The 112913-nt window shown below is 36.8% G+C and overlaps 2 protein-coding genes across 4 annotated transcripts; one reads left to right on the top strand and one right to left on the bottom strand.

Annotated features, from left to right (window-relative positions):
* Positions 1–19632: 19632 nt before the first annotated feature.
* Positions 19633–57340, bottom strand: LOC109256559 (zinc finger protein 570). 3 transcript variants are annotated; one of them, XM_019431983.2, is made up of 6 exons: positions 57182–57340; positions 55464–55524; positions 47976–48059; positions 41793–41919; positions 41372–41467; positions 19633–21616 (listed from the first exon to the last, which is right to left on the bottom strand). In XM_019431983.2, exons 3-6 carry the CDS (start codon positions 48006–48008, stop codon positions 20259–20261), a joined length of 1614 nt encoding a protein of 537 aa, XP_019287528.2. In that variant the 5' UTR covers positions 48009–48059; positions 55464–55524; positions 57182–57340; the 3' UTR covers positions 19633–20258. The 3 variants fall into 3 exon arrangements, with proteins under 3 accessions (XP_019287528.2, XP_019287530.2, XP_019287529.2); XM_019431985.2 differs by lacking the exons at positions 55464–55524; positions 57182–57340 and adding an exon at positions 48785–49518; XM_019431984.2 differs by lacking the exons at positions 55464–55524; positions 57182–57340 and adding an exon at positions 48857–49517.
* Positions 57341–57391: 51 nt separating this feature from the next.
* On the top strand, positions 57392–91007 carry LOC128772491 (zinc finger protein 569). Its single transcript, XM_053906348.1, has 6 exons — positions 57392–57536; positions 59007–59162; positions 69446–69503; positions 82018–82144; positions 82457–82552; positions 87888–91007. Exons 3-6 carry the CDS (start codon positions 69489–69491, stop codon positions 89711–89713), a joined length of 2064 nt encoding a protein of 687 aa, XP_053762323.1. The 5' UTR covers positions 57392–57536; positions 59007–59162; positions 69446–69488; the 3' UTR covers positions 89714–91007.
* Positions 91008–112913: the final 21906 nt, after the last annotated feature.

Genomic DNA, 112913 nt, shown 5'->3' with positions numbered 1-112913 from the left:
GATATATTCAGAACATTCCATCCTAAAATAGTAGAATACACATTCTTTTCAAGTGCACTAGGAATATTGTCCAGAATACATCACATATTAGGCTACAAAACAAGTCTCAACAAATTCAAAAACATTGAAGTCATTACCATGCATCTTTTCTGGCTACAACACTATGGTATTAGATATCAACCACAAGAAAAAATAAAAGGCCACAAATATATGGAGGTTAAATAACATGATACTAAACAATGAATGGGTCAACCAAGAAATCAAAGAGGAAATTAAAAAAAAAATACATGGAGACAAGTAAAAATGAAAATACAACAGCCACAAATCTTTGAGATGCAGCAAAAGCTGTTCTAAGGCAGAAGGTTATAGCAATACAGGCCTACTTCAAGAAGCAAGAAAAATCTCAAAACAGCCTAACCTTCCACCTAAAGGAGCTAGAAAAAGAAAAAGAAAACCCCAAACCAGCAGAAGGAAGGATATAATAGAGCAGAAGTAAATAGAAACAAACAAAAATAGAAAAGATCAATGAAACCAGGGCTTAAAACACTAGTCCCTCCATTGGTACATACCATAGAATACAGCCTATAGCTTCACAAATAAGTTCTTGATAGGACTTCCCTAATGGTCCTTGTAATAAACAGTTTCCCCTGCTCCCCAGAGCCTTCCCTTGGGTTACCCTTCTATAAGACCCCCATGAATTTTATGCAAGCCTCACCCTTTTGATTTGAATTAACCAATCTTCCCTTAGCATTAGGACCCTAAAACACACCACCTGCAGCCCCTAATAAAAGCATGTGCCCTAGGTCCTGCTGCACTGTCTGCATTCTGCCTGGACCTCCCTGCGTGGCCGCTGGACACGTGCTGTGTAACTCTTCCTGGACCTGTGAGTAATAAACTCTATTTCAATTCTTTTTTGACCTTTTGTTGAACTCCCACTCACCATCCAACACTGCGGTGCTCTACTTTACAAATACTAATTTAGCAAAGTTAAAACAGAGGTGTGCTAGTAACTTTCCCAGCTTTTATTTACCTGGAATATCATAATTGCTCTTTCATTTTTGAAGGTGAGTTTGGCTAGATACAGAATAGCTGTCAGGATTTTTTTCAGAACATTAAATATGTAATCTAATTTTTTTCTGTCTTCCCTTGTTTCTGATGAGTAGAAACTTACTCATCAGAGTAACAGTTAATTTTATTGAAGTACCTTTGTATGTAGCAAATTGATTACCTCCTACTGCTTTCAAGATTCCTTGTATTTGCTCTTCAATGATTTAATTGTGTAACATGTCTCAATGTTGATCTCTTTGAGTTTATCATGCTTGCAGTTGATTGAGGGTCTTGAAAGTATATATTTCATGTCTTTAAGTTTGGGAAGGTTTTGGCAGTCATTTCTTCAAATATTTTTCCTGCTTCTTCCTCCTTCTGGGCTCCTGTTATGCATATAATGATATGATTGATGGTGTCATATAGCCCTCTTAGGCCCTCTTTTTTTTCCATTCTTTTTGCTTCTACTCTTCAGGCTAGATCATTTCAATTGCCTTACCTTTTAGTTCATGAAGTTTTCTGCCTCCTCATACCTGCCATTAAACTCCTCTAATAAGTTTTTCATTTCAGCTATCATACTGTTCAGCCTCAGAATTTCTTTTTCGTTCCTTTTTATAATTTCTATTTTTTGATCAACATTCATTTTTGGAGGCGCCTGAGTGACTCAGTCGTTAAGCATCTGACTCTTGATTTTGGCTCAGGTCAGTTTGTGAGATCTAGCTCCATGTCAGGCTGTGTGCTATCAGCACAGAGCCTACTTCAGATTCTCTCTCTCCCTCTCTCTCTGCCCCTCCCCCACCTGCATGTGCACTTTCTCTCAAAAATAAAGAAATATAAACATTTTTTAAAAACCTTCATTTTTGTTCATATATTATTATCTTGATTTCCTTTAGTCTTTTCTCCAGTGTTTTACTTAGCTCATTTAGCATATTTTGGATAGCTGCTTTAATGTATTTGACTAGTAATTTCAATGTCTGGGTTTCCTCAGTGATAGTTTCTATGAAATTCTTTTTTATTGGGGCGCTGGGTGGCTTAGTTGAGCATCCACCTTCGGCTCAGGTAATGATCTCTTGGTTCCTGAGTTTGAGCCCCACATCAGGCTTGTTCCTGTCAGCACGGAGCCCACTTCAGATCCTCTGTCCCCACCTCTTTCTGCCCCTTCCATGCTCTCTCTCTCTCTCTCAAAAATAAATAAAACATTTTTTATAAAATTATTCTTTTTATATATGAATGGAACATGCTTTCCTTTTTTAGTGCTTTGTAATTTGTTACTGAGATCTAGACGTTTTGAGTAGTATAATGTAACTCTGGAAATCAGATTTTTCCCTCCTTGGGGATTGCTGATTTTTGTATGTTGCAGACTGAAGCCATCCATTTATTTAGTGAAAGTTTATTATTTATTTATTTTGCAAAGTATATTTCCCATGTTGCATGTTGTCACCAAAGTTTCTGTTACATTATCTCTGAGGTCAGGCAGAGATATTGATTAAAACTTCAATCTAGGGGTGCCTCGGTGGCTCACTCATTAAAGCATCTGACTTTGACTCAGGTCATGATCTCATGGTTTGTGAGTTTGAGTCCTATATTGGGTGAACTCAACCCCTGCTTCAGGCAAGCTCAAGCCTCACTTTGGGTGAGCTTGTGCCCCGCATTGGGTGAGCACAAGCTCCACTTCAGGTGAGCATGAGCCCCCCTTTGGGTGCACTCAAGCCCCACTTTGGGTGAGCCTTGCTTCTCTCTCTCTCTCTCTCTCTCTCTCTCTCTCAAAAAAAAAATTTTTTTTTCAATCCAAACTTGAGAAACAAAATAGATGAACATAAGGAAATGTGGGAGAAGAGAAAAGAAAGAAACCACAAGAAAGTCTTAACAATAGAGAACAAACTGAGCATTGATAGAAGGAGATGGGTGGGAGATGGGCTAGATGGGTGATGGGAATTAAGGAGGGCACTTGTGATGAGTACTCGGTATTGTATGTAAGTGATGAATCACTGAATTCTCCTGAAACCAATAATGCACTGTATATTGGCTAAAATTTAAATGAAAAAAATAAAATAAAATAAAGCCACTTCCCATAGTCAAAAAAAGAACTTCAATCTAAGTAAATATAATAATTATTAATAGAACAATTATAATCATATACACTGTCTTAGATTGGGCTTCTATAAAACAATACCATAGACTGACTGTCTTAAGCAAGAGAAATTTATTTTTCTTAGCAGTTCTAGAGGCTGGAATTTGGAGATCAGGGTCGCAACATGGTCAGTTTCTGGTGAGAGCTCTTTTTTGTAATGAGAGCTCTTTTATTGGATTGCAGATGGCTGCGATCTTGCTGTGTGCTCACATGACCACTTCTTTGTCCAAGTGCAGAGAAATAGTAAATAAGCTCTCTGGTGTCTCTTACAATCAGACCACTAATCCCATCATCAAGGTTTGTCCCTCATGCCTTTTTCTAACCCAAATTATTTTCCAAAGGCTGCATCTCCCAATACCATCACATTAGGGGTTAGGGCTTCAACATATGAATTTGGGGGGCACACAGTCTATAATATGCATCTAACAACAGAGCTGCCAAATATTATGAAGCAAAAAGTGACAACACTGAACATTAGAAATAATTATACAATCATACCTACAGCCTTGAATACTCCACTTTCAATAATGAATAAAACAATGAGTCCCTAAATTCTATACCCGAAGCTAATATTACAGTGTATGTTAACTAACTGGAATGTAAATGAAAACTTGAAAACAAAACAAAATAATGAATAAAACAATGAAATAGAAGATCAATAAGGAAATAGAGGACTTGAACAACACTGAGTCAACAGACATACAGAATACTCCACCCCTGACAGCAGAACACTGATTTTTTTCTTAAGTGCCCATGGAACATCCTCCAGGATAGATCATAAACCACAAAGCAAGTCTTAATACATTTTGAGAGAATGAAAATATGCCATATATCTTTACCAGTCACAATGGAAAGAAACTAGAAATAATAGTAGGACAGAGGGAAAGTCCACAAATATGTGGAAATTAAACCACACACTTCTTTTGAAGTGTAATTAATATGCAGTTAGTTTTGTTAGTTTCAGGTGTACAACATGGATTCAGCAATTCTATATACATTTCTCAGTGCCCACCATGGTAAGTGTAGTAACCATACAACATTATTATAATAGTATTGGCTGTATTCCTTATGTTATACTTTTCATCTCTGTGACTTATTTATTTTATTACTGGAAGTTTATACCTTTTAATTCCCTTTATTTTGTCCACCCCCATCCCCACACCAACCTCTACTGTAGCAACCACAAGTTCCTTCTCTGTATTTAAGAGTCTTTTTTTTTTTAAACAACACACTCTTTAAAGAACACTGGATTATATAAGAATTCCAAAAATTAAAATTATAAAATAGCTTGAGATGAATGAAGATGAAAACACAACATACCAAAACTTATAGGATATAGTGGACCCAGTGGAATGAAACTAGAAATCAATAGCAGGAGAAGTGGAAAATCCACAAATATGTGGAAATTAAACAGACTCTTAATCAATGCATCAAAGAATAAATCACAAAGGAAATCAAAATATCTTCAGACAAACTGAAAAACAAAATGCACCAAAACTTACAGAATGCATCCAAATCAGGCTAAGAGAAATTTATAGCTGTAAATATTTACAGTAAAAAAAGGAAAGATCTCAAAACAATAACCTAACTTTACTCCATATGATATTAGAATAAAGAATAATCTAAACCCAAAGCTGTAAGAAGAATAGAAATAATAAAGATTAGAGCACAGATAAACAAAACAATATAAAATAAAGATCAGCAAACCCAGAAGTCAGTTCCTTGATAATAACAGCAAAATTGACAAACTTTTGGCTAGGTTGACTATGAAAACAGACAAGAGAGAGAAGACTCAAATTACTAAAATCAGAAATGAAAGTAGGACATTACCAATTTTATAGAAATAAAAAGGATTATAATATTATAAACAATTGTAGGCTAAACAATCTGATAACCTTGATGAAATGGGCAAACTCCTAGAAATATACTCCTAGAAATACACAAACTACATAAACAACCCAAGAAGAAATAGGAAATTTGAACAGACCTATAACCAAAAAGGAAATTAAATCAGTAAGCAAAAGCCTCTTAACAAAGGAAAGCCCAGGTTCAAATGGCTTCATGGTGAATTCTTACAAAAATTTAAAGAATTAACACCAATACTCCTCAAACTCTTCCCAAAACTTGTATTAGAGGGATCACTTCCAAACTCATTCTGTGAGGTCAACATTACCTTGCTACTAAAGCCAAAAAATAAATAAAAAAACAAAAAACAAAACAAAAACAAAAACAAACAAAAAAACTACTGTAAGGAAATAACTATAGGCCAGTATCCTTTGTGAATATAGATGAATATAGATGCAAAGATCCTCAACATGACACTAGCAATAATAATATGCTAGTGAACTCAGCAGCCTAGTAAAAGAATTACATACTATGATCAAATGGAATCTATCCCAGTCCTTTGAGGGTGGTTCATTCAACCTATGAAAATCAATGTAATGTGCTACATTAATAGAATGAAGAGAAAAACTATATGATCATATCAATTTCTACAGAAATATGTCAGAACAAAAACTAAATCTCTTAGAACAAAATATAAGTGTAAATCTTTGTGACCTTTGAGTAATGTTTTCTTAGATCTGATACCAAAAGCATAAGCAACAAAAGATAAAATAGATACATTAGAAATTTTTGAAATTTTTTGTTTACAAGAGACAACCTACAAAATGGGAGAAAATGTCTGCAAATAACATATCTGATAAGGGACTTGTCTAAGTCCTTCTGGCTACTATAAAAATTACTATAGTAGGGGCACCTAGGTGTCTCAGTTGGTTAAACATCCAACTCTTAATCTCAGCTCAATGTCTTGATCTCAGGGTCATGAGTTCAAGCCCCCTGTTGGGCTCCATGCTGGGTGTGGAGTCTACTTAAAATTAAAAAATAAAAATAAAAAATAATTACCATAGCTGGGTGGCTTATAAACAACAGAAATTTATTGTAGTTCTGGAGGTTAGGAGGTCTAAGATCAAGATGTCAGCAGGTTGCATGTCTAGTAGGACCTGCTTTCTGGTTCATAGTTAGAGGCAAGGGGTCACTCTGGGGCCTCTTTTATAAGGGCATTAATTTCATTTATGAAAGATCGCCCTCATGACCTAATCATTTTCCAAAGCCTCCCATCATCCAATTACCATCACATTGGGCTTTAGGATTTGATGTATGAATTTGGGTGGGCTGGGATGAGGGGGGGCAACACAAACTTCAAACCATAGCAGAAGGTATGTTCAGAATATATAAAGAATGAATATATGAAGCTCAACAAAATGAGAACCCAATCATTATAGACTGAGTATTTGTGTTCTCCCCAAATTCATATGTTGAAATCCTAACCTCCAATATGATGGTATTGGGAGGTACAGCACTTGTGAGGTAGCTAGATCATGAAGGTAGAGCTCTCATGAATGTAATAGTGCTTTTATAAAAAGAAACATGGAGATGATTTCTTTTTTTTTTTTTTTTTTTTTTTTTTTTTTTGAGAAAGATGATTTCTTTCTTGACCATGTGAGAATACAACAAGAAGATGGCCATCTACAAACTAGGGCCTTGGTCTTGGACTTCTAATACCCATAACTGTGTAAATATGTGTTTAAGTCACCCAATCTATGGTATTCTGTTATATCAGCCTGAACTGAGACATCAATTTAAAAATTGGAAAAAAGATTTGAATAGACATTTCTTCAAAGATATACAAATGGCCAATAAACATGTGATTTGTTTATTTATTTTTGTTTATTTATTTGAGAGAAAAAGCGTGTGCAATCAGGAGAGAGGAGTTGGGGGGGGGCAGAGAGAGAGAGAGAGAGACAGAGGATCCAAAGTGGGCTCCCTGCTGACAGCAGAGAGCCCCACACAGAGGGAGAGAGAGAGAAGGAGAGGGAGGGAGAGAGAGATCTTAAGCTGGGTCCATGCTCAGTGCAGAGTCCAATGTGGGGCTGGATCCCATGATCCTTAGATCATACCTGAGCTGAAATAAAGAGTCAGACACTCAACCAACCTAGCCATCCAGGCATCCCCCTTTTTTTGCCAATAAAGAAAAATGATTAAAAGATCACATGAAAAGATGATCACCATCATTAGTCATTAAGGAAATGCAAATCAAAATCATAAGTAGCACTTCATACCCACTGGGATGGTTATACTCTAAAGGATGTACAATAACAAGTGTTGGTGAAGATATGGGGAAGTTGGAACCATTATACACTGGTGTTGAGAATGATGTGGTCACTTTGGAAAACACTTGGCAGTTCCTCAAAAAATTAGACATGGAATTACCATATGACCTAGCAGTTCTACTCTATGTTATATATACAAAAGAAATGAAAACATATGTCCATGTAGAGCCTCATACACAAATGTTCACAGCAGCAATATTCATGTAAGTCAAAATGTGGAATTAATTCAAATGTCCATCCATTGATGAATGGATAGATAAAATGTGTCATAGCCATAAATGGAATATTTTTTTTAGCAATAAAAAGGTATAAAGCTTTTACCATATGATGCAGCAATCATCATATGGTAGTGTTTACTCAAACGAGTTGAAAACTTATGTATACCCAAAAACCTGCTTACAGTGTTTATATGAGCTTTATTCATTATTGCCAAGACTTGGAAGTGATCGAGATGTCCTTCAGCAGCAAAATGAATAAATAAACTGTCATACATCCAACAACGGAATATTATTCAATGCTAAACAGAAATGACATATCAAGCCTTGAAAAGACATGGAGGAAACTTAAATGCATGTTACTAAGTGAAAGAAATCAGTCTGAAAAAAACACACTATATTATTCCAACTATATAACATTTTGGAAAAGGCAAAACTTTGGAGACAGTAAAAAGATCTGTGGTTGCCAGTGGTCAGTTGGGCAGGGATGGATAAATAAAAGGAACACTTCCCTAAAAGGGAAGTTTTAGGGCAGTGAAACTACTCTGTATAATGTAATGGTAAAAACATGTCATCATAAATTTATTCAAACACATCGAATAAACAATACCAAAAATGAACCCTAATGTAAATTATGTACTTGGGATGATAATGATATGTCAATGAAGATTCATAAACTATAACAAATGTACCACTCTAGTGGGGGATGTTGATAATGGGGCAGGTACATGTGTATGGGGACAGGGGATATATGGGATATCTTTGTACCTTTCAATCAATTTTGCTCTGAACCTAAAACTTCTCTAAAGCATAAAGTATTTTTGTATAAAAAGGAAAATGAATTTAAATGCTGCATGTTACATGCTACAACATGGATGGATTTTGAATATATTATGCTAGTGGAAAGAAGCCAATCATAAAAGACGACATATTCTGTGATTCCATTTATATCCAGAATAGGCAAATTCAAAGACTCAGAAAGTAGATTAGTGGTTGCCAGAGCCTGGCTGCCGTACTGTGTGTGTGTGTGCATGTGTGTGTGTGTTTAAAATGCTGGATTGTATTTTTTTTTTTTTTTTAGTGTATATTTTTGAGAGAGAGAGAGAGAGCATGGGGTAGGGGCAGACAGAGGGAGATAGAGGATCCAAAGTGGGCTCCATGCTGACAGCAGAGAGCCCCAAGCAGAGCTTGAACTCATGAACCCTGAGATCATGACCTGGTCCCAAAGTTGGACCCTTAACAACTGAGCCACCTAGGCGCCCCAATGTAAGACTTTTAAATGAGGCACATTGTTTTCTTCTAATCTACTTTTATTAAGATATAATCCACACACAATAAAATTCACCCTTTAAAAAGTACAATTCAGCAGGCGCCTGGGTGGCTCAGTCAGTTAAGTCTCTCTTCAGCTCGGATCATGATCTCGCAGTTCACGAGTTCGAGCTCTGTGTCATGCTCTGTGCTGACAACTCAGAGCCTGGAGCCTGCTTCAGGTTTTATGTCTCCCTTTCTCTCTCTGACCCTCCCCTACTCATGCTCTGTCTCTCTCTCTTTCTCAAAAATAAATAAAAACATTTTTAAAAAGTCTTACAGCAGTTTACTAATTATCTATCTATAAAAACACAGCTCAAAGAATTATATAATCCTTTCTCCTTATTCCAATATCCTCTCATATCCTTGACATGATCCCATCACATTCACAAAAGATAATGGTAGCAATAAAATAATTTTATTCTTGTATTTTCCATCAGACTTCTAGTATTTCATTTTGAAAATTGGTATTAAAGTTTTAGGAACAGCTTTGAGCCTCAGGTTTTTCTTTGTATAATAGGGATGTGAATGAAATCCCTTTCTCACGGCATTATTATAAACACTAAATGAGAATATGCATTTGCTTATCTCTTCTCCACAGCACTAACGTGTTGAAATTCAGGAATCAGACTGGTAATGGCACATCACTTCCCTTGCTGCACAGGTTAATCAGCATTAATACCTCCTATGTATTTGTCTCTGTGTTAGAGTATGGATGATTTTCAGTGTATGGGTTCTTCATGAGAATCTACTCAGATCAGGAGACAGATATTGATAGTCATTTACTGGAGGTTTTTAAACGTGATTTACCCATATTCAATATATAAAAATCACCATGGAGTGAGAAGACTATGGGCCTAATGAATACACAAAGTTCTTTTTCCATGTAAGAGAAAGAAAGAGAGAGGGAGGGAGAAAGCTTCAATTTCAGACCAGGTTCCTCATAAACAAATAAATATATTTAAAATACAACTTTTGAAGTGCTCTGGAGGAAAGAAATATGCATAATAAATAGTGGAATAATAACTAGTTAGAAAAACAGTGGGAATAATAACTGGTCAGAAAATAAAACTTTTTTTTTTTTTTGAGAAAGTAAAGGCCAGTGTGTTAGAAATATAGTCATGCTCAAAAACAAGAAGACAAAGTATCACCACTCACAAAACTGAGAAATCTTTGAGAGATTGAATGAATATAAAATGATATTAAAGAAAGGGGTGCCTGGGTGGCTCAGTTGGTTAAGCATCCGACTCTTGGCTTTGGCTCAGGTCATGATCTCATGATTTCGTGGGTTCAAGCCTTGCACTGGGCTCTGTGCTGGCAGTGCAGAGCCTGCTTGGGATTCTCTCTCTCTCACTCTCTCTGTCCCTCCCCCACTCATGCGGTCTCTGTCTCTCTCAAAATAAATAAATAAACTTTAAAAATGTGTATAAAATTAAAGAGGTAAATGGCAGCTCAGACTATCTTCCTTCATACTATATTAACACCACAAAAGGCAGGCCCTGAAGAGTATCCCATAACCAGAATGAGTGGAAGCTGAAGTAGGAGGTGGCTAAATCCAAAATCAAGGGAAGGATTAATTTGGAAAGCACAGCAAGTGTATCCTGGCCTGCTGACCTCAGTGTATGTATCTGTTCACAAACACACTTAGATATAGATAGCAGCCCACTCAGAATTGACAGAAGTGTCTCTTCCCAAAGAGTTAAAGAAAACTAAAAATAGAAGAAAGAAAATAAAAGTAAGTTTAAAAATTAATGAACTAGAAAGTATAGCTACAAGAATGGACCGATACAGACAAAAGCTTTTTAATTAAGAGACTATTGAAGCATAGTGACCCTTGTACAAAATGGGTTTGAACTGTATGGGTCCACTTATACACAGATCTTTTCAATAACTAGGGTAAAGTACTGTTAAAATATTTTCTCTTCCTTATGATTTTCTTCTTTTCTTGGGGCACGTGGGTGGCTCAGTCAGTAGAGCATCCAACTCGTGATGTCAGCTCAGGTCATCATCTCACGGTTCATGAGTTTGAGTCCTACGCTGTCAGCATGAAGCGTATTTGGGATTTTCTCTCTCCCTGTCTCTCTGTCCCTCCCCCACTCACGTGCATGCACTCTCTCTCTCAGAAATAAATAAATTTTCTTTAGCTTACTTTATTGTAAGAATATGCTATGTAATACATATAACATAAAAAATATGTTAGTTGAAGGGCGTCTGGGTGGCTCAGTTGGTTGAGCGTCCGACTTCAGCTCAGGTCATCATCTCCAGCTCCAGCCCTGCATGGGGCTCTGTGCTGACAGCTCAGAGCCTGGAGCCTGCTTCAGATTCTGTGTCTCCCTCTTTCTCTGCCCGTCCCCTGCTTGTGCTCTCTCTCAAAAAATAAACATTAAAATTTTTTTAAATATTACAAAAAAATAATGTTAGTTGATTATGTTATGAGTAAGTCTTCTGGTTAGTAGTAGGCTATTAATAATTAAGTTTTTGGAGAGTCAAAAGTTATACACAGATTTCTTTCTACACAGAGGGGTTGGCATTCCTAACTCCTGTGTTGTTCAAGGGTCAACTATGTAAGATCTGTTGACAGGGTTTTTAAAAACTAGAACAAAGCTACAAATATTTTTAGGAGTAAAAGTAGGGACACAACAAGAGATGCTGTAGAGATACACAAAATAAGAGAATATATGAAAAACTCCACACTAATAAGTTGGAAAATATAGTTGTTATGAAAAATTTCTCAGAAAAATAACTTCCCAAAGCTACAAAAAATAGAACATTTAAATAGATAATAAAGAATTTGAAAAACTACTTTAACACCTCCAAAAATAAACATCAGGCCAAACAGTTTTACTGTTGAGTTTCCCCAAGCTTTCAAAAAACAAATAATTACATTTATGTTCCAAATTTTCCAAAGAATAGGAGTATATGCCCATCAGCTAATTCACTGTATAAAACCAATAATACCATAAAGGCAAAAATGGGGAGAAAAGTAAAGGAAAATTAAATATCAGTCATATGATTATAAACTCAAAAATAATAGCCAAATATTAGAAAATAAGTATGGCTTAAAAAAATTTTTTTATGTTTACTTATTTTTGACAGAGACAGAGACAGAGCAAGGAAGAGAGAGAGAAAGAGGGAGACTCAGAATCTGAAGCAGGCTCCAGGCTGTCAACACAGAGCCCGATGTGGGCTCGAACTCACAAACCATGAGATCATGACCTGAGCTGAAATCAGATGCTTAACCTACTAGGCCACCAGGCGCCCCTAAATATGGCTTTTATACACATATATACACACATTACAACCAAGGTGGTCTGTCCTAGGAATGCAAGGCTAGCTTAACGTTAGAAAAATCTGTTAACAGACTTAACCATATTAATTGCTTAAAGAATAAAAACCATATTAAGAATCTCAGAAAAAAATATTCGTTGGAGTTCAAAACTGTTCTTGTTTTTTTAAATTAAACCAGAAAGAGTGTAAATTTCTTAATCTGATAAAGGATATCTATCTTTAAAAACCTACAGTAAACATCATACTTAAAGTGTAACATATTAGAATTATTTTTCCTTAAAAATTCAAAATAAGACAAGGATATCTAGCAATACTACTTCTATTCACCATTATACTGAGGTTCTAGCAAAGCAAATAAAATATAAAAGGAAGAAGGGAAGAGAGGAAGAAGGGAAGGGAAGGCCAGAAGACACAATAGAAAGATTACTAAAAGAGAAGTTGTCATTATTCAGAGAAGATATAGAAAGCCCAAGAGAATCTAAATCAATAGAAAAAATATTAGAACTAAGAGAGGTGCAGAATATAATACTAAACAAAAATCCATTGTATTTTTATGTATCAGCATAAAAACTTTAAAAAACACAATTTACAAGGACACCTGCCTGGGTGGCTCAGTTGGTTGAGCATTTGACTCTTGATTTTGGCTCAGGTCATGATCGCACAGTTCATTGGTTCAATCCACCTGAGAGCGTGGATTCTCTCTCTCCTTCTCTCTCTGCCCCTGACCCACTTGTGTTCTCTCTCTCAAAATAAATAAACTTAAAAAAACCCACAATTTAAAATGTAGCAAAGATGTGCTTGATCTTTATGGAGAACATTAAACTTGATCAGAAATTTCAAATATTGCATAAAATAATGGAGAATAATATTATTTCCATGTAATATTATTCACATAAGTTTCCAACAATAAAGGATACTATAGATGACAGCCTAGAAAACATTTGAAATTTTAGCTTTAAGCTTGATTGGAAGGGAAACTGTGACATTTACATACATATAAAGGGACATCAGAAGTGTTGGTTTGGTAAATACCTACACACACACACACACACACACACACACACACACACACACACACAATGTAATTGGCCTGGGAAACTTAAGGTTTGAGATTTTGAGATTTAGGGGCAAAATTGAAGTGGATAATTGAGACTGAATATCAAAACATCCTCAGGATTACAGATATGATTGTGGCATCAACCACATGCTTGACATTTTGGGAGGTAATGAGGTCAGTTATGAAGAATGAATACTGACAGAAAAGACTTATGGGTGTCTAAATAAAATAGAAGAACTAAGACAATATGATTTTAGCTATTAAGAAGAAAGAAGAGAATAGTATATGAAAGGGAGTTAGAAAAGTACCAAACTCAGAAAAAGGGAAAGCCTAGACCTTTGGAATTACAAAATAAATGGTCCTTGGTGACAAATATTTCAAAGTAAAGTGATAAGACCAGAAGTTAAGAGTGAAGGTAGGAATGATTGAAGGCTTCTTCTTTGAGAAGTGAAGTGTTAATGAAAAAATTTTATTTTTAAAAAATAGTATTTTAATCATATTTTGTTTCCTATCCACCTTTCTTTCCATGCCTTTTATACCAACTTATATTTCATTTTCACTACTCAGGGTGAATTTTTCTTATGTTTATTTGTAATGTACAAGGTAGATACATACATGGGCATGAATTGGGGTATTTGCATTTTATATTTTTGAAGATCCTGCCAAGTTACTCATCAAAGAGGTTTTATTTACACTCTCACCTTTAAGAGACAGTATCTTTTACCCGTTCCTGGTTTCAGTTCTTTTAGTGGTTTCTCACACAATAAATATTAAGGAATCCAGAGAAACAGTGAAAGAGAGAGGGAAACACAAGGATCCTGCACCATTGTCGGTGAGTTTGTGTCCCTCTTTCCCTTCTGCAGAGTATCTGATATTTTACTTCTTCGAATGAGGTTATTGGTACTCCTGCCATTTGATTTTTAGTTTTTCAGAAAGTCATTTGAAATAGCTACAATATCTATTCCGATAATCATTTTCTTTCTTTTTCCTTCTTTGAATCATCTTCGATTTAAAAAAAAAATTTTCAGAACACTCCCTTTTTAGTACACTGAGAATACAATTAGAGCTTTAGAAAAATTCTCTCCCTTTTTTTCTTTCAATTCTGTTTCATTGAGTATCATTTTTTCTATTTGGTGTCCTTCTGTTAGATTCCTGGAGTGTTTTTATATATTTAGCAGTTTTTCTCTACCTGCCTGTTCCTTCTGATAAAGGTCTAGTTCTAGCTATCCAATATGGTTACACTGGTCACATGGTTATTGAGCACTTGAAAGGTGGTCAGTCTGAATTAAAGAATGTAAAATGTCACACTATTTTTTTATTACATGTTGAAATAATATTTTAGATATAGTTTGTAAAATATCTTACTATTAAGTTCACCTATTTCTTTTATGTTTTTGATGTGGCAACTAGAAAATTTGACATTACATATATTGTTCTATTGCTCATAATATATTTTTATTGGGCAGTGCTGATCTAGTTACTTCAGTATAGCTGAGAAGGAACCCATCAGAAATTGAAAAGACTCCTTGGGCACCTGGGTGGCTCAGTCGGTTGAGCGTCCGACTTCAGCTCAGGTCACGATCTTGCGGACCGGTCTGTGAGTTCGAGCCCGCGTCAGGCTCTGGGCTGATGGCCCAGAGCCTGGAGCCTGCTTCCGATTCTGTGTCTTCCTCTCTCTCTGCCCCTCCCCCGTTCATGCTGTCTCAAAAATAAATAAATGTTAAAAAAAAAAAATTTAAAAAAGGAAATTGAAAAGACTCCAGATAAAAAATGGCGAGAGCTTAGAGTTATTTTAAGTATTCTCTGACAATTAGTAATGCAGTATTTTTTTTTTTTTTTTTTTTTGTAATTCAGTAGGGCTAGAGATATATGGAGAATTGCCTTAGGAACTGGGAAGTTTAAATTTGGATTCTCTCTTTTGTATCTACTTGTCAGTCTAAAAACTTAGGAGTATATTCCTTCCTGTTCAATACCTGGCTGCCTGGTGAACATAGCCCACCTCAGAGCTGTTTATGAGCACAGACTATAAGAAGCACAGTGACATTCCAGATCCTAGGGACCTATGACAAAAGTATTTAAGTACAGTATTTCCTTCCTAAGCTACTATAAGGGACTGAGCTATAGTGCTGTGCATCTATATATTTCCATCTAAAGGCTATTAATGAGGTAATAGACATGAAATGAGGGCACTTTATTTTTTAACTGCTTTTACTAATTTTCATCCCCTGGAGTGTGGTAGATAAGTGTTCTGCTTCATTCTGTCATCCTATCCCCTGTTAATATTCCCAATCATGCAGGCATATAGGTCTGGGGCTTCTTTTAAGTTCTGACAGTGGTAAATAAGTTCTTTGATATTTTAATTGCTTATGTTTACATTTGACTTATAAATAAGAAAAGTATAGTGAAAAAATATAAGTCACCAGAAATAAAAATTATGCTGGACAGTGATTATAAACATACTGACCAAGTTAATTTAGTCATACATCTTTTAATCCAGAGTTACTACATATCTTTGTTCCTGTGTGCTACATACCTGTCTTAAGTGAATTTCAATCTCCTGTTTCTACTATAATGACTTCACACCATTTCCCTTCTCCAGTTCCCTTTCCACTGCCCCCATACATTTTATAGAATAGTAACAGCTAACATTAAGCATTGCTAGGCATTAATATGTGTGATGATAATTCATACAACAATCCTATGAAAAAGGTATTATCTCCTTTTAACATCTGAGAAAAAGTTCTGAAAGGATAGTAATTGGCCTATGAAAAATCTAGACATTTAAAAATGTTGGAAAGAACGGAATTAATAAATCATGGTGCATACAGAAAGGTTCTCTGTAAATGTTAACAATGATGATGGATTTATTTCTGCATATACAGTCAACTAGTTTTTTACTAAGTCACCAAGAATGCAATGAGGAATGGATAATCTCTTTAAAAAATGGTATTGGGGAAACTGGTTACCCATATACAAAAGATTAAAATTAGATCTTTATCTCATACCATACTCCAAAATTAATGCAGAATGTATTAGACTTTCATTTGGACCTGGAATCATTAAACTCCTATAAGAAAACATAGGGAATAAGCTCACTAAAATTGGTCTTGGCAATGATTTTTGTATTTGACACCAAAGCACAGGCAACATAAAGCAAAAATAAACAAATGGAACTACAACAAACTAACTTCTGCACAGCAAAGGAATCAATCAACAAAATTAAAGGCAATCTATGAAATGGGAGAAAATATTAACCCCTTACCAGATACATAAAATATGATTCTACATATCTGGTAAGGGATTAATGTCCAAAATATATAAGGAACTAATGTAACTTAATGGCAAAAAAAAGCACAATAACAAAAATGGGCAAAGGACCCAAATAAACATTTTCCCAAAGAAGATATACAAATGGCCAGCAAGTACATGAAAAGTGCTCAACATCATTAATTATAAGGGAAATGAAAATCAAAACCACAAAAATGTCAACAAGTTATCACCTCACACCTGTTAGGATGGCTGTTATCAAAAAAGGCAAAAGATATCTGTTGGTGAGGACATGGAGAAATGGAAACCCTTGTACGCTTTTGGTCAATATGTGAATTGGTACAGGCATTAAGGAAAACAGTATGTAGTGTTCTCAAAAAAATAAAAATAGATCTGCTATATGACCCCACTTCTGCGTATATATTCCAAAGAAATGAAATCAGGATCTCAAACTTATCTGCATGCCCATCTTCATTGCAGCATTATTTACAGTAGCCAAGATATGGAAAAACCTTAGTGTCTGTAGACGGGTAAAGAAAACACACACACACACACACACACACACACACACACACACACACACACATCCAATGGAATGTTATTCAGCCTTAAAAACAAAGAAAATGCTGCCATTTACAAAAACATAGCTGAACCTGGAGGACATTATGCTAACTGAAATAAGCCAGACACAGAAAAACAAATATTGTATGATCTAACTTACAGGTAGACTATAATAAGTTGAACTCACAGTGACAGAATGGTGGTGATGAGTGGCTGGGGAGTGGGGGGAAGGGAGATATTGATCAAGAGGTATAAACTTTCACTTATAAGGGTAAGTTCTGAAGACCTAATGTAAAGCATGGTAACTTATAGTTAATGTATACTTGAAATTTGCAGAGACCTCAAGTGTTTTCACCACACACACACACACGATAACATGTAAGGTGATGGATATGTTAATTAGCTTGATTGCAGTAATCATTTCACAATGTATAAATGTATGAAAACATCACATTGTACACCTTTATACATACAGTGTTGTCAGTCACAACTCAGTAAAGCTGGGGAGGAAGAAAAAGACTGATGGGGGAAAATGTGTAATAAGTAGGCCACAAAACTGTCAGCATAAGAATACAGTCATTGTCAAAACACTGATATACCAAATTGTTAACAGTGATTGCATCTGAAATCAATTATGTGTCATCTTCTTTCTGAAGAGAATGATGAATATGGATGGGAACACCAGTGGCATGCCTGAGATATAGTAAGGAAGTAACTTGACAAAAGCAAATACTTAAATGTTATTTTTTTATTATGAAGTAGTTTAAATATACAGAAAGATATAGAGAATAAGAACCTACCTATAAACCAACAACCAGCTTTATCAATTTATAAGAATTGGCCATGTTTGCTTATTTTTTAAAGAAGTGAGTGATTAACAGATATCTCCTTTTGCATCCTTTTCTCAAGCTCATTTTTCTCCCCCTCCAGAGGTCACCACTGTTTTGGATTTAATTATTATTTCCATGAATGTTGTTATACTAAATCTATATGGTATTTAGCCATGGAAAATACACACAGCATCAATTTGCATATTTTCAAACTTTATATAAATGGTACCGTATAATACAAAATACTGTCTAGTTCAATTTCATTAATATTGTTTTAAGATTTATCCATGCTGACAGAAATATCTCTACTTCATTCTTTTTAACTTGGGATCTAACTTCTATTCACCCTAATGGTTATTTTGATTGCTTTAAGCTTTTCATTCTTAAATAATACTGAAATAGACTTTCATGTATACTTCTCTAGACACATGAAGAGAGGAGAGACTATAAGAGGTTTAAGTGTGGAACTGCTGGGTCAGAGAGTATCTACATTTTCAACTTTACTAGATATTGCTAAATTATCCTAAATACAACTACTTCCAATAGCACTGTATGAACATTCGTACTGCTCCACATCTTTCCAGTAATTGGTACTATGATGCTTTTGCCAATGTAATGATTTTGAAATAGTTCACTATGGTTTTGTTTGCTTTTCCCTTACTGTAATGGATATAAACAATTATTCTAATAACCCCAAATCCATCTTTTCTCTATGGGTCTAAGCCATCTTAATCATATGCAGAATTTCTAGACATAGGTCAGACTCGACAGCTGTCTTGCTTAAGAGTTCACACTTCATAGATGAATTTAGAACAAAGCTGTGAAATTAAAAGGAAAAAAGACCTGAGGAATTTTGGTTCTAATTGGAGTGAATTTGTGAATTAGGAATAGCTGACAACTTTTATTAGGCTCTCTCTTCAGCTTAGACCATATAATACTCCACAGTTGATTATTTTTCATTTTGCTAGGTCTAGAAAATCTATTGTTTTATATTTAAGTGTTAATGATTTTAGCCTTTGAAATTTAACTCCATGAAGACATAGTCTTAGTATTGATCACTATTGTCTCCTTGTGTCTAAAACCATGTCCAGCAAACAGTAGGTACTCAATATTCACTGAAGGAGAAATTATATATATATATATTATATATATATTATATATTATATAATATATATATTATATATAATATATAATATATATAGGAAACCCTATATATATTTGTCTGTAGCTTTTTACCCTCAATTCCTATTTGGTTTAAATTTTACAACCACTGGCTAAAACATTCACAAACTTTATACTTTTTCTGTGGTGTAGAACAATTTAAATGCTTCTTAAATTACTTAGATTCACCCATACAATTGCGTGGGCCTGGTGTATTTTTATGGGACAGTATGAATTTCTATGTTTATTGGCTTTTTGGAGTTGTGATCCTCTATTCTTTTCTTGATCTAAATGTGAGTTCTGTATTCTTCTCAATCATCATTCTCCTTATATTGTTTATCCAATTCTCTTTAGAAACTTCCTAAAACTGGTTGTAGGTGTTAGTAGTTCTACTACTTGTCTATCCTGATTACATATCTAGAGTGCAAAGACTCCCACTTATGTTTCTAAAATGTTTAGGTTTTCTTAATTCTGACCTGCTGCTTCCCAGGGATGTTCTACTTTGTCCACTGAAGAATTTTGTTCTAGCTGTGGAGTAAGTAACTTAACATATGCTGAGTATGTAGAACAGTGCCTGGTGCAGAGTAGACACTCAATACACGTTAGCTATTATGATTTATTGAATATCTGCTATAATTGATGTGCTACGTGAAGCACTTTACATGCAAATTTATTCCTTTATATGCATCAGTCTACAACAGACACTATATCATTTAATAATCACAGTTCTACAATACAGTATCCTTTATTATCCCTATTTTAAGAATTAAAGAAAACCCTGAGGTTTAGATAAGTCAAACAAATTACTCAAAGTCATACAATGCCACAGCAGTTGTAGAGCTGATTTTCCAGAATCTAAGCTCTTAGTCCTGGGAAGTGCCTAGTGCTCAGTGAAGGAGACTGGAATAAATAAAATAAGACTGAAAGGTATGTAAGAACCAGATAATGAAGCACCTCATAGACAATTTAAAGACTGAGGATATTAGCTTAAGAAAATAATAAGCCAAAAAAGAAAAAAAGTTTTAACTGGAGGCAGTGATGTATTCTTATACTCAAAAAAATCAGTTTGGGGCATGGTGGGAATGAATTTAAGGGGATCAAAAGTTGATATAGGAAGACCTCTTGGAAAGCTACAGTATGATGATTGAGGTGAGATGAATCTACGGTGACTTTAGAGATAGAAAAAAAAGAATATAAATTCTGGATATATTTATGAGATAGTGTCTAGAGAACTTGGTGATTGACTGGATTGGGTGGTGAGAGTGACTCCCCAAGATGGATTCTCTGATGATGAGCAAGGTGTGCATGCTGCCTGAAAGTTTTCTTGCATTCCTTACATTCATAGGGTCTCTCTCCAGTATGAATTCTCTGATGTTGGGCAAGGGATCCACAGTAACTGAAAGCCTTTCCACAAACGTTACATTCATAAGGCTTCTCTCCAGTATGAACTCTCTGATGCTGAGTAAGGGATGAGTCATTGCTAAAAGCCTTCCCACACTTAATACATTCATAGGGTTTCTCTCCAGTATGAACTCTTTGATGTTGGGCAAGGTAGGCAATCTGGCTGAATGCTTTCCTACATTCTTGACATTTATAAGGTTTTTCTCCAGTATGAATTCTCTGATGTTGAGCAAGATGTGAATTCTGGCTGAAAGCCTTCCCACATTCCTTACATTCATAGGGTCTCTCTCCAGTATGTATTCTCTGGTGTACAGTAAGGTATGCACGAAGGCTAAATGCTTTCCCACAGACACTACATTCATAAGGTTTCTCACCAGTATGAACTCTCTGGTGTTGAGCAATGGATGATCTATTGCTAAATGCTTTTCCACATTCAATACATTCATAAGGCTTCTCTCCAGTATGAACTCTCTGATGTTGAGCAAGGTAAGCAAACTGGCTAAAGGCTTTCCTACACACTTTGCATTCATAAGGTTTTTCTCCAGTATGAACTCTCAGATGCTGAACTAGGTGTGCATTCTGACTGAAGGCTTTCCTACATTCCTTACATTCATAGGGTTTCTCTCCAGTATGAATCCTCTGGTGTTGAACAAGATTTGATCTCTGGCTGAAGGCTTTTCCACATTCTACACATTTATATGGTTTCTCTCCAGTATGAATTCTTTGATGAAGAGTAAGAGATGAGCTCTGGCTAAAGACTTTTTCACAGTCATTACATTTCAAAAGTTTTTTCTCTGTATAGATACTCTTGGGCTTAATGGCCATTAAATTTTTTTTAAAGCTTTTCTTATGTGTATCATGTTTATGTACTTTCTCCTCTTTGGTGGTTATCTGTTGTGTATGAAGCAGTGTGTTCAGATGGAAATTTCCCCAAGATTTGTTATATTCTTGTGCTCTTTTATTAACAAGGGGTTCTTCATGAGTGATTGTCTCTTCCTTGAAACATGCCTTCTGATTTACTGGCTGTGTCTCAAAATGGTCCTCACATTTCCATTCTTCTCTTAAACTGGAATACTCAAGGCCACAGCTTGTAAGTTTTTCTAGAATCTTCTGGGATGACTGTGCTTCATAAATATCTTGCTTTGAGGTTAATTCTTCAGTCTCACACCTAGATTCCCAGCCTGAAAAATAATTTAAAAACATGTCTCCTCTATGATGTACCAGAAGAAACATTTCTGAATTTACATTCATAAAGTGAAGTATGTGTATTTAATAACAAATAAAACCCACAAGAACATTGGCTTTTGTAGTTCTGATGTTTGTAAGAAACTGAAAATAGATCATACATAAACTTGAAGAGGAATGATTAGAAATTATAAGAAAATTAGTAAGGTAGGGGTGCCTGAGTAGCTCAGTCGGTTAAGCATCCAACTTCAGCTCAGGTCATGATCTCGCGGTTTGTGAGGTCAAGCCCTGCATCAGGCTCTGTGCTGATAGCATGGAACCCACTTTGGATCCTCTGTCCCTGCCCCCCTCTCTACCCCTCCCTCACACTTTCTCTCTCAAAATAAACATTTTTTTTAAAAATCAGAAAGGTAAATCTCATGTCAATAAGGAATTATGGAGATGGATGGACTTGGTTATAATTTTACACATGTATGAATAATACAAGCACTGAAATAACATCCATTATTATAGTTGTTTCTTGCAAGAATATTTATCAAACCTTGTGCCAAAGTCTTCTAATGCTTTTGATATTAAACAAAACAAAGATCCTTACCTTTATGGACCTTATATTCTTGGGGGAGATAGGAAATAAATGCTAAATGAGTAAATTTTATTGTATGTTAGAAGGTACTAAGTGCTTCAGAAGAAGAAAAGCAGGGTAAAAGAGATTAGGAATGTTGGTAAAGTCAGTCAAATGTTGGTAAATTAGGAATAATTAATAAATTAACATTTAAGCAAAGATTTGAAATAAGTGAAGAAGTCAGTCACTTAGATATTGAGAAACAGCATTGTGGGCAGAAGAAATAGCCTAAAAGTAGAAGCACATATGATATGTTTAGGGAATAGCAAGAAGGCCATTGTGTCTGGAGAGGTGTTGTAGGAGATGAAGTCAGGAAATAAAAGATAAGATTATTTAAGGTTTATATACTTTCTAAGAAATTTGGTTCTTATCCTGAGTGGGATGGAAAGCCACTGAAGTGTCTGTGGAGTAGAGGAGTGATACTTATGTACAGTTCAATGAAAATACTGAATGGAGGCAAATATGGAAGAAGTAAGGGGACCTATGAATGTAGTAATCCAGGTGAAGATGATGAGGATCCAGACCAGAGAGCTATCAATGGAGGTATAGTGAGGTGGCCAGATTCTAGATGTATTTTGTAGGAAATGCCAAGAGGATATCCTGACAGATTGGATATGGAAAGTAACAGTAAAAAGAGATGAGCAAGCCTTCAAAGTTTATGTTCTGAGCAATAGAAGAATGGATTAGCCATCACCATTGATGGGAAAGGCCATGGGCACAGCAGGTTTAGGTGGGGATATATGTAAGATCTGGAGTTCAGTTTTGAACATAATAAACTTAAAGTGTTTTTAATTTTTATTTTTAAAAATATTTATTTATTTTGAAAGAGAGAGATGGCATGAGCGGGGGAGGGGCAGAAAGAGAGGGAGAGAATCCCAAGCAAGCTCCACACTGTCTGCACAGAGCCTGATCCAGAGCTCGAACTCATGAACTGCAAGATCATGACCCAAGCCGAAATTAAGAGTCAGACGCTTAACTGACAGCCACCCAGCCAAGTTGATTTTAGACATTGAAATGGAAATGCTGAGAAGGCAGCGTTATGGACCCATAAGACTGAATTTAAGATAGAAGTCTGGACTAGAGATTTTAAACTAGAAATTGCCAGCATATACATGGCAGTTAAAGAGAATATATTACCAAGAGAATGAGTATAAAGAGAAGAGAAAGGAGCAAGTAATGAACCCCAGAGCACTCCAACATTAAGATATTTGGGAAAAGAGAACAAACCAAAAGAGATTAAGAAGGAACAAATGTAAACCAAAAAAATCATGGCTAAGAATATTAATATCACATGATATGAAATTAAATGTAATGAAAATCAACTTGTTCTGGGGTGCCTGGGTGGTTCAGTCAGTTAAGTATCCAACTTCAGCTCAGGTCATGATCTCACAGTCTGTGGGTTCAAGCCCCGCGTTGGGTTCTGTACTGACAGGTCAGAGCTTGGAGCCTGCTTCAGATTCTGTGTCTCCTTCTCTCTCTGCCCCTACTCCACTCATGCTCTGTCCCTTTCCATCTCTCAAAAATGAATACATGTTAAAAAAATTTTTTTTGAAAATCAACTTGTTCAATGATTTATACTGAAAAAGATTAAAATACAGAATCACAAAACACACACAGTACTGGAATATTAGTCAAGAAATGTCACAAAAGTAATAATAACAACAGCTAATAATAGTGACCATTAAAAAGAATTATGAGTATGTTGTGACTTGCAAAACACCAGAAATGAACCATACCATAAATAAAAGGCAAATAGAATGTAGAAGCTATGTAGAAGAAGGGAGATTACTATACTATTTATACTTATTTTTTTCAAATAAGATTGTATCATTTTGCAACTTCTGAATCAATTTTAAAAAGCAATAGAGGAAGGCATAAAGAAAATAACATCAGGAGATAACTAACATTGACAACAACAATGAAGAGGGAAAATACCCTAAAAATAAACTTTGCAAGAAATGAGCAAAAAGCTTTACAATTCTAATGAGGGAACTGCCCCCCCCCTTAAATTTGAATAAAGGGAGAAGATGCATACTTGGTTTTTCTATATGAAGAACCAAAATGTAAAGCCATTAATTCTAAAATTAACCTATTACTTTCATTCAATTACAGTCAGAGTTTCATAGTGAATTTTTTAAAAAACTGGGTAATAAAGAATTTGGCAGGGTTTTGTCCATAGTTCCAAGAGGTAACCCTCTAACCACTCTAAGTTACTGGAAGGAGTATAATTGTGAGGCCCTTGGACCATACCTGATAGTTTAATATTTTATTTACTTTTGAGAGAGAGAGAGAGAGAGAGAGAGAGAGAGCGCACGAATGGGGGGAGGCAGGGGGCAGAGAGAGAGGGAGACACAGAATTTGAAGCAGGCTCCGGCCCTGAGCTTCAGCACAGAGCCTGATGCAGGGCTTGAACTCACGAGTTGTGAGATCATGACCTGAGCTAAAGTCAGACACTTAACTGACTGAGCCACCCAGGTGCCCCCATACTTGATAGTTTATAGCTATAGTTTATGACTCATGGCATGCCCCTAGATAGTTTTTGCTAATGTGATGACTTAGGATGGAGTCTAGCCATGCCAGAAAGACCAACCATGTGATTAAAGGGTTGGTGCTTTGAGCTATCATGGTATCAGTCTGGGAAGGGAAGGAGGATGGAGACTGAATCACATTGGGCATTGGGCAATGATCCACTCAATCATACCTACCTAGTTAAACCAAAACACAAACAAACAAATAACTCTGTAACACTGAAGCTCTCTTGAAAGCTTATTCTTTTGAATATTGAGATGTCTGGAAGGCCCTTTCATGTTTGCAACTCTGCCAGACCTTGCCATTGGTGGCTCTGCTTTTGGCTGGTTCTTTGTTATCTTTTGTTACAATAAAACTGTAATCATAATATGGTTCTTTCCTGACCTCTGGAGGTCACTGTTGTGAGTTATCAAACCTGAGGGTGACTGTGGGCACCCTCTTATCTGTAGCCAGCTAGTCAAATGAGAGTGGCCCTGAAGATCCCCAAACTTGCAGAAACTATCTGAAATAAGCACAGTCTTGTGGAGCACCATTCTCTCAGATTTTTCAGTTTGGCAAACTGACTTCAAGAATTTTTTTTTTAAATCCTAAAGTTTATCAAAATAGTAAACATGTATCCAGGATAAGACTATATGCTGTCCATAAAACATGCATTAATAAATTTAAAAAATTTTTAATGTTTTTATTTATTTTTGAGAGAGACACAGAGCGTGATGGGGGAGGGGCAGAGAGAGACAGGGAGACACAGAATCTGAAGAAGGCTCCAGGCTCTGAGCTGTTAGCCCAGAGCCCAACATGGGGCTTGAAGCTGTGAATTGTGAGATCATGACCTGAGCCGAAATTGGATGCTCAACCAACTGAGCCACCCAGGTGCCCCCGTGCATTAATAAATTTTAAAAGACTGAAATCATACAAATTATCTTTCTCAATCATAATGAAATGAAACTAGAAATCAATAGCAAAATAATACTGGAAAAATCCACAAATATGTGGAAATTAAACAACACACACTTAAACAACCAATGGGTCAAAGAAGAAATCACAGGGTATCTTGAAACCAATGAAAAGAAAAATATAACATACCAAAAATTATGGGAAATTATGGGAAATTATCAAAAGCAGTGCTAAAAGGGAAATGTAAAGCTGTTAATGCTTACATTAAAAAAGAAAGATTGCAAATCAACAACCTAACTTTACATGTGAACAAACTAGACAAAGAGCAAACTAAACCCAAAGCTAGGAAAAAGAATATACTGAAGTAGAGATCAACAAAATACATAGAAAAATAATAGAATCAACAAAACCAAGAGTTAGTTCTTCAAAAAGATTGACAAAGCTGACAAACTTTTAGTTGGACTGACTAGGGGAAAAACAAGACTCAAGTAACTAAAATCAGAAATGAAAGGGGCCACATTACTACCAATTATAGAGAAATAAAAAGGATTATAAGAGAGTAGTATGGACAACTGCATGCCGATAAACTGGATAAAACGGACAAATTCTAAGAAACACACAACCTTCTAAGACTGAATCATAAAGAAAGAAAACCTGAACAGACCCATAACTAGTAAGTTGACTGAATCTGTAATCCAAAGCCTTCCAACAAATAAAGGCCTAAGACCAGATAGTGTCTGTGGTGAATTCTATCACAGGTTTAAGAATTCACATAATCCTCCTCAAACTCTTCCAAAGAAATGAAGAGGAGTGAAGACTTCCAAATTAATTCTATGTGGCCAGCATTACTCTGATACAAAAGCCGAAGTAAAATACCATAAGAAAACTAGAGACCAATATCCCTTACGAGCACTGATGTAAACCTCATCAACAAATACTAGCAAACTGAATTCAACAGCATATTATAAGGCTTATACAGCATGAGCAAGTTGAATTTGTTGCTGGAATGCAAGGATGGTTCAGCAAAAATTAATGTAACACACATTAACAAAATGAAGGAAAAAACTCAAATGATGCAGAAAAAGCATTTTATAAAATTCAACACCCTTTTATGATAAAAACACTGAACAAACTGGCAACAAAAGGAAACTACTTCAACATAATAGAAGCCATATATGAAAAGCCAACAGCTAACATCATATTCAATGGTGAAGGACTGAAAACTCTCCTTTAAGATCAGGAACAAGGCAAGAATGCCCACTTTGACCACTTTTAGTCAGTATAGTACTAGATGTTCTAGCCAGAGCAATTAGTCAAGAAAAATACATTTTAAAAATCCAAATTATAAAGGAAAAACTAAAATTTGTAGATGATATGCTCTTATATGTAGAAACACTAAAGACTCTACATCACCCCCACCACTTAGAATTAACAAATTCAGCATAGTAGCAAAATACAAAGTCAACACACCAAAATCAGTTGTATTTCTATGCACAATCAACAATCTGAAAAGGAAATTAAGAAAACAACTCTATTTACAATAGCATGAAAAAGAATAAAATAGGAATTAACGAGATGAAAAACTGGTACAATGAAAAAACTACAAAACTTTGCTTAAAGAAATTAAAGAAGATGTAAATAAATGGAGATATCCTGAATTCATGGTTACAACATTAATATTACTAAGACAGCCATGCTACCTACAGATTCAGTGCAATCCATATCGAAATTCCAATTATGTTTTTTTCAAGAAATAAGAAAAATTCATATGGAAACTCAATGGACCCTGAATAGTCAAAACAATCTTGAAAAGGAAGAAGTAAGTTGGAGATCTCACACTTCCTGACTTCAGAACTTTCTTCAAAGTTCTACAGTAATCAAAACAGTGTGGTACTGGCATAAAGAGACATACAGACTAATGGAATAGAAAACAGTAAGTCCAAAAATAAACCCTCACATGTATAGTCAAATGACTTTTGATAAGGGTGCCAACAAATAGGAAAAACCCACAGCTAATCTTATTCTCATTGAGGAAGAACTGAGCACTCTTCCACTATGGTCAGGAACAAGACAGGAATGTCCACTCTTACCACGGGTATTTAACATAGAACTGGAAGTACAAGCCACAGCAATCAGAAACCACAAGAAGTAAAGGGCATCCAAATTGGCAAGGATCTACTATTTGTAGATGACATGATACTCTATACAGAAAATCCAAAAGACTCCACCAAAAAACTGCTAGAATTGATACATGAATTCAGTAAAGTTTCAGGATACAAAATCAATGTACAAAAATCTGTTGCATTTGTATAAACCAATAATGAAGCAGCAGAAACAGAAATCAAGGAATCAATCCCATTTGCAACTGCACCCAAAACAATAAGATACCTAGAAATAAATCTAACCAAAGAGATGAAAAGACCTATACTCTGAAAACTATAAAACACCGATGAAAGAAATTGAAGACGACACAAAGAAATGGAAAAACATTCCATACTTAAGAATTGGAAAGCAAATATTGTTAACCTGTCTATACTACCCAAAGCAATCTACACAATGCAATCCCTAGCAAAATACCAATAGCATTTTTCACAGAGCTAGAACAAACAATCCTAAAATTTGTATGGAACCACAAAAGACCCTGAATAGCCAAAGCAATCTTGAAAAAGAAACGCAAAGCTGGAGGCATCACAATTCCAGACTTCATATTATATTACAAAGCTGTAGTGATCAAGACAATATGGTACTGGCACAAAAACAGACATATAGATCAATGGAACAGAAAAGAAAACCCAGGAATGAACCCAAAACTATATGGCCAAATAATCTTTGACAAAGCAGTAAAGAATATCCAACAGAATAAAGTCTCTTCAACAAATGGTATTGGGAAAACTGGACAGCAACACGCAAGAGAATGAAACTGGACCACTTTCTTACACCATACACAAAAGTAAATTCAAAATGGATTAAAGACCTCAATGTGAGGCAGGAAACCATTAAAATCCTAGAGGAGAACACAAGCAGTAACCTCTTTGACATTGGTCGTAGCAACTTCTCACTAGATAGGTCTCCTGAGGCTAGGGAAACAAAAGCAAAAATAAACTATTGAGACTTCATAAAAATAAGAAGCTTCTGCACAGTGAAGGAAACAATCAATAAAACTAAAAGGCAACCTACAAAATGGGAGAAGGTTTTTGCAAATGACATATCTGATAAAGGGTTGGTATCCAAAATCTGTAAAGAACTTATAGAACTCAACAGCCAAAAAACAATCCAGTTAAGAAATGGGTAGAAAACATGAATAGACATTTTTCCAAAGAAGACATACAGATGATAAGGGTGCCAAGACCATTCAATGGGGAAAGGACAGGCTTTTAACAAATGTGGTGAAAATTGGATATCCACATGCAAAACAATAAAGCTGGGCTCTTGCTTTACATCATATACAAAAGTTAACCCCAAGTGGATCAAAGACCTAAATGTAAGACCTAAAACTGAAATATTTTTATTTGTTAACATAGAGAAAAAAAAATCCTCATAACATTGACTTTAGCAATGATTTATTGGTTATAATACTATAAAACATAGACAACAAAAGAGGAAGTAAAAAAACTGAATTTCATAAAAATTAAAAACTTCTATGCATTAAAGATTAAAATCTTCAAAGTAAAAAAGCAACCCACAAAATGGGGTGAAACATCTGCAAATCATGCATCTGAAAATGCATATATATCCAGAATATATAAAGAACTCCTACAACTCAGTAAGAAAACAATTTAAAAATAGACAAAGGTCTTGAATACACATTTTTCCAAAGAAGAGATACAAATGTCCAACAAGCATGAAAAGATGTTCAACATCACTAATCATTAGGGAAATGCAAATCAAAACCACAAAATGCCACTTCATACTCATTAGGATGGCTACTGTTAAAAAAAAGAAAGAAAGAAAAGGGTGGCTGGGTGGCTCAGTTGGTTGAGCATCCAACTCTTGATTTCAGCTCAGGTCATGATCCTAGGGTTGTGGGACTGAGCCCCATGTTGGGCTCTGAACTGAGTGTGGAGCCTGCTCAAGAGTCTCTCTCTCCCTCTGCCCTTCTCCCCTGCTCACGCGCTCTCTAAAATAAAAAAGGGGAAAAAAAAAGATTAAAAACAAACAAGAAAAGAACAGGTGTTGGTGAAAATGTGGGGAAACTGGAACCCTTGGCACTGTTGGTGAGAATGTAAAATGGGAGAGCCTCTGTGGAAAACAGTATAACAGTTCCTCAAAAATTAAAAATAAAATTACCATAAGATCCAGTAATTCCACTTCTAAGTATATACCCAAAAGAACTGAAAGCAAGGTTTCAAACAGGTATTTTTACCCATATGTTCATAGGAGCATTATTTACAATAGCCAAAAGATGGAAGCAACCAAAACATATGTCATTAAATGGATAAACAAAATGTGATATATACATACAATAGAATATTATTTCACTTTTAAAAAGGAAGAAATTGTGGGGCACCTGGGTGGCTCAGTTAGTTAAGCATCAGACTCTTGATTTTGGGCTCAGGTCATGATCTTATGGTTCATGAGTTCAAGTCCCGTGTTGGGCTCTGTGCTGACAGTGTGGAGCCTGCTTGGGATTCTCTCTCCTTCTCTGCCCCTCCCTGGCTTGCTCGCTCTCTCTCTTTCTCTCTCAAAATAAATAAGCAAACATTAAAGAAAAAGGAAACTGTGACACACGCTACAAGATGAATGAACTTTGATTACCCCATGTGAAATAAGCCAGTCAAAAGAAGACAAACGCTGTATGATTCTACTTATGTAAGGTACTTACAGCTGTGCAAGTCACAGAGAGAAGGTGGAATGATGGTTATTGAGACTGGGGAAAGGGAGAATGGAGAATTACTGTTTAATGTGGATAGTTTCAGTCTTACAAGATAAAAAGAGTTCTATGGCAAGATGCTGGTGATGGTAGCACAACACTATGAAAGTACTTAATGATAGTGAATAGACAGTACTTTAAAAACAGTTAAGAGTAAATTTTGTTATATATGTCTTACCATAATTAAAATAATTTTAATCTGTTTTTAATGTGAGACAAAAGAATAAAATCCTGAATAAGGAAGAGACCTTATAGATAAGTAAAAAGAACTATGGTCCATTAAAAGCAGACAAATGAGGGGCGCCTGGGTGGCTCAGTCGGTTGAGCATCCGACTTCGGCTCGGGTCACGATCTCGCGGTCCGTGAGTTCGAGCCCCGCGTCGGGCTCTGGGCTGATGGCTCAGAGCCTGGAGCCTGCTTCTGATTCTGTGTCTCCCTCTCTCTCTCTCTGCCCCTCCCCTGTTCATGCTCTGTCTCTCTCTGTCTCAAAAATAAATAAACGTTAAAAAAAATTAAAAAAAAAAAGCAGACAAATGATGTGAAGAGACAATTTTAAAAATAACTGGGTAATAAAGGCATGTAACAAAATCAATCTCATGTGTTCAAAGAAAACTAAGAAAACACATTATGATATTATATTTCATCTACCACGTTACCAAAAGGTGTAGATGCATCCTTTCTCATTCAGAGGGCGTGTATATGGGTATAAAATTAGAGCAACATGGTAGTGAGTAACTAGATCCTTTATCAGTACACAGGATCCCTGTCCAGCAATACAGCAGGCTAGTTAAAATGACAAACCAGACATATTAAAAGAAACAAACTTAAGATGTTGTGTAAAAGAGAGAAAATATCTTTTTAGATGTGTTGCAAATCTGGCAAAAAATTAAGGTAAACTCCCAGAGGTCAAAAAGACTTCAAAAGTTACTTTTGAGTCAGTAAGGGGCAACTGTTTAACCTGGATCAGTTTAAAGCATCAGTTTAACCTGGATGAGAAAGAAGGTCATAGGCACATCTAACTGGAATTTTAGGAAAAGAAAATACAGTGAATAGGGGAGTAATAATATGTGAAGAAATAACCATTGATCATTACCCAGAAACTGTTAAGGCCAGAATGGTCAGATACAAGAATCATAATAAATCTTAAGTAGAGCAATTAAAATGAAATATGGGGCACCTGGGTGGCTCAGTTGGTTGAGCCTCCAACCTCACCCCAGGTCATGATCTCATGGTTCACAAGTTCGAGCCCCACGTCAGGCTCTGTGCTAACAGCTCAGAGCCTGGTGCCTGCTTTGGATTCTATGTCTCCCTTTCTCTCTGCCCCTCCCCTGCTGACACTCTGTCTCTCTCTGTCTCAGAAATAAGTAAAAACATTAAAAAAAAATTTTTTAATGAAATCTACATTTAGGGGTGCCTAGGTAGCTCATTCAGTTAAGCATCTGACTTTCGCTCAGGTCATGATCTCACGGTTTGTGAGCTGGAGCCCTACACAGGGCTTCGCACTGACAGTGCAAAGCCAGCTTGGGATTCTTTCTCTCTCCCTCTCTCTCTTCCCCTGCCCCCACTCTCTCTTTCTCTCAAAACAAATAAATAAACTTAAAAAAATTACATTTAGATAAACCACAGTGAAAATATACAGTAACATGAACAAAGAGAAGGAAGTTTTTAAAAGAAGCAAGGAAGAAAATATTAACAGAACTGACTTCTCAATAGTAACAATAGAAGGCAGAAAAGTATAGAGTGTTATCTTTAAGGTGCTGAGAAAAATAACTGTCAATTTATGAATGCATATATAAAAAGATTCTTACATGCATGATATCAAAATAAATATACAAAACAAATGAATAAATAACAAAATAGTTTATATAGTGTATTTATTGATAAAGGATTTGACACAGGTAAAAGTTCTGGTATATAGAGAAGAATGGTGAATGAAGAAAATGAAACGTAGGTAAATCTAAACAACACTACAATTAATGGTCTACTTTTGTAACTTCATAAAACAAAATAACCATTTATGAGATTAAAAGAAATAACTGAAATGAGAGTAAGTGAAGTTAAAACATTCTAAGGTTCTTATATTTTTAAGGGAGGAAAAAATTAAGGTAAAGAATGATTTTAGACTTTGTTAAGATGATTATAGAGTTAAATTTTTTTAAAGATTTTATTTTTAAGTAATTGCTAACCCAATGTGGGGCTCTAACTTACAACTCCAAGATCAAGATTGAAGGCTCTGCTCACTGAGCTAGCCAGGTGTCCCATAAATGTTAAATTTTCTAAGCTAATCAATACAAGAAAAAAATAGACTGTATAACTTTCAAATTAGCAGATGGAGAAAAAGTCAAGAAACAAGAAAAAAATGGAAAAAGAATTTATTAAAAGAAAATAAGATGGTAGAAATAAGTCCAATTCAATTAGTAATACCAAAACATGTAATTGACTGCCATCATTTAGTTAAAACACAGATTATCATAGAATAAAAAACTTTTTAGCTATATATACTGTTTACAAGAGAAACACAGAAAATAAGAGAATAAAGGGATAGAAAAACTACATCAAGTATTAACAAAAGAAGACTAATATAGCCACACTAATATCAAGCAAAATAATTAAGAGAAAAATCATCAGTAGATTTAAAAAGGGTAACAATAATATATGGAATAATTTACCAGAAAGATAGAACAATCCAAAAACATATGACCTAATAAAATATTTTCAAAACAGAAATAACCAATTGTCAGAATTCTAAAAAAATGTATATATTCATCATCAGAATTTTTTAAATAATTTTTTAATGTTTATTTATTTATTTTGAGAGAGAGAGAGAAATAGAGAGAGAGAGAGCGTACGTGCATGGCGAAGAGCCAGAGAGAAGGGGAGAGAGACAGAATCCAAAGCAGGCTCCACAGGGTCACTGCACAGAGCCTGACATGGGGCTTGAACCCATGAAACCATGAAATCATGACCTCAGTCAAAAATCAAGAGTTGGACGCTCAACCAGCTGGAGCCATCCAGGTGCCCCTCAGAGATTTTTTTTAAATCAATAAAGACACAGAAGATTTGATCAGCAAAATTAATGAGCTTAATCCAATGAACATATATCAAATGCTGTACACTCCACAACCAGAAACAGATAACATTTTTTAGGACACAACAACCACTTAACCACTAAGACATAAAATAAGTTTTCAAAGAATTTGAATTAAATAGACCATCTTCTCTAACCACAATGCAATTAAAAAATTTTTAATTTGGAACTTAAAAATTCCACTTAATTCATGGGTCCAGAAGAAATCAATGGAAATTAGAAATGATTAGATATACATGACAACAAAAAGATGACATATCAAAACATGTGGAATATATCCCTAATATAGTCTTAAGTGCTTATAATAGAAAAAAGAAAGCCTCAAAAATAATGAATTATCTAACTTTAAAACTTAAGAAAAGAAGGGCACCTGGGTGGCTTAATTGGTTAAGCATCCAACTTAAGCTCAGGTCATGATCTAGTAGTTTATGAGTTAAAGCCCCGCATCTAGCTCTATGCTGACAGCTCAGAGCCTGGAGCCTGCTTCAGATTCTGTGTGTCTTTCTCTCTCTGCCCCTCCCCCACTTGTACTCTGTCTCTCAAAAATAAATAATAAACACTAAAATTTTTTTTGAAAAAACCCAAAACTTAAAAAAAGAGAACAGCATAAATAAATGCAGGAGGAATTAACTACTAAAGAGGAGGAATAAATGAAATTTTTAAAAAGATAAATTAGAGAGCGTCAGTGAAGAGAAAAATGACTGAAAATACTAAAAAAAAATGATAAATCCATGGAAAAATTTGTTTCTCCCTTTTTGGGAGGAAAAAGAGGTCATAGTTACATATACTACCAACTTTAGATAAGAGAAGATAATGGACAACTTTAATAAATTTGAAAATTTACATAGGACATAAAAATTCTCAGGAAAAAATGCTGTAACTTCATTACTATAGGAGAAACAGAATCTTAGAACAAACTGAATTAGTTCTTTTCACAAGAAATTCTTTTTACAAGAAAATCACAGGACAAGATGAACAAAGTTCTACCAAACATTCAAAAAACAAAGAATTTTGATTTTACACAAATTATTCTAAGGAAGAAAAAGAAGAATACTCACCAATAGATTTTATGAGACTAGTATCTTGATTCTAAAATCTGACAAGAAGAGTTCATGAAGGAAAAACTGAAGGTCAACTTCACTGATTAACATAGATGCAAAAAATATTAAATATATTGGCAAAGAGCAAGTAGCCATGAATGAAAAAGCTGTAAAAATGGATTGGTATCAGGACTACAAAGTTGGTTCAACATTAAAAATGTAATATGTAATTCACCACATTAACAGATAAAAAACTAAAAACCATCTAATCATCTATGGATAAAGAAAAACATTTATTGAAACTCAAAAGCTTTCCACAATGAAACTCTAGCAAACAGGAACAAAAAGGTATCTACCAAAAACCTTTAAACATCAGAATTATTAATAACAAAATATGAAAGCACTCTCATTAAGACCAAAGGGGAAAAGAATGCCTGCTATCATCACACAACAAAAAGAAATAAAAGGCACCCAAATAGGCAAGGAAGAAGTCAAATTTTCACTATTTGTAGACGACATGATATTCTATATAGAAAATCCAAAAGACTCCACCAAAAAATTGCTAGAACTGATACATGAATTCAGTAAAGTTGCAGGATACAAAATCAATGTACAAAAATCTGTTGCATTTCATACACCAATTATGAAGCAGCAGAAAGAGAAATTAAGAAAACAATCCAATTACAACTGTACCAAAACCAGTAAGATACATTGGAATAAACTTAAGCAAAGAGGTAAAAGACCTATATTCTGAAAACTATGAAACACTGATGAAAGGAACTAAAGATGACATAAAGAAACAGAAAGATATTCCATGCTCATGGACTGGAAGAACAAATACTGTTTAAGTGTCTGTACTACCCAAAGCAATCTAAACATTTAATGAAATCCGTAGCAAAATAACAACAACATTTTTCAAAGAAGAGCAGATAATCCTAAAATTTGTATATGGAACCAGAAAAGACCCCAAATACCAAAAGCAACTTTGAAAAAGCAAAGCAGAGCTGAAGGCATCATAATTCCAGACTTAAGTTACATTACAAGGCTGTAATAATAAAAACAGTATATGGTGCCAGGGGTGCCTGCCTGGCTGGCTCAGTTGGTGGAGCCAACTGACTCTTGATCTTGGGGTTGTGAGTTTGAGCTCCACATGTGGTGTAGAGATTACTTAAAAATAAAATCTTTAAAAAAAAACAGTATGGTACTGGCACAAAAATAGACATATAGATCAACAGAATAGAATAGAAAACCCAGAAATAAACCAATAATTATATGGTTATCTAATCTTCAACACAATAGGAAAGCATATCCAATGGAAAAAAGATAGTCACCTCAAAAAATGGTGTTAGGAAAACTGGACAGCAACATGCAAAAGAATGAAACTGGACCACTTTATTACACCATACACAAAAATATTTGCAAATAACATATCTGATAAAGGGTTACTATCCAAAATTATATATAAAGGACTATACAACTCAATAGCCAACCCCCAAATAATCCATTTAAAAAATGGGCAGAAGACATAAACAGACATTTCTCCAAAGAACATATACAGGTGGCCAACAGACACATAAAAAGATGCTCATCATCACTCATGATCAGGGAAATGCAATGGAAACTACAATGAGATATATCACTTCTTACACCTGTCAGGATGGCTAAAATCAACAGCACAAGAAACAACAGGTGTTGACAAAGATGTGGAGAAAAAGGATACCTCATGCACTGTTGGGAATGCACACTGTTGCAGCTACTGTGGAAAACAGTATGGAGCTTCCTCAAAAAGTTAAATATAGAACTACCTTATGGTCCAGCAATTGCATTACTGGGTGTTTACCAAGAATACAAAAACACTAATTCAAAAGGATACATGCACCCCTATGTTTATAGCAGCATTATTCACAATAACCAAATTATGGAAGCAGCCCAAATGTTCATTGATTGATGAATGGATAAAGACAATGTGGTATATATATACAATGGAATATTATTCAGTCATAAAAAAGAATGAAATCTTACCATTTGCAATGACATGGATAGAGTTAGATAGTCTTATGCTAAGTGGAATAAGTCAGACAAAGACAAATACCATATAATTCATTCATGTGGAATTTAAGAAACCAAACAAGCAAAGAGGAAAAAAGAGAGAAAAAGAGACAAACCAAGAAATAGACTTAAATACAGAGAACTGATGGTTACTGGGGGTAAGGGTGGGTTGGAGGATGGGTTAAATAGGTGATGGGGATTAAGCAGTGCACTTGTGATGAGCACCGGGTGATGTATGAAATTTTTGAATCATTTACTGTACACCTGAAACTAATACATGATATGTTAACTAATTAGAATTAAAATAAAAACTTTAAAAAAAGAATGCCTGCTATCACTACTTTAGTTCATACTGTATTGGAGATCTAAGATAGGGCAATAGGAAAAAGAAATTAAAAGTATAAGAATTTAAAATGATTCACAGATAGCCTGCCCATAGAAAAAAATCCAAAGAAATCTAAAAACTATTAGCATTAATGAGAAAGCTTGGCAGCATTGCTGGATATAAGGTCAATGTATAAAAGTTAAGTTCATTTTAAAACATGAGCAACAAATATATATATATATATAATATTTTAACATAGTAACAAAACTAAGATGCCTAGGAATTATTCTAACAGAAGATATGCATGGCCTTTATGAAGAAAATTATAAAACATACCAAAGGAAAATTTAAAACCTAAATAAATGGAGAGATAAACTACAGAATAAAAAATTTACAAATAGAAAAATTTACAAAACTGATATAGAGTATAAGTAAAATTTCAATCAAAGCCAATCACTTTTTTTGTTGTTTTCTGGTGGAAATTGACAAGTTGGCTCTAAACTATTCAGATGGCCAATGGGCAAAGAAGAAATTCTGAAAAACATAAAACAAGGTGTAGGGGACTTGCCCTAACAGATATCCTGTTCTTTTTTTTTTTTTTAATGTTTATTTATTTATTTTGAGAGAGAGGGAGAGTGTACATGAGTAGGGGAGGGGGGGGGGAGAGAGAGAGAGAGAGAGAGAGAGAGAGAGAGAGAGAGAGAGAGAGAGAATCCCAAGCAGACTCCATGCTCAGCATAGAGCCAGACATGGGGCTCCATCCCACGAATTGTAAGATCACCACTTGAGCTGAAATCAACAGTCAGATACTCAGCTGACTGAGCCACGCAGGTGCTCCAGATATCCCATCTTATAATAAAGTATTTTAATTAAGAAAGTGTGGTACTGGCATAAGGAAACAGAGATCAATGAAATGGAATAGAGCTCAAAATCAGACCCATAAATATACTATAATCCGATACATTAAGATGCTTAGTCAGTTAAGCATTTGATTCTTGATTTTGACTCAAGTCATGTAACATTCTGAACAATGAGCAAAGAGAGCTCATTTCTTCAATAACTCTAGGACATTTGGTTTTCCACTAAGGCACAGAAATTAAATTCTTACTTCAATCTCAAAAATCAATTTCAATTGATTCAAGCCCTAAATATGAAAGGAAAATCTTTAGAAGACAATTTGAGAATATCTTTATGATTTTAGAATACAAAGTTTACTTAAAACAAAATACCAAAATCAAAAATATAAACTACAAGCATATATATAAAAGACAACCTTCCCCAAAATGAGCAAAAGACTTGAGCAGGCACCTCACAAAAGTGGAAATCCAAATCCAAAAGATGCCCAATTTATTTTGTAATCAAAGAAATTCAGATGGCAAGTATAGCAGATAATATTTCACACTCATCAAATTGGCAAAAAAATTTTTAATTGGTCAATTTTGAGTATAGAGCAGTGAGTACTCTCACACACAACTATGAGAAATGTAAATTAATACAAGCACTTTGGAAAGTAAATAGCATTATTTAGTAAATTCCTGGCTATGTTCTCTATATAAACTCCAGCATTTGTACACCAATAGTCACATATAAGGTTCACAGAAGTTAACATTTATAATAGCACAAAATGAAAACAACTCAAATGACCTTCAATGGATAAATTATGGTTTACATGGTGGAATACATTACATTTGAGCAGACAAAAATTCAGGAAACCATAGCTACTAAAATTAACACAGATAAATCTCAGGAATATAATTTTGAGTTTAAAAAAAGTCAGAATTACATGCATAATATATTTCCACATGTAAAAAGTTGAAAACACAAAAATATAATATTTTGTTTAGGAGTATATGGTATACTAAAGAAAAGGCAAGAATGGGGCGCCTGGGTGGCTTAGTCAGTTAAGTGTCCAATTTTTTATTTCGACTCAAGTCATGATCTCACAGTTGTGAAATCAAGCCCTGAATAGTGCTCAAGCTGGGCATGGAGCCTGCTTAAAATTCTCTCTCTTGCTCTCCCTCTGCCCCTCCCCCATGCTCTGTCTCAATCTCTCTCTCTTTCAAAAAAAAAAAAAAAAAAGAAGAAAAGAAAAAGAAAGAAAGAAAGAAAATGCAAGAAAAGATAACAAAATTGTAGAATAATGGTTTCTCCAGTGAGGGTTGGGGATGGATCATAGGTGGGGAATAGTATACCATTAGGCAGGGGCCCTCATGAGTCTATAATAACATTGACAATTTTCTGTTTCTTTTTTTTTTTTTAAGATTTTATTTTTTTTTTACTGAGCCAGTCAGGTGCCCCAACAATTTTCTATTTCTTAAGCTAAGAAGTATGTACCTGGGTTTTTGTTCTATTAATATTTAAGCTATATACATATATTAATATACATTCCTGTGTGTGTGATTTATTTAATAATAATTAATAAATAAAATTTAACCATATGTTCCTTGAAACTACAGTTCCACATCAAATATTTTTCTTAAAAAACTGAACAAGGACATAAAAGACTGGAGAGAGGTAGCGGGGGGTGAGGTGAGTTGGGGAGTGGTAGTGACAAGAGATGTTTACAATGTCCCTAATTTTCTTTTGAACTTTAGTCCTCCATTTTACCTTAATGCTTCCTATGTCTATCTAAAAATCCTTCCTTTTTTTTTTAAGTTTTTATTTATTTAATTTAAGAGAGACGGAGACAGTGTGAGCAGGGGAGGGACAGAGAGAGAGAGAGAGGGAGAGAATCCTAAGCAGGTTCCTCACTGCTAGCACAGAGCCTGATGTGGGTCTCAAACCCACAAAACCAAGAGATCATGACCCCAGCCAAAACCAATAGTTGGAAGCTCAACAGACTGAGCCACCCAGGTGCCCCTAAAAATCCTTCCTATGCCACAACCCTAAACTCTTTAGTCTCTTCTCTCTGCAATGGTTTCTAGCTTCTGCCCTGTGTTTTTGTTGTTGTTGTTTTTAATTTGTTTTTATTTCTATTTCTATTTTTTATTTTTTGAGAGTCAGAGACAGAGCACAAGTGGGGTTGGGGCAGAGAGAGAGAGACAGAATCCGAAGCAGGCTCCAGGTTCTGAGCTGTCAGCACAGAGCCCAAGGAGGGGCTTGAACTCCCTGGCTGTGAGATTATGACCTGAACCAAAGTTGGATGCTTAACCAATGAGCCACCCAGGTGTTCCTGACCTGTGTTTTTGTTAGAGACCATCATCTTCTCAGTTACCCAGGTTCCTTGGCCTCTCACCTTTTTGTCTGATCGTCCTTATACCAGCTTTCTTTTCAAATATGCTATTTATAGTTAATACTGTATCTCTGCTACTAGTCTATCAATTGTTTGATTACTTATACAAATATGAAGCGCTCTAACATCTTGCATGTACTTTGTTTAAAAATTCAGTAAATGTTGGAGCACCTGGGTGACTCGGTCGGTTAAGCATCTGACTTCAGCTCAGGTCATGATCTCACGGTCTGTGAGTTCCAGCCCTGTGTCAGGCTCTGTGGTGATAGCTCACAGCCTGGAGGCTGCTTCAGATTCTGTGTTTCCATCTCTCTCTGCCCCTCCCCCCCTCAAAATAAACAGTAAAAAAAAATTTTAATTCAATAAATGTTGATGAAACAATGAATGAACTGACCACTGAGAGAAAAATGAGGCATTTGGAGATTCACTACTACTACAGCAATAGCAAGTAACAGCCTTTGAGTTCACAGTATGAGACAGGAACTCTTCAAGTACTTTAAAAGAATTATCCTATTTTATAGAAAGGTTAAGTAACTTGCCCAAAATTTTACTGCCTGTAAGTGTCAAGATCTGAACATGGCACTTGAGTTACAGGTGTCTGTAAAGTTCAAAAGCTTATCAGGTTAGGAAAAGATTTTTTGAAGACTGGAAGAGTTCTTAGAAAGGAGAGAGCAAAGTATTAAAGGAGAGATAGTTAAGAATAACAAATTCGGGGGGTGCCTGGCTCAGCTGGTTAAACATCAACTCTTGATTTTGGCTCAGGCCATAATCTCACAGTTTGTGAGATCAAGCCCTGTGTCAGGCTCTGCGCTGACAGGGTGGAGCCTACTTGGGATTCTCTCTCCCTCTCTCTGCCCACTGAGCCCCCCACCCCCACCCCAGGTCTTGCTCTCTCTCTCCCTCTCTCCCAAAATAAATAAATAAACATTAAAAGGAAGAAAAACAAATTTGTGAGAATGCTCTAAAAGGTCCCAGTGTCTAGTAAAACCTAGAACATCCAAGAACATGCCACCAAAGAAGAGTGAAGGGGTGACACCTCTATGTCCAGCAGAGCTGTCACCTGCAGAGGTTTTTGCCTGCCTATTTCTATTTCCTCTTCACTCACCTGAGCACAAGCCTTTGGCCAGCTCTCTCGTCACCATCCAGGGCTCTTTCCCTTGTTCCAATAATAATATCACACTTGGCTTAGAAAAGCAAAGTCCTGCATATATGAAAAGAAACAATTTGGTCATGCTGTGATATCCCAGAACTCATAACCAATCCTTTGATTAACGGGGAAGAGGAAGCTTACAGTAAGTTGGAGACAAATGTGTAAAGACATGTGTTCAAAGTACAGGAAAGCTAAAGCTTCCAACACAGATTAATAATAGACCCATCCACTGGCAACTCCACAAATATTAAACCATTACTTTGGCACAGCAACAGATATTCTGCCAAGCACTGAGGATGCTATCCAAAGATTCATAATGGTGGTAGCAAAGAGGCCCTTATGAGTAGAAACTCAATTTTGGAAGAAATATTCTTACCTAGGGACACCAAGATCCTATAATTCTCCAACATCACATTACTGTACAGATGCCTTTGAGAAGAATTTAGACAATCCCACTCTTCTCTGGAGAAGTCTACAGCCACATCTCTGAAGGTCACCAACTCCTGAAATGAAATCAATAAATGAAGTGAAATAAGTTCATCTGTTAACATACTCACTTTATTTGTTCTGCCCCAAGCATACTGGGCTCTCCTTTATATTACATCCTCAACTATATGTCAAGCATGTTCCCCCTCAGGCCTTTTGTACTTCTCAGATCGTTCTGTATAAAAATAGCAAACTCTTACCCCTGTTCCCCGTTTCCTAGCCCTCCTTTATTGTTCTCCATGGCACTTAATTATTTTGTTATTGTCTGCCCCAGCCTCCACTGACATGTGAAGTCCATAAGGGTAGAGTACATTTTTGCTTTGCTCACTGCTATATCCCTAGTTATAGAAGAGTATTTGGCACACATGAGGCATTCAAATATTTGCTGGATAAATTGAATTAATGAAAGAATGGTTTGAAAAGTTGAAGAAACTATGAAAGGATCAAAAATGAGACCAGAAAGTGCTTGCTATATCTCTGAAAATTGTGCTAGACCAAGCAGAGAAAATCACCAGTTCCATTAAAATTCAAATACTTTGGAGTGCCTGGGTGGCTCAGTCAGTTAGGTGTCTGACTTCGGCTCAGGTCATGATCTCACGGTTCATGAGTTTGAGCCCTGCATTGGGTTCTGTGCTGACAGCTCAGAGCCTGGAGCTTGCTTTGGATTCTGTGTCTCCCTCTCTCTCTGCCCCTCCCCTGCTCACACTCTGTCCCTCTCTCTCAAAAATACATAAACATTAAAAAAAATTTTTTTTTTATCGAAGGAAACAATCAGCAAAACTAAAAGGCAACCAATAGAATGGGAGAAGATATTTGCAAATGACATATCAGATAAAGGGTTAGTACCCAAAATCTATAAAGAACTTATCAAACTCAACACCCAAAAAACAAATAATCCAGTGAAGAAATGGGCAGAAGACATGAATAGGCACTTCTCCAAAGAAGACATCCAGATGGCCAACCAACACATGAAAAAATGCTCAACATCACTCATCATCAGGGAAATACATAACAAAACCACAATGGGATACCACCTCACACCTGTCAGAATGGCTAACATTAACAACTCAGGCAACAACAGATCTTGGCGAGGATGTGGAGAAAGAGGATCTCTTTTGCATTGCTGGTGGGAATGCAAGCTGGTGCAGCCACTCTGGAAAACAGTATGGAGGTTCCTCAAAAAATTAAAAATAGAACTACCCTACAATTGCTCTACTAGGTATTTATCCAAGGGATACAGGTATGCTGTTTCAAAGGGGCACATGCACCCCAATGTTTATAGTAGCACTAACGACAATAGCCAAAGTATGGAAAGAGCCGAAATGTTCATTGATGGATGAATGGATAAAGAAGATGTGGTATATATATACAATGGAGTATTACTCGGCAATCAAAAAGAATGAACTCTTGCCATCTGCAACTATGTGGATGGGACTAGAGGGTATTATGCTAAGTGAAATTAGACAGTCAGAGAAAGACAAATATCATATGACTTCACTCATATAAAGACTTTAAGATACAAAACAGATGAACATAATGGAAGGGAAGCAAAAATTATATAAAAACAGGGAGGGGGACAAAACATAAGAGACTCTTAAATATGGAGAACAAACAGAGGGTTGCTGGGGGGGGGGGTTTGTGGGAGGGGGGATGGATTAAATGGGTCAGGGGCATTAAGGAATCTACTCCTGAAATCATTGTTGCACTATATGCTAACTAATTTGGATGTAAATTAAAAAAATAAAATTAAAGAAAATTTTTAATTCAAATACTTTAATCCAGAGTACTTAAAATTTTGTTCAAAGAAATGGGTGTTCTGCTTATAATACTGGTTCTACCTACAGGGCCTGGGCAAAGTTCTTAAAAACTTGGGCTATGCTGTGATTAAGCTGGATTCTGGATTTCTAGATGTCTATAATGTGACCACCTGCTGATGAAAACTAACATATGTGTTGGTGTGCATGTATGCATACATTTATATATAGGTAACTATGTATTACAAAATTAAAAGAGGTGAATCTGTCAAGGCAAGAAAATATTTATTGGGCATTTGATAAAATTTTGTCATAGTTAAACTGTCTCTACAGAATAAAAATTATTGAAGTGTTTTACAACACTCAATAAGTTTTTTTCTTATTTAATTATATGAAGTAGATTGTGAGTTTCTTCATCTCTGCTCTACCAACAATAACATCCCTCATATGTTACATATATGCTTCCAAAAACATTTTCCTTACCTTATATAAATATATATAATAAATGTATAACTATTTTTAATATATGACATACATGTTTTCAATGATTCTGTTTTTTATTATTTTTTTTTATTTTAGAGAGAGAGGGAGAGAGGTGGGAGAGAGAGGGAGGGAGGGAGGGAGGGAGGGGGAGAGAGGGAGAGAGAGAGAGAGAGGGAGAGAAACTTAAGCAGGCTCCACAGTCAGCGTGGAGCCCAACACGGCTTGATCCCACAACCCTGGGATCATGACCTGAGCCGAAATTAATAGACGCTCAACCAACTGAGACACCCAGGAGGTACCCCTCAATGATTCTTTTGATGAAATTTAATGAAAATAATGACAATGTCAATATAATGAGCTTAAAGTATTACTTTCAAATATTTGACCTCTAACAAATGATCTCTTAAAATATTTGACCTCTATATATACAATGGAATATTATTTAGCCATAAAATGGAATGAAATCTTGCCATTTGCAGCAACATGATAGATCTAGAGAGTATAATACTAAGCAAAATAAGCCAGTCAGAGAAAGACAAATACCATATGATTTCACTCATATGTGAAATTTAAGAAACAAAGCAAATGAACAAAGGGAAAAAGACAAACCAGAAAACATTTTATTTTATTTTATTTTATTTTATTTTATTTTATTTTATTTTAATCCAAGTTAGTTAACATATAGTAATAATGATTTCAGGAGTAAAATTCAGTGATTTATCACCTACATATAACACTCAGTGCTCATCCCAACAAATGCCTTCCTTAATGCCCATCACCCATTTAGCCTGTCCCTCCACCCAACACCCCTCCAGCAACCCTCAGTTTGTTCTCTGTATTTAAGAGTCTCTTAAGGAAAAACAGATTCTTAAATATAGAAAACAAAAAGATGGTTACCAGGGGAAAGGTGTGGGAGGTAGGTGAAATAGATGAAGGGGATTAGGAGTGCACTTGTCTTGATGAGCACTGAGTAATGTGCGGAACTGTTGGATCACTATATTGTACACCTGAAACTAAGCACTGGAAGTTAACTACACTGCAATTTAAAAAAATAAATGAAAATAAATAAATTTAACCTCTAACCAAATATGTGTGGTTTCAAAATCCATTCATAATTATAATCAAGCCAGTATGAAGAAAGTCAACAGTTCCCTTCACCTTTTTGCCTTCATAGAAACATGGCTCCCACCTGAGAGGACCTACTACTTCCCCTGAAGCCCTGTCATGTGGTGACTGTTTTATCTCCCACACTCCTTGTACCACAGCACCCAGAGACCTCTTTGCTCCTTAAATTTGTTTCTAGACCATTACCCCTCCCACCTACCTAAAAGCCACCTAGTTTTAAACATTCATGAAATCAGACTCTATCATCCCTGTTTTAGTTGCCTACCAATTCCTGGTAGATAGCAATAGTCTGTCATTCCTTTAACACCTCAGCACCTGACTCACTGTCACTCTCTCCAGCACTACTCCTATCATATATAATCTTTGGTCCTTTCAATATCTATATAAATAATCCTCCCAACATCCAGGGCTCTCAGCTGTGTCGCTTCTCTCCTCCAGTAGTCTTGTCTTCCACACTTGTATAGTCATTCACTTCTATTGCCATGCCCCAGACTTTGTCATTACCAATAAGTAGCAAACCCTCCATAATCTCAACTCTCACTATCCTGACTTCTTCCTCCTATATTCCAACTTTTGCCCTCTAGTACCCCAATTAGGAAAATTCTCTGACCCCACTAGAACCTACAAATCACGTTCTACTTACCACATTTTCAATGTTTCTCAACCCCACATTCCCTCACTTCCTACCACAACCATTTGTTATGGATATACCCTCAGTTTCCCTGCCCTTAGTCACCTGGTTAAACCACAGCCATCTCTCAGAATACTCTACTTCTGTACCCTGAACAGCTGAACTTTGCTGGAGAAAGTCACACCAATCATGCTATCTGGTCTCACTTTAAATTCATGACACTAACGTCAAGTGGACCAAAATGCTACCTATATGATACATTTCTCTAGTCCATTCATTTCCCCACTCTCCTAAATGACCATTACATATGTTTTCCTCTCTCCTCAAGTCTTCAATATCTCCTTCCTCATCCTTACTAGTGATCTTGCTGTTTCACTAGAAAAACCAAAAGCCATTCAAAGAGAATTTCCAGAAATTCCTACAACATCTACACATATATCTGCATCTGTCCTACATACTCTAACTTGCTCCTATTACTACTCTATATGAACAGCCACTCTCCTAATAAAGGCCAACCCTTCCACTTGTCCACTAGACCTCAGCTCCTCTCACCTACTCAAGCAGTGTTCCATCACTCCCCTCTTTGCTTCTCTTCATCTTCAAATTTCCCTTTCTACTGAATCTTGAACATCAGCATACAGATATAAACCCATCTTTAAAAAACCTTGTTGTTGGGGCACCTGGGTGGCTCAATTGGTTGAGTAACCAACTCTTGGTTTTAGCTCAGGTCGTGATCCCATGGTCATGGAATAAAGCCCACACTGCGCTCCATGCTGAACATGAAGTCCGTTTGGGATTCTCTCTCTCCTCTCTCTTAACCCCTCCCCAACTCACTTGCACATGTACACTCTCTCTCTCTCAAATAAACATTAAAAATTACAGTTCAAATTAAAAACCTTGTTGACCAGTTTATCCTTCAGATACCACCCATCTCTCTTACTTCCTTACAGCTAAATTATTTGAAAGAGTTGTCTATATTTTCCATTATTTCTATTCCTGCAAGAATCACATAACAGAACATGTGTAACAGAATCACTTTGACTGCTTTGTTGAGAATAGACTAAAAGAAGGGTGGAAGCAGACAGAAAAGTTAGAAGACTATAGCAGTAATCTAGGTAGGAGATGACAGTTCAGACCAGAATGGAAGCAGCAGTAAAAGTCGTCAGCCTCTGGATACATTTTGAACATAGAACAAATAGAACTTCACGATTGGAAGACTTTTAAGTTGAGCATCTGAGATAAGGAAGTATGTGAGAGTTTCCTAATTGGTTTCCCTGTTTCTATCCTTGTTCCATTTGGTTAATTCTCAATAGTAGCCAGAGTGATTTTATTAAATGAGAGTTAGATATGTCACTTCTATGCCCGCAAACTTACAGTGGCTTGTTTCACCAAGTTTGAGACGTTTGAGTTTGACATATCTACTACATAACCAAGTGAAGATACTAAGTCTAGTTGATTGGATATAGAAGTCTGGATTTCAGGAGAGAGGACTGGGCTGTATATAATTTGGTGGTTGTCAGCATATAGATGGCATTTAAAGCCATAAGACAGACTGAGATCTCCAAAGGAGTGAGTGTAGATAGAGAAAAGAAGAGGACCAAAGACTAAGACCTTTTACTTAATAGGTGCTTAATAAAAAAATGTTGAGTGAATGAATGTTTGGACAGAGACTAATGAAGAAGTTGGTCTGTATCTTGGGGAACAGCATTCCAGGCAGAGGAAACAGCAAGTGCCAAGGTCATGAGTTAAGAACGTACTCAGCAAAAAAAAAAAAAAAAAAAGAATGTACTCCGTTCACTACAAGGAAGCTAGCTAGTGTGGCTAGAACTGAGTATGTGAGTTGCAGAGTGACAAAATGAGGTCAGAAGGATAGTCAGGGACCAGATTATGTATGGTCTTGCCGGCCAAGGCAAGGACTTCAGCATGTATCCTGAATGAGGTGGGAATCAACTGCTGGAGAGTTTTAATAAGTGACATGAGATTAGTTACTCAGTAAAGTGTCAGCATAAGCAAAGTTAATGTCTGCTTTGACATCTGAAGAGCAGGAAAATCATTCAGGAAATAGAAAACACCAACTCACCTGGTACATGGCTTTAAGAAGTCCAACAGCCATTCTTTCCTCTTCTTGGCTCTTCTCTTGGGAAATGGCAGTGTCCTTGGATGACTGAGATGGGGAAAAGAACAAGAAAAGGTAGGGTTTCCCTATAGCATCCAGAATCACCAGCCTAGAATTTTTCGGCTTCTCTTTCCTCTGTTACACCCTTCCTTCCAATAGAAAGAAAGCATACTGGAGACCTAGAAATTTGTTTGCATACAAGTTAACCCATGCCTAAATCACTTCCTTATTATTTTAACAGTAGATTTTCTCGATTTTTACAAATAAAGACTCTGAGGAATGTAATCATTTACATAAAGGCACACAACTAATGACTAACTGTACCAAGATCAAATAAAGGTCTTCTTGACTCCACACTCTCTCTCCTCTCCAATAGACCAGTGGTTCTGAAACTTGGTGGCACACCGGCATCACCTGGCTGGCTTCATAGTCTCAATCAGTCCCCCCACATACTCATTCTTAAAAACTATAGCGCCAACCACCGTCTGCTGACACAGAACAGTCAGCGGCCACGACCGTCACGCTCTCCCAAAGCTTGAAGTCTCAAACACTAGCAACCGACGTTCACTCTCACAACCCCAGTCACAAAGAGGCCGAGGGTACTGGAACAAACGGGGGACACAATACCCTCCACACCCCCCACCCCCCCACTTACAGTCTCACTCTGTAGCATCAACTATCGACTCACTCGCACCCACAGTCACAGATACGACGTGCACAGGCACATCGGATGACAGTCTCACACTGTATGACAACCAACCACGATCTCGCACCTAGAGTCACGCCGAGGGCCCGGAAACCGACGACCGGGTGACCCACAAGCCATTCCTCAGCCCATTCCCTACCTGCAGAAGTAACTGCGGGAAGATCCCGTCTCCGCCCTGAATGCTCAGGCAATCTCTACCCCGGCCCACCTCCTGCCCTAAGAGTCTTATGGAACCCACCCCCGCGGGCCCGGAAAGAAGCTACTGGGCCTCCGGAGGACACAAAGGGGCCGCCGGCCCAGTAATCGCAGGGGCCACTGGGAAATGTAGTCCGGACCAGAAAAAGCGGCGCTGCAGAGTCCGACTACACTGGCGCGTCTCCGCCGGGGGATTCGTAACACCGCCCCTCTGCCCTGGGTCCTCCCACGCTGACTTCTTCCTGGCCCTACAGTGGGAGCCCAGATCTCACTTCGGAGCCTGGGTCCGCCACGGGAACGGGGTAGAGTGTCAACTAGATGGCCTACGATTGAAGTGCGCAGACACAAGTGCTCCGTCCACCTCTCTTAGCAACCAGGCGCAGAACTTAGAGTCGCGGAACAGCCGCAGGGGGTGAGGTTCGGGAGCGCGCCCACGCAAACGGAGTGAGGGGCGAGCACCTACAGTTGTGCTGGGGTACCCGAAAAAGTGTGTGGGACAGGGAGGGCAGGGAGTAGAGTGCGCAGGTCCCGACTTCCCTAGAGCGTTTCAGCTTCGGAAATGGTTACCTCGAAGATCGCAGGGAAAGGGTCGGGGTATAAAGTGTCACCCTCGCATACCGTTCTTGTATTTGTGATTTGGTGATGATTGGTGTGAATGTGTCCTCCCTTCCTAAAATGGCTCTTCTACCGGGTGTCTTCCAAGTTCCCTTATTCTGTCCATTCAGATACAAATGTCACATCTCCAAAAATGCCTTCCCTGATCACACCACTCTGACCACTTTAATCTGACTCTATACTCCCTTAGAATGGTGTTTAAATTTGAACAAGTTCTGTAACCTGGCTAATTTTGTGAGTGGTGCCACGACCCTCTGATTCTGTCATTGTGTGTCCGTGTAAAACCCTAGGTGTTGGGGCGGGCATGCTGTTTTTCTGTGACCATGTGTGAGATTGTGTTGTGTGTGAGAATGTGCTATAATAGAAAGGGACTGCCTGGTGTAAAGTGGAGTAGAAGTGTGATATAATAGTGTGTGTGGACAGATCCTGAGGATTATACTAGTGGATGTGGATGGTGTGTGGAATTTTTCCTTGTGGTATCAAATTAGAAAGCACCTAGTGGGTGCCAGATGCTCTTGGAGGTGCTGGGATAGACATAAACAAAATAAACTTTTAAAAATAGCAAATAGAGGGGCTCCTGGGTGGCTCAGTCAGTTGAGCATCTGACTTTGGCTCAGGTCATGATCTCATGGGTGTGGGTTCAAGCCCAGCATCAGGCTCTGTGCTGACAGCTTGCTCAGAGCCTGAAGCCTGCTTCAGATTCTGTGTCTCCTTCTCTCTCTGCCCCAACCCTGCTCATGCTCTGTCTCTGTCTCTAAAAAATAAATGTAAAAAAAAAAAATTAATACAAAAATAAAGATAAAAATAGCAAATAGAAAGTGAGTAGAAGGGCAACCTCAAGAGGCTTAATACATGTGTAATTTTGTTTTAATGTTTACTTATTTTGATAGAGAGGGCAGGGAGGGGCAGAGAGGGAGGGAGAGAGAAAGAATCCCAAGCAGACTCCATGCTACCAGTGCAGAACCATGAAACCATGAGCCCCTAACTGTGAAACCAAGAACCGTGAAACCATGACCTGAGCTGAAACCAAGAGTTGGATGCTTAACTGAGCTACCCATGGGTCCCTACATGTATAATTGAGTAACAAATAGAAATCTGGTTCCAGGGACGCCTGGGTGGTTCAGTTGGTTAAGCATCCGACTTTGGCTCAGGTCATGATCTCACGGTTTATGAGTTCAAGCCCCGCATCTGGCTCTCTGCTGCCAGCGTAGAGCCCGCCTTGGGTCCTCTGTCCCCCTCTCTTTCTGCCCTTCCCCCACTTGTACTCACTCGCTCTCAAAAATAAATAAACATTTAAAAACAAAAATCTGGGGGCACCTGGATGGCTCAGTCGGTTAAGCATCAGACTTTGGCTCAGGTTATGATGTTGCAGCTCAGGGGTTCGAGCCCCACCTCAGGCTCTGTGCTGACAGCTGCGAGTCTGGATCCTACTTCGGATTCTGTCTGTCTCTCTCTCTGTCCCTCTTCCGCTCACACTCTGTCTCTCTTTCAAAAATAAATGCACATTTTAAAAAATTTTTTTAAAAATAAATAAAAATCTGGATCTACACAAGGAATGAAGAGCATCAGAGATAATAACTACTGGGTAAATATGTAAGACTTTTTTTAATATTATTTAAATCTTGTCCAAAGATAAATTATTGTTTAAACAAAAATATAAACAATGTAGTTTAGGATGTGAATGTAAATCATATGACAACAATTGCACAAAGACCAAGAGAAGAGAAGTAAATGGAAATAAACTATTGGAAGTTTCCTCCGTTCTGTGTGAAGTAATATCACTTGAACAAACACCATAAGTGAAAGATGTATACTCTTAAGTCCTATAGCAACTACTAAACTAAGAAAACAAAAAGTTATAGCTAATAATCCAACAAGGGAGATAGAATGGAATCATAAATTATCATAAATCACTCAATCCAAAAGAAGTCAGATAAAGAAAGGAACAAAAAACAGATGGGAAACAAATTGCAAGACGGAAGGTTTGTATCAATAATCAGATTAAATATAATTTATCTGAAAATCCAATTAAGAGGCAACAGAGTGTCATAGGGGATAAAAAAGCATGACTCAACCATATATTGCCTATGAGAAACTGAATTTAACTCCACCAATAGGTTAAAGGTACAAGGATGGAAAAAGATACACCATGCTAATGCTGTGTAGAGAAAGCTGGAATGACCTTGGATTTGGCAATGGATTCTTAGATGCGACACCAAAAGCACAAGCAACCAAAGGAAAAAAGAGATATATCAGACTTCACCAAAATGAAAAACAGGGGTGCCTGGGTGGCTCAGTGAGTTAAACGTCCCACTCTTGATTTGGGCTCAGGTCATGATCTCACAGTTCGTGGGTTGGAGCCCCATGTCTGGCTCTGTGCTGACAGCTCAGAGCCTGTGTCTCCCCTCACTCTCTGCCCTTCTTCCACTTGCGCTCTGTCTCTGTCTCTCAAAAATGAATAAATATTAAAAAAAAAATTTTAAAGAAAACAGTTTGGCAATTCTTCAAAAGCTTAGCATAGTTTACCATATGACCCAGCAATTCCACTCCCAAAGGCAGTGATAGCAAGAACTTGAACAGATACTTGTATTCTAATGTTCATTATACCATTATTCAAAATAGCCACTAGGTGGAAACAACCCATGTCCATCAACAGATAAACTGACGAACAAAATGTAGTATATATATGCAATGGAATGTTATTCAGCCATAAAAAGGAATAAAGTTCTGATAATATGGTACTACATGGATGAATCTTGAAAAAATTATGCAAAGTGAACTGAACCTACACAAAGGACAAATATTGTATTCTGCTTATATGAAATATTTGGATTAGACAAATTCATAGAGAAAGAAAATAAGAGGTTACCAGGGGATGTGGGGAGGGAGGAATTGAGAGTTGATTGCCTAGTGTGTTTAGTGACTACAGAGTCTTCATTTAAGTTGATAACAATTTTGGGAGCGCCTGGGTGGCTTAGTCGGTTAAGTGGCTGACTTCGGCCCAGGTCATGATCTCATGGTCCGTGAGTTGGAGCCCCACGTCGGGCTCTGTGCTGATAGCTCGGAGCCTGCAGCCTGGAGCCTGCAGCCTGGAGCCTGGAGCCTGCTTCTGTTTCTGTGTCTCCCTCTCTCTGCCCCTCCCCCGTTTGCGCTATGTCTCTCGCTGCCTTTCAAAAATGAATGTTAAAAAAATAATAATAATAATAAGTTGATAACAATTTTGGAAATAGATAGTATTGGTGATTGTACAACACTGTGAACATACTTAATGCCACTGAATTGTACACATATAAAAAATTCTTAAAATGACAAATTTTGTGTTATACATTTTATGGTCATATAAAAATTTAATAATGTAACATACCACAAATGGAAGTGTATACTTTAAATGGGTGGATTGTATGACATGTGAGTTATATCTCAATAAAGCTATTAAAAAAAAAGAAAACTGGAGTAGGTGTATTGATATCTACAAAGAAGATTTCAGAACAAACAATAAGGATAAAGTTAATTTCATAATACAGTGGTCAGCTCATCAAGAGGAAATAACAATTGTAAGTGTCTAATGCACCTAACAATAGTTTCAAAATACATGAAACAACAAACTGATAAAACTAAGAAAAGAGAAAATCCACAGTGGTAAGTCAGAGATTCCAATACCACTCTCAGTAAATAAGCTAAAACACAGAAGATTTGGAAAACACTGTCATTGAGCTAATTGATATTTACAGAGCAAAACCAAAAATAGCAAAAAAAATACTCATTTTTTTCAAGTGTACCTGGAGCATTTACAAAGGTAGAACATATACTGGACCAGAAAACAAGCCTCTTTCCACAATGAAACTGAATTAGAAATCAGTAACTGAAAATATGTGGGTAATTCTCTAATATTTGGAAACATATACATTAAAATATTTTTAATGTTTATTTTTGAGAGCATACAAGCAGGGGAGGGGGGGCAGAGAGAGGGGGGAAAGAAGAACCAAAGCAGGCTCTGTACTGACTGACAGCAGACAGCCCCATGTGGGGCTCAAACTCAAGAGCCACAAGATCATGACCTGAGCCAAAGTCAGAATTCAGACGCTTAACCAACTGAGCCACCAAGGCACCCCAGAAACATATACATTTCAAAATAACCCATGGGTTGAAGAAGAAATCAAAAAGGAAATTAGAAAGTATTTTGAACCAAAAGAAAATGAAAACTATATAAAAATTATGGAAGGCCACTGAAGCAGTATTCAGGGAGAAATTTATAGAAACAAATACTATATTAGCAAAGAAGAAATCAAAGTCTCAAATCAATGACTTTTCCATTTTGACATACTAGAAAAAGAAGAGCAAATAAAACACAATGTAAGTAAAACAAAGGAAATGATGAAGATCAGAGCAGAAATTAGTGAAATAGAAAACTAACAAATAAAATAAATCAATGGAACCATAAAGTGGTTCTTTGAGATTAATAAATATGATAAAACTAGCCAGACTGATGAGGAAGGAAAGGGAAATAACATAAACTACCCATATCAGGAATGAGAGAAGTGACATCTCTACAGATTCTACAAATATTAAAAGGAAAACAAAGTATATCATACCAACCTTAATCCAGTAAACACAGAGCCTGCTTCAGGTCCCTGGTCCCCTTGTCTCTCTGCCCCTCCCCTGCTCTCTCTCTCTCTCAAGAAAATAAATAAATATTAAAAAAAAAAAAAAAAACCCTCCCTGCCAGTCTCCTTTCCTTCCTCTTGCAAACCATTTGCAGACTTTCTTGGGAAGCCTGTCCTGCTTTTCCTAGGAAGCCTCATTATGTGAGTAATAAAACTTTTCATACCCTCTTGGTGTGTGTATGGCATCAAGAGTCTCAACACCCCACCCAAATTTTGTGGGTGGTACCTGCATACTGGAAAATAAATGGGTATCACAATTCACAACAGATAGGAAAAGGTACCAATGTCTTTTTTCACAGGTGACATAATCATTTAATGTAGAAAATCCAATGGAATCTCCAAAATTCTAGTAGAAACACTAAGCGACTTTAGCAAATTAATAGGTTCCAAGATCAAGGTACAAAAATCAATTGTGTTCTTATATGAAATACAAGGTACAATCAGAAATTGGCAAGGAACAATTGGAAAGTGAAATTTTTAAAAATTCCATTTAAAATAGTACCAAAAACTGTGAAATACTTAGGGGTAAATCTGACAAAAGATTTCATTACTTTTATGTCAAAAACTACAAAATATTGCTGAGAGACATGAATGAAGATCTAAATAAATGGAGATATATACTATGTTCATGAGTCATGCGATGACTTTCACCATTTGAAAGATGGCACTTCTCCCCCGATTGATCTGTATTTTCAACACAATCTCAATCAAAATCCCAGATAGTTTTTTTTTTTTTCATTTGTGCTTTTGGTATACATTGACAAATTCCTTCTAAAATCCTTCCTACGTGTTTACCTAAAAGAAATGAAAATTTATGTTCACACAAAAAACTGTACATGAATGTGTACAGCAGCTTTAGTTATAACAACCAAAAGTTGGAAACAACTCATGTTCTTCAGTGAGTGACTGACTAAACAATGTGTGGTATATCCACATGGAATACCACTCAGTAATAAAAATGAATTACTTATACATGTAAAAACATTTATGAATCTCCAGGGAGTTATGCTGCATGAAAAAGCCAATGCCTAAATTACACATTATATCATTCCATTTATATAATATTCTTGAAAGGTAAAATTACAGAGATGGGAGAACAGATTAGGGTTGTGGGGCCTTAAACAGGGGGCTGTGGGCAGGAAGGAAGTGGGTGTGGCTACAAAAGAACACATGAACTATCTTTGTGATGATGTAAATATTCTAAACCTTCACTGTATCAATGTAAATACCCAGGTTGTGACACTATACATAATTTTGGAAGATGTTACTTACCAATGGAGGAAACTGGATAAAGGGCACACAGGATCTCTGAATTATGCAAATCTAGAATTATCTCAAAATAAAAAATTAATATTAAAAGCTAGGCCAAAAAAGAAAATATATTCTAAGGTGGTAGACCAAAATCCAATTACATTAAATGTAATTCACTAAATATAAATTAAAGATTAAGATTGTCATTATTGATCTTAAAATAATGCTGTTTAATAACAGACATGCTTTAAAAATAAAACAGGTTAAAAACAAAAGGATAGAGATAAACCATGCACTAACCAAAAGAAGGATGGTTAAACTATAGTAATATCAAAATAGACCAAGAATTAAAAAAAAAAAAGCCATTATAAATAGAGTAAACTCCAACAGGACTGATCCAACAGGAAATTATTACAATTCAAACAACTCAAAATGTATTCCATCCAATAAGAGAGCTTCAAAATATATAAGGCAAAGTTAACAGAAATAAAAGGAGATCTAGACAAATCTCCAAGTATAAAAAATCAGGAAGCTGGATGGACACAGAACACCCAATTCTGTTCTTTTATCATCTTAACAAAATGATAAGCAAAAATAATTCTTACAGAAGACAGGAAAAAATTTACTATTGGTAAAGACAAAATACAAACAAAACTCATTTGGAGGGCACGTTCCTTTTATGTAGTGTTTGGGAGTTTATTGTCCCTTCCCAGACCAATTCACACTCTCTGAAGCAGCGCCCAATATCATCTAGTGAAAGGAAGACATCCTAGAGGTACCATAGTCCTACGGGCTTTATATAGCTTCATGGTAAGCTTATGAGTCAGTAGCCTCTCTGATAATCTCCAACAACTACAAGTTCCTGATATTTAGTATGCTGTAGTCTGCAGCATTTCGTTCTCATTGCCAGCCTATCATAGCAGAAAAGCATTGGGCTAGTGTTTTCAGAGGCATTTTCTCCATTTTAGTCTCTTCTGCAAAATTACTGCAGTCTTCAACTTTCATTGTCAATGGTTTTTTATTTCTTCTCAAGTCAGAGCCTGACCCATATGAAATGCTGAAAAAAAAGGAAAAATCTTTAGGGCAGTAGTGGAGTAACAGAGAATAAAAAAGCATGGGTGTTTCAGTTACATGGATTCACAAACGTTTAAAATTCCTCCCATTTAATATCTTGGTGACTGTGGTTTATAAACGGAACCTTGTAAGTTTCAATATTGTAGCAGGCTCGAGTCCGAAAAGCAGAAACACACAAAGAATTGACAAAAGCACACAGTATCTGAAAAAACTGCAGGGTCAGAATCAAACGGTCACAAGAACATACAACGCGACCATTGTCATACAAATGGTCGCAAATTCGCACGACCCTCAGTCACTGGACCTGAGAGTCTCTGGACTCCATAGACGCCCTACCACCAGGTCCACGGCCTAAATCTGCCACACACGGTGACACAACACCACTCCCCTCTTCTGCCTGCCAGGAACTTGAGGGTCAAGCTGGTCCATCTCGTCCCGCCACGGGCCCCTGACTTTTCCCAGTCTTCACCCTGCTGAAGTCCGTGTGGGGCCCGGACAAGACGGAACTAAACCCACTCAGCGGAGCTTCCTTCACGTATCAGGCACCGTAACACCGGGAAACCGGCGACCCAGCCAACCGTAAGAAGGCAGGCACTTTGCGCAGAAAATAGACTTGGCCGTGAAGGCCTCTGGGAAATGTAGTCCTCGGCCGAAAAGTTGCTAACCTTTTCAGATTCTTTTCAACACCAAGTTGCACTTCCAGGCTCCTAGTGGAGTGCCGGGCTCAAGTGAAGCAGCTGCAGCAAAACTGTTGAGCCTCCAGGGCAGATCTTGGCGCCCTTAAACGCAGCGGTACGCTAATTACCGCTACTCGCCGACAAGAAAGCCGGCCCGCCCCCACCCCCGTGAGCCGCGGGGGCCTCTGGGAAGTGTTGTCCGGCGTCTAACGGACCGAGGCTCGTGCTGCCCTCAGTCACAGCCGACGCTGACCTTACAGGAGCCTCCGACTCAGCCCGCAGGGGTTGTGCCACTTGGGCGGCATTGAGTTGTGGGATTGGGCCTGTATCCGCGGGCTCCTTGGTGAGTCTTCGGGAGGCCTCGAGCTCTGAGCCCTGGACCCTTTGTGCTGGTTGGGAGTAGGGGCCTGCGGACCCCGTGCCTGCGTGCTGGAGGAGGATGCCGGCAGGGCTGTGCAGGTGCGGGTGGTTCCCTGCGGCCGTGGGAGTGGCGCGTGATGGAACTGTTTGCCAGACATTTGTGACTGAGTGTGGCCGTGAGAACGTGTGTGTAAGCGGATTTTGTGGGTGTGCTTTTCCTTTTACGTTTCAGTATGAATGTGGGTGCGAACGTGCGTGATTGTGGGATCGTGAGTGAATGATAAACTCGGTGGATGAAAGGTAGAGCACGGTTGTGTGTGTAGGTTTGTGCGACTGTTTGTATCAGTGCCTCATTTCTTTGGTTATGGTAATTGAAAATGTGTTTTTATGTGAGATATCGATAGCCCCAACACTTGGTATTTATTTACGTTAAATTTTATTTTTGTGTATTAGCCTCGTTGTTTGCGTACCAACTTCATGCTCCTTGCCCCCGACTCCCCGCCCCAAATCGCAAAATACAGAAAAGGTCATGGAAAACAACGTTCATAATTCTGCCAGCCACCGTCAAAATTTACTTCTCATCTTTTCACTCCTCTGTGAATACATTCATGCATTGCTATATTATTATATATGTCCATAATAGCTAAGAAATTGGTATCACACTACACATACAGTTCTGTAACCTGCCTTTGTCATTTAACAATACACAATATCTTCCCATTTAAACATTTACAAATGTATGTCGTCATTTTAAAGTTTTTCATGCTCTACAGTTTAATACATTTACCCCTGTTGATGGGTAATTTGTTTTTTTCAGTTTCTTGCCATTATGAACAATGTGTTTATCACAACTAGTTGTCATATGTTATAATGCACTTACTAATTTGGGGGAGGAGGTGGAGGGGTAGGCTTCTAGAAGGGGAACTGATAGGTCAAAATATATGTGGTTATTAAAGGCTCCTTAAAGCTATCCAATTATTCTCCTGTAAGGTTCCAATAATTTACAGTATTAGTGGCATAGTATAAGATTGCTGTATTCATACACCCTTGATAACAATGGTTATCCACTATTAGTAATCTTTGCTAACCTCATAGATATAAAATTTCATTAATTTGCAGTTTGGTTACATTTTATTTTTATTTATTTATTTTTTAAATTTTTTTTAACGTTTATTTATTTTTGAGACAGAGAGAGACACAGCATGAACGGGGGAGGGTCAGAGAGAGGGAGACACAGAATCTGAAACAGGCTCCAGGCTCTGAGCTGTCAGCACAGAGCCCGACGCGGGGCTTGAACTCACGGACCGCAAGATCATGACCTGAGCCGAAGTCAGCTGCTTAACCGACTGAGCCACCCAGGCGCCCCTGGTTACATTTTAAAAATCTTTGTGAAATAGGTGTTTTCTAAAATATTTTTCTGAAGCAGTATTCTCTTTTCAAATTTGTTTTCTAGATTCTTCAGGTACTAATTCATTTATCCATCAGCACTCCCTTTATTGAATGCTGTCTGTGTGAAAGGAATAATTCTAGATGCTTGGGATATAGCACTGAACAAAAGAGAAACTCTCTGCTGTCATGGTACTTACATTGTCGTGGACCAGATAATAAGGTAAGTGAGTTAAGTATAACATACATTCAGTAGTGAAAAATATTAAGAGACAAAGTAAAACAGAAGGGCATATACAGTGAGAGAAGGGAATTCAAGTTTTAGATGGTGTGGCTAGGGAAGGCATCCTGAAAAGGTAATAAAGATATGATGGAAGTGGAGCACCGGGGTGTCTTAGTCAGGTAAGCATCCAACTCAGTTTCGGCTAATCTCATGGTTCGTGGTTTCGAGCCCCAAGTCAGGCTCCATGCTGGCATTGCAGAACCTGCTTGGCATCCTCTCTTTCCCTCTCTCTGCCCTTCCCCTGCTCATGTGTGCGCTCTCTCTCTCTCAAAATAAATGTAAAAAACAAAAGATATGAAGGAAGTAAAGGAGCTATTTATGCATGTAATTGAGGGAAGGTTATTCCAGGCAGAGTGAACAACAGTTATAAAAGTCCTGAGGTGGGAACCTGCTTGTTAACAGCAGAGAGGCTGGTATGGCTGAAATAGAGCAAATGAGATGGAGACTAGTGGGAAATGAGAGAAAAAAGGTAAGTGGAGGGAAGAAGGGTAGATCAAGTTCATAACTTGGGCCATATTATGATTTGGCTTTTACTGTGAATGAGGTGGGAAGCTGTTGGAGAGTTTTGATCATGGGAGTGACATTATCTTGCCTACAATGTAAGAGTGTCACTTTGGCTGCTCTGATGAGGAACTATACGAAGAAGGATGGGGGTGGGGGGACAAGGGTAGAAGAGACCATTTAGGAAACCTTTACAATAATCTAGGGAAAAGATGTCCGTGACCTGGAACAGAGTAGTAAAAATGGTAAGTAGTCATGTATTGGATATAATTTAAAGATAGAGCTGATGGGGTTTGCTGAAGGAACTGATGTGGAGTATAATTGTGACAAGAGGACACAGTATTTTTCAATCTGGCACACTTGAAGAACAGAGTTATCATTAACTGAGAAAGGAAAGAAAGTAGGAAAAACTGACTTGGGGCAAAGGGAGATAGTGAGATTTCAGTTTGGAATATAGTATATGAAGCATGAGATGCCCATTGGACATTCAAGTAGAGATATTAAGTTGGCAGTGGGATATACAAGTCTGAAGTTCAAAAGAAGAATCTGAGGGGTGCCTGGGTGGCTCAGTGGTTAGGTTAGCACGGAGTCTGCTTGGGATTTCTCTCTGTCTCTCTCTGCCCCACTGCCGCTCTCATGCATATCTGTGTGCTCACACGTGCACACTCTCTCTCAAAAAATAAATAAACATTTTTTTAAAAAAATTATGTGAGATCTAGGCTAGAGACATAAATTTGGGAATTATCAATATGTAGATATTTAAAGTGAATAGACTGAATGAGATCACTTAAAGGGTAGGATAGATAGAAAAAGATAGAGGTAAAGGACTTATATCTGGGTCACTCCAACAAAGCCTGGGAAATGAGAAGGAACAAGCAAAAAGGACTGGAAGGGACTAGCTAGAATGGTTGGAGGGAAGCTAAGTGAGTTTGATACCCTGGAAACCAAAGGAAAAATGTGTGTTAACAAGAACTGTGTCAGTGCTGCTGATAGGCCAAGTGAAAAGACGACTGAGAAAGGAATGTTGACTTTAGCAACATGAAAGTCATTGGTGACCCTGAAGAGGAGTTTCAGTGGAGTATGGGGCTAAAGAGAGAAATAGAGAAAAAAGTTTGGAGATACCTGTTATAGATAATTCTTTAAGTTTTTCTTTAAATGGAAGAGGAGTGAAATAGAGGGGTAGATGGAGTTGGATTTAACCAGAGTGTTGGTTTCATGAACTAATTAGGAGTAATGTGAGGCAAGGGTGTCTAAGTTGGCAGGAATTAATTATATTGATTGACTGAATTTTAGGCCAGGTAAGTAGAAGAGTGAGGATAGGAAGGAGGTGAGGGACAGTGAAAAATTGGTAGAATGAACGAAGTTCCTGATGGGGTTGAAGGACTGTTGGGTTGAAATATTAGAGGAAGTAAGGTAGAGAGATGGGATATTTTTCCTTTACTTGTCAAATGTTTTCAAAATAGAACAATCCCTCTTTTTACCACTGTATCAGTTTAAGAAAACATGGAAGATTACCAGCTATATTTCAGTAGGGGTTACAAAATGATATTTGGTATAAATGGTGTTTGAGTTCTGCATTCCTTCTTCATTTACTGGCTGGAATATTGTAAAGAAAAAAATTTCCCTCATCAACCCTTTGGTTACCTTGAAGAAAGTTTTTATAGGAAAAGCAGAATAAACTGATTCTTTCCCTTTATAGGTTTTCAGGCTATTGAATTGGTTCCTTAGCATTTCCCAATGAGTTGTTGTTTTTACTGTTATGTACTCATAGATTTTAGCATATTTGATGTAATTCAAACCATTGTGCTTATTTTCTCTGTTAAGCTCAAATTTTCCCATCTTTGGTTGTCTTTTCAAGATGTCTTTTAAGTTTTGTGTTTTTTTTTTTTTTTAACACATCTCTGGAAGTCTTTGATAGTGTCCTACATTTCTGGTATGAAGGTTATTCCAAGATCATTTTGGATATTTCCTGCCTTAGGCATGGAATCAGGCATTTTTTTTATGGTGCTCTGGTTCCTTTTATTAGGAAATGATATTTTGAGACTACCGTTACAGTGCTTATTGTTATTGGCAGGGTCATTGTTTCTAGAGTTTTTTTTTTTTTTCCTTTTTGGTGGACAGAGCTAGGAAATACACTCTTTTATTTTTTAATAGCTTGATAATATTTTATCCATTTAAAGTGTACAATTCAATGTTTGGTTTTTTTTACTATATTCACAGGTATACCCATCATCATAATGTAATTTTAGAACATTTTTGCCCCTCCTAAAAGAAATACATATTAGCCTTCAGTCTCCTATTCCCCTTCTTCATCCCAGTGTAATCAACCATAATCAGCTTTCTGTCTCTATAAATTTGCCTTTTCCAGACATTTGGTATAAATGAAATCATACAACATATCATCTTTTGTGACTGGCTTCTTTCAGTTGGCATGTTTTCAGTGTTCATTAATGTTGTAGCAGGAAGTATATTCTTAACAGAATGGACTTCATGAGTTCATATTGCTATTTCCAATTTTAAAAATTCAGAATTACCCACTTTTTACTTTGGTTTTATTAATGTATCTTCTGTTTGCTCATTTATTCATCCATGTTTGTATTTCTGTGGTGTTAGTTATTTCTCTTCTCTCATTTGTGATTTTATTTATTTGGGTCCTGTCTCTTTTTTTCTTGATAAGTCTGGCTGGAGGTTTATAATTTTACAGTTTTTTTCAAACAACCAGCTCCCGGTTTCATTGATCTGTTCTGTTGTCTGGTTTTTATTTTTGTTTTTAACTTTAGTTAACATACAGTGCAATATTGGTTTCAGGAGTAGAGTTTCTATATCATTTATTTATGCTGTAATTTTATTATTTCCTTCTTTCTGCTGGCTTTAGGCTTCATTTGTTTTCCTAGCTCCTTTAGGTGATTGGGTTGTTTATTTAGAGTTTTCTAGCTTCTTAAGATAGGCTTGTATACCTATACATTTTCCTCTTAGGACTGCTTTTGTTGTATTCCATAGGTTTTGAACTGCCATGTTTTCATTTTCATTTGTTTCCTTGTATTTTTTTCTTTATTTCTTCTTTGATTTCCCATGTTGACCCGTTCATTGTTTAGTAGCATGTTGTTTAACTTCCCTGCATTTGTGGTTTTTCTTGTGACCCATTTCTGGTTTCATAGCATTGTGGTCAGATAAGGTAAAGAGGTCTTGTTTATATTATATTTGTGCCTCTATTACCTTGTTTCTCTCTACTCCTATTAGTAACTTTAAAAATTTTTTTAGTTTTTTTGGGTTCTATTCCATTTTTTAATATGAGTAAATATGCTTGATATGTGTATATTCATATCATCCCTCTTAGATAAATTTTAGGGTTATTTTTAATCTCACTTTTCTCAGATCACCTTAAATAAATTTGAAGATTGACTTGACAAGTTGAATGAAAAGTGTTTTTTGAAAGGTTACTGGAATTATGTTAATTTTATAGATAATATTGGGAAAGGTGTCATCATTACCATGCTCACTTCTATTTTAAAGCATGATATTTATTTAAGCCCACTTTTAATGAACATCAGTAAATCGAATAAATGGCTCTTACACAGCTTTTGTTTGCATTATTCTTAGTACCTTAGTGTTTTTCTTGCTTTTGTGATTGTGAATAGGTTAGTTACAATACCACAGAGATCTCCTACTGTGTTTAATTCACCTCTCTCCTGATTAAGCATTTACTTGTTTGTATCCTTTGACTGTCTTCCAGAGTTACTATCAGGCTGATCCTGACAGGTTTTGCTAGTTTTTTCAGTTTCTGAACAGACATGGACCCCTAGAATTTCCTACTCTTATATTTTTGCTGATGTCACTCCTATTCCTTTGCTTTTAACCTATCTGATGTTTATATTTAACATGTGTTTCTTGTAGGCACATATAGTTGGGTCTTGGTGTTTTTACCCACTGGTAACAACCTGTTTTTCCATTTTTGAATTTTGACCATTTATACTTCATGTTATTTATTTATATGTTTATTTGTTTATTTATTTATTTTTAATTTTTTTTTAACGTTTTTATTTGTTGTGAGACACAGAGACACAGAGCATTAGCAGGGGAGGGTAGAGAGGGGGAGGCATAGAATCTGAAGTAGGCTCCAGGCTCTGAGCTGTCAGCACAGAGCCCGACACAGGGCTCAAACTCACAAACTGTGAGACCATGACCTGAGCCAAAGTCGGTCGCTTAACCAGCTGAGCCACCCAGGCGCCCCCATATGATTATTTATATAGTTGAATTAATATCAGTCATCTTTGTAACTCTTTTCTGTTTGTTCCATTTGCTGTTTCTTTTTTTCCCTTCTGGACTTCTGTCTTTCACTGAACATGTTTCCATTTTGTCCACTCTTTTACTGTATCATTTATCCTTGTGAAAAGAAAATTGGTATTACTCTAGAGTTTATATATATTTTTATCATTCTTTTTTGTTTAATTTTTTAATGTTCATTTACTTTTGAGAGAGAGACAGAGCACAAGCAAGGGAGGGGCAGAGAGAGAGACAGACAGACAGACAGACAGACACAGAATCCGAAGCAGGCTCTAGGCTCCGACCTGTCAGCATGGAGTCCGATGCAGGGCTCGAACTCAGGAACTGTGAGATCATGACCTGAGCTGAAGTTGGACACCTAACCAACTGAGCCACCCAGGTGCCCCTACAATATATATTTTTACCTAATCTGAGTTCACTCTCAAAAAATGCTATAGTGCTTCAGATAAAGTGCAGGGAGCTTTATAACAGTACAGTTGACCCTTGAACAATATGGAAGTTAGGTGTGTCAAACACTGTGAAGTTCAAAGTCCACCTATAGCTTTTAACTCCCCCAAAACTTAATTACTAATAGCCTGCTATTAACTGGAAGCCTTACTGATAATGTAAACTATTGATTAACATGTATTTTTTTTAAGTTATATGTATCATATACTGTATTCTTACAGGAAAGTAAGCTAGAGAAAAGTTATTAAAATTATGAGGAAGAGAAAATACATTTACAGTATTGTACTGTATTTTTTAAACTTTTTTGTTGTTTTGTTTATTTTTGAGAGACAGAGATAGACAGAGCACAGCAGAGGAGGGGCAGAGAGAGAGGGAGACACAGAATGTGACGCAGGTTCCAGGCTCTGAGCTGTCAGCACAGAGCACGACGCGGGGCTCAAATTCATGGACCGCGAGATCATGACCTGAGCTGAAGTCGGATGCTTAACCAACTGGGCCACCCAGGCGCCCCAGTATTGTACTATATTTATTTTTAAAAATCCCCATATAAGTAGACCCAAATAGTTCAAACCTGTGATGTTCAAGGGTCAACTGTATTCCGAAGTCCTCCCTCTCATTCTTGTGACATTCCTGTCATTCATTTTACTTGTGCATGTGCTATAAAATCACCTAATACATATAATCACCTAATATAATTATTTCTTTAAATAAACATTTCTCTTTTAGAAAAATTAAGAATGAAAGAGCCAGAAGATTTTGTTTTAACTTCATTATCCCTTCTCTGATACGCTACTTTTCTTTATGTAGGTCCAAGTTTCTGACCAATATCATTTTTCTTCTGCCTGAAGAACTTCTAACATTTTTTGCAAGGCAGGTCTACTGGTGATAAAGTTCAGTTTCTGTTCATTTGAGAAAGTCTTTATTTCTCCACTTTTTTTTAAAGTTTTAATTTAAATTCCAGTTAGTTGACATACAGTGTAATATTAGTTTCCTTTGCTTTTGAAGGATAATTTCCCAGGTTAGAGAATTCTATGTTGGTAGGATTTTCTTTTAATACTTTAAATATTTTACTCCATTGTCTTTTTGTTTGTATGGTTTCTGATGAGAATTCTGTTGTAATTCTTATTCTTGTCGTGTTATACATAAGGTGTTTTCTTTTTTACTGGCTTCTTTGAAATTCTTTTCTTTTTTGATTTTCCATGAGTATGATATCCTTATGTATGGATTTTTGCTGTTTAGCCAGCTTGGTGATTTTTGAACATCCTGAATATCGGAGTAAAGTAGATCCAGATAATATCCAATGGGATATTATTCAGCCATAAGAAAGAATAAAATCTTGCCATTTGTGACAATATGGATGGACCTCGAGGGCATTATGCTAAGTGAAATAAGCCAGACAGAGAAAGACAAGTACTGTATGATTGCATTTATATGTGAAATCTAAAAAAAATTAAAAATGCCTCCCCTCCCCAAAATACCAAGGTCATAGGTAAAGAAAACAGATTGGGGGTTGCCAGAAGCAGGGGTAGGGTAGGGGATAAGACAAATAGGTGAAGGTGGTCAAAAGGTACAAACTTCTAGTTACAAGTCCTGGGATGTAATGTATAGCATAATGACTATAGTTTGCAATACTCTACTGCATATGTGACAGTTGCTAAGGGAATAGATCTTAAAAGTTTTTATCACAAGAAAAAAATTGTAACTATGTAAGATGATGTATATTAATTAGACTTATTTTGATGATCCTTTCACAGTGTACCCAAATATCAAATCGTTATATTGTACACCTGAAACCAATATAATGTTATATGTCAATTATACCTCAGTAAACAAAAAAACTTTCTAAAAAGGAAACTATACACCCAAATAATTTCACAAGTGAAATAGCAAACATCTAAGGAGGAAACTGTAACAATTCTATATAAACTCTCCCAGAAAGTAGAAGAAGCAGAACACTTTCCAACTCATTTTATGAGACCAGCCTTACCCTGATATCAAAACCAGACAAAGACATGACAAGAAAACCACAGACCAGAATTTTTCACGGACTTAGATACAAAAATCCTTAACATTGAATTGAAAAATTGAATCTAGCAATATAAAAAGGATAATATAACATGACTAAATGGATTCATGTTGGGAATACAAAATGAATTTTAAGTTCATTATTTGAAAATCAGTGACTGTACTTCACCAAAAGAGAGTAAAGAAGAACCATATGATTATCTCAATAGATGCAGAAAAAGCATGACAAAATTCAACATTTATTCATGAAAAAATAATTCTCAGCAAATTAGGAGCAGAAGGGAATGTTCTTTACTAAAGGTCATCTAAAAAACCTGAATACTGGAGTTTGCATTATACTTAGTGGTGAGATAATGCTTTACCTCTAAGATTAGCAACAAAGTGAAGATGTCCTCTATCACCACCGTTATTTACCCTTGTATTGCAAATCCTAGCCAGTGCAATAAAGCAAGAGAAAAACAAAGACATATAAATTGGAAAGGAAGAAATACGGCTGTTTCGATTTGCAGGCAACGTGATTATCTAGATAGAAAACCCCAAGGGGCGCCTGGGTGGCTCAGTCGGTTAAGTGTCGGACTTCAGCTTAGGTCATGATCTTGCGGTTCATGAGTTGGAGCCCTGCATTGGGCTCTGTGCTGACAGCTCAGAGTCTGGAGCCGGCTTCGGATTCTGTGTCTCCCTCTCTGCCCCTTCCCCGCTCATGCTCTGTCTCTGTCTCTCTCTCAAAAAAATAAACATAAAAAAAAGATATGTATTTACATAGTTTGAAACTAAAAAATTAAAAAAAGAAAACCCCAAAGAATCTACAGAAAAGCTCCTAGGTCTCTTCAATGAATGTAGCATGGTTGCAAGATACATAATCAGTATATGAAGTCAAATCATTTTTACATTCCAGCAATGAACAGTTGGAATTTGAAATAAAAAATTTAGTAACACTCCCCAAAATAAGATACTTAAAAATAAATCTCACAGAATATGTGTAGACACTGTATGCTGAAAACGAAAAAAAAAAAAAAATACTGTGATGAAAGAAATAAAAAAAATAAGTGCAGAAATATACTACATTCGTAAATCGGAAGACTCATGTTTTCATGTCTCTTTGATCTGTAGGTTAAATGCAATCCCAATCAAATTCCTAGCAATCTTTTTTATAGATATCAATGAGGATGGAAGTAGAACCCAAAATGCAAGGCAGAATGAGACAAATATATTTACCTGTACTGTAATATAAATGTGGCATAACTTCATTGAAGGTGATGGGGAAGAAATCCTCTTTAAATAAGAGCTCTCATTTCTTTTCATCATTTGTAAGTCCTTAACAATATATAAAGTCGTTTTTGTTGAACCATCCTTCCAGTTCACATACTGCTATTAGAAATTCTACAATGAAATTCATCATAAGGTGCCTCAAAGAAATTTTGGAGTTTTCTCTCCACTTTCCGTTTCTTGCCTGTACTTGAGAAATTTGATGATTCAGAGAAAGAAGAAAGACAGTAGGAGGGAGTCCTGATTGGGGTCTTCTGTCTGGCTAGTTGACGACTTCAGTTCACCTTAAGCAAATGCCCTTAATATGATAATTCCTCTTTTAACCTATGCCCACATAGACCCACGTCCACTATGAGAGCCAGAACTGTCTGGACAACAGAATGTGCTGGTATGCACCCTCAGGCCAAAGGGGCTGTGTGCAAGAGATATGTGCAGGGGGGAAAATATATATATATATATATCACAAATTTTTCCATAACCCTTCTCCTCTTAGCCAATATTTTGTCACATTGTAACTCATAGCTGCAGGGGATGCTGGGAAAGTGAGTAACTGGCAAAGGGAAGTAGGATTACCCTCATTGACCTGGATCAATCATGATTCATCCTTGGGAGAAGGTATATTGGCATGTGAAAAAATTAAGGTTTCTTTTTCAAGGAATAAGATGAGGGCAATGGCTATTGTTAGTAACATTATCTGCCACATGTGGCCTTTCGGAGTATGCTGGTTCTCTATGCTTAGCGAAGCATCAAATTTTCTTTCCAGAATTTTGTACTGTTGGTGCTGGGAAACTACTGAGATACCATCTTATTCTGTCCTCTCTTTTTTTTTTGTTTGTTTATTTTGAGAGAGCACGTGCATGAGCGGCGGAGGGGCAGAGAGAGGAGAGAGAGAACCCTAAGCAGGCTCTGTGCTGTGAGTGCAGAGCTTGACGCAGGGCTTGAATTCTTAAACCGTGAGATCATGACGTGAGCTGAAATCAAGAATTGGCCACTCGACTGACTGAGCCACCCAGGCACCCTAATATGAATTTTATTTAAAAAAATGAAATAGTGCTACTAGACTTGAAATAAAAAGAAGGAAAACTGTACTGTTTTTTTTTTCCCATCCCTAATTCCTATTGCCAGAAAAAAACACTTTCACCTTTTTTTAAACCTCTTTCAGCTCTTGTGTGATTTCTTATATATATTTTTTTTACTATGGCAAAAAAGAAATTCTCTTACCACCACCAATCTCCAATAAATATCACACAGACACACAAACTTCTCCTTACTCCTTCCTTGAAAGGATATAATTATATTACCATTTTGTTTAAATTCTCATTTAGTTGGTAATGTCTCAATACATTAAAATACCTTAGCTGTTTTGTCAGTTTTCTGATTTTCTTGGTTATGTGTGTTCATGAAGCTGTGTGTCTTCCTGCTTCCTGTGAACTATTTATTTTCTGATACAGAGCTATTGACAGATTCATGGGACATCCCCCACATGTGAAATCGTATTCTTATCCACCTTATGCCTAAGCTATACATGATCTTACCAGTCATCCTTATACCTCTCAGCACCTCTGGTGTGAATATTCTTGGCCTTTCTGATGGATCCAAGAATCATTTTGCTACAGGTTGACCTTTAATCCACCTTGTGGGTACAGGTTTCTGAAACCACAAAGCACACCTGGTCTAATGGCTTTTCTTCTCTTTCCCAGCTCTGCCTTTTTAAGCCCTGTCCATTACCAGACAGAAGAGGAAATGACTGAGTCCCAGGTAAATTTTAAATAGTATATTCTCTCCTTTATTCTACAGTGTAGTTTAAGGGGATTACAGTAATCCATACAGTAAATTGGAAAATCTTATATACATAAGCATTTTCAGAGGAAACAGAGTTGGAAGTTTAAGACCAGGAAAGAGTAAAAATGGTAATACCAACATTCATTCAGAGAGATTAAAGTTGGGCTTCAACTTTCAATTTCATTATTATTACCAAACCAGAGCAGAAATTCATTACATACTTTGCATTGTAAATAAGAATTAAAATGAACATTTCTTAGAAGTATGTTTGTCATTGGCACCTATTGTTGTAGGTCAGTGAATATATTATAGTGTGACCTCTTGCAGTTGAAAAACCCAGCTATTTTGATGGTCTGTTTTGATGAAGGAGGAAACAAAGAATGTACGTTAAAATAGCCAGCAATGGAAAGAATGGAAATGAAGAGTATCAGGAAAAATGATAAATTATCTCTTTCATGCAAAGGGAGACCACACAACAATAAAAAAATGGCAGATACTGGTTAGTCACAACAATATAGGTAAATTCACAAACCAAAGATATGGTTCCATTTATATGAAGTTTAAAAGCTGGGAAAACTAATCCCTTGTGATAGAAATCAGAATAGCAGGTACCCCTACGATATTTACTGGGAGGGGATATGAGAGAATCTTCTGGAGTGCTGAAAATGTTCTTATTTTGACCTAAGTACACAAATATATAAATGTATAAAAATGTATCAGGTTATGCACTTAAGATTAGTATATTTGCCATTTGTTCTATATGTATCATACATAATAGTAAAGAAGAATACTAGAATATCCTAAGAAATAGACAAGATGTGTGTCTTTCAAATGACCCTACATAATTATATTTTTCAATGGGTATTTGCTATAGATTGGGCCACAGTCTAATAATTTCTTGTAAATTCTTATAATTTTAGTCCACTGAAATGTGAACAGAGAGTATTTTTTATTTGGCTACTTATATATCTCCAGCCCCTAGAACATTCTATGCCTGGTATACATAGTTTTTGTGAGTATTTATGGTTTTAGTGAATTGAATCCATGTTTCCTTGTTTCTTCTTCATTTTACTCTTAGAATAAGTGATGTTTGCCTCCTCTTCAAGGATAATTCCTTTTCCTCAAAACTTCATCTTTTTCTTTATACTTCCTTTGGAATCTTTCTCTTTCAGGTTTATCCTGCACTCTTAGCTGTTAAACATATCTCACTTCACTGCCTTTTCACCCTCAGCTCAAAGCTTTCCTATACTGACATGTACCTTTCTTTGACGGTGTGTCCCTATCTCGCAGTTTCTCTGTATATCTAGTTTTTTTCCTGAAACTCAGTTAATTTTCAGTGAACACACTGTGTAACCTGCATAAGCAGTAGATCAAGAAATAGATCTAACAAACCATGAGATTCCTTCTGCACATTTCCAAGGCATTACTCCCACCCCAGGGTAACCACTATTCAACTACTGTCACCATAGATGATTTCTATTATTCATCTATATACTTTGTGTCTGATTTCTTTTGCCTAATACTATGTTTGTCAGGTTCATGTTGAATTATTGCATGTAGTTGTAGTTCAGTTAATTTCGGATTGCTGTATATTATTCAGTTATGTAAATAAACCATAATTTTATTTATCCATTCTGTTATTGATTGCCATTTAGGTAGTTCTTATTTCAGGACAATTACAAATACTATTGCTATGAATTGTCTTATAGATGTCTTTTGTTGCATATATGTACACATTCTTTTGTATATAAACCAAAACTAGAATTGCTAAGTTATAGACCATATATATATATATGTCACCTTTTATTGATACTGACAAACAGTTTTCCAAAGTGGTTGTCCAGGGGTCCTGGGTGGCTCAGTTGGTTAAGTCTCTGACTCTTGATTTTGGCTCAGGTCACGATCCTCAGGGTTTAGGAGTTCAAGCTCCACATTTGGCTCTGTGCTGATAGTAGAGAGCCTGCTTGGGATTCTCTTTCTCCCTCCTCTCTCTTTCTCTCTGCCCCTCTCCCACTCACACGTGCACATGCTGTCCCTCTCTCTCTCAAAATAAATAAACTCTAAAAAAATAAAATGATGAGTGCAATAGCTAATAAAGATAAATGGCTTAGGACTGCTTCTTTATCAAATAACCTGCAGCAAAATTACTATAAAGAACACTGAAAATAAGAAGATACATATCCATAGGAAACTTTCATTGATCTGTCTTAGCTCATGCTAGATAAACTAGACCAAGAAAAGAATGTATTTACCAATAATAATTTGATAGAGTTGGGGCACCTGGGTGGCTCAGTCATTTGAGCATCTGACTTTGACTCAAGTCATGATCTCACAGTTCGTGGGTTCAAGCCCCAGATTGGGCTCTGTGCTGACAGCGCAGAGCCTGCTTCAGGTTCTTGCTCTCCCTCTTTCTCTGCTGTCCCCACCCCACGTGCACATACTCTGTCTCTAAAAAATAAAAAGTTTTTAAAAAGTGGTAAAAAAAATTTGATTGAGCTACTAGATTAAGATAGTTTATAGCCTGGAAACAGTTACTATCCCTTATTTGGATATGTAGTAACCTGAAAACTGACCATGTATTAGGCCTGAAGAAAATTTAATAAATTTCAAACATAGAAACTATACATGTGATAGTTCTACAATACAATTAAATATGAAGTAAATAATAAAAGATTCAAAAAGAAAAACATTCACATAGAAATTTTTAAACTAAGATAAGCAACTCAAATCAACAGAGACCTAAAACTTTATGTTACAGAACATCTTAAAAAATAAAACAATGCATGGGGCACCTGGATAGTTCAGTCCGTTGAGCATCCGACTTCGGCTCAGGTCAAGATCTCACCACTTGGGAGTTGGAGCCCCGCATCGAGTTCTGTGCTGACAGCTCAGAGCCTGGAGCCTGCTTCAGATTCTATGTCTCAGGCTCTCTCTGCCCCTATCCTGCTCATGCGTGTGCATGTGCGTGCATTTTCTCTTTTTCTCTCAAAAATAAAACATTAAAAAAAATTTTAATAAGTAAAGCATTGCACAGGCTGAAAACAATATGTTAATAAACAAAAGAATGAAAGAACAAAATACACAGTTCTGGTAATTAGAAACAAAATAAGAAAATAAAGGAATTGGTAAGAATAAAATACAAGTCAGTTAGAAAAACACAAAATAGTATAACTAATAAAGAGCTGCTTCTTCCTCTGTCTCTCTCTTTTCTTCCTTTCTTTATTATTTGAAAATCTATGGGGCGGCTCAGTTAGTTGAGTGTCCAGCTCTTGATTTCAGTTCAGGTCATTATCCCAGAGTCATGGGATTGAGCCCCACTCAGGCTCTGCACTGAGTAAGGAGCCTGCTTAAGATTCTCTCTCCCTCTGCCCCTGTAGCCCGCTCACGCACGCTGTCTCTCTCTTAAAAAAGAATCTAGGAAGAGGGAGGGAGAAGTAGAATAAATGGCCACATACCCAGCTCCCCAAATTAGCATATTTTAGTATTTTGTCCTTTTGGCCTCAAGATTTTTTTCAACAGAATAATTAGAATATTACAGATACTTTGTCCCCAGATGCACTCTCATGAATGTTACCTATATCCGTAGAGTTCATGGGTTTTTTTGTTTTTTTAATTTTTTTTTTTTAACGTTTATTTATTTTTGAGACAGAGCATGAACGGGGGAGAGTCAGAGAGAGAGAAAGACGCAGAATCCTAAACAAGCTCCAGGCTCTGAGCCGTCAGCACAGAGCCCAACGTGGGGCTCGAACCCACGGACCGCGAGATCATGACCTGAGCTGAAGTCGGACACTTAACCGACTGAGCCACCCAGGCGCCCCCATAGAGTTCATGGTTTTATATTCTTATCACACAGATTTGTATATGTGAACACCACATATGTTGCTCTGTGTTTGAGATTTTTAAATAACTGAGAACATAATGGGCTTACAGTTCTGCAGTTCCTTTTTTTTCACTCCACATTGTGTTTTCAGACCTATTCATGTTAATATATGTATCTCTGACTTTTATGTCCTTTTCCATTGTTTTGATTTCCTTATGTCACTCCCACTCTATCTTAATTACCATATATTATAAATCTTGATCTGATAATGCAAATGAGTCCTCCATCTTTGTTCTTCTTCGGCATTGCCTTAGCTACTTGTAGCTATTTATATTTTTCATATAAACTTTAGAATTACTCAGTTTCCATAATTAAAACTACTGAGGTATTGACATTGAATTGAATTAAGTTTACAAATATGTCCATTAATTTCTTTTATGTATTTAGGTGCTCCTGTATTGGGAGCATAGATACTTAAATTGTTATATCCTCCCATTGGACTTATCCCTTTGTCACTATGTAGTACCCTTGCTGCATTTGTCTTAAGCCAAGCCAGTTGCAATGACCTGCCTTGCTTGTTGTGGGCACAGTGGGCAGGGTTTGCTCCCTGATTTGTTGAGAGGCCTGGCTGCCACCAGCATGGGCTTGTTGGTGAGTGAGGCCAGCTTTTAGCCTGTCGACCTACAATTAGCCTCTCTACAGCTGCAGGTGCACTCAAGGGCAGGTTTGCTCCCTGAACAAAGGGCTAAGAGACTCTGCTGCAGAACCTGATGTGCACTGGTATGTGGGGGCAGGCGTCCATTGGAGTGGCACCAGTCTGTTCAGAGCTGCCTGCGAGGATGGGGAAGTAGGGAGGGATGCCTTCTGCTTTGGAGGGATGCCTTCTGAGGTAGATGAGTTGGATGGAGAAGGTCAGTAGGGGAACATTGTGTTGGGGCACCAGCGCTAGCAGGTAGATGGAGAATGTTAGTGTTGGCTTTTGCAAGCCTCTGGCTTATCTAGGTTGGGAAAGGGGAAGAGAAATGGCTCCCACCGGCACTTTTGTTCCTGTCCCTCAAGCACTTCCTAAGATTAGTCAGTAATCTTCTTCACATATACCCAAGGTGCTTTTGAGACTGCTGTTTCTGTGCTTTCTCTCAGACCAACTTATTTAGTATGCTGCCTCTTTAAGGGCAGTTTCCTGTTGCCCTCCAGCTTTCCCAGAGTTAATCCCACCGATTTTTAAAGATCCCGGAGTTAAGCCTTCCTGGTTTTCAACACAGGCCTTACTAGGCCTCATGTTCGCAGTGCAGGTCTCCAGTGCCTGGTGTGTCTGGTGTGGTGTCTGATCCTAACGCTTCTCTGTGCTTATGACGTCCCTCCATTTTGCGGTTAGTCACACCAGGGGTTTGGTTCTCAACCACATCTCCACCTCTCTTATCCTTTTGAAAGTGGCCCTCTCTATGTGATTAGCTGTGGAAGGCTTGTTCTACCAGTCTCTACCAGTCTTCAGATTGCTTCCGGTTAGTTGCATAAATGTATGTAGCTGTTACCTCAGTGTGTCTGTGTGACAAAGTGGTGAGCTCAGGATCATCTTACTCTGCCATCTTTCCTCCTTCCTCCCAAATTACCTTTGAAATTATTCATTTCCTCGAAATTTTTCATTGAGATTGTTTCTGTATTTATTTTTAATTCTGTATGTTTTTAAACATCATTAAACGTGTTTCCGTCATTAAACTTGTTAAACATTTGCTGCCTGTATTATTTATGCTTAAAATATCAACTTTTAAATATAGAGATTTATGTATATAAGTTCTGGACTTCTAATTTTAAGACATTTATATTTTCACATTTACTAAATTTTTTCTTAAATATTTTTTAATTTTAATAATTTTTTTTGAGTTCTCTCACTCTTGAGCAGTTAGAATTTTCTTGCCAAATCTGTGGTGTTGGTTTTTAAACTTTATTTACTAGTTTATTGATCCATCTTCCTGAGGAGAAATCTGAGACTGAGGCAGTGTTAGCAAGAATTCATCTTATATGCTCCTGTCCTTCAGTGTGATTAGTGAAGTTACTAGGACCAGCTTTCTACATTTTGTTTTCTCTTCAACCCTACTTCTTAACCAGGTGCTTTGTTCAAGCTTAGTTTGGTCTTTATCCCAATTAAGGGGAATTCCCAACAACTCCCTGAATTTTAGGGTCTTAAAAATTTGACAGTTTTCTTTCTTTCTGCAGCTTTATTGAGCTATAATTTACATATAATACTGTGTTGTTTTAAATTACAATGATGGGTCAAATGGCTGGCTCAATTTATAGAGCATGTGACTCTTGACCTCAGGGTCACGAGTTCAGTCCCCACACTGGGCACAGGGATTCCTTAAAAAATAAAGTATACAAAAGTGTCGATTTGATATATTTGTATATTACAAAATTATTACCACCACAGGATCAGCTAACATCTCCATTCCGTCACATAATTATTTCTTTTTTGTGCTGAGAACATTAAGACCTACTCTCTTAGCAACTTCCAAGTATATAATATAGTATTCTTAACTATAATCACCTTGCTGCACATTAGATTTCTAGAAATTGTTTTATAATTAGAAGTTTGTACCCATTAACCAACATCTCCCCCATTGCCCCCAGTCCCTGGTGCCACCACTCTGTTTCTGAGAGTTGGCTTTTTAAGATTTCACATATAAGTGAGATTATAGGGTATTTGTTGTTCTCTGTCTCATTTATTTCACTTAGCATAATACCCTCAGAGTCCACCCATGTTGCAAATGGCAGGATTTCGTTTTCTCATGGCTGAGGCTGAATAACACTGTGTGTGTGTGTGTGTGTGTGTGTGTGTGTGTGTGTGTACCACATCTTCTTTATTTATTCATCCATAGATAGGTTGTTTCTATATCTTGGCTGCTGTGAATAATGCTGCAGTGAACATGGAAGTGCAGATATCTTTTCAAGATCCTGATTTCTTTTCCTTTGGATATATGCCCAGAAAAATATATGCTGGGTCATATGGCAATTCTATTTTGAATTTTGTAAGGAAGCTTCATGCTCTTTTGCATAGTGGCTGTACCACCAACAGTGCACAAGTGTTGCCTTTTTTCCACGTCCTCATCATCTCTTATCTGTTGTCTTTTTGATGACAGCCATCCTAACAGGTGTGAGATAAACCTCATAGTTTTGAGTTAATCATCATTTCCCTTATGATGAGTGATGTCATATATCTTTTCATATACCTTTTGGCCATTTGTAGGTTTTCTTTGGAAAAGTGTCTTTTCAGGTCCTCCAATCATTGTCTGATATATATATATATATATATATATAGAGAGAGAGAGAGAGAGAGAGAGAGAGAGAGAGAGAGAGAGTGTGTGTGTATACATATATATGTGTATACATATATATATGTGTGTATACATATATATATATATATGTATACACACACATACACACTCTATATATATATATGTGTATATATATATACATATACATAAATGTTTACTTTTACCTTTGAGAGAGAGAGTGTGTGAGTGGGAGAGGGACAGAGAGAGGGGAGGACAGAGGCTCCAAACCGGCTCTACCCTGACAGTGGCGGGCCCGATGCAGAGCTTGAACTCATGAACCATGAGATCACGACCTGAGCCAGAGTCGGACACTCAACCTACTGAGCCACCCAGGCATCCCAAGAGATTGTTTGATTTTTTGATATTGAGTTGTATGAGTTTTGTGTATTTTGGATGTTAACCCCATATCAGATACATGTTTTGCAAATAATTTCTCCCTTATTCTACTGATCCCCTTTTCACTTTGTTTATTGTTTCCTTTGTTTTTTTGTAGAAGCTTTTTACTTTATTGTTATCTCAATTATTTTTGCTTTGGAGGTCATATCCAAAAAAGTCTTTGTCAAAACTAATGTCAAGTTTTTTCCTTATGTTTTCTTTGAGGAGATTTATAGTTTCAGGTCTTATGTGTAAGTTTTAACCCATCATGAGTTAATTTTAGTGGCTGTTATACTAGGGGTTCAATTTCATTCTTCTGCATGTGATTATCCAATTTTCCTAACACCATTTGTTGAAGAAACTGTCCTTTGACTCCCTTGTCAAATATTAATTGACCTTGTATACATGGAATTATTTCTATATTCTTGATTCTAATTGGCCTATATGTCTATTTTTATGCCAGTACCATGCTGTTTTGATTATTCTAACTTTGTATTATAGTTGGAAATCAGGAAAGGTGATGTCTCCAGCTTTGTTCTTTCTCAGGATTGCTTTGGGTATGTGGGGTCTTTTGTGGTTCCATACAAATTTTAGTGTTTTTTTCTTTTTCTATTTCTGTGAGAAAAAAGCTGTTGGAGGGGCGCCTGGGTGGCTCAGTTGGTTAAGCGTCCGACTTCGGCTCAGGTCATGATCTCGCGGTCTGTGAGTTCGAGCCCCACGTCGGGCTCTGTGCTGACAGCTCAGAGCCTGGAGCCTGTTTCAGATTCTGTGTCTCCCTCTCTCTGACCCTCCCCCGTTCATGCTCTGTCTCTCTCTGTCTCAAAAATAAATAAACGTTAAAAAAAAAAAAAAAAGCTGTTGGAATTTAATAGGGATTTCATTGAATCTGTAGATGGTTTGGGGAAGTATGGACACTTTAACAATATTAATTCTTCTGATCCATGAACATGGGATGTCTTTCCATTTGTGTCTTCTTCCATTTCTTTCACCAAAGTGTAATATTCACTATACAGATCTTTCATATCCTCAGTTGAATTTATTTCATAGTATTTTATTGTTTTTGATGATATTATGGATAGAGTTTTCTTTCATATTGTTACAGTTGCTTTGTTGTTAGTGTATAGATGTAACTGAGTTCTGTATGTTGATTACTGAATTCATTGATTAGTTCTAACAGTTTTTTGTTGGAGTCTTTGGGAGTTTTTTTATATGTAAGATCATATCTGCAAAGACAGTTTTACTTCTTTCTTTTCTATTTGGATACCTTTAATTTCTTTTTTTTTTTTAATGTTTTATTTTTATTTTTGAGACAGAACATGAGGGGGGAGAGGCAGAGAGAGAGGGAGACACAGAACCTGAGGCAGGCTCCAGGCTCCAAGCTGTCAGCACAGAGCCTGATGCAGGGCTTGAACTCACGAACTGCAAGATCATTACCTGACCGAAGTTGGATGCTTAACTGACTGAGCCACCCAGGTGCCCCATGATACCTTTTATTTCCTTTTCTTGCCTGATTGCTCTGGTTAGGACTTCCAGGACCGTGCTGAATAGGAGTGGTGAGAGTGGGCACCTTCACCTTGTTACTGACCCTTTACCATTAATTATTGTGTTACCTGTAGGCTTGTCATTTATGTCATTTATTAAGTTGGTGCTCTTTAGTGCATTTTTCATTTCATTTTTTTGTATTCTTCTCCAGAATTTGTTTGGTTCTTTTTTATGATTTCTTTCTGAAATTTATCATTTTGTTCATGTATGTTTTTCTGATATCAAATTCTGTTTCTGTGTTTTATTATAGCTCTTTGAGTTTCCTAAAAACAACTATTTTGAGGGGTGTCTGGGTAGCTCAGTCAGTTAAGCATTTGACTCTTGATTTCGGCTCAGGTCATGATCTCACTGTCTTGAGATTGAGCTCCATGTCAGGTTCTGCACTGAGCACAGAGCCTGCTTGGTATTCTCTCTCCCTCTCTCTTTCTCTGCCCCTCCCCTACTCATGCTCTCTCTCTCTCTCTCTCTCTCTCTCTGTCTCTCTCCTTCCCTCTCTCCCTCCCCTCCAAATAAATAAATATTAAAAATAAATAAATAATGGGGCACCTGGGTGGCTCCATCTGTTAAGTGCCTGACTTCAGCTCAGGTCATGATCTCACAGCTTGTGAGTTCGAGTCCCGTGTTGAGCTCTGTGCTGTCAGCTCAGAGCCTGGAGCCTGCTTTGGATTCTGTCTCCCTCTCTCTCTGTCCCTCCCCCACTCATACTCTCTCTCTCTCTCAAAAAGAAATAAAAATTAAAAATAAATAAAAATCAAAAATAAATAAAAACAGCTATTTTGAATTCTTTATTGAGTAAATTGCATGTTTCCATGTCTTTGAGATCAGTTTCTGGTAGATTATTGTGATTCTTTTGTGGTATCATGTATCCTTGAGGTTTTCATGTTCCTTAAAGTTTTGCATTGCTGTCTTCACATTTGAAGTAGCAGTCACCTCCTCCAGTCTTTATGTTCAGGAGAAAAATAACTTCTGTCAGCACTGCTGGGATTTTGAGGCTTTCTCAGATTCTATGGATGTACCTGCTCCGCTCTTCTTGCTCCTCCTTGTGGCAGAATTCTGAAGCTTGGATGCCTTCTCTTGATCTGCCAGCACACCACACAGGGTGCTTGCTGACAGCTTCTTTTTTGTTTTCCCAAAGGTGGCACTAAAGCTCATGTTTGTGGTCTCTCCCTGGTCTGCACTCAGATTGGGGCTCTCTGCTACAAGATACGAGTGGGAGGGGGGGTGAAGCCTACAGAATTCTGAGGGTGCCCATGGGGGAGGAGGATCTACAGGCAAAGTACATGCAGCAGTTCATGAGTAGGCTTCTTAGTGGAGTTTGCAACACAGTGAGATCTGGATCCCTTTTTTTTTGTAATGTAATTTTTTTAATGTTTGTTTCTTTTTAAGTGAGAGAGCAAGCATGAGCAGGAGAGGGGCAGAGAGAGAGGGAGAAACAGAATCCGAAGCAGGCTTCAGGCTCTGAGCTGTCAGCACAGAGCTCAGTGCGGGACTTGAACCCACGACTGTGAGATCATGACCTGAGCCTAAGTCAGACACTTAACAGATGGAGCCACCCAGGTGCCTCAGATATGGATCCCCTTAATGCCCTTTGAGACTCCTATCTGTCGCTTTCCCATACTCATTCTACCCTTTAGTCATGTAGCCCAGAATTCAGTATTCTGGATGGGGTAAGAGAGAGATGAGCCACTCTGGCACTGTCCCACATAGCTAGGAAACCAAGTCACTCATACACACTCCACAGATGAATTCCTTGGCCAAGAAAATCCCTCATGGTCCTAAGCTGTGCAGCCTTGAGGGATAGGTGATGTGAGTAAAGAAAAACTCTTCCTCTTACCCTCTGTGATGAGTCCAAACTCCTCCAGTTTTTGCTCTGACAATATGCTGGAACTTTTCTGCTGCAAACCTGGATTTCCACAAAAGTTCTGTTCTCCATGGGTGATTGTTTAAGACAATTTTTTTCCAGGAGTCCTGGACCACAGCCAAGAGGGGCTAGAGTTGGTTCATGGGTCACTACAGGGTCCACACAGGGGCTGAGGTCTTGTATGCCTGTTACCCAATGCATAAGTAGGCGAGTCTCCCCCTGAGTCTCTTGACATATGGTGCTCTGCCCAACAGCTCCCGCAAAGGTACTTCATGTCCATAGATGGAAGCCAGATTGTTGCAGAGGCAGGGTAACAAATGAGGGATGTCTTATTCAGCCATATGGCCTTTGGTTTCTTAAACTTGTTTATTTCAAAGGCCTTGATACTTATTAGGAAGGATTCCAAAAGAGGATTTGTATCAATCCCACAGCCTACTCTGAACCCTTAGTGTTAGTAGATGTTCATATTCACTGGGTCCTTTTAAACCTAGAAATAAAATGCTAGAAACACTGATTGTGAATTAGCTCCCTTTTTATCCCACCCAGTCTCTCAGAAATTCTTCAAGGGGCAGGAAATTTAGACAGCCCTCTTTGTTCTATTGCTGTTGAAGATTTTTTTCCTTATGTTTATACTCTTCTGAACATTTCAGTTATTGCTCTCAAGAAACTTGTCACCAGCATCTCATTTCTGGAAAGTATTCTAAAGCTTTCTTGATACTATTTTCTCGTGGTTTTAGTTGTAATTCCAGTTCAGACTATTCAAAAAACTTTTTTAATGAGTTTTTAAATTTATCTGTTGGTATTTGTATGATGCTGTCTATTGTCCTCTTTTTTCAATATATGTGAACTTTGTTAGCAATCATATCCCGTTTTCATTCCTGCAGGCACTTATTTTAGGCTTATGAACAATAAATCCTAATTTTTCTAGATTTCTCCTAATGAACCATACTTTCGGCTACTACTGTACTTCAAATTGTGCATACCATTCTCTCCCTGCTTCTGCTTCCATCCAAACAAGTTTTCATTTTCTCTTGCCTCAGTGAGTCACAGGCATCCAGTGAGTTCCCAGACTAGTTAAGTTTTATATTCCCCCATTTTCTATACTCAGTTATAAATTGGTCCCCCGGATCTCTTTAACCCATGGTAGGTATTAAAGATACGTGCTTGTTGGGGTGCCTGGATGGTTCAGTTAGTTAAGCGTCTGACTTTGGCTCAGGTCATGATCTTGCAGTTCGTGAGTTTGAGCCCTGGGTTGGGCTCTGTGCTGACAACTCAGAGCCTAGAGCCTGCTTCAGATTCTGCCTCCCTGTCTCTCTCTCTGACCCTCCCCTGCTCGTACTCTGTCTCACCCTCCTTCAAAAATAAACATTAAAAATTTCTTTTTGTGAATGAACATAAACTGATAGAATGTTGCTAATGTTTTTTCTTTTAGAAAATAGCAAAACCAGGAAAATTTTTAAGTAACATCTTACCTTTGCATACTGTGAGAACATGGTTCAATTTGTTTTGTCCACATCATTTAAGATGGATGACTTCAGGTTGAGTAGGAGTATGTTGTTACAGGGGACAGTGACATTCAGAGATGTGGCTATTGACTTCACCCAGGAAGAGTGGCAACAGTTGGATCTTGCTCAAAGGAACCTGTACCGGAATGTGATGCTAGAAAACTACAACAACTTAATCACAGTGGGTAAGGGTAGTTTCCTGTATAACTCAAATTCTGGGAGTGAAGTACCTTTTTTTCTCCAAATTTCTGAAATTTGTGGAACCTTTAAATGTTAGAGTGAGTTTGGCCTTTAGGTGCCTTTGCTCGTATGAGTGTGCATGCTGCAGCTTTTAAAATAAAATGTCATCCTTGCTTATGTTTCAGAGGCAGCATCCCCAAAACCACACTTTTCTTGTCCTTCAGAAAGCCTGGTTTGTCTGGGCTAGCCTCAGTTCTTGAATGATTTTTTTGTTCCTGGTATTTGTGCCCAAACGTTATGTTACTTCTCTTTGATAGGCTGTCCATTCACCAAACCTGATGTGATTTTCAAGTTGGAGCAAGAAGAAGAACCTTGGGTGGTGGAGGAAGAAGTGTTAAGGAGACACTGTCCAGGTTAGTCAGGGAGGGAACCAGACAGGTGAGAAGGGGCCATGCCCCTTTAATGGTTAATCCATGACCCTCTGAAATATTCTTCAAAAATATTTTCTTAAAGATTGTAGACTTTAATAGAGATAATTTCTGTGAACTTCTGAATTCTTTACTAATTTAAGATGTCTTTTCTAGATAACATTCTTCTTTCCTCAGAACTTAAAGGACCAGTTGGCCTTTTTACTTGTGTGCTAGATATCAATATTTCCTAACTCATTTCCATCTTTACTTTGACAATCATTCTATTATTAGCATCTTCAGTCTCTGCCCACCTTATTACATAGGATCCTTTCCCTTTGCATTCAGATATTCACAGAATTGTAGTTGTTCGGATACTGTTGACGTTCATAGCCCTTTCTACTTTATCTTCTCCTTTCATTGTAAATGCCATAGCATTATATTTTGTACTCATAGGCACATTTCCCAGTGTATTTTTAGCTTTTGCTCTCATACTTTAGTAATGGCTACAACCCTTTTACTCAGTAAGTTTTAAAGTCTGTGATACTTTTCTCTTAGCTTCCATTTTCTGCTACATTTGTCATGTATTTGTGCACACATTTGTTATACACACATGTATACATACATACTTATATATACATGCATCACATGTAGACAATGCATACATACATTTATACATATATTTCTAGTTTGGTAGATATTGCCAAGTCTTTTTTTGCGCTTCAAGGAAACGTTTTTATTTCTACCAAAAATTTCTGCCAACACAGTCTTAGAATTTTAAAAATTTTTGCCAATTTAATAGGTGAAAAACAATTTATTATAGTTTAAATTTGTATTTCCTTTATTATGGTATTGTCAAGGATGTTTTCATATGCTTAAAAATGGTTTCTTTATAAATGGTTTGTCTTTTGCCCTTTTTTCTGTTGAATTCTTAATTTGTATGAATATATTGATGTGATTAGCCTTTTATTTGTTGTATGTTGTTCCAGTGTTTTTTCACAGTTGGTCATTCCTTTTTGAAGTACTCTTTGCCACCCTAAGTTTCTTTAATGTTCATTTAGTTAAAATAACAATCTTTTTTACAGCAGATTATCCTGTGATCTTTTCCTTTTATGTATATGCGTGAATTATGTTTACACATTGCTTAGTAATTACTCATCCTCACATATTTGCCATGAATTTAAATAATTGTTCTAACTTTTTCAGGCTTTGAAGTCAATTTTACACTGGTTTCCTAAATAGAATTTAGAACCATTTCTTCTTGTTCTGGAATACTTATAATAGCACTGGTGTATAACTCCCTTAAAGTTTTGGTTTATCTTACTTGTTTGCCCATTTGGACCTTTTGGATTATCAAGGGAAAGTGCTTTGACGGCTTTTTTCCATTATTACTTTATAAATTGTACGCAGATGTTTTGTCTCTTTTGGCATTAGTTTTTGACATAATAGGTTGTATTGTTCTAGAAAATTACTTAATTCTGGTTTTCAAATTAATTTTCACAGAATTGAACAATATAATTTCTATAAATATTTAAGTTTGTTCTCTATCTGTAAAGGTTTACCATATACTAAAGTTCCAGGGTAGTCTGTATAACAACTTATTTTATCTGTATTCTCCAATCTGTTGGTATAAAATTACCATAGTATTTTCCTGTTTTGTCCTCATTAATTCTGCACATTCCTCAGCTGACATCATCAGATATTGGCTTTTCTTCATTTTCTCAACACTCTCATTCTGGGACTCCTAAAGATAGAAGCTAGATCTTTTTTCCTCCATATTTTTTTTTCATTTCCTTTATTATTTTTTGCCTCCTTATTTCTCTATGTGGCCTTCTCAGTAATTACTTCGGATATATCTTCCAAATTACTCTTCTCTCTGCAGCTCCCTATTAACTCATTTGCTTTAAAAAAAAAAAAAATTCGGTAGCAGTATTTTGTATTTTTAGAAATTCTCCTTTATTTTGTTTTTGGCTTTTTTTCCCCTACATCTTTCTGGCCCTTTCACTTCTGTTGGGATAGTACTTTGGCAACCTAATTGTACCTTCTTCAAAATCTTTTGCTTAATTAAGCTCTTTTTTCCCTAACTGAAGTGACCCAAAAGCTTAGTATTCTGCCTTCTTTTCTACATTTGTAATCTGCAACCAACTCTCTAACTTTACCTGCTTTACAATTTCACAGTAATTTTTCCCTTCCTTTATTATCAGTCTGGCAGAGAGAGAGAAAAATCTCCATTTTCCCATCTCGGATCTAAGAAGCAACAGGGAACTGAGTGTAATCCTTCAGTACGTAGACTTGCACTTACTCTCTCTATGCTGAGCCAGTTCCTTTTCTCTGTATTCCTCTGCCTCATGTCCCTGACTCTACAGCATGTCTGCTTCGTTTTTTTTTTCTCTTTTAAATGTTTGTTTATTGTGTGTGTGTGTGTGTGTGTGTGTGTGTGTGTGTGTGTGTGTGTGAGAGAGAGAGAGAGAGAGAGAGAGAGAGAGAGAGAGAGAGAGAGACACTGAGCAAGCGGGGGGAGGGGAATCCCAAGCTGAGCATGGAGCCTGTCACAGGGCTTGGCTCGATCCCACAACAGTGAGATCATAACCTGAGCCTAAATGAAGAGTTGGATGCTTAACCTGACTGAGCCATGCAACCGCCCCTCTGCTTTCATTTCTTAAGAGATCCTCCATCTCCTTTAGGGTAGAGTGGTCTTTGTCTTTGTTAGTTGATATGTTTTTCCTTCTTTATCTCACATTGGTGTGCTTGGGAGTGCGATGAGATAAATTCATGTATTTCTTCTACCGTATTTAAGCTCAATTTTTCACTCTTTGTTTTCCCTTCTGCTCACAGTACATATGTATTCCCTATCCAGTCATGCTAAGTAGGCTCTTCCAGTTTTATGTTCCAGCTCTCTGATCCAATTTTAACCTGCCCTTTTTTTTCTCACTTTATTACTGCAGTATTCAGAACAACTTTATTTACTTTTTAAAATACATAATACATGCTTATAGTACAAAAGGACACATTGAAAAGTAGTTATTCTCTTACACATTTCCTCTCTAAGGTGACAACCGCTATCTTCATTTTCCTTTGAGCTGTTACTTACCAGTATTTTCAAACATTTTTATTGAAATTAGGTTAGCTTGTGAGTAAGTGTTATTTTCGGTATTGAATGTTCTTTTCCAGCAATGTGATAATGCCTTTATTCTTAGCTTCCTAGAGCTGCCATAACAAAGTACAACAAATTGGGTGGCTTAGAATAACAGGAATTTAGGGGCATCTGGGTGACTCAGGTTAAGCATCTGACTTCTGCTCAGGTCAGGATCTTGTGGTTCACGAGTTCGAGCCCCACATTGGGCTCTGTGTTGACAGCTCAGAGCCTGGAGAATGCTTCAGATTCTGTGTCTCTCTCTCTGCCCCTCGCCTGCTCACACTGTCTCTCAAGAATGAATAAACATTAAAAAAAAATAATTAAAAAAAAAAAGAATAAGAGGAATTTATTCTCACAGTTCTGGAGGCTTAAAAATACTAAATCGAGGTGTTGGCAGGCCATGCACCATCTGAAGCCTGTAGTGGAAGGACCCTTCCTTCGTGTCTTTCAGCTTCCAGTAGCCCCAGACATTCCTCGGCTTGTGATACCGTAACTCCAGTCTGTGTCTTTATTTTCACATGGTGTTCTGTGTTTCTGTCTCTTCACATTGAATCCTTTTTTGCAAGAACACCAGTCATAGTAGATTGAGTCACCCTAACTCCAGAATGACCTCATTTTAACTAATTGCATCTGCAGTGATCCTCTTTCCAAATAACTTCACATTCTGAGGTATGGGCATTAGGAGTTCAATATATCTTTTTTGTGGTACATTCAGTTCAGCCCATAACACCTTTCCATTTGGTCACATCTGTGTGTGCATTTTAGTTTTCTGTAATTTTGCAACATTTCTTATTAAATTTGTTCACATATTTTTCATATTTTTTGTTGTGATTATGATTCTTATGTTTTCTGAATAGTTGTGTATATATGAATGTTGAAACTAAATATTAATTTCCTATATATAGTGAATATAATGAAGTTTTTATATTTTATAATGATTTTTCACTCTTGATTTTGTAGGTAAATTGTTTTATTGTTGACCAAAATGTTAATCTTATACTTTCCTTTCCAAGTTTTTATACCTCTGATTTCTTCTTCTGTTAATGCACTATCCAGTACTGTAGTGGTGGTAGTACTAACTTTAATGTTAATACTTTGGGATTTTCCTTTTTGTGGAGGGGGGGGATTTTTCTTATTAAAAATTGTGATTTAAGTGTACTGTAAGTGTTTAAGCTGTACTGTACTTTTTCTGAAGTTAAATAAGTAGTCCCATTTTTTGAAGGTTTCTTTATGGAAAATAGATACTTAGTTTTATAACTTTTAAATATACCTTTGGAAATGATTACTTGATTTTTTACTTTTGACCTATTAATGTATTTGCTGATTAGAAACAGATTTTTCTAGTAGCAAAACATATGTATGTACTTGGAAAAAAACCTACTCAATTATGATGTATCTTATATTTAATGTGCTCTAGGTCACTTTTTTTCCCTTCTGGGTCATTTTGATATTTTAGGTAGAATTTTTACATTGATATTCATAAGTAAAATTGGTATATAGTTTGCTTTTTTGGTTGTCATCTTTGTCAGATTTTGGTGTTAATGTTATGTTTGTTTCACATGCACAAAAATGGGAATTCTCCTTTTTTTTTCTTTTATAACATTCTGCAGAGCATGAAAGCAAATGTCCCCTAAATGTTTGTTCAAATGCCCATGTGAACCTCTCTGGACCTTTTGATTTGTTTTGTTTTTGAGGGATTGCTTTTTTGTATTTTTCTGTTCATTTTGTGGAAGTTGGTTTATATAGGTTTCTACCTCTTACAGGTACAGTTTTGGTAATTTGCATTTTCCAGAAAATTACTTATGTCAAGCAGTTTATAAAGTTATATTTTAATAGAGTCCTGCAAAATAGTTTTATGATTTTTAACTTCCTGTTTTTGTTTTTTCCTGTGTCATTTCTAACTTTATTTGTACATCTGCATTCTTCGTTTTATTTATGCAACAGTTTATCTGTTTTGTTTCAGATCCCATTTTTAAACACAATCAAAGCTATTTGTATTCCTAACTATCTTCCTCCACTCGTATTTTTCCTGGAATTTCCTAAAGCTAAGGAAATAGGAGATATATGCACTTGGAATTTGCTTTATAATGGGAAACTACGTCTTAAACCAAGAATCAATCCCATGATAGCATATTTTCTGAAATTTTCTTCACGTTACAATACTGGAAAATACTTCAAGTGATATTTATTTGCAATCTGTTTTAGGAGAAGTATGGGGAATTGATGAGCGTCAGAAAATCCAGGACAGACTTTTGACACAATTTGAAGATAAATTCACAAAAACACTGACTGAAGAAAAAGTCATTGAATGTCATAAGAAATTTGCCAATGCATTTCCTCTTAACTTGGACTTTTTTCCTTCCAGTCACAATCTCTATGAATATGACTTATTTGGAAAGTGTTTAGAACATAATAACTTTGACTGTCATAATAGTGATAGAATCTTTATAAGAAAGGAACATTCTGAATATAATGAACCTATGAAATCATTTGTCATTAATCCATCCCATCTTGTAGTAACCCCCTTTAAATGTAATCACTGTGGGAAAGGATTCAGTCAAACTTTGGACCTCATCAGACACCTCAGAATTCATACTGGAGAGAAACCCTATGAATGTAAAAACTGTAGAAAAGCCTTCAGCCACAAGGAAAAACTCATTAAACATCATAAAACTCATAGTAGGGAGCAGTCTTATGAATGTAATGAATGTGGGAAAGCTTTCATTAAAATGTCAAATCTCATTAGGCATCAAAGAATTCATACTGGGGAGAAACCCTATGCATGTAAGGAATGTGGGAAATCCTTCAGCCAGAAATCAAATCTCATTGATCATGAAAAAATTCATACTGGAGAGAAACCTTATGAATGTAATGAGTGTGGGAAAGCATTCAGTCAGAAGCAAAGCCTCACTGCACATCAGAAAGTTCATACTGGGGAGAAACCTTATGCATGTAATGAATGTGGTAAAGCCTTCCCTCGAATTGCATCCCTTGCTCTTCACATGAGAAGTCATACAGGAGAAAAACCTTATAAATGTGATAAATGTGGAAAAGCTTTCTCTCAATTTTCCATGCTTATTATACATGTAAGAATTCATACGGGTGAGAAACCCTATGAATGTAATGAATGTGGAAAATCCTTCTCTCAAAGTTCAGCCCTTACTGTACATATGAGAAGTCATACTGGTGAAAAACCTTATGAGTGTAAGGAATGTAGAAAAGCCTTCAGCCACAAGAAAAACTTCATTACACACCAGAAGATTCATACTAGAGAGAAACCTTATGAATGTAATGAATGTGGGAAAGCTTTCATTCAAATGTCAAATCTCGTTAGACACCAGAGAATTCACACTGGAGAAAAACCGTACATATGTAAGGAATGTGGCAAAGCCTTTAGCCAGAAATCAAATCTCATTGCACATGAAAAAATTCATTCTGGAGAGAAACCCTATGAATGTAATGAATGTGGTAAAGCCTTCAGCCAAAAGCAAAACTTTATTACACATCAGAAAGTTCACACTGGAGAGAAACCTTATGATTGTAATGAATGTGGTAAAGCCTTTTCTCAAATTGCATCCCTTACTCTTCATCTGAGAAGTCACACAGGAGAAAAGCCTTATGAATGTGATAAGTGTGGGAAAGCCTTCTCTCAGTGCTCATTGCTCAACTTACATATGAGGAGTCATACTGGTGAGAAGCCCTATGTATGTAATGAATGTGGAAAAGCTTTCTCTCAAAGAACTTCTCTTATTGTGCACATGAGAGGCCATACAGGTGAGAAACCCTATGAATGTAATAAATGTGGAAAAGCCTTCTCCCAAAGCTCATCCCTTACTATACATATACGAGGTCATACAGGTGAGAAGCCCTTTGACTGTAGTAAATGTGGAAAAGCCTTCTCTCAAATCTCATCTCTTACACTTCATATGAGAAAACATACAGGTGAGAAGCCTTATCATTGTTATGAGTGTGGTAAGGCTTTCAGCCAAAAGTCACACCTTGTTAGACACCAGAGAATTCATACTCAGTAGAACACTATGAATATTGTGAATATGGAAAAGCCTTTAGAAAGAATTAGCATCTCCTTTCACATAATCAGTTCTAGAACAGAAAACTATGACTGTGGAAAGCCTTTTTGAAGAAGTCACACATGTATGAAACAAGGAGTATTTTTACCAAGGTGACAAATTGTGAAACAAATAAGCTGAACATCAAAAACCTTCACAGATATCTAAAGATATTTATTCAGCATTCTTATTAAAATGTGAAACAAGATATCTACTATCAGCATATCAATATTACAATTGAGCTCCTAGCCAATGTGTTAAGTAAGAAGAAGATTGGGGGGAAAGAGAAGCTATAAAAATAACCTCTTACACAAGAAATATTTGATTCAAAAATGTTGATATAAAATGTCTAAGGATAAACACAACAGTGAATTACCAGGCACACATATATACATATAAAGTTATAAAACATTTTCAAGGGCACAAAATAACACCTGAAATTTTGAGAAAAATAACATTGTCTGAAAAAGGTGACATTTTTAAAAACAAAAATTCTCTCATCTCTAAGGTATTTCCACTCAAAGTTTTCGCTAATTATATTTTAAGAATTTCGCAAACTGATTTAAAGTTTTACATAGGAATATAAAGGACCACAAATAGCAGAGACAACAGTGAAAAAAGAGAAGGCACAGTCTACTAGATAGCATCACGTACTTTTATTTAAAGCTGGTGTCTAAATGTGTTCTTGTTAAGTAAATTAGCAGATACAAGGATTGGAGAAAGGAGATATGGAAATTTTGTGTATGATAGTGCTACTGAAGTCACTGGAGAAAGAATGGCCTATTCAATAAATGGAAGATTCGTATGAACAAAAAATGATAGCTCTCTATACCATATACAAAAATAAACTCCAGATAGATTGAAGACCAGAATATAAAAAGCAAAATTCTAAAACTATGATGAAAGTAAAATAGATTTATTATTTTAGAGTAAAAGGATTACTCTAAGAACACATAAATATGAAGCTGTCATTTCTCTTTTGGTGTATTGGCCTCAGAGGCACACATACAGAGGCACGAGATACACATCTCTGTTCACTGCATTGTGGTTTGTATTACACTAAATTGGACATAAATTCTCAGTAGAATGATAAATTAATACCACGTAATTATTGCTATGATAGAATACAATATTTAGAAGGTATAAATGTGACATATAGTTACGTAGATCACAGTATATAATATTGAGAGGAAAAAGCAAAATGTACAATGAGAAGATGTAACATTTGTATAAGTTTAATAAAATAATGCAAAGAACAGTACTGTGTATTGGTCATAAATCCACATATGACATTGGTTGCCTTTCAGGAAATGGGAGAGTTTCAGATGGAATTGTTATATTTACCTGTAACATTTCTTTAATAAAAAGGAAAGCAAATATAATGGTGGTAACAAATCAGGTTGTCAAGATTATGTTGCTATTTTTGTATTCTTTTTTGCCTTTCCTTATTTTCCTAATTTCTCTAAAATAAGAACCAAATGGGACACGACCTATAGAAACAACTTAAAAATGGATTCTTTATGGTCAAAACTAAAATTTGTAGGAAATTCTCTTTACTGATACACAAAACCTGAATTAAGATGACACTTCGCTTACCCTCTCCTCACAATGTTGATTCAGTGTGTGTGTGTGTGTGTGTGTGTGTGTGTGTGTGTGTGTGTGTTGTGTGTGTATTGATGCCAATTTTAAAATTGTTTATTTCAAACACAAATTCTTCCTTAGCTGAAGGCAGTGAAGAAACTAAAGAAATAGTTAATTGTTGGAATAACTGGCTCTCCACTTGGGGAAAAAAAACCAAAACCTATATTTGGCTTGGTTTCAGATTGAGTAGGGGCCATTCATACCTACTGTAAAATGTGAATAATGTTCTGACATGTCAAGCAAGCCAAGGATAGATGCCTGCATCAGACCAGAGGGAATTTTCGCATATCTCAACAAAGCTTTATTTGGTTTTTGAATCCTTAAATGGTCATGCGCATGCTGGTGATTTTATATGTGTGACATACGTGCCCGGTGGGTGTGAAAGCTCTTCTTGTACCACATCTAAAATGTTATATATTCAGACCTTTCAAATATATGTGGAACTCAAATTAACTTTTCTGTGAATAGCTCATTCATATATTTTGTCTATTTGTTTTCTACTGGGACTTTCAAAAGATGTTTTTATTTAGAAATACAGGTTTATAGGAAGTTGCAGAAACAATACCCTATAGTACTGTTTAGCTTGTGTGCCCTATGTCCGATTTTCCCTAATGTTAAATCTTACATAACTACAGTGCAATATCAAATTTAACAGTGGCACAATCTGTACATTAGTAGATTTCACTGGTTTTGCATGCACTTGTGTGTGTTAATGTAGTTCTATACAATTTTATCTCCTAACTACCACTCCAATTTTTTCTCTGCCACCACAATCAACATACAGAAGTTCTGACACCACAAATATTCCTTGTTCTGTCCCTTTGTAGTCACACCCATAACCCTTTTCCCCTTTGTGCTTCCCACTCCTTACCTTTGGCAAGCACTAATATATAATCTCAAGATTATTATATTCTATAATATACCGTTTAATATCAAGAGTGTTTTATAAATGGAACCTACACTATATAACCTTTTGAGATTGGTGTTTTTTATTCAACCTGATGCCCTGAGATAAATCCCAGTTATTACAGATAAAATTTTTCTGGTTTTAAGATTTCTCAAGTAGTTTTCCATGGTATCAATATACCATGGTTTCTCTAACCATCGAGCCTTTGAAAGACATTTTCATTTCCAGTTTTGGGTTATTACAAAAACCTGCTATGAACATTGATCTGCCATTTGGTTGTTTTGTTCCGTCTATTTTGTTCCTCTGTCACTTTTCATGCCTTACTGTGGGTTACATCATATTTTTTTAGAATTCTACTTTAGAGTTCTTGAGTGTATCTCTATGGATTTTTTAGTAGTTGTTCTAGGTATTAACATCATACATATATAACTTCCACAATCTGTCATTTAACCAGTTCAAAACCTTATCTCAACTAAGATTCTTTATTTTCCCCCTTTATTATTATATAATTGTACCAGGTATTTCCCCTATATACCATAAGAACTATATGAGACAGTGTTAACCATTTTTTGCTTTAACCATCTAGCATAATTTAGGAAACCACAGGAGAAAGGTATTCTATTAAATGTACCCATATCTTTACTGTTTCTGTTCTATCCTCATTCCAGATGTTCTATACTCCTTCATCATTTCTGCTGAAAGAATTTCCGTCAGCCACTCTTTTAGTATAGGTCTCCTGGCAACAAAAAGACTATCTTAGTTATCCTTTGTCTTGAGTATGTTTTCATTTCACCTTCATTCCTAAAGGATGTTTTTTTGCTGGTACAGAATTCTGGTTGACAGATGTTTCAGTACTTGAAAAAGGGACCACTTCACTTTGACCTTTTTTTTTCTGATAACAAATCTCTTATCTGAACCATTCCTCTATAGGAGGAATGTGTCATTTCTAACTGCTTTCAAAAATTGTTTCTAGTCTTCAGTATTCTTAAGTTTGATTATCATGTATCTCAGCATGAATTTCTTTGGGTTTATACTGTTTAGGGTTTGCTCAGCTTCTTGAATCTGAAGACTTAGGTTTATTGCCACAGTTGAGGAATTTTCCGCTGTTATTTCTTTTACTGCTTTTCCAGCCTCACACTTTTTATCCTTCCCTTGTAAGACAACATGTTTTTCCTCTTGTTGTTCATATTAGGTAATTTATTTTGTTCTATCTTCAAGTTCACTGATACTTTCCTCTGTACTCTCCATTCTACTCCTGAACACATCCATTGAGTCTTTTGGTTACTGTAATTTTCATTTCAAATTATTTCATGTTCTTTATATTTTTCTTTGTTGAGCTTTTTTTTCATTTGTTTCAAGTGTGTACATGATTTGTTCACCTGAAGCACTTTTATGATGGTTGCTTTAAATTCCTTGCCAAATAACTCCAGTTACCTTAGTATTGATGTCTCTTGATTGTCTTCTCATTAAGCTTGAGATTTTCCTATTCCTTGATATGATGTATGAATGATTTTCATTTTTATCCTGAACATTTTGTGTGTTGTGTTCTGAGACTCTAGCTCCTACTTAACCTCCTGTCTGCAGGTAAGTTTAGGCATAGCTTTAGTGTACAGGTGGGTGTGGATGTTCCTGCTGAGCCCCACTGACTCAACCCAAGCAAAAGTGGAGCACTGATACCCACTTCATATTCAGTGGGTAGGGATAGAAGTTCAACCTCCCCATTCAGCCCAGCTAAAACAGAGGTGTGGAGGATGGAGAGGAAACAGTGATAACACCACACCTTGTTGCTAGACCTTGTTGGGTAGGAATAGAAACTTAATTCTGCACTGGGCTCTGATAAAGGGGAGGGTGAAAAGCTGATTGCTTTTTTTTTTTTTTTTTTCTTAATTGAAATGACCAGAGCTACAACTGAGCTGAGTTGTTAGGATTTGAATCCCTTGTGCAGAAGATACATGAATGTCCCAACAGGTACATGAAAAGATGCTCAACATCACTAGTAATTAAGGAAATGGAAATCAAAACCACAATGAGATAATACTTCACTCCTGTTAGAATGGCTATCATCAAAAAGACGAGATAAATGCTGGCAAGGATGTGGAGAAAGGGGAACACTTGTGCACTGTTGGTGGTATCATAATTGGTATAGCCACTATGCAAAACAGTATGCAGTTTCTTTAAAAAAAACAACAACTGTATAATCCAGCAATTCTATTTCTGGGAATATATCCAACGGAAACAAAAACCCTATGTTGAAGAGGTATGTGCACTCCCATGTTCATACCAAGATAAGGGAACAAACTAAGCGTATGGATTGGATGGATGAACTGGATAATGAATTTGTGGTGCGTGCACACATACGCACAGTGGAATACTGAGCCATAAGAAAGGAAATCCAAAAGAAGGAAATCCTGCCATTTGTGACAACATGGATGGACCTTGAGAGCATTTTGCTAAGTGAAGTCAAATGAGAAAGACAAATACCGTACGATCACACTTATCTGTGGAATCTAAAAAATAAAAACAAAAAAACTCCTAGAAAAGGAGGTCAGTTTTGTGGTTACCAGAGGCGAGGAACAGGGCAAAGAGGAATTGAATAAAGGTGGCCAAAAAATACAAACTTCCAGTTGTAAGATAAGTACTAGGGATGTAATGTACATGAAGACTACGGTTAACACTGCTATATGGTTTTATTTTTAAGTCTGAGAGTGTGGCAGAGGGGCAGAAAGAGATGGGGTGAGAGAGAATCCCAAGCAAGCTCCTCACTGTCAGTGCAGAGCCTGATGTGGGGCTCAAATTCATGAACTGTGAGATGAGGACCTGAGACGAAGTCAGTTAACCAACAGAGCCACCCAGGCTCTCCTGCTATATATTTTAAAGTTAAGAGCGTAGATCCTAAAAGTTCTCATTGCAGTTTTTTTTTTTCTTACCTATAGAAGTGTTGTTTCACAACATAGGTAAGTTCATTATGCTTTATATCTTAAACTTATACGTGCAGTGTGCTGACTGTATCACAATAAAATGGAGGGGGAAGAATTTCCATTTTCTAGTTAATAATCTGGGTAAGTAGATATTTTCAGTAGATACTTTTAATGCAGCTTCATTTCCCTGTTCTTTATCAAAATCAAATAAAAAGCCAACCAGAAGACAAACCAAATGTATGATTTGCAAACATTTTCTCCTATTCTGTATGTTTTCATTTTGATAAAGTCCTTTTATAGACAAAAGTTTGTAGTTTTTATGAACTCCAATTTGTCTTTTTTTGCTTTTGGTGTCAGATCTAAAAATCAATGGACAGATCCAACATAAGGAAGATTTACTTCTGTTTTCTAAGAGTTTTATACTTTCATTCTTTTTCCCCTTCTGATTAAATTGAAGAATTGACATACAATGTTAGTTTCAGATGTACAACATAGTGAATCAATATTTATATACATGACAAAATGGTCACCCCTGTAATCTAGTTATTGTCTGTCACAATACAAAATTCTTACGGTATTATTGACTATGTTCCCTATGCTGTACATTACATCCCATCTTATTTTATAACTGAAAGATCGTACTTAAGACCCTCACTATTTTGTCCAAACTACATTCTGCCCACTAACCATCAGTTCTCCATATCTGAGTGTTTATTTCTATTTTTTGTTTTTTTATATTTCACCTAGAAGTGAAATAATACAGTATTTTTTTCTGTCTGACTTATCTCTCTTAGCATATCATCTAGGTTTGTCCATGTTGTCACAGTTGGCAATTTTGTTCTTTTTTTATGGCCAAGTAACATTCTGTTGTATACAAACCATGATCTTTATCCATTCCTCCATCAATAGACATTTAGGTTATTTCCATATTATGGCTATTATAAATAATTCTGTGATGAGCATAAGGGTACAAATATCTTTTTGGGTTGATACATTCATTTTCTTCAAGTAATTACCTACTACTAGATTTTATGGTAGTTCTATTTTTAAATTTTAGAGGACCTACACAGTATTTCCCATAGTGACTACACCAATTTACATTCCCACCAACAGTGCATAAGGGCCCCCTTTTCTCCATATCTTTACCAACACTTGTCATTCATATATATATATATATATATATATATATATATATATATATATATGCCATTCTGATAGGTAGATACAAAGTAATATCACATTGTGGTTTTTATTTGCATTTCCCTGATGGTTAAGTGATGTTGAGCATGTTTTCATGTGTCATCTTCCTTGGGAAAATGCCTGTTCAGATTTTCTGCCCTCTTTTAATTAGATTATTTTTATACTGAGTTGTATGAGATTTTTAGATATTTTGAATGTTAACTGTTTAATGGATATACTACTGACAAATAACTTCTTCCATTCAGTAGGTTGCTTTTTCTTTTTATTGATGGTTTCCTATGCTATGCAATAGCTTTTTGGTTTGATGTAGTCCATTTTTATATTTTTGTTGTCCTTGCCTAAGGAGATCCAGAAAGGGATTGCTAAGACTGGTGTCAGAGTTTACTGCCTGTGTTTTCTTCTAGGAATTTTATGGTATCAGGTCTCAAATTTAAGTCTTTAATCCATTTTGATTTTATTTCTGTATATGGGATAAGAAAACTGGTGCAGTTTTCCCCACATCACTTATAAAAGAGACTTTTTGCCATTGTATATTCTTGCCTCCTGTATCATAGATTAATTGACAGTATTAACCTGGGTATATTTCTATCTATCTGTTGTTCCACTGATATATATGTCTGTTTTTGTGCCAGTATCATTCTATTTTGATTACTATAGCTTGGTAGTATAGCTAGAAATCAGTATACCTCCAGCTTTCTCAAGATTGCTTTGGATGTTTTGGGGTGTTTTGTGGTTCTTCTCAAATGTTAGAATCATTTGTTCTAGTTTTGTGCAAACCACCATTGACATTTGGGTATAGATTCTTCCAATCAACAAGCATAGTATTTTCCCCTTGTTTGTGTCATCTTCAGTTTCTTTTTTTTCTTTTTTAATGTTTTTTATTTATTTTTGAGAGAGAGAGGGAGACAGCGTGCGAGCAGGGGAGGGGCAGAGAGAGAGGGAGACAGAGAATCTGAAGCAGGCTCCAGGCTCTGAACTGTCAGCACAGAGCTCGACACTCAGGAGCCGTGAGATCGTGACCTGGGCCAAAGTCAGACAGACGTTGAATTGACTGAGCCACCCAGGCGCCCCATTTTCAGTTTCTTTCATCAGTGTCTTACAGTTTTCAGAGTACAGGTCTTTCATCTCCTTGGATAAATTTATTCCTAGGTACTTTATTCTTTTTCATGCAATTGTAAATGAGACTATTAATTTTTTTCTGATAATTAGCATATAGATAGCCAACAGATTTTTGTATATTCATCTTTTTTTTTTAGGTTTTTGTATATTCATTTGTATCCTGCAACTTCACTGAATTCATTTATTAGTTTTTTGGTGGAGTTTTAGGATTTTCCATATGTAGCATAATGTCATCTGCAAGTAGTGATGGTTTAACTTCTTCCTTTCTGATTTAGATGCCTTTTAGTTTTCTTGCCTAATTACTGTGGCTAGCATTTCCAATATTATCATGAATAAAAGTGGTGAGAGTGGGCATCCTTGTCTTCTTCCTGATCTCAGAGGAAAGCTTTTAGCTTTTCACCACTGAATATGATGTTAGTTGTGGTCTGTCATATATAGCCTTTATTATGTTGATGTCCATTCCCTGTATAATAAACACTTCGTTGAGAGTTTTTATCATAAATGTATAATGAATTTTGTCAGATGCTTTTTCTGGATCTGTTGACAATCTCATGATTTTTATCCTTTGTTTTCTTAATATGGTATATCACATTGATTTGCACATATGGAACCATCTACTTGATCATGGTGTATGATTCTTTTAATGTATTTTTGAATTCAGTTTGCCAGTATTTTATTGAGGATTTTAGCATCCTTGCTCATCAGGGAAAATTGCTGCTAACTTCCTTCCTTTCTTACTTCCTTCCTTCCCTCCTTCCCCCCACCCCTTTCCCTCCTGACTGGTTTAGGTATCAGTATAATGCTGGTTTCATAGAATGAGTTTGGAATCTTTCCTTCCTTTTGTTTCTTGAGGTGGGCCTGTATTGATATAAACTTTTCTTACAACAGTTTTTGCTGCATTCCACAGATTTTGAGTACTGTGTTTTCATTTCTATTTGCCTTAACGTATTTTTAAATTTCCTCTTTGATTTCTTTGTTGATCCATTGGTTTAATAGCCATGTTGTTTTGTCTCCACATATTGTTTCTTCAGTTTTCTTCTTCTTCTTAATTTTAGTTTCATACCATTGTGGTTGGTAAAGATGCTTCATATGTCTTCAATCTTTTAAATGTACTGGGACTTGTTTTCTGCCCTCAAATGTGATTTATCCTGGAGACTGTTCCATGTGCACTTGAGAAGAATGTGTATTCTGGAGTGGCATATCCTGTATGTATCTGTTAAATCCATCTGTTCTAATGTGTTTAAGGCTAATGCTTGTTTTCTTTTTTTTGTAATATATGAAATTTATTGTCAAACTGGTTTCCATACAACACCCAGTGCTCATCCCAAAAGATGCCCTCTTCAATACCGATCACCCACCCTCCCCTCCCTCCCACCCCCCCATCAACCCTCAGTTTGTTCTCAGTTTTTAAGAGTCTCTTATGCTTTGGCTCTCTCCCACTCTAACCTCTTTTTTTTTTTTTTTTCCTTCCCCTCCCCCATGGGTTCCTGTTAAGTTTCTCAGGATCCACATAAGAGTGAAAACATATGGTATCTGTCTTTCTCTGTATGGCTTATTTCACTTAGCATCACACTCTCCAGTTCCATCCACGTTGCTACAAAGGGCCATATTTCATTTTTTCTCGTTGCCACGTAGTACTCCATTGTGTATATAAACCACAATTTCTTTATCCATTCATCAGTTGATGGACATTTAGGCTCTTTCCACAATTTGGCTATTGTTGAGAGTGCTGCTATAAACATTGGGGTACAAGTGCCCCTATGCATCAGTACTCCTGTATCCCTTGGGTAAATTCCTAGCAGTGCTATTGCTGGGTCATAGGGTAGGTCTATTTTTAATTTTTTGAGGAACCTCCACACTGTTTCCCAGAGTGGCTGCATCAGTTTGCATTCCCACCAGCACTGCAAGAGGATTCCCATTTCTCCACATCCTCTTCTGCATCTATAGTCTCCTGATTTGTTCATTTTGGCCACTCTGACTGGCGTGAGGTGATGTCTGAGTGTGGTTTTGATTTGTATTTCCCTGATGAGGAGTGACGTTGAGCATCTTCTCATGTGCCTGTTGGCCATCTGGATGTCTTCTTTAGAGAAGTGTCTATTCATGTTTTCTGCCCATTTCTTCACTGGGTTATTTGTTTTTCGGGTGTGGAGTTTGGTGAGAGCTCTTTATAGATTTTGGATACTAGCCCTTTGTCCGATATGTCATTTGCAAATATCTCTTCCCATTCCGTTGGTTGCCTTTTAGTTTTGTTGATTGTTTCCTTTGCTGTGCAGAAGCTTTTTATCTTCATGAGGTCCCAATAGTTCATTTTTGCTTTTGATTCCCTTGCCTTTGGGGATGTGTCAAGTAAGAAATTGCTACAGCTGAGGTCAGAGAGGTCTTTTCCTGCTTTCTCCTCTAGAGTTTTGATGGTTTCCTGTCTCACATTCAGGTCCTTTATCCATTTTGAGTTTATTTTTGTGAATGGTGTGAGAAAGTGGTCTAGTTCCAACCTTCTGCATGTTGCTGTCCAGTTCTCCCAGCACCATTTGTTAAAGAGACTGTCTTTTTTCCATTGGATATTCTTTCCTGCTTTGTCAAAGATTAGTTGGCCATACTTTTGTGGGTCTAGTTCTGGGGTTTCTATTCTATTCCATTGGTCTATGTGTCTGTTTTTATGCCAATACCATGCTGTCTTGATGATTACAGCTTTGTAGTAGAGGCTAAAGTGTGGGATTGTGATGCCTCCTGCTTTGGTCTTCTTCTTCAAAATTACTTTGGCTATTCGGGGCCTTTTGTGGTTCCATATGAATTTTAGGATTGCTTGTTCTAGCTTCGAGAAGAATGCTGGTGCAATTTTGATTGGGATTGCACTGAATGTGTAGACAGCTTTGGGTAGTATTGACATTTTGACAATATTTATTCTTCCAACCCATGAGCACGGAATGTTTTTCCATTTCTTTATATCTTCTTCAATTTCCTTCATTACCTTTCTATAGTTTTCAGCATACAGATCTTGTACATCTTTGGTTAGATTTATTCCCAGGTATTTTATGCTTCTTGGTGCAATTGTGATTGGGATCAGTTTCTTTATTTGTCTTTGTGTTGCTTCATTATTAGTGTATAAGAATGCAGCTGATTTCTGTACATTGATTTTGTATCCTGCAACTTTGCTGAATTCATGTATCAGTTCTAGCAGACTTTTGGTGGAGTCTATCGGATTTTCCATGTATAATATTATGTCATCTGCAAAAAGCGAAAGCTTGACTTCATCTTTGCCAATTTTGATGCCTTTGATTTCCTTTTGTTGTCTGATTGCTGATGCTAGAACTTCCAGCACTATATTAAACAACAGCGGTGAGAGTGGACATCCCTGTTGTGTTCCTGATCTCAGGGGGAAAGCTCTTAGTTTTTCCCCGTTGAGGATGATGTTAGCTGTGGGCTTTTCATAAATGGCTTTTATGATGTTTAAGTATGTTCCTTCTGTCACGACTTTTTTGAGGGTTTTTATTAAGAAAAGATGCTGAATTTTGTCAAATGCTTTTTCTGCATCGATTGACAGGATCATATGGTTCTTATCTTTTATTAATGTGATGTATCACGTTGACTGATTTGAGAATGTTGAACCAGCCCTGCATCCCAGGAATGAATCCCACTTGATCATGGTGAGTAATTCTTTTTATATGCTGTTGAATTCGATTTGCTAGTATCTTATTGAGAATGTTTGCATCCATATTCACCAGGGATATTGGCCTGTAGTTCTCTTTTTTTTACTGGGTCTCTGTCTGGTTTAGGAATCAAAGTAATACTGGCTTCATAGAATGAGTCTGGAAGTTTTCCTTCCCTTTCTATTTTTTCGAATAGCTTGAGAAGGATAGGTATTATCTCTGCTTTAAACATCTGGTAGAACTCCCCTGGGAAGCCATCTGGTCCTGGACTCTTATTTGTTGGGAGATTTTTGATAACTGATTCAATTTCTTCGCTGGTTATGGGTCTGTTCAAGTTTTCTATTTCCTCCTGTTTGAGTTTTGGAAGGGTGTGGGTGTTTAGGAATTTGTCGATTTCTTCCAGGTTGTCCAGTTTGTTGGCATATAATTTTTCATAGTATTCCCTGATAACTGCTTGTATTTCTGAGGGATTGGTTGTAATAATTCCATTTTCATTCATGACTTTTTTTGGGTCATCTCCCTTTTCTTTTTGAGAAGCCAGGCTAGTGGTTTATCAATTTTGTTTATTTTTTCAAAAAACCAACTCTTGATTTCATTGATCTGCTCTACAGTTTTTTTAGATTCTATATTGTTTATTTCTGCTCTGATCTTTATTATTTCTCTTCTTCTGCTGGGTTTAGAGTGTCTTTGCTGCTCTGCTTCTATTTCCTTTAGGTGTGCTATTAGATTTTGTATTTGGGATTTTTCTTGTTTCTTGAGATAGGCCTGGGTTGCAGTGTATTCTCCTCTCAGGACTGCCTTTGCTGCATCCCAAAGCATTTGGATTGTTGTATTTTCATTTTCGTTTGTTTCCATATATTTTTTAATTTCTTCTCTAATTGCCTGGTTGACCCATTCATTCTTTAGTAGGGTGTTCTTTAACCTCCATGGTTTTGGAGGTTTTCCAGACTTTTTCCTGTGGTTGATTTCAAGCTTCATCGCATTGTGGTCTGAAAGTATGCATGGTATGATCTCAATTCTTGTATACTTATGAAAGGCCATTTTGTGACCCAGTGTGTGATCTATCTTGGAGAATGTTCCATGTGCACTCGAGAAGAAAGTATATTCTGTTGCTTTGGGATGCAGAGTTCTAAATATATCTGTCAAATCCATCTGATCCAGTGTATCATTCAGGGCCCTTGTTTCTTTATTGACCACGTGTCTAGATGATCTATCCATTGCTGTGAGTGGGGTATTAAAGTCCCCTGCAATTAGCACATTCTTGTCAATAAGGTTGCTTATGTTTGTGAGTAATTGTTTTATATATTTGGGAGCTCCCGTATTCAGCACATAGACATTTATAATTGTTAGTTCTTCTTGATGGATAGACCCTGTAATTATTATATAATGCCCTTCTTCATCTCTTGTTACAACCTTTAATTTAAAGTCTAGTTTGTCTGATATAAGTATGGCTACTCCAGCTTTCTTTTGACTTCCAGGAGCATGATAAATAGTTCTCCATCCCCTCACTTTCAATCTGAAAGTGTCCTCAGGTCTAAAATGAGTCTCTTGTAGACAGCAAATAGATGGGTCTTGTTTTTTTATCCATTCTGATACCCTATGTCTTTTGGTTGGTGCATTTAGTCCATTTACATTCAATGTTATTATAGAAAGATATGGGTTTAGAGTCATTGTGATGTCTGTAGGTTTCATGCTTGTAGCGATGTCTCTGGTACTTTGTCTCACAGGATCCCCCTTAGGATCTCTTGTAGAGCTGGTTTAGTGGTGACTAATTCCTTCAGTTTTTGTTTGTTTGGGAAGACCTTTATCTCTCCTTCTATTCTAAATGACAGATTTGCTGGATAGAGGATTCTCGGCTGCATATTTTTTTCTGTTCATCACATTGAAGATTTCCTGCCATTCCTTTCTGGCCTGCCAAGTTTCAGTAGAGAGATCCGTCACGAGTCTTATCGGTCTCCCTTTATATGTTAGAGCACGTCTATCCATAGCTGCTTTCAGAATTTTCTCTTTTTCCTTGTATTTTGCCAGTTTCACTATGATATGTCGTGCAGAAGATCGATTCAAGTTACACATGAAGGGAGTTCTCTGTGCCTCTTGGATTTCAATGCCTTTTTCCTTCCCCAGATCAGGGACGTTCTCAGCTATTATTTCTTCAAGTACACCTTCAGCACCTTTCCCTCTCTCTTCCTCCTCTGGAATACCAATTATGTGTAGAGTATTTGTCTTTAGTGCATCACTTACTTCTCTAATTTTCCCCTCATACTCCTGGATTTTTTTATCTTTTTCTCAGCAGTCTTCTTTTTCCATAATTTTATCTTCTAGTTCATCTATTCTCTCCTCTGCCTCTTCAATCCGAGCTGTGGTCATCTCTACTTTATTTTGCAGCTCATTAATAGCATTTTTTACCTCCTCCTGGCTGCTCCTGAGTCCCTTGATCTCTGTAGCAATAGATTCTCTGTTGTCCTTTATACTGTTTCCAAGCCCAGCGATTAATTTTATGACTATTATTCTAAATTCACTTTCTGTTATGTTGTTTAAATCGTTTTTGATCAGTTCGTTAGCTGTCATTTCCTGGAGGTTTTTTTGAGGGGAATTCTTGCGTTTGGTCATTTTGGATAGTCCCTGGGGTGGTGCGGAACTGCGGGGCACTTCCCCTGTGCTGTCTTGAATAACTTGCGTTGGTGGGCGGTGCCACAGTCAGACCTGATGTCTGCCCCCAGCTCACCGCTGGGGCCACAGTCAGACTGGTGTGTACCTTCTCTTCCCCTCTCCTAGGGGCGGGATTCACTGTGGGGTGGCATGGCCCATCTGGGCAACTTGCACATTGCCAGGCTTGTGGTGTTGGGGATCTGGCATATTAGCTGGGGTGGATCGCAATGTGCACAGGGGCGGGAGGGGCAGGCTCAGCTCGCTTTTCCTTCAGAGGTCCGCTTCGGGAGGGGCCCTGCAGTACCGGGAGGAGGTCAGACCTGCCACCGGAGGGATGGATCCGCTTCAGAAGCACAGCGTTGGGTGTTTGCGCGGTGCAAGCAAGTTCCCTGACAGGAACTGGTTCCCTTTGGGATTTTGGCTGGGGGATGGGTGAGGGCGATGGCGCTGGGGAGCGTCTTTGTTTCCACCAAGCTGCACTCTGTCACCTGGGGTTCAACAACCCTCCCTCCCATTGTCCTCCAGCCCTCCCACTCTCCAAGTAGAGCTGTTAGCTTATAACCTTCCAGATATTAAGTCCCGCTTGCTGTCAGAACATACTCCATCCGGCCCCTCCACTTTTGCAAGCCAGACTTGGGGGCTCTGCTTTTCCGGTGGGCTGTCCCTCCTACCCGGCTCCCTCCCGCCAGTCCGTGTAGTGCGCACCGCCTCTCCGCCCTTCCTACCCTCTTCGCTGGGCCTCTCATCTACGCTTGGCTCCAGAGAATCCGTTCTGCTAGTCTTCTGGTGGTTTTCTGGGTTATTTAGGCAGGTGTGGGAGGAATCTAAGTGATTTGCAGGACGCGGTGAGCCCAGCGTCCTACTACACTGCCATCTTCAAGCCATTCCAGACCTTGCTTGTTTTTTTTAAAATTATTTTCTATATGGATGATCTATTCACTGATGTAAGTAGGGTGTTAAAGACCCCTACTATTAGTGTATGGCTCTCCGTTTCTCTCATTGTGTCTGTTTAATATTAGCTTTATATATTTACATACTCCAATGCTGAACACATAAATATATACAAATGTAATATCTTGTTGGATTGATCCATTTGTTACATAATGCCCTTCTTTGTGTTTTGTCACACCTTGGTTTTAAAGACTATTTTGTTCAATGAATATTGCTACACCAGTATTATTTTCATTTCCATTTGGTAGAATCTTTTCCCAACCATTTTGCTTTAGTCTGTAACTTTTATAACTGAAGTAAGTCTCTTGTAGGCAGAATGTAGATTGGTCTTGATTTTTAATCCATTCAGCCACCTTATCTCTTGATTGGAGCATTTATTCCATTTACATTTCAAGTAATTATTGACAGGTATATATTTATTGCCATTTTGTTGGGGTTTTTTTGTCATTGTTTTAGTAGTTCATTTCTTCTCTCCCTTCCCTTCTGATATAATGACTTTATTTTTTGTTGTTTGCTTGCTTATTTATTTATTTATTTATTTATTTATTTATTTATTTATTTTGAGAGAGAGAGAGAGAGAGCACGAGTAGGGAAGAGGGGCAGAGGGAGAGGGAGAGAGAGAATCCCAAGCAGGCTCCAGTGTGTAACCCAATGTGGGGCTCACTCCCATGACTGTGAGATCATGACCTGAGCCGAAATCAAGAGTCAGATGCTTAGCCGACTAAGCCACCCAGGCGCCTCTTTTAAGGCCTTTAGTGTTATGTTTGAATTCCTTTCTCTTTAGTTTTGTATACCTTTAGTTTTGGTTTGTGATTACTATGAGGTTCATATATAACAACCTATGTATATTTTAGGTTGGTGGTCACTTAAGTTCAAACACATTCTAAAAGTACTACATTTTTTCACACACAACCCCATATATTGTTTATGTCATATTTGTTTTTTTGTGTGTGTGTATACATTAAATACTTTTGCCAATGAGATTTTCTCTTTCATATATTTTATTTCTAGATATGGCCTTTCCTTTCCTCATTAAAGAAGTCCCTTTAATATTTCTTAAGCTCATTTAGTGGTAAATAATTCCTTTAGGTTTTGCATAGCTGGGAAACTCATTATTGCTTCTACAATTGTTTTTATACTTTTCTTATTTAACTGTAGTTGACACACAATGTTACATTGTGTTCAGGTGTACAACACAGTGATTCAACTTCTCTGTTATGCTATACTCACCAGAAATGGAGCTACCATCTGTCACCATAAAATGGTATTACATGATCACTGACTACATTCCCTGTACTATGCTTTTTATTCCCATGACTTATTCATTCCATAACTGAAAGCCTGTATCTCCCACCACTCCCTTTCACCTATTTTTTCCCATACCCCCAACCCACCTCCCCTCTGGCAACCATCACTTTGTTCTCTGTATTCATACGTACGATTCTATTTTTGTTTCTTTAGTTGTTTTTTTAGATTCCACATATAAGTGAAATCTTATGGTATTTCTGTTTCTCAGTGTGACTTACTTCACAGCATAATATCTTCTAGTTCCACCCATGTTGTTGCAAATGGTAAGGTCTCATCTTTTTGTGGCTACATAATATTCCATTGTATATATGTACCACATCTCCCATATTTTAGCAGTTGTAAATAATGCTGCCATAAACATAGGATACATATATCTTTTTGAATTAACTGTTTTCATTTTCTTTCAGTAAATACTCAATAGTGGAAATATTGGATCATATGGTATTTCTATTTTTAATTTTTTGATGAACCACCATACTGTTTTCCACAGTGGCTGTACAAATTTACATTCCCACCAGCAGTGCATGAGGGTTCCTTTTTCTCCACATCCTTACCAACACTTGTTTTTGTCTTTTTTATTTCAGCCATTCTGACAGGTGTAAGATGATTGCTTATTGTGGTTTTGATTTGCATTTCCTTGATTGTGTATTCTTTTGAAAACTATTCAGGTCATCTGCCTATTTTTTCATCATATTATTTGTTTTTAGGTTTTTGATTTGTATAAGTCCTTTATATATTTTGGATATAAACCCCTTATCAGATATATCATTTGTAAGTATCATCTCCAATTCATTAGGCTGCCTTTTTGTTTTGTTAATGGTTTCCTTCACTCCACAAAACTTTTATTTGGTACTCCCAGTTGTTTATTTGTGCTTTTGTTTCCCTTGCCTTAACAGATATATATAGAAAAATGTTTCAATGCCTGATGTCAGAGAAATTACTGTCTGTGTGCTTTTCTATAATTTTTATGGTTATAAGCCTTACATGTATTTTAACTTTCTTTTTGAGAGAGACTGAGACAACGCAAGTGGAGGATAACCAGAGACAGAGAAAGAGAGAGAATCCCAAGCAGGCTCGACACCGTCAGCACAGAGCCCAACACAGGCTCAAACCCACAAAGCCGTGAGATCATGACCTGAGCCAAGACCAAGAGTTGGACACTTTTAACCAACTGAGCTATCCAGGTGCCCCAAGTCTTACATTTAAGTCTTTAACTCATTTTCAGTTTATTTTTATATATGGTTTTAGAAAATGGTCCAAGTACAATTCTTTTGCAGGCAGCTGTCCAGTTTTCTTAGCACCATTTATTGAAGAGATTGTCTTTCCCCCCCGGTCATCATAGATTAATTGACCATATAAGTGTGGGTTTATTTCTGGGCTCTCTGTTCCATTGGTCTATTTTTGTGCCAATTTCATATGGTTTTGACTATCATTGCTTTGTAGTATATCTTGAAATCCAGGATTGGAATACCTTCAGCTTTGTTCTTTTTCAAGATTGCTTTGGCTTTTCTCAGTCTTTTGTGGCCCCATATAAATTATTCTAATTCTGTGAAAAATGCTGTTGGTATTTTGATAGGGAATACATTCAATCTGTAGTTTGCTTTGTGTAGTATGGACATTTTAACAATATTCTTTCAATCCTTGAGCCTGGGATAGCTTTCCATTTGTTTGTGTCATCTTCAATTTCTTTCATCAGTGTTTTAGGGTTTTCAGAGTATAGGTCTTTCATCTTCCTAGTTATTTGTTTTACTCTTTTTGGTGCAACTATAAATGGGATTGTTTTCTTAATTTTTCATTCTGCTATTTTGTTATGAGCATTATAGACACACAACCAATTTCCAGGTATTAACTTTGTATCCTGCAACTTTACTGAATTCACTTATTCTCGTAATTTTTTTGTGGCATCTTTGGGGTTTTCATGTATACTAGCATGTCATGTGCAAGTCGTGACAGTTTAATTTCTTTTATTTATTCTCTAACTGCTATGACTAGAAATTCCAGTACTATGTTGAATAAAGGTGGTGAGAGTGGGCATCCTTCTCTTGTACCTGATCCTAGAAGAAAAGCCTATTTTCACTATTGAGTATGATGTTAGCTGTGGATTTTTCATATATAGCCTTCATTATGTTGAGGTATATTCCCTGTAAATCTGGTTGTTTTTATTATGAATGCATGTTCAATTTTGTAAATTTTTTTTCAGTATCTCCCGAAATGATCATATGATTTTCATACCCCATTTTCTTAAGGTGGTGTATAGCCTCTCAACTCTACCCCATTGGTCTCTATGTCTGTCCTTATAATAGTAACACACTGTTTTGATTACTGTAGTGTAGAAGTAAATACTGAAGTTGGGAAGTGTGTCTTCCAACTTGTCTTTCCTTTTCAATGTTGTTTTGGCTGTTTGGGGGCTCTTGAAATTCCATTTGATTTTGAGGATCAGCTTTTCCAATTTGCAAAAAAAAAAGACTGTGAATTGTGATAGGAACTGCGCTGAATCTCTACATTACTTTGGGGAATGTTGCCATCTTACCAGTTGTTATAAACTGAATTGTATCCCCAAAATTCATATGTTGAAGCCTTAACCCATAGTGTGACTGTATTTGGAGATAGGGCCTTTAAGGAGTCAAAGTTAGATGAAGGCATAAGGATGGGGCCTTAATCCAATAGGAATAATGTTCTTATAAGAAGAGGAAAACACACATAAAGAGAAAAGGCCATTTGCCTTTGGTCAAGGAGAGAGACCCCAGGAAAAATCTGCCAATACCTTGATCTTGGATATCCAGCCTCTAGAACTGTTAGCAATAAATTTTTTAAGCCATCCAGTCTGTGGTATTTTGCTATGGTAGCCCTAGAACATTAATACAAGATTATGTCTTCCAATCCATGAATATGAAATGTCTTTACATTTAATTATATTTTCAATTGTGTTCAGAAATATTTTGAAGTTTTCATTTCTTTAAATTCATTCCTAGGTATTTTCTTTTGGACACTATTATAAATAGAATCATATTCTTAATTTCCTTTGGGGTTGTTGGTGAATAGAAACACAATTGACTTAAAAAGTTTTTTTTTAATGTTTATTATTTTTGAGAGAGAGAGGGGAGAGAGACAAGCAGGAGAGGGGCAGAGAGAGGGAGACACAGAATCTGAAGCAGGCTCCAGGGTCTGCACTGTCAGCTCAGAGCCCAATGCGAGGCTCAAACTCACAGAATGCAGATGACCTGAGCTGAAGTTGGACGCTTAACTAACTGAGCCACCCAGGCGCCCCAACACAAGTGATTTTTATGTGCTGATCCCTGTACCTTATAATTTTGCTCAATTTATTAGCTCTAATAGTTTTTTTGTGTGGATATTTTAGGGTTTTCTATAATGAGAATCAGGTCATCTGTAAGTAGAGTTAGTTTTCCTTCATCCTATCCAATTGGGATACCTTTTATTTATTTTTCTTGACTAATTTCTTGGGCTAGGATTTCCAGTACCAAATTGAGTATTGGTGGTGAAAGCTAATATTCTCATTTTTATCCTCATGTTAAGAAGAAAGATTTCAATCTTTTACTATTGGGGAAGATGTTAGCTGTGCGTTTTTCATAAATACCCTTAATCATATTAAGGAAATCCCCTTCTATTCCTAGTTTGCTGAGTGGTGCTACCTGAAAAGGTGCTGAATTTTTCAAATTCAATTGGGAGGATGATATGGGTTTTTTTCCCCCCTTTGTTCTATTTAGTGTATTATATAGATTTATTTTCATATATTGAACCACTTTGCATTCCTAGCAAAAATCCCACTTGATCATGTGTAGAATCCCTTTAATGTGCTATTGGATATGATTTGCTAATATTTTGTTCAGTATTTTTTATCTATGACCATGAGAGATATTCATCTATAGTTTTCATTTCTAGTGGTACTTTTGTCTGGCTTTGTTATTAGGATAATTCCAGCCTCATGGTTAGGAAGCATTCCTTCCTCTTCTTTTGAAAGAGTTTGAGTAGGATTGGTGTTAAATTTTCTTTAAATGTTTAATTTCACTGATGATGTCATGTAGTTCTTGACTTTTCTTTTTTGGAGCTCTTGAACTACCAACTCAGTCTTTTGTTATAGGTTGCTTTAGATTTTGTTTCTTTTGAGTCAACTTTGGTAATTTCTGTGTATGTAAGAATTTTATATATTTAATCTACATTATTTAATTTGATGGTGTACAATTGTTTATATTCACCTATATCCTTTTTAATTCTTGTAAGGATGGTAATGTTCTCATTTCTGATTTTAATTATTTGCATTATCTTTTATTTCTTAAACAGTTTATGTAAAGTTTGTCAGTTTTGTTGATCATATCAAAAAACCAACTTTTGGTTTCATTGATTCTATTTTTTTATTCTACATATTGTTTATCTGTTTTCATCTATTTTCTTCCTTCTTCCAGCTTTGGGTTTAGTTTGCTCCTCATTTTCTAGTTCATTAAGATGTAAAGTCAGGTTGAGACTTTCTAAGTAGGCATTTACAGCTGTAAATTCCCTTCTGAGCACTGCCTTCATTGCCTGTCATAAATTTTGATGTTTTTGTTGTACTTCATCTCAAAGTATTTTCCAGTTTACACAGTGATTTCTTTGACTAACTGGTTAAGACTGTAAGTCCCATACATCTGTGAATTTTACAGTTTTCCTTCTATTATTGATGCCTACCCTCATTCTTTTTTTTTTTTTTTTTTAAATAAGCGTTTATTTGTGAGACCGAGAGAGACAGAGCATGAATGGGGAAGGGTCAGAGAGAGGGAGACACAGAATCCGAAACAGGCTCCAGGCTCTGAGCCGTCAGCACAGAGCCCGACGCGGGGCTCGAACTCACGGACCGCGAGATCATGACCTGAGCCAAAGTCGGCCGCTTAACTGACTGAGCCACCCAGGCGCCCCCCAACCTACCCTCATTCTATTGGTCAGAGAAGATACTTTGTATTCTTTTAGTTGTTTTAAATGAGAATTGCTTTATGGCCTAACACACAGGCTATACTGGATAATGTTCATGTGCACCTGAGAAGAATGTATAGCTGCTGCTGTTGATGGAGTGTCCAAATGTGTCTGTTGGGGCTAGCTGGGTTTTAGTGTTCAAGTCCTCCAGTTACTTACTGATCTGCTGTCTATATGTTTTATCCATTATTGAAAGCGAAGTGTTTAAGTCTCCACCTGTTGTTGTTGTGGAACTACTTCTCCCTTCAATTCTGTCCAGGTTTACTTCATATATTTTGAGTGTCTGGTGCATATATCTTCTTGATGAATTGACCCTTATATAATTTTCTTTGTTTCGTGTAAAAATTTAAGCCTAAAATCCATCTGTATACTAATAGAGCTACCCCAGTTCTTTTTCCATAACTTAATGTTGTATCTACTAGTGTCTTTGGCTCTAAAATGAGTCTCTTGTGTGCAGCATACAGTTGCATTGTTGGTTTTTTTGGTTTTTTTAACCCACTATGATTCCTGTTTTTTAATTCGTAAGTTTAGTTCATTTACATTTAAAATAATTACTGATAATGCAGGATTCATTCTGCTGTTTGTTCCTCAACTCTCCTAATACTTTTTTTTTTTTTCTAGTGTACCATTTTTATTCCTCTTTATTTCTTTTTAGTATATTCTTTATTTTCTTAGGGGTTACTATGGGTATAACAGTTAACACTCTTAACTTATACCAATCTACATTGAATTGATACCAAATTAGTTCAATAACACAGTACCTCTGTTCCTGTCCAACACCATCCCAAATTTTTGTTGAAATTTCACAAATTACATCGTTATACATTATGTGCCCATTGACACAGGTTTCAAATTATTGTTTTATGCATTTGTCTTCTTAATCATGTAGGAAACAAAATGAGATAAATTAGAAATACAGTAACACTAGCTTTCATATATACACCTGTGCAGTTACCTTTGTTGGTAATCTGTTTCTTTGTATGACTTGGAATTACTGTCTCATGTCCTTTTATTTCAGCCTTTAGAACTCCCTTTAGCATTTCTTGCAGGGAGGTCTAGTAGAGGCCAATTCTCTTGCCTTTTGTTTATCTTAGTTTTTCCTTCATTTTTGAAGGGCAGTTTTGCCAACAGAGACTTGGTTGAAAGTGCTTTTTCTTTTTTTTTTTTTAATTAAGAATTTCTGTTTATTTATTTATTTTTTTAATATATGAAATTTACTGTCAAATTGGTTTCCATACAACACCCAGTGCTCATCCCAAAAGGTGCCCTCCTCAATACCCATCACCCACCCTGCCCTCCCTCCCACCCCCCATCAACCCTCAGTTTGTTCTCAGTTTTTTAACAGTCTCTTATGCTTTGGCTCTCTCCCACTCTAACCTCTTTTTTTTTTTTTTTTCCTTCCCCTCCCCCATGGGTTTCTGTTACGTTTCTCAGGATCCACATAAGAGTGAAACCATATGGTATCTGTCTTTCTCTGTATGGCTTATTTCACTTAGTATCACACTCTCCAGTTCCATCCACGTTGCTACAAAAGGCCATATTTCATTTTTTCTCATTGCCACGTAGTATTCCATTGTGTATATAAACCACAATTTCTTTATCCATTCATCAGTTGATGGACATTTAGGCTCTTTCCACAATTTGGCTATTGTTGAGAGCGCTGCTATAAACATTGGGGTACAAGTGCCCCTATGCATCAGTACTCCTGTATCCCTTGGATAAATTCCTAGCAGTGCTATTGCTGGGTCATAGGGTAGGTCTATTTTTAATTTTCTGAGGAACCTCCACACTGCTTTCCAGAGCGGCTGCACCAATTTGCATTCCCACCAACAGTGCAAGAGGGTTCCTGTTTCTCCACATCC

The sequence above is a fragment of the Panthera pardus genome, unplaced genomic scaffold (genome assembly GCF_024362965.1).
Source record: "Panthera pardus isolate Hobbes unplaced genomic scaffold, ASM2436296v1 HiC_scaffold_18, whole genome shotgun sequence".
Lineage (NCBI taxonomy): Eukaryota > Metazoa > Chordata > Mammalia > Carnivora > Felidae > Panthera > Panthera pardus.
This window is presented reverse-complemented; position numbering and strand designations above follow the sequence as displayed.

Bases quoted from the DNA above. Each gene is read 5' to 3' on its own strand.
- LOC109256559 (XM_019431983.2), bottom strand. From the start codon at position 48,008: ATGGCTGTTGGACTTCTTAAAGCCATGTACCAG. The intron at 41,920-47,975 runs GTGAGTTGGTGT...ATTTCATTTCAG, and splicing joins TTCTTAAAGCCATGTACCAG to GAGTTGGTGACCTTCAGAGA. The intron at 41,468-41,792 runs GTAAGAATATTT...TCATATATGCAG, and splicing joins TAGGATCTTGGTGTCCCTAG to GACTTTGCTTTTCTAAGCCA.
- LOC128772491 (XM_053906348.1), top strand. The intron at 82,145-82,456 runs GTAAGGGTAGTT...TCTCTTTGATAG, and splicing joins CAACAACTTAATCACAGTGG to GCTGTCCATTCACCAAACCT. The intron at 82,553-87,887 runs GTTAGTCAGGGA...AATCTGTTTTAG, and splicing joins GTTAAGGAGACACTGTCCAG to GAGAAGTATGGGGAATTGAT.